Here is a 144,179-nt window from a genome sequence, read left to right as displayed (position 1 = left end):
GATACGTTGGATCTAGGAGGTTCCCAGTTGAGCCAGTTTTATTTGCTATTGACAGTTCTAGATCTAAAAGGAGGTTATTCATAGCTATCCCCGTCCTTACGTGGGGGAAGTGCATGAGGGGAGTGTCATACTCATCCACTATCCCACAACTCCCTTTACCCACGCGCGGGCAAGGGTGTAGATTAAAGTCCCCTCCCCATAGTAAGTGAACTGTCCCTTTTTTTTCATACAATTGTCGGAGCAGGGCGATTTTTTCCTGGATTGTTAAGAGAGTAGTACAAAAGTAGTCGTCCTCCAAATTATTGTAAAAATTTATTAGGATGATTGTTACTTTTTTCCCTGCCGAGAGACAAAGTAATTGGAAATTTGGGGCAAATTCTGTTTCTAATACCTTCAGGTTTTTTATAGTGTTTGCTATATAAGTGACCAGGCCCCCCTTAGGCCTTCCCACATTACTTGCTACGGCTGGAGAGAAATACGTCTTACAGCCCAAGAGATGTAACTCCTTCTTGGCCCATGTTTCTTGTAGGCAGATTATTTTCCCTTCCTCTAGAAAGTGAGCAGCAGAGCCATCCTCGATTTTGGGGCGGAGGCCTGCAATATTCCAAAAGATGACAGACAGGAATTGTATTTTGTTCTCTGACCCTGAAATAGTCGCCCCTATGGGATCTGGGGATAGAATAGTTTGGTTGATGTTTACATCTTCTGCTAATGGTCAGTCAACCATTTCTAGGCCACTGAACCGATTCATAATCGGTATGCCCGGCCAGCTGTCCCAGTGTGGTGTTTCCCTATGGGGGGGTCTGTATGGTCTCTGTGAAAACCCACCCCACTGCTCCCGATCTCTACCTCTGTTCCGTGGTCCCATGATCTGCCAAGGACCCTCATAGTTTTGATAGTGGGGGTCCTGTGTCCACCAAGAACTATCGTAATCGTTATAGCGCGGGCCGGTTTAGGTCTGGGGATGTCAAGTTCCCATGGCTGGGGGACTGCTTTACGCCAAGAGCTATCAAAATCCTGGAGGTAGCTATTATGATGTCTCGAGGGATAGAAAAAGGAAAGACGCTTTGTATCTATCCCACCACTTGTGCTATAATGCTCCCAAGAGCAAATATAGTCAACTACTCTGGGGTCCTCAAAGGTAATGACAATGCAGTCTCCCTGTATTAATTTCTTGCCATGACCTACCCATGGGGTCCTACATACCGTTAATATTCTACTTGGCCAGTTAGGAGGGATTGGGCGGTTTGTGGTTAGCCAATGTTGGGCCTTATTTTTTAGGGACCAATTAGGTTCTACCGTCTGCCCCACCAGTTCTGGTACACCAGTCATCACAACCACGAATGGACATGCCTCAGGTGGCATGTTGATGGGGAGTTTACCCTCGTGTGTTCCTCTGGTTCCTCCTTTATTTACTGCTGGATTTGATGTTTTCAGGGCTGGTGTTTTTGGGGCTGGTGTTTTTGGGGCCGATGTTTTTGGGGCCGTGATGGCCTGAGGTATAGGTGTTGTAGCTTTAGGAGGGGGTTTCTCCACTGAGGTTACCTTTGCTATTGTTTGTTGTTTAAGAGGTGGGAGCAATAAAGTAGTGGTTCTCTTTTGTGGAATGGGTGCAGGCAGCTTGTTTGTCCCCGTATTTTGAGGCTCTTGAGTCGGCTTTAATTTTGGAGGATTTATGAGCTTAAATAATTGGTTCTCAATGTTTAATAATCTCCTTTCTAAAGGAAGAAAAAGCGAATTAAGTAGGCCAGCTATTTTGTTTACCAACTCTGAAGTATCGACTAATTCTAGTTCTTTACTAGGGGATGGAAGAGCAGGGGAACCTGAAGTGGTAATAACCGGTGTATAGTGTGGGGAATGGTGTACCAACACATGGCAGTCGGTATCATCAGCTGTTTGCAAGGTTGGCCCTACCGTGTTTGGATTTTCAGTTTGCTCAACAATATCCTTGACTAATGTATTTTCACCCTTTTCCTTTCTTTTCTTGATTGCCCCTTCCCTCCTCCCTCTTCCTTGTCTTACTTCCTCTGGGGTGTAATCTGGTAAAATTTCGGGTGTTTTTTCTAAATCTGAGTCTGAGGTCGATAAGGATAGTTGGGAGGCTGAGAGATCTATGACGTTTGGAAGGCTAAGTCTATTGTTACCCTGTGGCGATTGCGCTAGATTGCCACCTGACTCGGGAGATCTTGCAGCGGCCAGTAGCCCCATGGATGATCGCCTTGCATTAGCAAGGTCGATTGATACTCTGTCCTCGATCAAACTGATGCTTTGGTCTATGAACGAGTTTGCCTTGGTGATAAAGTCGTCCATGGGCCCTAGCAGCTGCTCACCTACCCCCACTTTTTTTAGTTTATTACCCCTCGTTTTCATTATTAATTAGGTTCACGGGGTCTTTGTGGGGAATCAGTAACAAAAATAATTTCGGTGGCAGTAAATAGGGTGAGTACGAACAGTTATAGTCCGTATAAGCAGGGCTTAGTATAGTAGCCCGGTCCGGTCTCTCACGTTCTCGAACGGCCTCAAACGGCCCGCTCTTTGCCCGGTCTTCGCCCCGGGCTGCGACCCGCGCGCGTCCCGCGGGGGCCGCGAGAGGTAATAAGCAGCAGGCAAGGGGCGCGGCACTGGGAGGGGGCGCGGCTCGACCGGGAAGAGGAACCAGCTGTCGGTGTTTCCTAGAATGCTGGTCCTCGCAGTCCCGGTCACCGCGCCTCTCACCTCCTCTGCGGCCACGAAGGTCTTTGCTTCCTCAAAGGTGTCCCAAAAGGGCAGGGACCTTGACGCAGACTTCCTCGAACAGGGCAAAGAGTCAGACTGTAGAATCCACTCTCGAGCGGCACCCGCGGAGCGGGGGCCGCGAGAGGTAATAAGCAGCAGGCAGGGGGCGCGGCACTGGGAGGGGGCGCGGCTCAACCGGGAAGAGGAACCAGCTGTCGGTGTTTCCTAGAATGCTGGTCCTCGCAGTCCCGGTCACCGCGCCTCTCACCTCCTCTGCGGCCACGAAGGTCTTTGCTTCCTCAAAGGTGTCCCAAAAGGGCAGGGACCTTGACGCAGACTTCCTCTAACAGGGCAAAGAGTCAGACTGTAGAATCCACTCTCGAGCGGCAATAATAAAAAATGCAGTGCGTAAGTAAAAACATAGAGAAGATTAAAATTGCAAACCCCCGGCAAAAAGTCAGAGGAGTGCAGAATGCAGGTTTAATCATTGCATATCTATGGCGTGTTCATGGTGCCGCGAGCCCTCACTGCCGCGTTCAGGAAAGCACACTTGTGATTAATCTCCTCTTCATCCATCAGTTAAAAAAGTACATCCAGGGCAGTTCTCGGGTTGTTAATACGTCATGTTTTTAGAAAAGGGGTCAAGACATGTTATAAAATCAGAACATAAAATCCTCAAAAGAAAAGAAAATGCAACATTGTTTGGCCAGGATTCCCATCACAGGGGCATGGTACAGAATTAAGATTAATGTTAAAACCCAGTGGGAAACACAAAAGGTATTTCATTGTGCCAGCCCTGTCACGGAAGAAAGTACTTTGTCCCCGCCCCCCCCCCCCCCTGTTGATCTGGTACGATACTCATCAGGACTATTATACTTCTTTCTTCCCAAATAACAAGGCCTCTGCACTAACAGGTATTTTCTATATCATGTATGCATAATGCCTACCCCCCTTCCCGCCTCACTCACAGAATTCCCAGTTTGTACAAATACTTCAAATAATTTGACAAACAATTACCCGGTATCCCCACCTCCCCAGGCATACTGAAATAAATATCAGTTGTTACCACACATGCATTTACCACACATACCTTCAAAAAGTATGTAATACAACACATTGATCTTTAGAATGCATTGTATTAAATCGTGGTTCTTTACCCTGCCTCTCTCATGGTACCAACTAATATATGACCACTGTGCAGTTATAGTTAAGTTTCACAAAAAGGGAGCCCATCCGTTCTATGTGTTCTAACCCCCTGCAGGGTAGAGAGAAAGTGCTAGGCTTTCTTGTATAACTCTCACCCACCAGAGTTGTCCCTTGGTGGCATGCTTCATCATAGGGTTCATCCTGTTCCGCTCCGGAATGAGGCATGCTATGACCTGTGGGTTACGCGGGAGCACTGAATGTTAGGCACTTAATGATGAGAAGAATAGGAGTAGGAGGGCTCTTTGGTGTATGGTAGCAGTGGGGTCAAAGAAATACCCCACGATTTTTGTGTTTATGTTGTACACGTGCTGTGTGGGCTTGGCACGAATCAGTGAGCACGCCACTTAGAAAAATAATGGTTTAAAAGGACATAACAAACATGGTTTAAAAAACGGTGTGCAACCCGTTTTCTTATGTGATATTATCGAATTTAGCCCCCGGTGGTTAGCACCCAGTGAGTAATTGTACTTTCTAAACAAGATGAAAAAGGAAACATCGAGCACTTCATGCGAGGCGGAAGATCTTGGTTCATCCAGCAAGTCTGTTTTGAATACGAGTCAGTGGAAGATAAAACAAACATTTAACCATGGACTTTTGATCAATTAACTGTGGACAGTTTACCTTTTACTGTTTAAATGAGACAATTTTGAGTTGTAGAGGCGCGGTTATGCTACAGCAGTAAGATTTTTACATTGATGTTATATTATGTCACCATAGGGGATTATGGGAGATGTAGTTGCTCCTAAGAATGTTTGTTTACGCAGGTGTATACTGTGGGTTTAAGGTAAGGGGCGGGTCTCAGTCATGAAGGCGGGAGTTTGGAGTTTAAAATGACGGAGAGTAACATAACAAGGAGGGCTTTTATTTTTACAGAGGAGAGGAAGATGTCGTCAGTCAAGCAGGTATGTTGAATGTGAAGAGTGGAGAGATCAGGATGAGGGTGGTTTAAGAAAAGTAGTGCATGAGAGACGATACGGTAGATGGGGGGTAATGGAAGGTTTTGTTGACAGATGTAAGAAAAGCCGTGGGAGGAAGAGGGTGTCGGAGAGTAAGTACGGGAAAAGAGTAGGGAGAAAACTGTGCAGACCCGTAGGGAGAGAGAAGAAGCTCATTATTCATTTATAAAACATTCGAAGGGAGTTATGTCAGGTAGATGAATTAGACAGAAAGAGGGTATTTGAAAAAAGCGCCATGCAAAGGACATATTTAAACGATATTTATGGTTAACACACAGCATAAAATGAAAGTGTTTTAAAAGAATTGGAGTCCATGGTTTATAAAGTGGTTTGCTGATACATGTTTTATTGTTATTTACAGTATGTTCCCTGACGAAGGACCTAAACAGGGTCCGAAATGCATTGGATAAATAAACCATACTGCTTGAATGGAACCTTGCATTAGTACGTGTTTTTTGGTTGAGAGGTTCGGATGGCCCGCCATGACATGAGAAACTTGGGAAATCTGCATTTGCCTTGCATGAGGAAGAGTTCAAGAAAGATGGCTAATAGCAAAATGAACGCGCAGCGCATAACATAAGGATTAAGACATGAAGAGAAAAAGTTGAATATGAAACAATAGTAGCATTTGCAATGTTAAAAATGAGGCTGTCGCCGCTGCAGTGGGGTCAAAGAAATACCCCACGATTTTTGTGTTTATGTTGTACACGTGCTGTGTGGGCTTAGCACGAATCAGTGAGCACGCCACTTAGAAAAATAATGGTTTAAAAGGACACAACAAACATGGTTTAAAAAACGGTGTGCAACCCGTTTTCTTATGTGATAAGGTTGAAAATACCTGCCTGGTAGGTAAGTGCTACTTTAATCCATCCTCCAGGCGGTATGATAAAAAAATGGGGAGGAAAGTAGAAAGTATAGTTTACAATGCTCCTACCTTTCTATAGGTCTAGGTATAGGTATATTGTCGGTGATGCTGCGACGCAAGGTAAGTGGTTTTAGTTCTCTTTTATTTTACGTTTACTCATCCTGTCGTATATCGAATTCTCTGACTTCCATCCTGCCCCGCCCTCGCCTGCCTCACCACTCTCACCTGTGGCGGCCGCCACTGGCAGACTGACCCTGTCAACGGTATTGACGATATTTAGAGGAAAACCTCATTACATATATTTCAAGAGCAGTTTGTGTTGAATTTCAGTCAGTTGTGCTGTAGCATCTGTGTAATTATTTCCATCAGATTTTTGTTGGTTAGATTGCTACTGAACAAATATTGTTTTGGTTCTGAAAGTGAGCTTGTGGTGACTGCTCAAGGTCTATTTTTATATAATTGGGCTGCCTTCTGATGTCATCTTCCTGTTCGCGACCTCAGCATTTCAGCATTGCTGTGGGTTTATACGATTGCTGCTTTCTTGCACATCTGGATATTTTCTGCAGGGGGCTTACCGGACTACCATCACTTACAACTGTTATGTTTATTAAATGTAGTTTGTTTTGATGCAGTTTAAATGGAACTGATGTGATATGTTTTCAGTGCATCTTGACAGTGGTGGCTGCCACGTATATAAAGTCGAAGGCTGGCCGGCAGGGGGAGGGATTTGGCGAATAAAATAAAAAATACTTACCTGCGGTCTACTCCAACTGACGCTGCCAGCTGCCTTGCTGCTCCTCTTGTCCTGCCTGGAAGTGGATGGGCCTCAAAGCACAGGCTCCCAACCCAATGCAGACACTGCTCTCATGCTATGAGCGCAGCACCAGGATTGGTCTGAGCAGCCTGGTTTGCCACTCAGGAAGTGGCTGGGAGCCTGTGGCTTTTCTCCTACCTGGCTGTGCAACAAGTCAAGTCAAGTCAAGTCAAAGAATTTATATAGCGCACTACATACCCAGAGGGTCTCAAGGCGCTTAGGGAGGGGATGAGGATTACTTGTCAAATATCCACGTTTTAAGTTGCTTTCTGAATGCTAGGTGGTTCTGGGTAAGGCGAAGGTAAGTGGGGAGTGAGTTCCATGTTTTGGCTGCCAGGTATGAGAAGGATCTTCCTCCCATGGTGGTCTTGTTGATGCTGGGTACAGTGGCGAGGGCTTGGCTGGAAGAACGTAGTTGGCGGGAGGGGGTGTAGAAGGACAGTCGTGAGTTGAGGCATTCTGGTCCGATGTCGTAGAGTGATTTGTGTGCGTGGGTTAGCAGTCGGAAAGTGATCCTCTTATTGACGGGTAGCCAGTGGAGGTCTTTCAGGTGGCCAGAGATGTGTTCGTTACGCGGGATGTCTAATATGATCCTGGCTGAGGCGTTTTGGATTCGTTGGAGTTTCTTCTGGATTTTAGCGGTAGTACCTGCGTAGAGGGTGTTTCCGTAGTCCAGTCGGCTTGTAACCAGAGCATGGGTGACTGTTTTTCTGGTTTCGGTGGGGATCCAGCGAAATGTTTTTTTGAGCATGCGAAGAATGTTGAAGCAGGATGAGGATACGGCGCTGACTTGTCTGTTCATTGAAAGTGAAGAATCCAGGATAACGCCTAGGTTCCGTGCGTGGTCTGTTGGGATGGGTGCTTTTCCAAGGTCTTCCGGCCACCAAGAGTCGTCCCATGCAGAGGGGGATGTACCTAAGATGAGGACTTCTGTTTTATCTGAGTTCAGTTTCAGACGGCTGTGTTTCATCCATTCGGCAACTTCTTTCATTCCTTCGTGTAGGTTGGTTTTGGCGGTGCTGGGGTCATTGGTGAGAGAAAGGATCAGTTGAGTGTCATCCGCGTAGGAGATGATGTTGAGATTGTGTTGGCGAGCGATGGCCGCAAGGGGGCTCATGTATACGTTGAAGAGGGTGGGACTGAGTGAGGATCCTTGTGGTACGCCACAGATGACTTCAGTGGCCTCGGACTTGTATGGTGGAAGGCGGACTCTCTGGGTTCTTCCGGTGAGGAACGAGGTGATCCATTCAAGTGCTTTTCCTTGTATTCCGATGTTTCTGAGACGTTGTAAAAGGGTGCTGTGGCAGACTGTGTCGAAGGCGGCAGAGAGGTCGAGGAGGATGAGGGCGACTGTGTCTCCATTGTCCAGTAGAGTTCGAATGTCGTCTGTTGCTGCGATGAGGGCGGTCTCAGTGCTGTGTTTTGCTCGGAAGCCAGATTGTGAGGAGTCGAGGGATTTGTTGGCTTCGAGGAAAGCGGCGAGTTGGTTGTTGACAGCTTTCTCGATGACTTTGGCCGGGAAAGGAAGGAGCGATATGGGGCGGTAATTTTTTAGTTCGGTGGGGTCCGCTGTGGGTTTTTTCAGAAGGGCGGTGAGTTCAGCGTGTTTCCAGCTTTCCGGGAAGGTGGCGGAGTTGAAGGAGCAGTTGATGACGTCTCGGAGGTGCGGTGCTATGACGGAGTCTGCTTTGTTGAAGATGTGGTGAGGACATGGGTCTGAGGGGGATCCTGAGTGGATGGAGTTCATCAGGCGGATGGTGTCCTCAGTGGAGATTGGGTTCCAATCGTTGAGGGTGTTCAAGGGGGGAGAATGTTCAGCATATGGTTGGGTGGGTTGGTCTCCGGGTTGGTTGTCGAAGCTGTTGTGGATGTCTGCAATTTTGTTGTGGAAGAATAAAGCCAGGGAGTCGCAGAGGGCTTGAGAGGGGGTGATGTCGTTGGAGTTGGCCGAGGGGTTGGTAAATTCCTTGACGATGTTGAAAAGTTCCTTGCTGTTGTGGGCGTTGTTGTCTAGTCGATCCTTGAATGCTGTTTTCTTGGCCTTTCGGATTAGTTGGTGGTGTGTGCGGGTGGCGTTTTTGAAGGCGTCCTTGGTGCTAGTGGTTGGGTCTTTTTTCCAGGCCTTTTCAAGGGAGCGGCAGAGTTTCTTGGACTTCTTAAGATCATCGTTGAACCATGAGGCCTTCTTGCTGCCAGGTTTGCTTTGACGTTTTTTCAGTGGTGCTAGAATGTCGGCGGTGTTGGATAGCCATAGGGTGAGGTTGGCGGCGGCTTGGTCTGGGTTAGAAGAGTGGGCTGGGGTGTTTAGAAGGAGCGATGAGGAGATCTGGTCGATGGTGGTTTTGTTCCAGTTTCTTTGCAGAGTTGGTTGGAGGTGGTTGGTGGGTTTCGGCTTGTTGTAGGTGAAGTGAACGCAGCTGTGGTCAGTCCAGAGGAGATCCGTAGTGTGGCTGAAGGAGACATGATTGCTGGAGGTGAAGATGGGGTCGAGTGTGTGACCTGCGATGTGGGTGGGGGAAGTGACCAGTTGTTTAAGTCCGAGGTTGGCGAGGTTGTCCAAGAGGGTGGTGGTGTTGCGGTCGTTGTTCTTTTCAAGGTGAAAGTTGAGGTCTCCCAGAAGGATGTAATCTTTGGAGGGGAGCGCGTGTGGAGTGATGAAGTCCGTGATGTCCTCACTGAATTTTGCGCGGGGTCCTGGTGGTCTGTAGAGGAGGGTGCCTCTGAGTGTGGTCTTGGGGTCGATGTGGATCTGGAAGTGAAGGTGTTCAGATTTGGCGAGGTTGACGTCAGAGCTGGTTGAGATGTGGATTGATTTTTTATGGACGATAGCGATTCCTCCTCCTGTGTGGCCGGTACGGTCCTTGCGTGTGATCTTATATTCTTCAGGGATGGCAATGGTGATGTCTGGGGCGGAGGAGGCGTTCATCCATGTTTCTGTTAGGAAGGCGACGTCTGGAGAGATGGTGTCTAGTAGATTCCATAGGTCGATGGCGTGTCTGTGGACCGATCGGGTGTTGAGGAGGATGCATTGTAGGTGGTTGGGGTCGGGAATCTGTGGTGTGGTCGTAGCGGAGATGTTGTCGGTACCGCTGAATTTACAGGAGTAGCAAGAGAAAGGTCCATGGGTGTGTCCAGGAGCGGCTTGGACGCAGTTGGGGGCGCGACCGGGGTTAAGGGCTAGGAGGGTGGCGGCATCGTAGGTAATGCGGGAGGGCTGGGCAGCGCGAGGGGCAGGGGGTCTGGCGCTGGGCACGGTCCAGGCGCGGACGGGCGTAGACGGGCTTACCTTTGGCGCACCTTCGGCGAGGATTGGGCGCGGTCGCTGCGCGTGAACGCTGCGCGCGGGAACTCCTGTCATATATGGATGGTGGAGGGGGAGCGGCGAGGGCGTCTCAGCTGGGAGGCGGGGCGGGCTACAGAGGAGCACAACAACAAATAAAATGGAGGCGGAGGGGTGAGCAGAGCGGAGCGCTAGGGGGAAAACGCGCAATCAGCGTGAAAGTGACACAGGGAAAGACCAAAGTGCATACAAATAAAGCGGCAAGCAAGGCAAACAGTAGGCAATAAATACGAGGCACTTTTAAAAGCAAAGCAAAGCGCTGCAGAACGATACCACGCTGGGGAGCGACCACTCAGCCCAAAAGCGAACACAGTTCCATTGAGGCTAGTATTGAATTTAATGGAAATATGGTAAGACTATTTTAAGTTGAGAGGTGGTGAGCACCTATTTCTACTTACCTCTTGAAAAATCCAAGGGTACACTAGCTCTGTAAGGTAAACATTTTCTTAGCCACCGGCATGCTTGATTCTCAGCAGGGTTATCTCAGCCTTTTATCTATCCAAAGCCAATAAAACCATTGCCATGGAGTTAGATGATAAAAGCTCTATTTTTATAGTGCCTGCAAATACAATTCTGTTTGTAGTGTGCTATACATATAATTCTTTGTCTTCTTGTTATCACGCTACTGCTACCAATGCTACCACTAATAATAATATATGTGGTATGAACTGGGTGTCAGAATGGAGAGGACTACAGAAGGCTTACAGATGAGAGATTGCTGATGTAGGTTCTGGCCAAGCAGTCTTCTCACAGTCTGGACTGCGTTCGCCTTTTCTGTTCAAGTACTGCTAAATAAAATGTAGTTTTTGTTCTTGTGACTGGTAGTATCAAATCAGTATGTGCTTTAATAGAGAGTATAGAATTCAGTTTATCTGACAGCTGTCGGGTCACTTGGTCTCACGCACATATTTAGTACCTTAGCCTCTCTTAAGGATGCAACACTAAAGGCTATAGACATGTATCTCTTTTCCAAATGAGGACTTCCAGACGCTATCTCACACTAACGAGAAATCAGGCTCTGTATTTGATATTTGCCTTGTAGCTAATCACTCATGAGTTGCTGATACGTTATGTGAGAATATTTTTCACCTGTTAATTGTTATCCCACCTATGAATTTGCTTCTTATGAACATTACCTCCTTGGAAGTATTTCCCTTGTCAAAGATTTGAGCTATTTGTAAGCTACCATACACAGTTACACATTTTGCAAAGCTCAAACATAAACTACTTCCAGCGTTTCATGAGTTAAAATGATCTCCTGAATCTCTTTCAAGCAGGTATTAGGCCAAGCAAGAGGGAAGGGTAAGTCATGGTCCCAGTCCTGGACATTCGCATAAGCAAACAGAGAACTACTGTCTTTGTCTTGGGCAATTTGTCATAAGCTCTTGGTCTGGTTGATCTTACTTGATTATTTAGTTGGGATCTGCATCATGGTCACTTCTTTAGAATGGTGCAAATGATTTTTGTCCTCTTGGTCCTTAGCAGATATGTTTGCCCATTCACACCAGTTTTTGTCAAGCTGACTGGGAAATAAAACAAAAATAATCCACGTTCCCACTGTTTTTAATATCTATTTTTGGATGCTAATATCTGTGATCCCTCTGCAACTATATGATGTCAGTATTTACTTAAAATCCATTAACATCCTCAAACTCATTACCATCTCTATATCTTGGATGTCTACTAATAGACCAAAAACAGTACAAATGAATGTGTTCAACACCGGTCAGAATTCCACACAATGAAGCCCTGCTGTTGTGCATATCCTGCTAGGGCAATGTTCTTTGTCCTGACTATCTAGGGAGAAAACAGAAATCATGTTTGCTTAGGAGACATCCTTAGAAATGGAAAGTCACACTAGAGACTGAAGTAGGATTATGCAATCTGCTAACTTTATGAAGGTTTTCCTCAAATGCTATTCTTTCATAGGGTCTGTTCAGTTGTCACTTTGTTACTAGCACACGTTGATTGTAGGAACAGCTTTTTTGTGGTAGGCCTAGCATCTACTTCTCCAACAACAAAAATTGAAAAAGTGGATGCCTGACTAATAAAGGTCCTACAGCAGTAGGATCCTGACTTCTAGCAGTTGGATCATTGAAGCTCTTTCAGTGGCACAGCAGATTGAATATAAGATCCGTTGTATTACCAATCGAGCCTTCTTTAGAAGACAGCCCCCCTTTCTCCGCTAAACGACCTCCAGCTATCATCCTGCAACACACGTGAGATCCTCTACTCTCCAGTTGTTAAAGGCTCTACATCCCACTTATGTCTGTTCTACCCCCCGTGAAATGATTTACCATTCTACCTCCCGACAACAAAACACATATATCACACAAGAAGCAGCTTAAGACTTGTGCTTCATAAAAATCTACATGCACTTTGTACTATTCGCAATCAATTTACGGTTATATTCAGTGACACAAGGTCATTCAAAATTGAAATAACATTTTATAAAGCAATTCACCTTTATATAGCCTGCTCTGATGACATTGGTCTTATGTTTCTGTTGCACAGACGTCACAACACAAGGCCATGCTGACACCATGGAAATATCTGTTGGTTGTTGGTTCCTCTCATACTGGGAGTTATTCATACGTAAAGTCTAAGAAAATGTCTGGGGTCAGAACCACTCCAAGGCACACTCAATGAAGGTCCACATGCATACTTATGAACTCAGAGGAATGTAAACCTGTTCATGCTCCCTGATGTAGTGTGGAGCCACATGCTTTGTACTTGTGTTCTAGAGAGTACAATTGCGAATGGAAGTCACCACTTTGATGCACATCGATAGACTTTGGGGAATTCTCCATGCTAAGAGACAATTGTATTAATGTGTGTTATGTATCTCCATGACCTTTCCTTGCATTAATTCTTCTGGTTGGAGCAAAAAGCTACTAGAAGATTATTCTTAATGTTTTCCCATAAGTAGAAGCAGAATCTTTAGGTGGTGGTGATGGTATTTTATGACAAAATACATCTATGGCATTCCTTGATCAAAAAAACTGATAGAACTGTTTGGCACAACCCCATCAGATAGCAGAAAGTTCCTTTGAGATATGATTTGATTGGATTTGCCTGATTAAAACCTCTATCCTTTCCCTGACTACTGGATAATGAAGATAGTCTCACCTATAATAAGGATACGCATAGTCCTGATGGCGAATGCCAGTGAGGCTTCTCATGTCCATTATTTATTATGCACTATGGAGGAAGGGACATCTGAGCTTACACTTGCTGACCTCCATGTTGGCTCCACTAATTCTGTCATCAACTAGACCGCAACCCTTCAAGAACATCACCTCCTGACCTAAATGGTAGTAGCCATATTGGTAGTAAAAAATGGCCAATGACCTATTTGACAGCTTTCTCAATCTTACTTTGCCTAATGTCTTAACAATAAGAACAATCAAAAAGAAACAAAATTCATAATAATAAAAAAAAATGATTGCCTGGAATGACAAGGATGTTGAACGTGACTTAGTTGGATTCCTATCTGAACTGCCTCACATTAGGAAACAGGTGATATTTGAGCCTGGGAGGACTTGTGGCATCTCCAACATGATTGACAACCCTGCCTAGCAATGGGACCGACTGTTGGTCTGAATGCCCACACCTGACTGTTTCTAGGCCGATGACTTCAACTGTATACACAAACTGGCTTAAAGAACAGAGTCATGCCTTGCTATACCTGCAACTTGCAACCTATAGAAAAATGTAATGCAACTAAACTAAATTGCCTTTGTAGTATAACTGTTAATTTGTAAAGCAACAGACACAATTCATGTCATGTTTGAGCTGTATAAAATTCAAAATAAATAAATATGAGGCAAAAGAACATTATGAGAGGGAACAGATGCGGACTGATAGTTGAACCACATGGGTTCAGGGGCATTCCACTGACTACATCAAGATAAACAATTGCAATTGCGTACAATTCTATTTACAAGCATATTACATTGCAATCCAAATCATAGGATAACAGTGTTTTCATTTACATGCTTTTTCCATGCAAAATTATTACCCAATATGTTTTAAGTCAACATGCACACCATTTCCACAACAAACAAATATGCCTTTCTTCCATTATTGCAGCCATACACCAATTTTCGTAAAATTGTAGCTCTTTGAGCACTGATATGCCACTCTAGGTACCTGTCACTGCTTTGGTAGAGGTGTTCGGTAACTCTTAGTTATTCATCAAGTACTGTAATTTGTTGTCAGTCATTTTCAAAACCTGATAGGTCTTTTAATGAGCATAAAGAACCTTTGACTGAACTCCTTGGACATCAGGCTTAAATTTCTCACAACCATCGTGACTATATTGACTGTCTTATTGGTGCCTTGATCCTTGATACAGTTTGAAAGAATTTTGAAGCAAATTATATGTTTCCCTGCTGTGCAGAATGTCAGCTCTCCTTCAGTCATCTCTGGGAGTTTGAAATGCTGAAATTATTTTGCCAGGTCTAAATCTCGAGACTTTCGTGCTTAAATCAAAACAGTAGGCTCGCATATAAAACCCTATATAGTATTTTTTTTTCTACATGCATTTCCCTTTTTACATGTTCGCGGGCCACTTTCTCTCATGGGAGGGAAGGTACTGTCCAGATAATAGAAACCGCCATCGGAAATGGGGCTTGTAAACATTTAAGGGCATTAAAGCTCACACAGATTGTGCAATTATATTGGAGAACACAGTTAAGGTCCCCTGCATCTTTCTAGGTTTATAAATGTAACATACGATGTAGAGGTACATACCTGTTCAATGTTTGATGTCATCTTTAGTAGTGGCAATAGTTTGGTCATGGCTTGGTTATCGGACCTGTGGTTTATCTTTTGCAACAGTTTTGTACAAAATGGTCTACCTGAATGTCCTTAAGGGATATCAAATAGACTTCCATTAACTTTTCATTCATGGTTTAAGAGGAACTGAGTGCATGTCCTTGGTCAAAGCTGGGACAAATTTAACATTGTCATAGAGCAAAGGCGTTAGGGGACTAAGCAGTCCAAGGAAAGGTGCCAAAGTGCGGAGTGTGCAGCAGGATGGCATGTGTGTAAAGAGATTAGGGAACTGAGACAGTATGCGACTATCACAAATGTATATAGACAAATACCAAGACATGGACCATTAGCTGGAAAACAAATTAAAAGTGGATGGGAGAGGTGGAAATGTGACCTGCAAAGTAAGGTGATGGAGGGGAACAAGTGTATTTGGGGAATGGGATTCCCATGTGAAGCACAACAAGTAGGTATGACATATATAACAATATAAGCAATTGATGATAATGGTGTTCTTGGTTAAATACTTGGACATTGTTGCGTGGATCCAAAAATATTACACAAAATGTGACCATCACGATTTTTTTTCCAGGTACATGGAGACCAAAGCCAAGGAGCAGTTTTCTTACACGAGTTCCCACTCAGTCATCGAGAGAGCCACCATGATGACTTCCTCAGTGATCTATTGACAAATCACCAGCCTGAAGATCCGGTAGGATGCTTTGAACGTGTCTTTGCATGGATACTACTTATTGCAAGGCTATTTTGGGGTAGATTGTGCTGTTCTTTGTGATTTCAGAAGGCCAGTAGTTTGTTACAATTGAAAGATTTTGTTTGTCACAGAGAGGACACAATTGTGAATTTGAAAAGTTTGTGGATATCTCATTGTTTGATATGAGATTTTGTTTGTTGATTTGTGAGAAGCTATTGTATATCAATCGGTGATCGTAGAGTGAATATACCACATATGATTTGCAGGATGATAGGTCACCTCGTGAAATATGTAACAGTACTGATCAACTTATTTATAAGTTAATGTCAACACTAACAATACCTGTTGAAATTGTTTGCAGAATATTGCAGAAACCTTAGATATGTTTTACTTTTCCTTGTTTGTTTGTACCCAGTAGAATAGATGACACTTCTAAATAGCGCACATTGAAGCCTTCATGGAGTCTGACACATACTTGTAGCACCTTCAACGCTGTGACATTTAATTGTATACACACACATATTACAGATTATAGTGCTTTGTAGTGGAACATATACTTCTTGCTAGCAGGTTTTATCAGAGTTAATTGAATTTCTTGGTCGTAATGTGCATTTCACGTTAACAGTTTTGTGTAACTAAAGTTTGAATTTGTCACCATTTTAACCTCGCTGTAGTATTTTATGTGAACATTAATTGAAGAGGATGTGATATATATATATCAAATGCTGCTTTGTGCTTCCTCGTGAAATGTTTAAAGATCTCAAATGGTCACTGTGTTTCTTTGCTGTCTCCACGGGTTGTGTTTTGGGGGTTTTGACAGCTACACCAGCCTTAGTTCCGGCCCTTTCAATATGGAGCGTCCCTTGTCCGTCAACTTAACACCATCTCAATGAAAAAGGAGAGTCAAGGCAATAGAAAAAGTGTCTGGCTCTCCTCGCGCCAGTAACTCGCGTCCCCATTGGCCCGTCTGTCACCGAGCTCGTGTCAAGCCGCACAGTGCACGCACTCGTTTCCCCTGTATGTGAACGCCCAGAGGCTACAAGCGCGAGCCGTTTCGCCCCTGGCGCACTAGACATCTTTTGTAGGCCGCAGCCTAATTTCTTTATCTTCAATGATTAATGATGGGCTGTTTGAATAACTGTCCGCGTGAGCCAGAAATGCCCTGCAGCGCACACTGAAAAGGCATCTATTTTCTCCTATTTCTGTCCCCGTCACTGCCTCGGCCAGTTGTTGTCTTGGAATGCATTGGTCTCGCGCCTGGCTGTAAGCGTGGAAGCAGCTGACAAGGGAAGACATTGTATAAATGCCCCTCGAGCTTACTCTGACGCAGCGGACCTGTAGTGCCGCTTCAGCACTCTCTCGCTCTCCCGCCGGAGGATGGCAGAGAGACATTCTTTGGGGTTTTGGCTGCCCCTTGGCATCCAGCTACTTCAGCTGACTGGCTGCTTTGTTTGGAATGTGGCGAAGGTTGGGTCCCGGCCATGTTTACGAAAGAGAACACTGTGAGGATAGGGGGCAGTCGGAAGGCGGTCTGGTCAACTTGTACTGCTGTTTTCTTTTGGGTTATGCAGCTTTTTGTGTTAAATGTTCCATTACCCAAGGATAATACATCACTTTAGTTCCACCATTGTCTCGATCAGCCAGCAGCAGTACATAATGATGATTTTACACTTAATGTGCCTGTTATCCAAGGGCAGTCAAGGCAGACCTTTTAGCCATTTCTGTTCCGCTTGAATCCACCTACAGATTTTGTTGTTTAATATTGTTGGATATGTTTCAGTGAAATTGCAAACATTTATTTATTTACCTATGCAGTTTTATATTACCCGAAGGTGTCAGGTCGCTTTACAATAGAGATGTAGTATTCCATAAGGCACAAAGATTAAATAGTCATAAGTAATGAGCAGCAGAATGAAAACAGGTGTGACATTAGGAAGGTGCCAAATAATATTGAGGTAGAGAGGTAAATCTCAGGGCACAGGGGATCACTGTGGACATTCCCCAGATGTGAGAGTGCTTTGCAAAAAGAATAGAGCATTGCGTTAGGCACATAGATGACACATTCATAAATACTGAGCAAGACAATAAAAACCATCAAAAATATTGAGTAACAGAAAGAGAATATGTGCAAAGCTTTGAAGGTGTAAAAGAATATTAAGAAGGAGAGGTAAACCTCAAGGTATTGATCAATGCAGAGCATAGCACTCTAGGGGAATAGAGATAAAATCAATTAGCTAAAATGTCTGTCGAATGGAAGCAATTCAGTTCATATTTAAAGATTGTCCAGGAGGTAGTAGTGGATAAGCTCTGATGTAGAGTTCCAAACTCTGGTTGTATGTGCTGGAAAGGATTGGGCCACAAATTGTCTGGAGTTCTAGAAGGAGAGTTTCAGTGTTCCATGATGGTCTAGTCCCACCAGAAATCACAAGCGTGGCAGACAGGTAACGCGGTGTAAAGCGCCTTGTGTGTGATACATTCCTGTTTTGGAGGACATCTGGCTTCAGTGGGGAAGCCAGTGAGGTGATGCTATATGTTATGTTATAAATATTTCTAAATCGTGCAATTACCCGGAGGTGTCTTGGTGCTAACTCTGCAGATAACATTACCAGTTAGATATGATCTTTCCTTTTGGCACGTGAGGTGTAACATATATATAAAGAATATCCTAAGAGCTAAAAAAAGTGCCCTACAACCAATAAATTGTCAAAGGAGATACGATGCAAATATTATGGCATACAATTACATCAAGGAAAAGGGAAGGACATTTGAGTGAAGAAGTCTAAGTGCAAGAAGTGGCAGTAAAGAAAAGGCTAGGTGCACAGTGGAAAAATGAATGATTATACTAGTTGTGCTGCGCTCCCAGGACTTGCCTGTTAGGTAATTCTCGTGGCAACTTTGTCCATAAACTTCACAAATCCCACAAAAAGCATGCAGTCCTTGACCTGGAAGCAATGATCAGTTGCTTCCTAGCATAGACGAATGTTCAGTTCTCCAAATAATGGCTACTTCTTTCTCACTCTAAAAAGGGACAATTGCACACCACATGGGCCAAGGGTTCCTTCGGATAGGGGCAAAAGTGAGAGGAGGTGTCTGCACTTGTCTATTTTCATCTTTGGTCTACTTCTACATCTAATAGACCTATACAAAATCTTTAAAATCTTGGTTTTTGTGGTCGTGACATGGGCAATTCCAAATAGGATTGAGGCATCAGCTCAGCATTGTTTATAGTTGCAAACTGATTTGAGACTTAGTTTGTAGCATTATAATGCAATTTTTTACTGACTGGATTTTGACAGTCCTTCCCAAAATGAGTTTGAACGAGCCATATGAGATAGTCAGGGCCCATGGTTGGGTTGTTTGAAGATCTGCCAGGGTTTTCTAGATGGAGACTTGCCAGGGCGATCTTGAATGATTAAACAAGCCTTGACCGAGCTGAAATTTGAGGCTCCCTGCTTCTGCCTTTTTTCATTTGGACCAACATTTCAGCAAAGCGACCCTCTGTGCTAGGGTTTGTTCAACAAGGTCGAATTCCATAGGGAAGTGAGCTTCCCAGGTGGAATTTGGGAGTCTGAACATTTGATGAAAAGACCTTGATTGATTCAGATTTAACCATCGCCCAAATTTATCCGAGAATGCTTCAAGACCTTAGACTAGTGCAGGCAGGAACTTGCTTTTTGTACCATGCAACAATGGTAAGAGTGGGGAGCCTATGAGTGTGTTTGCTGCTTTGCACAGAACAACTGAAATTCCTGAAGCCTGAAATTCAGTGGCAAGATATTTGTTTGAATTGGCCATGTCGATTGTGTGTTCACCCAATTTTCATGCCCAGAAATGATGCTAACGAATCAGTTTAAAACTGACAACTTTTTGGGGGGGAATTTATTTCTAGACCTGTGATTTTACACTAAGAGGCCATGTTATTGAGGGAATGTTGGGGGTCAGTTGCTGAAAAATGCAGCAAAACAGTGTCGTCAGCATAGTGTATAATATGAAGTGCTTAACTGTTACGTTGTGGGGGGCATGCCTTTGGGCTTTTCAAGGTAGGTTCTATGTTGGCAATAAATATTTTGAAGAAGATGGGGGCCAGTGCACATGCCTGCCTTAGCCCTTTGTTTATGTAAACTCTGTTAGACAGAGCTTAACTTGAACCCTATTGCTACAATATAGGGCAATTATGGCATTTAGTGACTCTGCTAAGAGACACAGGTTGCTCAGTTTCTGACAAAGCAGCGCCCTGTCAATGCTATCAAATGTTTTTTTAATCAATAAAACACACGTACAGGGCTTTTTTATTGGCAAGGGTTGTATGGACTAGGTAGGCAAAGCCCAATATGTTGTCAGTGGTTCTATGTCTTTACAAAGCCTGTCTGGAACCAAGGTATTACGTTTGCCCAGGTTGCCCTGTCCTGCATGATCAATGTGGCAAATAATTTAGCACCCACATCAAGCAAGTCTATCAGTCTATAATTCGCTGGATTGTCCCATCTCCCTTTTTTATGAATGGGTATACTATACGACCTCTGGTAAAATGGGGTAACCAGCCTCATTAAAAGCACATTATTATCAACGCACTGTTCATTGCTCAGGCGAAACATGTTGCCACATGTAAAACTGCTTTTGGTAGAGTGAGATGATTTTTGGGGAGGCTGGTCAGGAGAGAATTGCAGTATTTAACTATAGACAGTACCTATGATTGAGTCAGAGTTTTGAGATCTTTCTCTGGACTGAAAGAGTGGATTCCCCAGAGATGGCACAACTGAAAGTGTACTATTTTGTCTATGATGTTAACTTATGACTATAGGAGTCTTGTGTCTAGAATGACTACTGGGGATTGGGCTCTGTCAACAATGGTGGGCTTGCCACTGAGGATGTTGATGAAGTCCAAGCAGAAGTGTATTGACGGTGTTGGCTGGGATGCAGTAAACCAGAGAGATTCAGTTTTGGATGGATTCAGTTTTAAATGATGGGAAATAATCCACTCTTGAACCATGTTTAGAGCACCGGAGAAAGAAATGGGTTGGTGGTCAATTACACTTTTTTCTGTCCGGGACTTCCACTTATTTCCTGGCAGTTCCAAACAGGGAAACACATTACATCAGAGCATCCACCCTAAACAGTGCACTCTGCTTTCAGAATCAAAGGGGACTTCCTATACTCAGACTTCCTATTGTCATTTGGCTTTGCAGCTTCCTCTAGATCACAAGGTGTTGGGCATTTGAGATTCCATTTCTTCAGGAGTTGCTTTCTCTAGTCCTCACAATCGCCCCATGTTGCTTTAAAATGTAACGCTGTTGCTAGATTTGTATTTAACACTATTTATTCTCTGGTTTTCTCGCCTCCTCAGCCAAATAACATATTCAGTCATCTCTTGAACTATTTTGTGTTTCGTAGTCAACTTTTAAAATTTATTTCACTCCACACCACTGAGGCTCTACATTCTAACTTACTCTTGTGCAGCAGTTTTTAACGTGGGGTCCACGGACTTGGGGGGAGCTAGAACCCCTACTTGGCGATATGTGAATGTTTAGAAAATTACATTGAATTAGCAGATTACTGAAATAGACAAATGAAAAGGCAACATCTCAAATTGTACTTTTTAAAACACTTTGTAAATATGAAAGTATTTGAAATTGGAGACTAAAATGAAGTTGATATCCTATGACTTATTAATGGGAGCAGCAAGAGTAGAGCACACATAATCCAGTATGGACGATTAGTGTGCTCAATCGAAGCACTGGTATGCATTGACAAAGAAAAAGCATACGTTAGGAGCAAAAAAGACAAAATTATATGCTAAAGTCCAGCATCTGTGTCTTTTATAAATCAAGCCAAATTTTAAAAACATTGAACCTATGCATTGAAATTAAAATGTCAATTTTTGCATATTTTTTGTATGTGAATTAAACAAAATATTTCATATTTTGAGCATTTGTTTGATATACTGGTTGCTGTATTTTTGTGTATTTTTCAGATCATAGTATTTGCTAAGGCAGGAGTCCCTGGCTTAGAGTATAGATTCAGTTGGGTCCTCAGAAGTCTAATTGTTAAAAAATTCTTCTCTAAGGATTTATTTGCTTCTCTTCTGGGGAACAGTTTTCCTTTTCTACTCTTGACTATAATTTAGATTGTAAGTGCTAGATTGTCTTTTAATTGTAACAAAGCAATTGCCATATCTTTCCCCTAGACTGGCTCCTCCAATCCATTATAGATCGAGAGTTTGAAAACAAAAGCTTGAAAAGCCAAATGTTCAAATTCAAAAGTTTAAAATATTGAGTTCAGAGGTGCAAACTGATTATTTACCAGCAGTCTATGGAATCCCTGGAAAGCCAGAAGAATTTGTCTTATAAAGTATTAAATGCTCTTGTTACAAACGCTCCTCTATTCAGGAAATTATCCTAATTTTCGCCACCTACCTCTAAGGAAGGATGGACTACAAACATATAGGAAGGATTCTGTTCTAAGTGTTTTTGCATGTTTTAGGCACTTGCTGCATCTCCACTTGAATTACCGGAGTACTGTCTGCAGATATTACAAAAAAAAAACAGCTCGCCTGCCAGAGACAGACCCATTAGTTGCGGATGCAAATTTCCGAAGTTGGCTGAATAACTCTTTAGATTTGGTACTACCTAAAAAAAATCTAACAAAGAAGAGTAGTGTCTTTAAATCACCTTGGTACACAATGGAGCTTAGAAACATTAGAAAAACATGCAAAAAATGAGAACGCTTATGGCGTAAAGACTGGGCGCTGAATGATAAAACGGCGTATCGTTCCGCCATGAGGCTCTATAAAGCTGCCCGGAAAAAGGCCCAGGTGGCCTTCTTCGAAGAGAGAATTAAAACCTCCTCCAATTCGTCCGGGAAGGCCTTCTCAGGGTACCCTCTCCCCCAATTAGGCAGGAGAGCCCTGAATTAAGATGTAACCAATTAGCTGATTTCTTTCACACTAAAATTAAAAAAATCTTAGAAAGTCTACCACATAGTGAGCCAATTCCAGATTCCTATGATCATGCTGCTTCTTTCTCGGGCCCCTCATTGGATTCTTTTACCCATATATCTAGGGAAGACTTCTGTGTAGCCCTGTCCTCTATGAAAAGTGGCTCCCAGGCTGATCCTGCGCCTATGTACATTCTCAAGCGGATCTCATATGTAATCGCCCCTTTAGCTACTGAACTTGTAAATGCCTCCCTCACTCGTGGTGTGATCCCCTCTAGTTGGAAACGGGCCTCTTAAAAAACCTGGGCTTGATCCTTCTGATCTGGCAAACTTCCGCCCAATATCGTTATTACCAGGCCTCAGTAAAATCACGGAAAGAAAGGTCAATCAGCAGCTCTCCTCCTTTTTGGAAAATAACAAACTGCTACGTAATTCCCAAACAGGTTTTCGCCCGGGTCAGGGCACTGACTCTGCCCTGATAGCGGTAGCGGAAGAGGCAAGGTGCATCTTGGATTCAGGGGGATCTGCAGTTGCGATCCTCCTGGATCTAAGTGCAGCATTCGATACGGTGGACCATGGAATTCTAATTCAGCGCCTCGCTAAAGTTGGAGTTTCAGGCATGGCCCTGCAATGGCTCTCATCTTTTTTGAGCAATCGATCATTTCAAATTTGGGAAGGCAGTGCACTCTCTAAATCTGTCCCCCTCCAGTGTGGAGTACCTCAGGGCTCTTCATTGAGCCCTACCCTTTTTAACGTTTATATGGCCCCACTGGAGGATGTGGTTAATCCCTTTGGGATTAAAATAGTGACCTACGCAGACGACACCCAACTAGTCGTCTCGCTATCCCAACAAGAGATGTGCTTGGAAAATCTATTTGCCTGTCTCTCGGGAATTTATTCCTGGATGACCAACTCCCGGCTCAAATTGAATGGTGCAAAAACAGAGCTAATGCTCCTGGGCCACCAATTAACATCTTTACCCAAGTCCATCTGGCCTCTCTGCATGGGTGAACTTCATGCCCCTAAAGATGAAAGTAAAAGCCTAGGGGTATGGTTTGAGCAAGACCTAACCTTCAGGACGCAAGCAAAGAAAACAGCAGGTATTTGCTATGGCCTACTTCGATCTGTGCGGAAGGTCCTTTCACTCTTGCCTTATCTGTCTAGGAAGCTGTTAATCCAGGGGCTAATATTATCTAGACTGGATTACAGCAATGCCCTGTTCCTGGCAGCACCTGAAGCCACTATAAACACGCTTCAACGTGTTCAGAATTCGGCAGCCAGGCTGCTTACTGGCTCCTCAATAAGATCTTCAGCCAAGCCGGCATTGAGATCTCTTCATTGGCTGCCGATCCGCGAAAGAATTAAATTCAAATCCCTGTGTATAACCCACAAGTTGCTTCAGGGGAGGGGACCCCCTATCCTTAGGAATCTTATTCGCCCCTACAAGTCCTCTCGATCTCTCCGTTCTGATCTTGGAAACTTGGCCACTGTCCCCAGAGTGAGGAAAGTGCGCTCTGGGGGACGTCGCTTTTCGGTCAATGCGGCTACACTTTGGAATACTCTTCCCGCAATGATTCGAACGGAATCTAACCATCTGAAGTTTCGAAAGCTCCTTAAAACTTTTCTTTTTCTCAATGAGCCCTAATTAACGGTATCCTCTTCAGTTGTTTTGCTCTTGGTTCTGTAGCGCTGGGACTCTCTCGGGCAGCCATGCGCTTTACAAAGCAAATTTCATTTCATTATTATTGAATGTATCCATATATTTATGTATTCACTTGTTCATTCACTCTAACACCCTTACCCTTTATCGCCACCTGTGATATCCATGTCTTGGTGACCAGTTATTTTTTCCAAAATCAGTTCATCATCCTCCTTTACAGGACTGATGTCATGTGTAAGGTTGAACACAGGCTTGCAATCCAAACCATTCACTACTCAAGCCTGTGCACATACTGAATCAGGCAAGGTATCACCCTTGGGTAAATTCTGTTCATGTAATCCGATCCAGGTGAGCTCATTGATCTTTTTAGTACTTCTCATGTCTTCCACACAAGCTTGGTCCTCCCCTCCCCCATGTTTTCCTCCCACATTACCCCCACCCTCCTGGATTTGTACTAACCAGAACTTGACCGGGACTTTCTTAGATCTCATGTGCATTTCTTCGTTCTTTTCTCCCAACTTCTAATCCCCTCGCTTCAGATATGTTTAACTTGTCCTTCTGCAATGCTTTGGAAAGGGGGCCAAATCTCAGCCATTTTATTTTCTTCAGTTTTTATCGACCCCCAAGTCTTTCCATCTGCTCCTGCTAAAACCCCCAGAATTATGGCTAATCTGAACAATGACTAGATATTGTATTTGGACACCCCTAAAATTCACAACAACAGTTTTTGATCATTCCATTTACTGTATGAACTATGTTTTGTATTATAGATTACCAAGTGGATTATTGAGGCTAGGAGACAGAGGGTCCTTTTAAAATGTAGGAAAATGAAGTAGCCCGTTGCCATGCCATTGTTCCCTTCTAGGGATGCCGCCACAGGTTAATCGGTAGTTATGTGTGGCCCCCTCTCCTTTCTTCGTGCCCTTGTTTCGGGCTTCCAACTCCACCTAATTTTTCTGCTAATACCTGAAGATAAAAACTGTCTAGACCACTCTAAAAGAAATAGGAAAAAGGCATAAACTATCCAAAACCAATACCAGAGCTGGGCAATTTGAATACAGAAACACTATCTGAAACCATAGTATAAAAATAGGATAGATACTACAAGTGACATTTCCAAGATTTGTCTACCAGTACCCCAGAATCCGACATTAGAAACTCTTTTGTGAGCCAGGCTTGGGGTCACTGACTGCAACTCTGCCTCACCAGGTTCGGATTAGGAAGGTGGAAGCTTCTGCTACCTGCCAGGAGAGGAGCTGCTTGAAGCCCGCTGTGATAGGAGGTGATGATAGTCCAATGAGGAGGGTTGCTGGAGGAGCTCTTACATGTTGAAGATGCTCTCTTGAAAAGGAGGTCCACTAAGGCAAAAGGTGTGGCAACCCAGGGAAGGATCTGGCAATCCAGGGACCCAAAAAAGGATCTGTGCTGCCAGGGTGAATGGTGGGGCCTTGTGACCCTATAGTTCTTGCAGCATGCTCTGAGGTTACAGTGCCTGTGATGACTTGGCACTCACAGAAATTGCATCCCATGGTTGCCCCCTCACCGAAGCAAGATTAAACACCTGTTATTGCATGGAACTTGAAGAACCATGACTGTGTGTCAAGGGACATGCACACCCGAAGCTGAAAGCACCTAGAGAGATGGGGAACTCCAACAAGATTGCTCTCCACATCGGTTGAGCTCCATGACCTCGGTTGGATCACTGCTGCAACGCAAGGTGGGCTCTTCACTTTGTTTGGTTAGTAGGTTTTGAGTTGGGCCTAAGGAAACTTCCCGTGAAGCACCATCCAGAATCAAGTAGACCTGAATGAGAATGGCTTATCCTCACCCTGCCCACCTCTTCATCCAGAGAGCACATATGCACATCAACACAAGACCTGAGACACCAGATGCATCAGCGTGCTGAAGGTTAAGGCTGCCCATCTGTTCCTGGTGGACCATGCAGGAACACACAGAAAGTGGAGTTCAGCAAAATGAGGCAACCCATGACAGAGTAACCAAGGTGCAGTGTAGAAGCATGGCACTAAAGGCAGGATCATGAATGTAGGAGGTTGCAATAAGCGGTACACATGACAAATTGAGAAGGGGCTTTGAGAATGAATAGATATGAACTGGGAGTGGTGCCCAGGTAAACAGCTCAAGTTAGTTTCCCTCGAGGGCTATATGCCCATTGTGACACTGACCGTATTTGTTTTCTGATACTGTACCTTAATTGGGGAAGCAGCCTGAAAGTATATTACTTTTTCTTAAACTAAAAACGCTGTATTGTCGGCCATCATATGTTTCCTTACATTCTGAGTCTCTACCCCATGCCACCTCCCTGAGTAAGCAGAGGACTGCTTGACTTCATTATCCTGATGGTCAAGTGATAAAATGAATACACTCGATCATCAGTTTAGGGCTAGATAGTAGGGCTTAACCGTAGGACAAGAATGGCTAGAGAACATGGTTGTCACAGTGTGGGCCCTGTAGCCCCTGACTGCCCTAGGATACTTGAAAAATTTCTCAGAGACATAAAGAAAGGAGGGGAGTATAAGTGTAAACAAGTCAGGGCTTATACTGAATCTGAGAGCAGCATGACTCGAAGCATTGTCTATGTGTTTTGAAAAAACTTTGAAAGGTCACCTTATGGGCTACTCCCATGGGATCAAGAGCTAAGGTTCTAAACCTCGCCCCCAAAGATTTGGTGGGGTGTGGGCGGGGGGTAGTTGTATGTCACTACATTATGGTCAGAATATCGAACTGAAAATATCGTTTTCACAATTTCGACTTCTGCTCGCTGTATCATCCTAATAGTTAGGAAAGTATACATATTTTAAAATATAGTTAGGAAAATATAAATGTACAAATTTATAAATGTACTATTCTATTCTTACCTCTATTATCTACTTTCAGTATTGTGGGCACAATTTCTTTGCAGGTTGATGCTCTAACCATGATATAACTGTGTAACAACGGGAGTGTCTGTAAATTATTAGAATTAATTATTTAGCAGTAGTTTTTGAGTGTTGGTGCTCATAGGTAATTTTCAAATACCAAAGGAGGTGTGAGAGTATAAACCGATTATTTACGACAGAAACTGAGTTTTATATGTCCATTACCACACAAGAGAGAAACATAATAAACAAAAGGGTTAGGGCTAGATGTAGGTAATAGTGAAATACCGATTCCTAAATACCGAATTTTACCGATTTGGTATTTAGGAATCGGTATTTCAGATGTAGGTAAGAATTCGGTAAAAAATACAGAATTCTTAATATTCGTTATTACTGAATCTGTAATTGAGATTCGGTAATAACGAATACCTACCCATTTTTCCTATGGGCTTGGAGGCCCATAGGAATGAATGTGAATACATTGGGTATTACCGATTCGGTATTACCGAATCGGTAATACCGGGAGGCATTTCAAGGGTGCCAGGGTGTCCAAAGGACACCCTGTTGCACCCCTGAAATGTGCATGTGTGCACATGTGGCACACATCCATGCCATAAGGGTATGGATGTGTGCCACATGGCACATTTAAAAAAGTGAAAAAGTGTTTTTTTAAAGGAAATCGCTACTTAGCACCAACTTGAAGTTGGTGGTAAATAGCAATTCCTTAAGGCTGAGGTGCACTGTTTTAAGTGCTACCTACATTATATTTAAGGAATCGGACTTTACCAATTCCTTAAATGCAAGGCCAATAAGGAATCCGTATTGAGGAATCGGTATTTACCGATTCCTTATTACCGATTCCTTCCCTACATCCCACATGGCTAAATACCGGTCGGTAACAGTGAAATTTAACGAATTTCACCGTTACCGACCGGTATTAGCCCACCTATATCTAGCCCTTAATTCCCTTTTCTGGTGAGATGAGGAAAAGAGGAATAAAGTGGCAAGAGATACATGTTTTTGTTGGATAGCTGTGCATGCTGATGTTGTATGAATAAATGACATTCTCTGGAGTTATGTTACCCTATAGAAATGGAAGGAGGAACATAGATATGTTGTGTAATCAGGTTTGGGGATGTGTGAGATGGGAAAGTGGAACGCAAACTATGTAAAAATGCATCGTCTGTTTGAGAATCGAAATTGTACATCTTGATTTTTATTTTAAATATGATATGTAAGGAGTTGAAATTTCATACTGTACTTTAGAATGAGGCAAGTGATTACAATGAGTTAGTAGACAAGGTGTTAATATATAAGTATCTAACATTTCATGATGAATATTACATTCTCACTGCTGAAAGTTTGTGGTATCATTTGTGAGAAAATGTAGAATATTATGCACATACCTGTGAGGGAGAAGGGTGTCATCATACCTCTTTCAATGGTTGCATGTTAAGTATTGAAAAGAAAAATTCATTTTCTGTAGAGACAGGAAACAAAAGAGTGGTCATTTATAACATCCCATAAACTGTCAGCTTCCTACTGAAAGAGATCTAGAAAACCAAGAGGAACACTTTTAAAGATTTTATGGTACTTTAGAAAAACGGAGGATGCCTACAAAGTGGCACCATGTATCATTGGGGATAAGAGATTCTCATATGGTTTTTGTTGATGGGAAAACTGACAGAAAAACTCACTTTGCATGGATGTTTTGGGTACAGATGTGCGTGTTGTATTGTGAATCATGGGCAAGAGTATTCCGGAGAAGTCTGAATCTTAAAATGAATGCATGCCTATGTTGGACATTGGCGATGGTAAAGTTGAAATGTTCATAAGTCAAACGAATATTGGAATGGATAAAAACAATCAGATTAAAAACAGTACAAAAAGGGTTAAATGATTTTCATTGTTTTTTTTGTTCATTTTTAACGAAGTATAAGAAAACTATATGCTGTTTCTAGTGATTGTTGTACAATCCTAGAGTATTCCTATGCACATTTACAGGAAACATTGTGAACAGAAGGAAAAGTCAGTTCTAGAATTCTTGTTGGCCAGCCTTATATTGTTCTTGTAAGAGCTTTATAGGAAGGTTGCATATTCTTCTAGCTCAGTCATGATGTAATAGGATGTGATAACAACCAGAGGGAACTGTACAGCCGTGGTGGGAGCACCACCATGAAAAAGTTGTCAGAAAGGGATATTGGGTGTCCCAAACAGGGACCCCGTAGTTTGAGGGCCACATGTAGTGACCCCACTCACCTCCATGCACTGTGTGCCATGCACCACAGGGTGCATGGCACCCGGTCCACGAATGTGCAGGAGGTACTGCACAGTAGAGACATGTATTGCAGCCCTTTCCCAAGGCCGCAGCATGCCCCACCTGTGTTTCTGATATGTTTCTGACCGCCAGCCCGATGGTCGCATCGGAATGCGGTGATCGAACAGCCTGCATGCTTACCGGCGGTCACCTGACCGCGCAATTGTGGCCGGCGGTCCGACCGCCCGCCATCTTAATGAGGGCCTATGTTAGTATCTAGTATGGCACATGTTAGGCAATGTCACGCACAAGATTAAACATTTGCTGTTTTTTACATTCATCTCAATAAGAGATTTTGAAACAGAAACTTCAACAAGCCAAGCAGTGCAGGTTTACCTAGTCTCTTTCATTGTGCAGTAAAATAAAACACAGCATGTACCTTTTTTGATGATTTGATCATTCAATACGAAGCATACCTGATTTTCATTTACAATATTCCTTAGAATAAGCCATTTTAGACTAATATTCAGATTGGTGTTACATATTCAGTCTCTCTCTCTCTCTGATCTGATCTGATCTGATCTGATAGTGATGATAGTTGTCTCTCTGCAACTGATGCTATCAATTGCCAGGCCCAGGAGATTGTGGATGGGATATATAACCTTGGATTTTTCAAGCTGACACGCTCCACTTTCCACTCTAAAAGAGGAGGTATTTTCTGAAATCAGAACCACTGATTTATCACCTAAACTCAGTTTTAGACAGTCAGTTCTGTGATCTTTTCTAACCGTATGATTGTATTTACGGACTCGATAATTGAACCACACCAACAGAGATGTGCTGAAGCAGGAATTAAAGGGAAGCTATTCTTGAAAATATCTTTGTTGCTTCCTCTATTCTTAAATCCTTACCTATTGTGTTTGCCCTTTATCTACTGTCTACTAACTATTGTGGCTACTGAGGGTTACTTAGGTCTTGGAGACCAGTTAACACACATATGCATTCATAGTGAGCGCACTACTCTACAAAAGAAAGAGGTAGATATATAAACATCACTGGTGAAGGACCACTTTCATCAAGATAAAATTCATGGTGGGTGGGACATTCACCCTATTCAAAGAAAATAACATTTCAGTTACAGAATATTGGGATCAATTTAGAGTTTGGTGAACTGGATACTCCATCGTAAATGTAATGGAGCTCCCTGCCTACCAAACCCTTGGCCCACCCGCATCATTTAGAGTCAGAAGGACTTAAAGTATTCCGTCCATGGGGCCCCCTTTGGATCCATCACCAGAATACTTCCTCCAGTGGCCTGAAGGAGTAGGGGAGATCAGCGGAATAGCATTATGCTCTCTGTCCTATTTAGGAGGATTGTGTAATGCCCTTTTTCGTATCTGTCACTGGCAGGAAAATCCTGGCAGTGATAGACATGAAAAAACACAAACTGATCACCACACCCTGGGAGAAAATTCCAATGGTGTAAGAATAATTGCTGTTTTGTTTTCAAAATCAAACAAGAACTTTGGAGTTTGTTTTTGAAAAACTAAAAACTTTGGAAAAGTTTTGACAGCCGGCTGTCATGGCTGATCGTACAGTCTGTCAATCTTTTTCTACATTGACATGAACCACCATGACGGCGGTTCCTGACAACAAAGAGAGATGTTCATGAGGCCAGCAGACATCTCAAAATTTTACAGGAGGAGGTCCCTCCCTTGGGATTGTGGAGGGATATTCTCCACCATCCCAATAGATTTAACTCTGCCTGCCATACTCTAAAGCGGCCTCTTGGATAAAGTTCATCACCCCTATGTCTGAAGGCAGTGTTTGACAAAAAATGTGAAAATATAATGTTAAACATTATTTTTCTCCCCAGCAGCTACTAGATGTGTGTGCCATTAATGAAGGTTTCTTCAGTGCTACATTGATCACTTTAGAGAACGTGATTATAAAACATTAGGAATTTTGTAATGTGCACTCTCACAAACCCTAACTTCACATCACGCATGCTTCAACTCTTCTTTTCTATGTGGTATTACACTTTCTCGGTGAAGCGTACTATAATGATTTGAATATTTCAATGCACACATTCACAAACTCAAAACACTAAGGCATTCAGAGTATCCAAGCTTGGAGAATAATTTACCAAGGCCCCTGATTGGATGTCCACAGTGCTTGATGGTCAGCTCAAAGATGTGATGTGCCTGATGTTCTCCTGGGTTTCCACTTTCAACAATGAGCCAGACCCATGATACACAATCGTTCCTCTTCAAGTTCACAAATCCCAGACACTCACTCCCACTTATTCTCCAAAGATGACAGCATCACCTGCCCCCTCTTCTGATATTCAGCGTTTCCAGAAGTTGTTTAGTAGCTGGAGGGTGGTCCTGAAAAAGAGCAACGATTTAAAAGTCCTACAAAGATGGACACCTTTGAAGGAAAAGGTTTTAAAATTTGTATATGTATTTTTAGGCTTCTTTGTTTTTTATGACTGCCTATTCCCTCTCTCTGCGCACGACTGTGCCTTCTCTTTGTGCTTCTTATACTTTATATATTTTGTCATTCTTCTCTCATTCTTTCATTATTACCACCAATACCTCTTTCCATACCGTGCCACATAGGGGTTGTGAAATTATTTGTGCCCCAAACTTATCTCACTCATTCGCCTGTTAAGTCTATTTTGCTCTATGCCAAACACATTGGAGCATGTCAATTGGTCACAGTTATATCGTGAGTTAGCAAGGTGAGCAAAGGGGCAAGGTGGGTGACAGGTTTATGGTTGTGCCTATCACACATGATATGGATGTTGATGTTTAATCCTGCTATATAAACACATGAGGCCCAGCCATTAGTATGCTTCAATGACCAATATCTGGAAGCAGGTACACATTTGCTATATTGAAAAAAGTTCTTATTTCTGCACTGACTAGCACAGGCAGGGGGTAGGGCGTTTTTAAATATCGACCTGCACATATATCAGCCTCCTGTGATCAAAGTTTTAATATCAACCTGCACCTATATTGGCTCCATAATATTGACTACTAACATATCCTCAGGTAGGTTGGGGTGCAGTCAAGAGTAAATCTACAGTTCCCTATGTACGTTTACCTTGAAGACACGTTGATAGTCTATATTGTGGAGCTGATATGCATGTAGAGCGATATAAGCATCTTTGATATTTTGACGTAAAACCTGTGTTGGTAGGTGTGGAGAAATATTAGATGCAATGATCATTGCAAGAAGCTCAGCTGGCAAGTTAGTGTCTATGTTGACTTCCGTGGTGGTGTGCAAAGCTGCCACACATGGGTGGTGCTTGCAGAGGAACTGTGGGAATAGCATTGATGGCGAAACTGTAGAGTGCAATGTTTATCTTTACAGTGCTTAATTTGTAAAAAATAAATAGGTGCTAGGGCCCTCATCAGGAGACCACTGCAGCTTGTACTGCCCATTTCACCTGCACCAGTGCTGCCAATAGTAGTTCCAACACAACTACATACCCTCACACTCCTACAAATGTGACAATCCAGACTGCTCCGGCTGCTAAAAGCTATACTAATAGCTTGGGTGGCAAGTATTAGTCATTTTTAATGTACATTGAATTAATAAACAACTTTTGTTGTGCTTATCTCTAAATCAAACGAACAGTGCCACCATGTGACAAACTGTCATAAGTAACAGTTTTGACAATTAAGTGCCGATCCGTTCGGCACCGGAACCCACCGGCTCTAATTAAGCACTGGGCTTCCAATTGTGAGGGAATTATACCTCTTGCCACAATTTGCTGCAATCAAGAAGTATTTGTTTCAAACACCTCCATCATGTCTCAATGGAAATGTACCATATGCCTATACTGCTGTCTGTTCACCGGACCACCATCAAATTGCAGAATTCCACACAGCAGGTAGCTAGCGAGTATGCATAATTCTGCATATTGACCATTATGCTCCTGAAACGTGACTTGAGAATTCACTCACGTAGGCACTGCCAAATAGGACTTTTCAACATCCTCTTGCGCATGTAAAATCTAGCTCCCATCCACCAACACTTCTGGCACCACGAGCAAGCATCTGTTTTCCAGCACCCATGGGTGGCAGAGGAGTGAAATAATGGGTTGTTCTGGCTGCTTGATTTGGGCGTGAACTCGATAGCAGGCATGCCACTTGGTGCAGTAACGTGGGCTGAGTGCCTGCCACAACTAACATGAAACAAAAATGAGAAAATAGGGGCAACATACTTGTTTTTTATTTCCAACACCTCAGTTGTTGGCTTTGAAGAATGTGCCTGGAACAGATCGATTGTGGGCCAGGCTGGCACGAGGCTTTGTGACTCTTTCCATTCCAGAATGAAGAAGACTGGCATCTTGCTACAATCCAGCTATACTCTTTCACTTGTTGAAAGCCTGTAGGACATTTGGATTTTTCTCTAGTGGACCAGTCTTTCTTTAATGATTGATGTTTACTGAGGCTACTTGTTGACACCACTGAACTTGGGCGGGAAAGTAGTACATGGATGCAAGTATACAACAGTATGCATTTTAAAAATGTAGTTGCACACATTCATGTCAACAAACGCAGACAGTAATTATTGAGCCATGCATATGTGTGTGTAGTTGTTCAAGTTATGCTAAACCACATTTCACCCAATTGTAAGAGAGTCATTCTTTCCTTCTTCCGTTCTTCCTTTATCCAAGAATATAGGTTGCTAATTGTCATGTGTTGCTGCCGGGTGCTAGCCATGGATGGTGCTTTTGACATGTTAGCACAGAAGCAAGGAGAAAGGAAAATAGGTAGAAAAGCTACGAGGTGTCGTGTTCGTCAGTAACCTAGTGCCCTTCTCCCCAGTCCACTACACGAGGGAGGCAGGGACCTTGAGACAGGAGCAAGAGCAGAGTGACACGAAGGTGGTGAGAATGTTGCAAGTAAGACAGAGATAAATGCTAGCACAATCATAGAGGGGGGTGACCGTGACATCATGGAATGGAGAGAGTGACAGAGAGATAGGTACAAGGAGAAAAGATGACATAAAGGAATGGGCAGGGAACTTTAGACAGGGACACTTGGTGGGAGAGAGAAATGAGCACAGAGACAGGGACACCATGTCAGTTCAGTATTCTTCAATAACTAAATGCAGCACACCGCTTGCTCGAGGGCAGTGAGCTAAAGGCAAGTGTTTGGCTCAGGACAACCATTGAAACTGCCTTCCCCATTTTGACTTTCTTCTCTTGACCCTCCTCTTCTTGTCCTGTCACTTTTTGATCAGTCCAGCTTCGAGCAAATCCTCATGCAGTGCATTAACCAGATGTCCTACCTGAGATTTTGTTACAACGCTGTACCATGTTTGAAATGGCGATGGCCTCCTTTTCGAAATAAAATTTCTCTTTAGGACCATGGCAGTCATATGAGCACTTTTATTCTGGGTCATACTGCCATTGTAGTTTAGACCTCCCCAGCAATGTCTTGTTGCTATTTCTGCCCTTTGACTGGTTCCACAGAGGTGTGTTTGTGCCCCCTCATGTATGGAACATCCTCTTCATGGTATTAAACATTTTTGTCTATTCGCCTCCAGTACCACAGTGGTTTATCTGTGATGTTTCACTACACATGGGACGAAGCTAGTTGTTATGTAACCAGTTTACCAGGGTGCCATCTGTGTATTGGGATTAAGATGTTTCTAGTCACTGAACACATTTAAAACTCTCAGGGGCAGTTATCCATCTTCCTATCTCTTGGTGGAAGGTGTCCCTAGGGTGCGTATGATCCCTGCACCCATGGGGACGACTCATCGCGCACCACACTGAATCCTGCAACCCCACTGGTGAGCATCTTCGTGGTAATCACTTTTTAGTGGGCGGTAAATGTGGTTGCCTGTAGAACTTGTAGAAAATTGGTAATTTCAATACATACGATTTTAACATCTCAAAATAGGATTGAGCGATGTGACTCCAAGTCTCCTCACTGATCTATGCAGTTTGAGACACAGAAGAATCCTAGACACGTATCCACTCCCTCAGGGGCAGCCAGCACAAATATTTGTGAAGCTTTGAGTGTGTTTGTACTTTCATTATGAATTCAGCTTGCAATATTCTCTCTCCTGCTTATGTAACATCCGGCTATTTTGGCTATATTCCGTATCCAGGACAAGTACCTTTCCAACAAATATGAATTGCACATTAAACCTCATCAGTGTGAACTATAAATGTAATAATATGGTGGTAAAGCTCTCATTTGCCCCTCCTTGCCCTTGTTGACTCGACCAGGGGAAGGCGTGTGTTTGTTTCAGCCATTTGACCATCACTGCTTATGAAAGGGATGCTCCTTTCCCAAGCGCCCAGTGAGCGAGTAACTCAATCCTCTTCTGTGTCAACAGAACGGGCTATTTCTCTTGGACAGGCCCGCCTGTTTTGGGCTTCTCTTTCCTCACCCAAAAAAACTAAAACCGGCTCCTCGTCAGCCCACGCACACATTCACACACTGCTTTGGAGTGCATGTTCCACTAAATAGAAGGAGGAAGCGGTCTTCAAACGCAGGGTTGCACAACGACGATTCTTTTTTAATCTACAATTTTTTTTATTTGGTCACTTCTGCGATACCATATTACCCCCCTTTAGACTGCATTGGAATTTCCAAATATTAATTTGATCTTGCTGTGTTTGTAAGGTGTGTTGGACCTTCAAAATTCGGTCTTAACACCATTCACGTTTATTGTTTATTTTCACTGAGTGTTTTTTAGGTCAGAATGGAAGTTTTGCTTAGCGTATTCAGATACGCAGTCCCAGATGTACTTACAGTTTGCTCCTGTGTTGTGTTACCTAAAGTGAGGCAAACCAGTAGAAAGTATTTTTTAGGGTTTCTTTTCCAGCGCAAAACCTGATTTGCACCGGAAATTTGCCATAAAGTAATGCTAAGTAGTAAGGGGCTTAATTATGAGCCTTTGGGGCCGCTGTTGCTTCACTTTTTGTGCTGCTGCGGCAGTGTAAGAAAGGTGCTAGGTTGCTCCATATGTACAAAGTGGGGCATATGAGCAGATGTGACACTTTGTAAAGCCCTGCACTACATTATACATGCATGAGGTATAATGTATGCAGGGTGGGCATTCCCCCTCAAAAATGGGTGGTAGAAGTGGCGCAGTAAAATCTATCAGATTTCACTGCGACACTTCTAGGACGCCACTGCGTCAAAATCTTACGCCTGCCTCACAGCAGGCGTAAGACTTACACAGGTGATATCACATGTGGCTTGCACCATGTGAAAGGACACATGGCTGGAGTTGCTTCTGTTTTCAGACACACCCATGCAATGCGCCATTACTGCGCCAACAGATACATCAGGAAAACTGATCCTTGCGACATGGAGCGCCGTACAGTAAATACGGCGCATCCATGGTGTCGCAAGGAGGGCGCACTGAAAAGTGTTGCATCGCTGTTTTCACGCAGCAATGCAAAACTTTTCACAAATGGGCCGTAATTTTGCATTGCTTTGCAATATTTTGTATTACCGGAGCATCCATAATTGGTACGTGGGCATTCCCATGTAACTACCCATGGGTTTTGACACAAATCCCTTTCTACCAACAATGGATGTCAGGTATTTCCACTAAAAGTTAAGGCTCCTCGAGACAGGTGTAAAGTTAGAACTTTGTTTAAATGTCTCGAAACGTTTCAAACTTTGAATGTGTGCTGCATTGTACAGTGCATAAACTAAGTTAAAGAATATAATACTGAAAGGGCGAGATTTTGATCGATACTTTACCACTATTGATCTAAACCTCGATCTGGTCGACTGAACCTTTGTTGCCTGTCTGTGAGGAAAGAAAGTGCACCTCTCTGCAAGTTAGTTCACCCAATAAAGGACTCTACTCCCAAAGATCACAAACAACTTCTAGCTTTCAAAAGTTTATTGTAAAGATATGATAAGCTGCAAATACAGACATCTCAGAATGAGATTCACGAGATACACAGGTCCAATTACATACATGTGCTCTCGGAAAGCCCTCAGACGAGCAACGGAAATCACTAACACAAGTTCTAAGAATAATAAAGCTATTAGCATTGACGCGTATCTCTCCTTCATTTAAGTTGGAGGAAAACGCACAGGTTAGGCTGTCCCTACCCTGCTCTAGATGGTATCCCTACTTAACCAAGCCCCAACCTAAAGAAGGTGTCAGCAGTGAATGACCCCCAAGGGAAGTCACTCACTCTAAGTCTCTTGGTGAAAACCTATAGTTCTCCAGTCATGACCCCTCACTGCCTACCCATCCGCTCTCTAAAGGGTCCTCAGGTATCTGCTCTAACTCCACCCAGGGGTGCTGTCCCTAATACAAAACAGTCAACAACATTTGAGACGCCCCTTGCGAAACGCCTCTCACGTGGTGTAGCTTCTGGCTTTTTCCATGATGCTTTGTATTGGGCCTCATACGTTAGAGTTGACCTTGCTTCTCAGACTCTTCTCCGGCCCGCTGATACCCCTTAAACATTCCAGAACCCTCCTCCATGTCTGGGCCGTCTACTGAACAGACCTCTATTCATTCATTTATAATTGGATCCCCCCTTTCCTGTTGCAGACAGATATCTGCCGCCAAGAACCCAACTCTCATAGACTTCCAAAAAGAAAGGCTTGCAACATTTCTCAGCCCAGACATGTACGTGTAAATCAACGTTAAAACATTTCAGGCCTACAATATTTCTCATAATGATTATAGCATTCAACTTCTACATTAATTAAAGCATGTTAATACTCTTATTCTATTATTCGGTAAACATATTATAATTCATGGCCCATTTAATGCAATGACCAAAACATTAATACAATCTGTGTCGTGAAAAGAACCACCTTCCCTTTTAGCTCCAGCTCTGGCCCTGAGGCCTACCACATTCTGCGTTTAACCACATACCATCTTACATTTCAACAGCTACACGACATGGATTCAAAAATAATCACGTCTAATAAATCATATAAGGTCACACATTTCTGTATTAGTTCCACTTCTACTTAAATCTCTACATTAGCTATACATTTAGGATATATTTGCAGATACTATTAGCACTCATGGCATTTCTCTTCATGATTTGTGCTTACTACAGGTAAGTGTGATATACTCATACATTTAAGTCAGTTTGCGCTCTCTCAGTTCCCCCCTTTGATGACCTCTCGGGGTCATCACTAACATTTAAACTGCAGTTATTGGTATCATAACTTGTCTCTGCGCTTCCAGAGCCCTCAGACTCCGGTACTGATTATCTTGAATGGCAGCCAATCTCTGCAGCTGTTCTCTTTGGGCCCTTTCTGACCTTCTTGCTCTGTACCATTTGAATACCCTCACCAATCCCCACAATATAATCCCACAGATCAATATTATGATGATAGGTTTTAGGATATACCAAACAAAGCTTTTGCCTAAGGTGGAAAACCACCCTCCAACTGTACTCATTCCGTGGCCCACCTTTTCCCAGACATTTTCTCTACTCAAGTCTTCGATCTCCTTGTGAATATTAGTTATGTTCCTAATAACCTTCTCAAGGGGCTTCGAATTGTCTGGAATGTAAGTGCAACATTCCTGAACCTTCAAAGCCTTACAGACTCCGCCCTCTTTTGCTAGTAGGACATCTAATGCAAGACGATTCTGAAGAACCATAGCCCTTATCGATTGCATCTCTCCTTCTACCAGCATTAAGGACTGAGCAGTGCTGGCAGACAACCTGTCGACGACTGTTGCCAGCCGTCTAATTTTAACATCATTAAGGATTAGACCTAAAAGAGGGAACATAGCTCCAAAGACATCTCCAACCATTTCGGCATCTCCTACATCTCTCTTTCCCCTCGATGATGTCTTGCCCTCAATGATCACTAAGTCTTGTGCATGATATATTTTGGGGAAGACAATTGCTAAGTAACATGATCCATACCAGTTGTCAGGTAGTCTCACGTAGGCATTTCTTCCACATACAAAATACACATTTGGAATCACTTGCATTCCCTTCAGGAAATCCTTAGTATAGTACTCTATATTGAAAGCATGTTCACAGTCTACTTCTCCAACGTATACATTTTCATAATACGTTTTGGCTCGGTGAAGACATAGCTTTCCTCTCTGCGTCTTATCTAAAGCTATTGGACCACTACTACCCTTTCTCTTGTGTGCCTTCTCTTCCTCGGTCCAATCTGTTTTCCATTGTCCTGATTTTTTCAAAATCTTTTGTCTCCTGTAACGATCATCCACCTGCCCTATGAACTTCTTCTCGACTTCTGACACCTTGCATGTCAGGTTATTTCTACGGGCATGTGAAGTATCTAAGGTAATCCAAGGAATGAAGAACTTGGCCAATCTGTCTTCACTCTTCCAGTAATCCCATTTGTTCATCTGCTTATAATTTGGGACTTCTGGCAACACTGAATCATAATTGGAGAAATAGTATTCAAAACTATCTCTCTCATAAAATATACTAAGCAATAAGCTACATGTGATGCCATATGTCAGCGGGAGGTGATGATATCGAATTCCCTCGTCTACAGATGCCGGCAACTGCATGCAGACATAACAATCCTTAACCTCCATGGCATCCACGTATTCATATAAAAGTTTAGCATAAGCATTTGACCTAAAGTCTCCTTGGGACTCGTCTACGTGTAACCTGCGGGCTTCTGCAGCTAATAACGCTTTCTCTTGAGTGTTTTCCCCTTTTTCACCAGCAACAGTAGGTGTAAGCGTTTCTACAGATTTCACATCAGTTACCTTTGCCTCTTCCTCATGTCCCTTTACATAAGAAATTGTTACCACTAAAGCTATTAATATTATCACTCCTACTATTAGTGTACCTATTATACATTTAGCTCTGCGGTTCGGGGTGCCGGCCTCCATTTCGTCAGACAATATGGCTCTCTCTTATCTTGGCAAAAGTTCTTTTCCACTCGTTCCTTTACAGTCTCTTTTTAATCCTTTTGTCTTTAGAATCCACACAACTGGAGGCTGACAGCCTTCTTCGCAAAAGTCCTTTAACAGTTCAAAAAGACAACCCTAGCCCTTCTCCATCAACTCAAGGGAAGTTCCCTAAAATTCTCTGCTTCCTGGGCGCTAGGTAATCTTCTTTTTTCTGCTTGCTTTATTTACAAAGTCCTTAACAGTCTACTATCAGATTTGTTGTGGCAGCTTCAATAGCATAGTTCAATATTTCCAAACGAAGATTGTGCTCTTCATGTGCTGTTATCGTTGTACCAAAGTCGGGGAATTGCAATTCTGAAAGGAACATGTGTTTTAACTTGCTGAGGCGGGGAGGTCTGGGGAGCATGAATGTTAGTGACCCTTCTTGTTCGACACCGGGTACCAACAGTCGTATTTCCACGGTGATAATGGGCTCAGAACTGGACACCACTACCGCTCGGATCCTCCCTGTCTCCGGTTTCACAGACATTTGTCGCCAGATATGTCCACTCAGGTGTGGAGTATCTTCTGTTTGGCACACGCACTCTTCTTGACCTTCTTCGGTCCGGTGCTTCAGCGCCCTGAGCACCTTCTTCTGGGTCTGAGTCTTCTGATATCGGAGGAAGGGTTACCTCTGGAGTTGACCTCAGGCTAGAGCTCCTTCTTTGCGGCCAATTAGCTTCTCCACGTGCCCTTCTACTCCTTCTCCTTCTTGTCTGTTCTCGCTCTCTCTCAGACCTGTCAGGGTCTGACTCGTATTCCCAGCTACTTTCTCCTTCTGTAGCGTCTTCTGTTTCGCTGTTGTACTGACCGTCCTCAGCTTGGTCAGACACGTCCCCTGCTTCCGCTGGCACCTCTACAGCTTGGCTAGCCCTCTCTATGGCTTCTCGGTCCTCCGCTGGACGTCTATCCGAGAGAGGAGCTGTTTCTTCCAGAGGTGCTGGAACCCTTCGCGTATGTGACGCGTGGATCCAATTGGGCAGGCCTCCCACCTTCACAGCTGTGTTCGTGATCAGGATGATCTGGAAAGGCCCACGCCAACGAACATCCAGACAGCTTCTTCTCACGTGTTTCTTCACCAGGACCCAGTCCCCAGGATACAGGTCATGGCACGGGCCCTGGCACGCTGGAACCTCGGCAGCCTGCACCTGAAGGGACACAGAACGAATGGCGTCAGACAGCCCCTTACAATAGTCCAGGATCATAGCATCTGTGATATTTAACAGTGCAGTAGCTGGGATAGATGGCAGCCTCATTGCTCTCCCCATTAACACCTCATGTGGTGATAACCCTGTTCTTCTGTCTGGGGTACTACGAAGGCTCATGAGAACCAATGGCAGGGCGTCAGGCCAACTCAGGGTCGTTGAGGAGCACACTTTTGCTATCCTGGCCTTGATCGTGCCATTGATCTGCTCCACAATTCCTGAGGCTTCTGGTCGGTAACTGCAATGCAACTTTTGGTCTATATTGAGTGCTACACAAATCATCTTCACAAGCTCGCTGTTAAAATGTGTTCCCCTATCTGATTCCAAAAAGGCCGGCACCCCGAAGCGAGGAATGAGTTCTCTAAGCAGTAACTTGGCCACTGTGAGGGTGTCGCACCTACGTGTAGGGTATGCCTCAACCCATCTGGAGAACACACAAACAACCACCAGGACATAGCGGAGGCGGTTGCACCTTGGCATTTCAATGAAATCTATCTGCATTCGATTGAATGGACCTCCAGACCTTCCTATGTGACTTAGTGCAACTGGTGTTCCTTTTCCTACGTTCAGCTGCTGGCAGGTCACACAACGCTGGCACACTGCTTCTGCTGCTATTCTAAACTTAGGATTGTACCAAGTCTGTCTAAACACTCTCAGCATAGCATCTCTCCCTAAGTGTACGGGACCATGTATGAGTCTAGCCATTGGACTCACCATCTCATTGGGCAACACTGCTCTGCCGTCTGCTGAGACCCAAAATTGGGACTCACCCATTACACATCCTGCCTTTTCCCAGGTTTCTTTTTCAGAATCAGGAGCATTTTCTTGCATGTTTGACAGTTCATCCCAAGTATCAACAGTTTCCAGTATCATGGCTAATTCAGTTCTTACATTTATTCCGCCCACTTCCACCTCTGTGAAAGAGTACCCTTGCTCCGCACAATACCGTGCAACTTCATCTGCATATCTATTGCCTTTTGAAACAAAGTCCTCATTTCTGGTATGTGCGGTGCACTTTACAACTGCAATACTTGCTGGGCATTGCAACGCCTCTAACAACAGGCGCACAAACTCTCCATTGCGAATGGGAGAGCCTGAAGAGGTCATGAACCCTCTTTGAGACCATAACTGCCCGTAATCATGAACTACCCCATACCCATATTGGCTGTCGGTGTATATGGTGACTCGAATTTGATTGCTTGCCAAGCAAGCACGTGTCAGGGCAATAATCTCGGCTACCTGAGCGGAGTGTACTCCTTCCAGGCACCCAGCTTCCACAACTCCAGTAATTGTACAAACAGCATAAGCTGCTCTCAACTGCCCAACTTCGTCTCTTACACATGAGCCATCGACAAAGAAAATTTCGTCTGGGTCAGTCAGTGGCTCATCTACGATGTCGGGTCTGGGTTTGGTGCATAGTTCAGTCACATCGAGGCAGTCATGGTCTGTACATTCATCATCATCATCGATATCATTTGGAAGTGGCATCAAAGTGGCAGGGTTCAAAACAGAGCATCTCTTGAGGGTCACATTCTCTGCAGCAAGAATAACTTGCTCATAGCGTGTGAGCCTGCTGTTGGTCAGATGCTGTGTTTTGGTCCTGGTCATCAACAGTTCAACAGAATGGGGCACGCACACCTCTAACGGGTGCCCCATGACGATATTTTCACATCTCTCAATGCTGACACCCGTTGCAGCAACGGATTTGAGACATCCGGGCAACGCTGCGGCTACTGGGTCTAAAGTAGCCGAGAAATAAGCAACTGGTCTACGGGCATTCCCATGGATTTGGACCAACACAGACAACGCACAACCTTCTCTCTCACAACAGTAAAGAAAAAATTGTTTATTGTAATCAGGCATTCCCAATGCCGGAGCACGACACAGGTCCTCTCGCAGCTGTAAGAATGCCATCAAACAGTCTTTGTCCCATGGTACCGGATCGCTCACCTCCTTGTGCGTCAGTTTTTGCAAGGGCTTTGCTTTCAGTGAAAAGTTCGCGATCCACTGTCGGCAATAACCCACCATCCCTAGGAACATCCTGACCTCTCTCTGTGTCTTAGGCGCATTCATTTTCATGATCGCCTCTATCCTGTCTGGTGACACCTTTCGTTTGCCTTTCTCTATTCTGTGTCCTAAGTACTGCACTTCTGTCAGGCAGTACTGCAATTTTCCCGGGGACACCTTGTGCCCATTGGCAGCTAGGTGATTTAACAAAGCAATGGAGTCTTCCCTGCAAGCTTCTTCTGTTTCTGACGCCACAAGGAGGTCGTCTATGTACTGGACCAGAACTGACTTCTGGGGCAGCACTAGACTTTCAAGATTTTTCTTCAAAAGCTGGTTAAAGATCGATGGACTCTCTGTATACCCTTGAGGGATACGACACCATGTTAGGACGCGATTTTCCAGCTTAAATGCGAAAAGAAAATGGCTTTCTTCGTCCAGAGGGATCGAAAAGAAAGCCTGACAAAGATCGATCACTGTGAACCACTCTGCTTGAAATGGAATCTGAAACAGTATCACTGATGGATTCGGTACCACTGGACAACACGAAACGACTATGTTATTAATCTTTCGAAGGTCCTGTACTATCCGAAATTTCCCATTTGGTTTCTGCAGACCCATAATCGGGGAGTTGCATGGACTACCCACGATTTCTTTCAGTATTCCCTGTTTAATCATGGACTCGATCACGGGTTTTATGCCTGCAATCGTTTCTGGAGTCAATTTATATTGGGGTGTTCTTGGGAACTCAGCATGCGGTTTCACTACAATTTTCACTGGGTCCACCCCTTTGACCAATCCAATCTCTTCCCCAGTGAAATCCCATACCTCTGGTGCCACTGTCTCTCTCAAGTCCCAGGGGAGCTCATCTACTGTCAAAGTAGGGTACAGCTCCACACATATTCTTGAGTTTGCAACTTTGAAATCTGCATCATCATCATTTGTCAATACCTCCACTCCCTGAGGTGTACAGTATATAGTACAATTCAATTTACACAACAGGTCTCTCCCTAGCAGACACACAGGACTTGAATCGCAAACCACAAACTGGTGCTCATCGCTGTACTTCCCTATTTTCACCTGCACCGGTTCTGTCAATTGGCTGGTTATTCTCCTGTTTGCGACCCCTACCACTTGTATGGTCTCTCCAGACATAGGCAGGTCTGGAACTGCAGCTGATCTGATCGTGGATCTAGTGGCTCCTGTGTCCACCAGAAATGTCGTAGGGCACCCTGCTACTTCTGCTTCGACATAGGGTCCCCTCTGATCCACCTCTAAGGCTGCCCCAAGGGTGCAGTCTTCTCTTTCCACTCTCTGTCCGGTTAATGGGTCCACATAATAGCACTCTTCACCTTCCACAAACAGGGGCATTTGTCTATAGGTCTTACCCCCAGTCCCTACCCGAGGAGGCTGCGGGAACTGGGCTCGGGGAGGAGCCCCCCCCCCTTTGAGCACCTTTCCTTGGTATGGCGTCACCCCTCTTGTAGGTGTGCTCTGTACCTCTTCCTCCTCTATCTCTTGTTCCCCTATCTCTACATTGTAGGGACACTCGCGTTTCCAATGCCCCAGCTCGTTACACTGGTGGCACCTTGTCGTTTTCTTCAAGGCAGCTATATCTATTCTGGGTCTAAAGGTGGAACTCTCCTCATTGCCCTTGTTCTGACTGTACTGCTTCTTTCCTCCTGTACCTGTTCCTTGCTGCTGTTGCTGTTGTCCCCCCTTCCCTGCTGCCTGCATCTGTACCACCATCAACTTTTCTTTTAGTTTCTTAGCCTTGGAATCTATCTCATCACAGCAGTACCTGGCATATCTCAGTATTTCATCTAGCGGTTTACTTTGCCAACAAATCGAGTGTTGCTGAATCATTAAACTAATATCCGGTCTCAGTCCCAGGACGAACTTGGACACAAATTGCCCTATGTCCTTTGGATCCATTACATCCAAGCCGCTATACTGTTTAAACGCCTTCAGCAATCTCTCGTAATATTCGTGAACTGTCTCTTTGGGTTCCTGTCTTGTTCGGTCTATTCTGACCCAATCTATGTCTTGCATTGGCACTTTCTCTTTCAGCCAAGTCATCACTCTCTCGAATTTTGCCATCACAATCTCGGACGGCCCATTAGTCTTAGCATCTCTCTCTGGCTCCGTTGTGGGCCACTCAGCGCTAACCTTGCATGCTGTCCACAGATCGCCTGGTACTACAATGTCAAACAGCGTGTTCAGATCTATCCATAGGACCTTTGAGATTTTTACAAATCTCTCCACTTGCTTGTACCACTCCACGGGGTTTTCCCGCAATTTGGGGAAGGAGGTGGTAAAAGCAGCTAAATCTCCCCTACTCCAAGGAACATGTACATAGTTCCCATTTGCAACTTCACGCAAAGGGTAAGCTTCTATTCCCTGCTGTCCTCCTGGTGTCATACCAAGCATGCTTCTCCTGCCGGTCCCTTTCTTGGACCACCTCTCTTCCCACTTATCTAGGGCCCTCCATGTCCTTATTCCAGCAATCAGTTCCCTTATGTGCGTTTTCAGCCCAATCGTTCTCCTCTCATCTAGGTCTCGATCTGTGTAATGTAGCCTGTGGTTACCCTGTAATGCTTTGGTTCTTGACAGATCCACCATATATTTGCCTGCTAGTTCGACTAACTTCTCATGGACTGCTCTCGCCTTTCGAGTGATGTCCTTTGCCATATACAGTATTTCATCCTGTTCATACATTTCCATTCTTTCTAAAGGCAGGGTACCATCTACCATGTCATCCAGATCTGACCTTAAGCTGGCGACATCAAGTCTCTTGGCTTTTATCTCAGCTCGCAATATGTCTTTTGAAGGGGGCTCACTGGTCTCCCTACCATCCCAACTTCGAGCTCTGCGTTTGGGCTCGGGAGAGTTAATGGGTGCCCTCCCTTGCTCCCATCTCTCCAGGTCCCATGCTCGGCCATCCGATCTTGGAAGGTGATGGAACACGGGCCTGTTACCCCCACTCTTTCTCTGCCCACTCTCTTCTTCTTCTCTCCTTTCACCGTGCGCCTCTCTGTTATTTTCCCTCTGGTCGCTACTCTCCCTTTGCCTCGTATCGCTCAGTATCCGATACGATCCTTCCTGGTTCCCCATATTCCCTGGGCTGCGCTCATTCCCGTCATCACAGGGTCTATGGTGCGACCTCTCACAACTCCCATTCAGTTCTCTGGTGCCAGGCACACAGTGTGGACACTTAAAGCTGTTTCTGTACTCTTGCGCTCTTCTCTCCTCTTCACTGAGTATTGGGCGCTCCACCCCTTCTCTCCCATTCCCGGGGCCCCCGTTTTCCAGGTCTGTTCTACCTCCACTCCGGGCCCAATGGGTGACTCCCCTACTCTCTCTCTCTCTACAGTCCCACTCCGGGCTACTCTCCCCCGCCCCGCAGTGAGTCCGTGCTCTGCTGTCCTGACTTTCCCTTTCAGCTTCCGCAGCTATGATGCACTTTTGAGCCTTCACTGCCTCATCCCACTGCTTCATGTACTCATTTAACTCTTGAAAGGATTTTCGTCCAGATCCCCTCAGATCCATTGGCCATCTAGGGCCCCCAGGATCTCCTCCTGGGTCCCCTGCTGTGTGCATCGGGGTGCTCCACTCTCTGGGTATCGGCATCTGACTTGGGGAATTAGTCGTATCGTTCCTCCTTGCCTTCTCTGCTCTTTCTCTGTCTTTCCGTTTCCGTTCTTCCCCTCTTGCTCTCTCTTGGTCATATATCGATATTATAGGACCTATGGTAACAGGTACCTGTAGTGCATCTGGTAATGGGTAGGATGTGGCGCTTTCCGTTTCCGGCGCTCTTTGTACCACAAACCTACCGACCACCTGTTGCACCTGACTAGGCTGGGACAACTCTTTCTTTGGCTCAGGATCCCACTCTGAACTGGGAAGCGGTCTATGCTCTCCTGCAATGCCCCCCTTTTCTCCTTCTGTATTCTCGACCTCTCCCCCTGCTCTATTATACGGGGGTGGCCTGTCTGTCAATAATCTGTTTATCAGGCTGTCCTCTGTTTCGCTCTCATCATCTTCTTCTAGGGGGCTTTTATTTACGGGCACCTCTAACACTGGGTACAGTTTATTTACTTCCAGGTTATGCACTCTCCATCTTTTAGCATCCGCATCCCACCTGGCATCCTGCACTGCCCTTACCGATCGTTTCACCCTTTCTTGTCGTCTGTTCATATTCTTTTCATGCGCTGCCCTAATCCATGCTTCAAGGGCTTCAAACTGGGTCGGTCTAGGCAAGGGTCTCATTGAGGTCATGACTGATTTTAATCGATGTAACACCTCTAATCTGAACGTCCCGTACTTCGGGAACGTCAGTTCCTCATTTCCTTCAGTAATCTTACTCCACTCTGATATCCAAAGGATCGTATGCAACCCAACATTCACTGCCATGTAACGAGCTGGCGTACCCTCCGGCGGGGCTTCTTCCCCTTCATACGATCCCCGCTTCTCTTTTTTAAACACCGCTTTCAGCCACTTAAAACACTTCATGATTATGCGCACAATATCCAGCCTCGCTACTCTGTTTACTTCCTGATGACAATCCACCAATCCTGTCGCGGCTTTGCTAGCTTGGCCTATCGCAGCGCGGTCTTTCTCCGGTCGGCCAATCACGTCGCGACCCTGTCTGACGTCACTTTTCTCCGCTTCGCAGCAGCACCCCTCCTTTCTCAACTCGTCTCCCGGTTATGCATGCGTCCCATTCATACACCGAAAAATGACTACTTCCGACCAAGCGGTCACTTCTCTCGACTGTACGTCCACAGTCTATCTGTAATTGCCAACACAACTGACGAAATGTCTATCGTCTCTCTGATAGGTTGCTTACACACACAGTAACTTCCGACCAGCGTCCGTTACTCACGCACTCGCTCTTACGTTCCCCCTATCTCGGTCTTCCGGGTGATCAATGGTACCTCATGACCCCCTTCACACTAGTTGACAATTACTCTGGGTGTCCGATACACCCGAACCACTTAAGTTCTCCTTGAACTTAAGATTTCCACCGGTTGCGCGCGCTCACAACCTGTTCCACAGTCACTCTACAGACATTCAACTCCGCCAGACATTACAACATAGATACAATACAAAACACCGCAATCTAACACGCATAACCCTTTATACTCACTCTCGACCGATACTGCTGCTGTTTCTGTCTCACGTCATCCGGATCTTCTTCGGCGGGCTGTTCTTCCGATCATCGATCTCTAGGGGCCTTGGGGTACGCTAACCTGGCCTAGGTCACCGTCCTCAAGAAGGCAACCATCCTCTGCTACCAACTGAAAGGGCGAGATTTTGATCGATACTTTACCACTATTGATCTAAACCTCGATCTGGTCGACTGAACCTTTGTTGCCTGTCTGTGAGGAAAGAAAGTGCACCTCTCTGCAAGTTAGTTCACCCAATAAAGGACTCTACTCCCAAAGATCACAAACAACTTCTAGCTTTCAAAAGTTTATTGTAAAGATATGATAAGCTGCAAATACAGACATCTCAGAATGAGATTCACGAGATACACAGGTCCAATTACATACATGTGCTCTCGGAAAGCCCTCAGACGAGCAACGGAAATCACTAACACAAGTTCTAAGAATAATAAAGCTATTAGCATTGACGCGTATCTCTCCTTCATTTAAGTTGGAGGAAAACGCACAGGTTAGGCTGTCCCTACCCTGCTCTAGATGGTATCCCTACTTAACCAAGCCCCAACCTAAAGAAGGTGTCAGCAGTGAATGACCCCCAAGGGAAGTCACTCACTCTAAGTCTCTTGGTGAAAACCTATAGTTCTCCAGTCATGACCCCTCACTGCCTACCCATCCGCTCTCTAAAGGGTCCTCAGGTATCTGCTCTAACTCCACCCAGGGGTGCTGTCCCTAATACAAAACAGTCAACAACATTTGAGACGCCCCTTGCGAAACGCCTCTCACGTGGTGTAGCTTCTGGCTTTTTCCATGATGCTTTGTATTGGGCCTCATACGTTAGAGTTGACCTTGCTTCTCAGACTCTTCTCCGGCCCGCTGATACCCCTTAAACATTCCAGAACCCTCCTCCATGTCTGGGCCGTCTACTGAACAGACCTCTATTCATTCATTTATAATTGGATCCCCCCTTTCCTGTTGCAGACAGATATCTGCCGCCAAGAACCCAACTCTCATAGACTTCCAAAAAGAAAGGCTTGCAACATTTCTCAGCCCAGACATGTACGTGTAAATCAACGTTAAAACATTTCAGGCCTACAATATTTCTCATAATGATTATAGCATTCAACTTCTACATTAATTAAAGCATGTTAATACTCTTATTCTATTATTCGGTAAACATATTATAATTCATGGCCCATTTAATGCAATGACCAAAACATTAATACAATCTGTGTCGTGAAAAGAACCACCTTCCCTTTTAGCTCCAGCTCTGGCCCTGAGGCCTACCACATTCTGCGTTTAACCACATACCATCTTACATTTCAACAGCTACACGACATGGATTCAAAAATAATCACGTCTAATAAATCATATAAGGTCACACATTTCTGTATTAGTTCCACTTCTACTTAAATCTCTACATTAGCTATACATTTAGGATATATTTGCAGATACTATTAGCACTCATGGCATTTCTCTTCATGATTTGTGCTTACTACAGGTAAGTGTGATATACTCATACATTTAAGTCAGTTTGCGCTCTCTCAATACTTTGTACTGTAGGTTACTATTCCAGTACGAAACTAAAGCTAGACATCACACAGACATGTTTGCACTATGGTGCAACTGTGAATGTGTGGCACAAGGGCAGCCTAAAGTGCACCAGCGCTAGGCTGAGTAGATATAGCACTGTCCTGCTCTCTTACTGTCACCCAACGCAGCATACCAGCTGTACTTGCTGCGCTGTGTTGCACGACTTCTTACTAAATTAGCTCCCTTGTATTTGTCCATTGATCAAATATGTGTGAAGGTTCCAGCCTGTGCCTTGCTATGAGACACGGAAGCGACTCCTGTTGAATCTTTAGGAAAAAGAAGAGAAATATGGTAGGGCTTTCATAGCTCCATCACAGCACATTGGTGGAACCAGGAACTACCTGGAGAGAGCACATGGCAGGAGATGCCAACTGGTGTGTAGTTATTACAAAAAGGGGGGATGGGCCCTATGGGAAAGAGGGTAGGTTGGGCCACAAAATACTACAAAAAGGGGGATTTTTTACCTAAGCCTCTAATGCTGATTCAGACCATTAATGTACGAAAAAAGAGGATAAATAAAACTTTATTAATTTATCCTGACACTTGATTTATGTCGTTTTTCTTTTTGATGAATTGTAAAACTTATTTCATTTTAGACCAGAGAAAGTATGTCATCAACTTCACATTATGCCCTACAAAAATGTTGAAACACAAACATACAATATTTACAGTGAAAACATGTGAAATTAAACATATTTAAGTGCAAATGTGCCCACAAATTAATCAAAACAAATCATTATACAGTTTCCAAGAAACAAAACCTGAAGCTGTAATTATCAAATCAATTCCCAAGGGGTAAAAAACCTTTTTAACCACCCTCGTCCCTGTTAAGGTATTACTGTATTTTAATTCGTTATAATCAGGGAATGAACAGATGCCGTTAATGCAATCTCTTTGAAAAATAGGTAGATGCCGACGCGTTTCGAGTCTCTCTGGATAATTCACAGGACTCTCATCAGGGCAGGATGAGTCATATCCATGGGAACTGTTTACAAGAAATAAAAAATGGAGGGGATAATTTTAGTTTTTAGAAATTGGACCTCAATCCATTCAAAACTGGCATTAAAAAATTTTCATCAAAAGATGCGGCATACCTTTTCTGACCAAGGATGCACTGATCTTTAGAATGTCTTCCAAGCCGTGGGTGTCACACTGCAATAAAGTACAACGCTAATGAAGACACTGTGTTGATAGTTTAGGCTGAACTGTGTCTATGTTCAAAGAGGGCAGACTGTTTGTTTTACCTGTATTTTTCGGTCTGGCGCTGCATTGGACAGCCGTTTCGGTTTAAATCGAAGTGTCGAGTGTAGTATACATATCTGTAAAATAATGAGGGGCCTGAGTGACCTAGTTCTAGGACACCCCCGCGCCGCACGGCCACCAGCTGCTGCGTGTGCCCCCTTGCCGGTCTGTCTCGCTGCCGCCGCGTGACCACGCCCCCTGCCGACGAGCGGCGTGGTCCGTGAGCGCCTGACTTGTCCCTGTGCTCTTTTGCTGCTTTAGTATTGTTTTGTCCCTTTAGATTGCCTGTTTTCTTAATTTTTATCTGTATTACTGTATTTTCCTCCCTGTTTGCCGTTGTACTGCTGCCCTCGCCCTCCCTCCCCGCTTCCCGCCTCCGCCGCTAACCCCGCCCCTTTTCCTTCTGTACCCTCCCCGCTCCCGCCTCCCAGCTGCTCCGCCCCCCCGCGCACTTGGCCATATATGGCGACCGTGCGACGCAGGTGAGTGTGACCTAGTTCTAGGACACCCCCGCGCCGCACGGCCACCAGCTGCTGCGTGTGCCCCCTTGCCGGTGTGTCTCGCTGCCGCCGCGTGACCACGCCCCCTGCCGACGAGCGGCGTGGTCCGTGAGCGCCTGACTTGTCCCTGTGCTCTTTTGCTGGTTTAGTATTGTTTTGTCCCTTTAGATTGCCTGTTTTCCTAATTTTTATCTGTATTACTGTATTTTCCTCCCTGTTTGCCGTTGTACTGCTGCCCTCGCCCTCCCTCCCCGCTTCCCGCCTCCGCCGCTAACCCGCCCCTTTTCCTTCTGTACCCTCCCCGCTCCTGCCTCCCAGCTGCTCCGCCCCCCCGCGCACTTGGCCATATATGGCGACCGTGCGACGCAGGTGAGTGTGACCTAGTTCTAGGACACCCCCGCGCCGCACGGCCACCAGCTGCTGCGTGTGCCCCCTTGCCGGTCTGTCTCGCTGCCGCCGCGTGACCACGCCCCCTGCCGACGAGCGGCGTGGTCCGTGAGCGCCTGACTTGTCCCTGTGCTCTTTTGCTGGTTTAGTATTGTTTTGTCCCTTTAGATTGCCTGTTTTCCTAATTTTTATCTGTATTACTGTATTTTCCTCCCTGTTTGCCGTTGTACTGCTGCCCTCGCCCTCCCTCCCCGCTTCCCGCCTCCGCCGCTAACCCCGCCCCTTTTCCTTCTGTACCCTCCCCGCTCCCGCCTCCCAGCTGCTCCGCCCCCCGCGCACTTCGCCATATATGGCGACCGTGCGAACGCGCAGCGTTGACGCGCAGCGGGCGCGCCGATTGTGCGCCGAAGGCGCGCCAAAGGTAAGCCCGTCTGCGCCCGTCCGCGCCTGGACCGCGCCCAGTGCCAGGACCCCTGGCCCCCACCGAAGGAAGACGACCCGACGAACCTACAACGCCGCCAAAATCATAGCACTCAACACCGGCGGTATCCCGGGATGTCACCGAGCCACCCCGAAGCACACCCACGGACCCTTCAGCTGCCACGCCTGCAAGTTCACCTGCATCCGAACGTGCCCCACACCAGCACCTGCCAAGTCGAACACCAGCAGCACCCACCTCAAGTGCATCCTGCTCAACACCCGCTCCGTCCACAGACACGCCATCGAACTCTGGAACCTCCTCGACACCACAGCCCCCGACGTCGCCTTCCTCACAGAGACCTGGATGAACACCTCCTCAGCGCCCGACATCGCCATCGCCATCCCAGAGGGCTACAAGATCACCCGGAGGGACCGCACCGCCAACCAGACGGGAGGAGGCATCGCCATCATCCACAGGGACACCATCCGCGTCACGACCGACACCGACGACACCCTACCCACCGCCGAACACCTGCACTTCCAGATCCACACCGACCCGAAGACCACCCTCAGAGGCACTCTCATCTACCGACCCCCGGGACCACGCACACGATTCAGCGAGGACATCGCCGACTTCATCAGCCCGCATGCCCTCCCCTCCGCCGACTACATCCTCCTGGGGGACCTCAACTTCCACCTGGAGAACAACGACGACCGCAACACCACCACCCTGCTGGACAACCTCGCCAACCTCGGACTCAAGCAGCTGGTGTCCACCCCCACCCACCTCGCCGGCCACACACTCGACGCCGTCTTCTCATCCAGCAAAGACGTCGCCTTCACCCACGCAACAGTACTCCACTGGACAGACCACAGCTGCGTCCACTTCACCTTCAAAAGGACGACGTCCCACCACCACCAGCAACAGGTTGCCCGAAGAAGCTGGAACAAGATCACAGCTGACCAGCTCACCGCCTCCCTGAGCCAGCACCCTCCGGCCGGCTCAGCGAACCCCAGCCAGGCCGCCAACAACCTCACGAAGTGGATCAGCAATTGCGCGGACGAACTCGCCCCTCTGAGGACCCCGCCCAGCAGACCCGGCAGCAGAAAAGCCCCATGGTTCACCGACAAACTCAAGAGCTCCAAGAGGAACTGCCGAGCCCTCGAGAAAGCTTGGAGAAGGGAACTAACAATGGACAACATGACCACCCTCAAGATCGCCACCCAGGAACTGATCCGCGCCACCAAGAAAAATGCATTCAAGGACCGGCTGGACAACAACGCACACAACTGTAAGGAACTCTTCAACATCGTGAAAGAGCTCTCCAACCCCAACGCCGGAAACAACGACATTACCCCATCGCAAGACCTCTGCAACTCCCTTGCCTCCTACTTACACAACAAGATCGCGGAAATACACAACAGCTTCAGCATCCAACCGACGCACGCCACAGCCGCAGCAACGCCACCCACCGCCACCCTCCTCGCCTGGACTCCAATCAGCACCGAAGACACCATCCGCACAATGAACTCCGTCCACTCCGGATCGCCGACCGACCCCTGCCCTCACCACGTCTTCAACAAAGCCGACGCTGTCATCGCACCCCACCTGCGGGACATTATCAACACCTCCTTCGACACCGCCACCTTCCCTGAGAGCTGGAAGCACGCCGAACTCAGCGCTCTACTCAAGAAACCAACAGCGGACCCCACCGAACTCAAGAATTTCCGTCCCATCTCACTCCTCCCGTTCCCGGCCAAAGTCATCGAAAAGACCGTCAACAAACAGCTGGCCGCCTTCCTCGAGACGAATGGATCCCTTGACCCCTCACAGTCTGGCTTCCGAGCCAACCACAGCACCGAGACCGCCCTCATCGCCGCCACAGATGACATCCGAACCCTGATGGACAACGGAGAAACAGCGGCCCTCATCCTCCTGGACCTCTCCGCGGCTTTCGACACTGTCTGCCACCGCACCCTAGTGCAACGCCTCGGCAACATCGGAATCCAGGAGAAGGCACTGGAATGGATCACCTCCTTCCTCAACGGAAGAACACAGAGAGTCCGCCTACCACCGTACAAGTCAGAGGCCACCAAAGTCATCTGCGGCATCCCTCAAGGATCCTCGTTGAGTCCCACCCTCTTCAACGTCTACATGAGCCCCCTCGCGGCCATCGCACGCCAACACAACCTCAAGATAATCTCCTACGCCGACGACACCCAGCTGATCCTCTCCCTGACCAACGACCCAACCGCCGCCAGAGCCAACCTGCACGAAGGGATGAGAGAGGTAGCCGATTGGATGACGACCAGCCGCCTGAAACTGAACTCAGACAAGACGGAGGTCCTCATCCTGGGCTCCTCGCCCTCCGCCTGGGACGACTCCTGGTGGCCCCCCGCCCTGGGCACTGCACCCAAACCAACGGACCACGCACGCAACCTGGGCTTCATCCTGGACTCCTCCCTCTCCATGACCAGACAAGTCAACGCCATCTCCTCGTCATGCTTCAACATCCTGCGCATGCTACGGAAGATCTTCTGGTGGATCCCCACCGAGACCAGGAAGACTGTCACCCAGGCCCTCGTCACCAGCCGACTGGACTACGGCAACGCCCTCTACGCCGGAACCACCGCCAAGCTCCAGAAGAGACTCCAGCGGATCCAGAACGCATCTGCCAGACTCATCCTCGACATCCCACGAAACAGCCACATCTCCGGACATCTGAGAGACCTGCACTGGCTCCCCGTCAACAAGAGAATCACCTTCCGTCTCCTCACCCACGCACACAAAGCCCTACACGACCAAGGCCCGATCTACCTCAACAACCGAATCAACTTCTACGTTCCCAAGCGCCACCTCAGATCAACCAGCCACGCACTCGCCGCCGTCCCCCGCATCCGGAGAGCGACAACAGGAGGAAGGTCCTTCTCCTACCTGGCCGCCAAGACCTGGAACTCCCTCCCGACCGACCTGCGCCTGACCCAAGACCACCTCTCCTTCAGGAAGAAGCTCAAGACCTGGCTATTCGAGCAGTAACAGCACCCCCCCTCCTAGCGCCTTGAGACCCTACGGGTGAGTAGTGCGCTCTATAAATGTCTTGATTGATTGATTGATTGAGGGGCAGCGTGTGATTCTGAACGCAGATGGAAAAAAACTTTTTGAGCCCATTGCAAACAGCGGGAGCAATACAGAGGGAAAGGACTTACTTGTCTGTGAACGTCAAGGAGCAGGAATGAATACCGCTATTGGTTGTTTGGCCAGGTCGTGTGTCCTGTGGAGCACAAGGAGGAAATCACCGTCTTGGCTCTTCATAAAAGAAGAAATAAAATTTACCCGTATGAAAACCTATGGAACTCACCGTTGAATGTAAAAGCGTTCCGCTTTGTTAATCTCTCTCGCCCACGTCTTCTTGCAAGGAGCACCTGCCGTGCATGCGCGGTTGTGATCTAAATCGGGTTCTCGGTCACATGGCTCAGTAGTAGCCAATCAGACCTGTCAGGAGCATAACTCATGTTTCCACTGTATTCTGGGCATTGTAGTGTCAGGCAAAAATATCGAATTTAAGCACTGGCATTTTAGGAACGTTCATTGCTGCTATGCCCTATTTACTTCACTCAAACTGTTGAGCGGTGTTGTGTGATCCGTACATTGACGGATTGGCAAGTTTTGCCAATGTATACTTTATTGCAGGGACACACCACGGCATAGACCACATTCTTGGTCTTGCAGTTAGTGAACATCTCATGTTTCCATTTGACCCCGTCGTGGTCAAACACATTGTCTTCTAGTGTTGTTGAACAAGATACACAATTGCCACATTTGTGGTGCCCACATACGGGTTTTAGCTTCCATTGTGCTATCAGATCACTCTTCTGTTTAGGAATATAACTGTCCGCTTTGACCAGTTGTTGGCCTATACTTGTATTTTTGCGCATGGCGAAAATGGGTTTCTGTAATGGATGTTCCAAAGTTTCCAATAGGTGCCAATTTTTTACAATGATACGTTTAAATTGGTTCGTGTGTGCACCGAAGGTTGTAACACAAACCAATTTATCTAACTCACCCTTTTCTTTAGTCTGCAGAAGGTTTTCCCTTGGGGTGAATCTGGCCCGTTTCTTAGAATGTTTTAATAGTTTCTTTGGGTACCCTCTTTGTGCCATTTCAGCACAAAACTATTTTGCGTGAGACTCAAAATCTGCCACATTAGTGCAGTTGCGTCTTATTCTTAGCAGTTGTCCATAAGGGAGATTTTCTTTCAAGCACTGTGGGTGTGAGCTTCTATAATGTAAAATGGTATTTCTGTCTGTTTCCTTTTTGTGTATAGTAGTTGTCAGTATGTCTTCGCAGGTGCCTACTGTGACGTCCAGGAACGTCATTTTGTTTTTGCTGGATTCCAATGAAAATTTAATGTCATTATGCCTGGAATTTAGCCAGTCATGGAAATGTTCGAGCTCGGTCTGACTCCCCTGCCACAGGAGCCAGACGTCGTCAATGTACCTTAGCCATTGATTTATATTGCCAGAGAATGGGTTGTTATTATATATGAATCTTTCTTCATATTGTGCCATATAAAGCACTGCCATCTCCGCCACATAAGGTCAGCCCATGGCCGTGCCTTCGATTTGAACAAAAAAAGCATTCTCAAACTTGAAATAGTTGCTGCGTAAAGTTATTTCTGCCAATGATAGAATAAATTAAGTAGGTACCCTATGGGGTCTGTCACGTTGGTCTAAATATAGTTCTAACACTTGTAATGCCTCATCCTGAGGGATTTGGGTGTAAAGTGAGGCGACATCTAGTGTAACCATCATCTGTGTTTCCTCATTAAATGACTGTCCTTCAATATTAGAAATAAAATCAGTGGTATCCCTGAGATATGACTTGACCTGCAAAATAAACGGTTTTAAGAAAAAATCGATATATTTAGAGACAGGCTCTAAAGCAGAGTCGCAGCCCGACACAATCGGTCGGCCTGGTGGTACCTGATCATTTTTGTGAATTTTGGGCAGAAAATAAAGAACTGGTGTTCTTGGCGATTTTTTGTTCAAATATTCAAATTCCTTGGGGCCTAGGAATCCTTCATCCAGCCCTGTTTTAGTAATTCTTGCAATCTTATCTTGGATTGCAAACACGGGGTCCTCCTTCACTGGTCTGTACCACTCTCGATTATTAGCATGTGTTGTACCTTCTTCAAGATACATAGTGCGGGGCCATATCACCACTACCCCACCCTTATCTGCCTGTTTTATTAGAATAGATGTATCTGCTTTAAGATCTCGAATGGCAGAAGTTAGGCCTTTGCTCATGTTATTCTGTACAAAACTTTTTTTCTTTTCTAATTTGGTGGGCGATGATAAGACTACTTGCTCAAAAGCAAAAATTTGCTTTGGAATATTTTGAGTGGGAGTGAACCTGGATTTGACCCTCAGGCCAGTGGTTTCTTGACTTGACATCACTTAAGCACCTGCGAAGAAGGCTTTCAACCTTATCTTTCGACAAAAATCTAATGCCTCCAACTTAAGTTTGGTGAAATCAGTTCTCTTGTTGGGAACGAACTTAAGGCCCAGGGTTAGGAGTGTTTCTTCATCTTTCGTTAGTTGCTTATTTGAAAGGTTGACTATAGTTGATTTTCTAGTTCTTGTATTGTTTGTTGCGAGTTCGCATCTCCCATGGCTGCTTGAAGTGGACTCTCGAATGTCCGCCCCTGGCTAAAAAAGAAGATGCTGCTGGAACCTCTCGCCTTTTGGAGTTGTCCTGTCTGGAATCTGAAGAAGAGTCAGAAGAGGTTGTATCCGAAAATGTGAGGAACCTGTTCCTTGATCTACCTTGAAATGATGTTAGTGCCCACCTAGATTCCCCTGAAGTGTAGAAATCTTCTTTAAGGAAGGGATAACTGTTCTAATTTGAACGATTTGGAGTCTCTCTCAAATTGGGCTGCTTTTGCATTAAGTGTGTTATCTTTGAAAAGCTGAATTTCTTTTTCTATCTTGTCTAGTAGAATATTAGCTTCCGTCACAGTTTGATTATCTTTGATGGTCTTGATAAGTTCTTCTATTTCTCTCTCTTCTTGACTACAGATACGTTGGCCTGTCTCTATAATATGCACCATTAAATCTCTGCTGCATTTGGTGTTTATTTGACTGAAACCTTTCTTATAATCCGTGTCTTCAACGAAGATCACCGGAATATTTTTAACCTGAAGACCCCAAGGGATCGTGCCCGCCTTGAGATGTTTTAACAAAATATGTGTTTTTTTTGGAGACGGGTTAATTTGTCTGCCTCATTTTGCTGTTTAGCTGAGGTGCTCAATTTTATGGTGGAGAATGGAGAGGATTCAATTAAACTCTGAATATGGCTTTCCGTGAAGGACAACGTATCTTTCTCTGCCATACTAAGCAGGAGACGAGTCCCCTGCTATAGAATTAATCTGTTTTATCGTGATAAGGAAGACACCTGTGCCTTGCTATGAGACACAGAAGCGACTCCTGTTGAATCTTTAGGAAAAAGAAGAGAAATATGGTAGGGCTTTCATAGCTCCATCACAGCACATTGGTGGAACCAGGAACTACCTGGAGAGAGCACATGGCAGGAGATGCCAACTGGTTTGTAGTAGCATTTCTTGGTTGGCTAATTTATGCTAATATATATTTTGAGGGCAAGATCAGAAATATTGGTTCATATTGGTTCAAATGTGACCTTTTATTATCATGTGACAGTGTCATCTGTCGTCTGTAATGGAGAAACAGTAAAGAGTGGCCATTAAAAGCATCTGCTTTGTCTCTTTCATGGGGGCATAGCAGATGCTTTTAATTGCCAATTTTTACTGTTTTGCTATTACAGATGACAGATGACACTGTCACGTGATGATGCCAGAAGGAAAGGGCTTCCCGTGTTTTTTTCACCGCGGTCTGTGAAACCCCACTTCCTGTCTGGACCATCTCCTGGACCATCTCCTGAGAAAACCTATGTAGATGTAGATAGGTGTGAGCTATGACTACAATCTCCACTTCTGCTGTGAAGTCCATCACCACAGCCCTTTGCCTGTATCAGCGGTCTTTTGCTGATGGAGGGGATCTCCTCAATAGTGAACAGAAAAACTCTTTGGGAATGGGACTGCCAGATCTCAGTGCATCGATCAGCGAGTGAGATAGCTACAAACTTCCATTACGCTTCCAACTTTCACAACTACATTCAAATCAAAAAAACAAATAAATGCTACATGCAATCAATAAAACACATGTAAAGAAGTTGACACTGTAATATGTTCTGATGCAGGATTTCATAAAGATTAATCATGCTTCAAGATATTCTATAGCCTAGACTGGGAGGGGTAGAGACCCTTGACAGAGGTTGTCTACATGAGGACTAGCATACCATTAGAAATCGAGGAACAGACTGTGATCCAGCGGCTGCCCAAAGAACTGTAGAATCAGGAAAGCACAGTCCTACTCTCTGCATTCCACATGACATCTCTGTGATCTTGGGCATATGTCTACCTTCCTACGTGCTAGTTCAATAATCTGGCAAAAAACAGGGTGCTTATTAATAGATTTAGCATTAAGAAAGGATCTGGTCCAGTCTGATCAGTCTTAACCCCTTGCATGCTGGTGACGAACCCCAGCCGTCACGCTCCGCGGTGCTCGTGTGCGGATGACGGCTGGGGTTCGTCACGGCCCCGCCCTGTTCGTTTGTTTACCGCACAGCGGCGGAAACGGGCCAGCATCGAAGGGGTTAAAGCGCTTCAGTACATTTCAATAACATTTATTTGCTTGTATTTAAAATGGCTTGTTGCATGCACCGCACAAGCTCTAACACCCAGAAAAAGACTTCAGAGGTCTTAGGGGCTGGTGAAGCTAATATGCCCCAGGGATGTCAACAAATGTCATTCTAAATGTGGGGGACATTCTTCCTTGGCTGGTATTTCAGCACAAAGCCACTATTGCTGTCTGCAACCCTATTAGTAAGATTAGAGTAACTACTCCGCTGTCCGAATCTGTAAGGGCTCCATAGCCTGAGACAGCACTGCCTAGTAAAAAACAATTCAGTGAAATGTAGAAGTGAAGACAGTTTGTATGATAACTGATACATTATGTAATGTTGCATTTTAAAAATATATTTAAGGGTAATATTACTGGAAAAATGCACAATGTTGCCATTTTGTCTGACAAGTATCATAGAGTAGGCAACCAGCAACATTCCTGGGGCGAATAGACAAGCTTGGCACAATATATAATTAGTGGAAAATTTCCCAAGTGCCAGTTCAAAACCTCTGGCTTTTTAACAAATGTATGTGAAAGTTATATTGTAAAATGCTTTACTTAAACCAGTTTTTTTTTAATTGTTTGCTTTAGGGAGAAATTCTTCTTTAGGATTTCAGGCTCCCTTACTTTGTTTCCTGCAATTTAGTGCAGGTATTAAGTCTAACCACTTTCAAAGATCACCAGCCACTAATTGCTAACCCCCAAACAATAAAAATGTAAAGGATTTTGATAGCAGGCATTTCCTATGTTCCTGTGAAGGAGACCTGAAGACGTATACATGGAAGCTGCCTCAACCTCATTCCAGCTTTAATCGATGATCTGGTTAGAGCATCTTCCTATGCAGACAATTAGGTAGTGTGTAAAGTGGCTGGAAATTAACATTTTACGATGGTACAAAATGCTAAGAAATTAACAAAAACCTAATGCGAATATGAAGTGGGTTTTGAATTGGCTTCTCCTTTGCAGATTATGACCACTGTGCTAGTTTCACTAAAACGGCGTATGACCAATCTGTGGAATTATTATGAACAGAGAGAATCACTTATATCACCACAGGAAAAAAGCAATGATTGCCCCCCCCCCGCAGAATGTAGTGAAGGGCCCCTAAAATGACCATACCTACATACACATACATACACATATATTTATAAAGCGCGACAGCTACCTCAAACAGAGGTGTCCTGGCTCTAGCACAGTCAAGCAGGGCAGAGAGGGTGAGGGGCCTAGCATAGACAGAAGGTCGAGGCATAGTACTTCCCTAACTAGCCTATGCTGAAAAACCATGTCTTTAAAGCTTTTCTGAACTCCCCTTCAGACTGGATTAGTTGAAGTCTATTCGGGGGAGAGTTCCATAATCTGGTTGATACCACTGAAAAGGACTTGCCCCCTATGCGAGATTTCGCAAATTGAGGAACTTACAGAACTTCATGGACTTAAGCTTGAACAGTGTCTCCCTGAAGGATGAGGACCGCCTGTGCTGCAGGGGCTGCAGTGGCTTATGTCACGCCCCTAGGATTACAGCTCTCTGCCGATTTGGAACACTGCCAGACTAAACCCTGCTTAGTTCCTGTGCAGCAGCACTATCTGTGTGTGAGTAGTCCATGATACATTGATGGGGCGCATTGATGTGTCTCCTTAAGCATAGAACCGTTTTAAAGGGTCTGTTTTTTGACTCAATTTAGTATTTTGGACCATCTTTTTATTTTCTCTCCAATAGCAGGGTGGTGTCTTCTTCCCCTTTTGATTTGTTGGAAACTATGGGCCTCATTTACTGTCTTTTGATGCATGGCAGTGCAGCAAGCCTTCCCACAGCGCTACTGTGCATCAAAATAAAAGGGTAGGAATGTGTCATATCTACACGATACAGCAATCCTGGACTTCTCCTTAGCACGGGGGCACAAACAGCAGTCGTTCGCCAACGCAGACACCCTTGTGCCTTGGTGGAAGGGTGCCTGCGTTGCAGCGATGATTGATATTGTGCGGGAAGGGACACCTTCCTGCATGAAAACAATCATTAATGGCATTTTGCTCCTTCTATGTGCGCTGCAGAATGCAGCACACATAGAAAGGGCAAAAAACAAGGAGAAATAAAAGTATTTCTCCTTGTTGCGCCACTCCTCTACCTCCAATGGGGAGGGGTAGGATTGTTACTCATTCCCACATTTACGACTCTTTGTAAATCTGGTAATATGTCAGGTTCTATGGATGTTGCATGGGAACACCCAAAGCAACACCCACGGAACGCCCCTTTGACGCAGAGTAATGCGTGAAAGGGGCCCATATTTACAAGGCCATGAAAAGTCACGAAGGGTGACTTTACAAGGCCTTGCAGGTGCACTGCGCCACCAGTGCATCTAATAAAGAGATGCACCACCGGTGCAATGAGCTAATGGGCTTGTAAATGAGACCCTATGTCTTCCTTCTACACCTCAGATATAAGCGTTCTCACAAGTTACATTAGTATAAGAATCATTTATCCAGACACAAACCTATTTCACAAAACAACGGCACAATATCACTAGAACAGTGTCTGCTGAGAAGCACTTTTACACCATTCACAAGACTCCTTGTCTTATTCTGAACTTTTGTGTTTGTTTTGAAGTAGTCGAATGCAAAGGACTAAAAGAACAAGACAATAACTAACACTAGATAGTATGAAACGCTTACCGTTAGAACTGCACTATGTTGCATCACAAACCTCTCTGCCTTAACTCCTTCCGTGCTCTTGACCGCCCACTGGCCGTAATGAGTCACGGTGGGCGTGTGCGCACGACGGCCGGGTGCCATCCGAGCCACGCCCGCGATTGGAATGTCCAGCACCGCAGCGGAATTCGCGCTGCAGCCAAGGTGTTAAACACTACATGCTTGTTGTTTGTATTACCTTTTTCACAAAAGACGCAATTGTGTAAAACATAGTAATAATAACGCCAGCTGAATTTTACATTTCTACCAGGGCCGACCTCCAGTACGTGTGTCATTACACATTCTGCACCAAAGCTGTTTGTAAGTCTACACTCGCCTTTTCAGAATACTGCCTTGATAATGTATCTGTTCTTTCGTGTTCTTCTCAATATATTAAACTATCAGCACAAAGAAAGAAAATGTGCTTAGTTTAGCATGTTGTGTGTTTCAAAAACATATGTGACTTCACTGTCTGGTGCGTAAAAAAGGAACCAGGCTATAAGACATCCCTCCCGGGGATTCGAGTTTAACAGGGTGAGCAAACACGTAATAGTGTTAATGTTCTTGCATTCATTTTCAGCTAAGAGCTAACATTGATAATAATTTTAGATTACAAATTGGCCTAAGAGATGCATTATTACTGTCCTAATATCTCCACATTTAGGGGCCCATTACGATGCTGGGCGGATTGCCTCCGCCAGGCTGGCGGTGGCCACCGCTGGCCTGGTGGAGGCAATCCACCCGACACCGTAACCCGAATTCCCCCCCGCCATATTAGTGTGGAGGGGGGGGACCGTGGCGGACGGATAGACCGTCCGCCGCTTTTCCATCCCGGTCGCCTTGCGACCGCGGCGAAAAGGGCTTAACATGGTGGCGGTGACCAATGGACACCGCCAGCCATATTATGATGTGTGGGCATAGGTGCCTTTCCGCGGCGGCGATGCCGTCACGGAAAGGCAGGCGGTCTTTGCATTGGGGGCCCCCTGCGGGCCCCCCTGGTGAAGGCCGAGGTGGTGGGTGCAAAGGGGGGGTACCTGTGGTACCCCCCAGCATTTGCATACACCAAGCAGCAGGCACCGCGCGGTGCCTGCCGCTTCGTGTATGCAAATGCATGCATTAATTTTTAAGATTGTGGCGGGCGGTGCAGTGAGCACCGCTCGCCACAATGGTAAATATGAGGGAGGCGCCCGCCACTGTGGCGGGCGCATCCTAATGCACACATCGGGACCCCCACACTTTAGGCGGGCGGTCCCGTTTACCGCAAGGGTGGCGGCGGGGAAAGCCCGCCCGCCATCCTAATGACACCCATAGTCTGTTAGCCACTGATTGATTTTTTTTTTTAGTTTTATATAGTGCTAGCTAGACCCGAAGGAATAAAGGGATGCTTATGTCTCAGTCTGTCCCCATGTGCAGAAGGACTGTACGTTGAATTATTCAGTACAGAGACATTGTGCTGCCAAAATATTGTGGCTAAAATATCAGGGGCCACAATATCGCGAGAAACAGACAAACAATACAGACACACGCTCACAACCACAAACACACACGGAGTACAGGTACATATCTCCGGAATTAAGTAAAATAAATCTACCTTTACACCTATATACCGGTCTTGTTGATATTTGGTCCTTAAAATTGTGTCCAAGATATTCTGAGAGCGTGATATTTTGGAGCTATAGCTGGTATTAAGGTGGAATACTTGCAGAAGTCTGCAGGGATCTCCATGGCTCTCTGGTTTCTCGCCTCAGAAAGTAAATGTCCATATATTATTTATTTATCCTGCTAGGGGCTGAGAGCTGCGTCGTAGTGTGTGCAGATGCACACATTACCCAAACCAATCCGGTGAGGTGGTCAGCAGCAGAGGCCTTTTGGAAATATTGCACCTCTTGCCTGATGTTTTATATGCTGGAAGCAGAGGCTCGAGTTGCCCATGTCTTTGTTCCGTCAGTCTTCTTCTGCAGGAAGCACAATTTCAGAAAAGGCTCTCCCCTCTCTATAAGGCCTTCCCAGCAGGGCCAGACTAGCCTTAGCAAGCACCAGGCATTTGCCCAGTGGGCTGGAGGGGTGGGGGCAGGTTTTGTGCAGCTTGGGACGCTTTTCTTACTGGAGGCATGTTTTGCAGCCGTGCTACAATATCGGCACGCGGGAAGAAAAGCGTTATCAGTACTTTTTGCTAGCACCCTCCTCACCATCACCCCCACTCCCAGGGCCGGTCGAGCAGCAACCTGCCAGTGCACGTAGCGAGGATGTGAACCTTTCAAATCGGTTATTGCTATAAGAACGTTGATGGTGCTAGTATAGTGACTGACGCAGCTTGATGGTGAGAGCTATTCATACCCCTCCGGCAGGGGTGACTGGATAGGACCAATGATGCAGAACATTTGAGGGGTTATAATTACGACTATTTGCCAGTGAAAGGCCATTGTTACTGCTATAGGAACAGTGAGGGGCTTGGATAACCTACACAACAACTCTATGAGAGGGCATGGCTATTGTACTTAAAATACAAGAGATCATGATTATATCAAAAGGACCAATGAGGTGGCATGGTTACTGCTAGAAATTGCAAAAGGTGTGTACGTTCAGGTAGGCTTCTGTGCACTGTTGGATTACCGAAGTGCCCAAGATGCTTGGGCAACCACTTCTGTAATATGCATTACCTGGGCACACATTTTTAACCAGGGCAAAGCTAAGTGTATGAAAGAACTGTGCTTTCAGTATCTGTATGCCCATCCTGCCCTCCAGCCTTTATTTATTTATTTATGCCATTTCTAAAGCGCGCTGCAACCCTACGGGCATCCTGGCGCTGTGAAAGTGCAACTAAAAAGTGAGCATCATGGGGCAGGATGGGAGAGGTGAGCAATTTACTCCTGGGGCAGTTAGACTTTGGGGAAGAGCCAAGTCTTTATCTTTTTTTGGAAAGGCATCAGTTCGCTTGTTTTCCTGATTGCAATAGGGAGGCTATTCCAGAGATGGGCTGCCGCTATGCTAAAGGCTCTGCCACCATAAGTAGCTTTCCTGATCCTAGGCATGCTAATGAGATTAGTGGAAGAGGAACGGAGGGTCCGTGTGGGCTCATACCATTTGAATTTGTTTTGTAACAGTTTAGGACCCAGCCCATGCACTGCCTTGAAGATAGTGCATAGAGATTTGAAAAGAATCCTCTGATGCACGGGCAGCCAGTGTAGCTCGGCCAGTGCTAGGGTGGTGGAGGATCGTCGTCCTCGAGAGAGTGCCATTTTCGCTGCCGCCGCCTGGATGCTCTGGAGTCTGGAAATCAAATATGCAGGAGATTCCAGTAGCAGAGCGTTACAGTAGTCCAGGCGGCTAAGAATAGTGCTCCTGACTACAGTAGCTCTAGTCTGTGCTGGGAGGAGAGGCAGCAGCTTTCGAAGGCCCCGCATTAGGGCGAAGCAGCTGCTCACCTGTTTGTTGACGTTGGTCTCCAGACTCAGGTTGTTATTAAAGGTGACCCCCAAATTCCGCACTGTTTTACTGGTGTCAGTGACTCACCTGAATCTAGAGGCCAAAAGTCAACAGGCAGGTTTCTGGCGATTCTTCCCACTTTGCATTGCATTATCTCAGTTTTACCACTGTTAAACTGTAGTGAATTACTTTTTAGCCAAGTTGCCATTTCCAGCATGCAGGTGTGGAATGTCTCCAGTGATTCTGCATGGGCACCATCAAGAGAGATCATCAGCTGCGTGTCATCCGCATAGTTGATCACGCTAATGCCGTGAGCCTTGATGATGCCCATCAGGGGTTGCATGTAGACATTAAAAAGGATCGGACTGATCGCAGACCCCTGTGGGACCCCATGTGGAACTATAGCAAACTCAGACTGGTATGGAGGGAGTGCCACTGCCTGCCATCTATCTGTCAGGTAAGAGCGAAGCCAGTCGAGCGCCGCTCCCTCTACTCCAAAAGTTTTCAGCCTTGTCAGCAGGATGTCATGACTCACCGTATCGAATGCGGCGGACAGGTCCAGAAAAATTAGAATTGCTGATTCTCCCCTGTCCGCCCTCATTCACAGGTTGTCCAGGACCATCAGCAAAGCTGACTCGGTCCCATGGGCTGGTCTAAACCCAAATTGCTCCTCTTCAAGGATGTTATTAGTTTCCAGGAAGAGGGACAACGACCTGCTGACCAGCCGTTCCATCATCTTAATTGGATACGGCAGGAGCGAGATGGGTCAATAATTCTTATGGCAACTGGGGTCCAAATTCGATTTTTTTCCGCAGGGGTGTGACAACTGCCTGTTTCCATTCTCTCGGTACAATACCTGTGCCGAGGGATTGATTGCATAGCTGACGGAGTACAGGAAAGAATTCAGCCCCAAACTCCTTTACTACTTTGTGGGGTAGAGGATCCAATGGGGATCCAGATGTTATGTTGAGGGCTATTTGCGCAAACTCTTGTTCTGCGGGAGTCTCGAATTTGTCCAGGATAGCCTTTGGCATTAGGTGTCCATCCATTCCTTCTCTCTTCTTCCCATTCTCCATGCTGCTCTTGTGCTGCGCTAGGGAAGTGGGGGCATCCTCCATACTCTCTATTAGCTTGGTAATTTTTTCCTGAAAGAAGGAGGCCAAACCATCACATAGTTCCTGTGAGGGTTTGATATTGCTATTGGCGCACTCAGGGTGGGACAGGTCTTTTACTATCTTAAAGATGTCGCGTGACTTATTAGAGCTTTTTAGGATAATGGCTGCAAAGTGTTCTGCTTTGGCTGTAGCAATCTCTTTCTTGTACTTAGTTATTGTCAGCCTCCAGAGTAGTCTATTCTGCTCTGTGTAATCTTTTCTCCATTGCCTTTCCGCCTTTTTACAAACGTTTTTCAGGTCTTTCAGTGTTTCTGTATACCAGGGCGCGGAAGGGTTACCTCTTTTCCTGATTACTTTCAGCGGTGCCATATGATCAAGTTTCCTGGTTACATGATCACATAGTGAGCGATAGTTCGCGGTAATATCGTTCTCTGGATTAAACAGGGTCCCCAGTTGAAAGAGGTCAATCTCCTTTTCTTCTTTTCTTTTTAGTAGTCCTTTCCAGTCACGGCTAATAAAGGTTCTGACCTGTATGTTTTCCGGTCCTATATTGACCAGAGTGTGAATATTAAATGTTATGAGATAGTGATCTGACCATCCCACTGGTTGGATTATTCCCATGGCTATAAGATCTTCTTCTGCGAAGATTAGGTCTAGAATGTTTCCTTCCCTATGTGTGGGAGTGGTTACCCATTGTTTTTGCCCTAAGTTGGCACAGGATTGTGTGAGGTTGTAGAAGGCTGTGTCTAGTTTGCCGTTGGTCCATAGGTTAAAATCTCCCAGTACTAGTAATCTGCTATGGGTGAGTGTCAAGTCTTTGAATTGGGTTCTGAAGGTATCATAAGGATGAGAAATAAATACAAGCGCTCACACCTTAAGATTGAGCTTCACTGGTCTCCTAATGGTTGGGTGTCACCCTGTAGAGGAAAGCAGAGCAACGCTTTCAGCTACTGCTCTATTTCCCTGCAGCATTCTCTATTGCTCATACACTGTTTGTGAGTTAGTGGATGAGCTGAAGACTTCTCTTTATTTATTCAAGTTGTGTGCAGACAACAATACACCTCACTGCTGCAAAGTGATTCAAGCTATCCTGGCTGATGAGGGGTGAAACCCCGAAACTGATCCCAGGATGCTTGTTTCCGGTCCAGGTAGGACCTGGCTTGGCAGTTCGGCTGGACTTTTCCCATCAGGCACAGGGTCAAGACTGATTGAATATGGCCAGATCTAAACTAGGGTGGCATGGTGAGCAAAAGAATGATGGATTTAACCCAGATCTCTTGAATGTGGGTTAATGTTTTGATTTGTTTTGCATTCCGGTCATCAACTGTGTGTCTTTTGCTTTCTCACACAAAGAGGTGTAATGCACCCATTTGCAATTCCGGGTCCTTGATTATCTTTTCTTTTTTTTCTTTTTTTAAAATCTTTTTATTGGTATTTACAGGTTACATATAATGACAGACATATAAACATGACGTTCTTAGGATGATATCGCATTGGGCCTTTGTTGTGAGATTGACGGTTCGACATTGTTCGCCCATAGGGACGGGCTCACAAGTAACATTTAACACTTATTTTCGCCTTTGATGGGTTTCTCGTTAGAACATGTAACATAAAACGTAAAACCTACGGAGATGGTAGTTGTTTGTGAAAGAAAGCTATGACCAGATTAGAGGCTGGGTTGTGCTTTGTCTATGGTGGTTTGAAGGAGTCTATGCATTTATCTAGCTTAGACCACATCCCTCTGTTGGGGTGTCTTCCTGGTGTCTTTCTGAGAGCGGTGTAGTCTGCCCCTTTGAGGAACATCACCCAGTTCAGCCACCCTTTGAATGTGGCCTTGGCTGTGTCCTTCCAGTTTGTGAGTACTATCTTTGTTGCTGAAGTGAGGAGGAAGTCAAGGAGATTTCTGTCCTCTTGAGTGGAGATATCTGGTGAGATATGTGTTGTGACGATTGTGGCGAATGTTTGCCTAAGGCTGCAGCCCATCATTCTGTTTGTGAAGTCTAGAACCTGTTTCCAGAAATTTTTGACTTTTGGGCAACTGAAGATGAGGTGTTCTAGGTCCCCCCTCTCTATTCCGCAGTTCCAGCAGGTGTCGTTGTCCTTTAGGCCTATAGAGGCTAGGCGAGCCGTTGTCCAATAAGCTTGGTGGAGTAGCCAGAATTTGGTCTGTGCTAATACTGGGGATATCATATTTTTAGATGGGGATGCCCACAGTGTTTGTAGTTCATGTTCTCTCAGATTGGATTTTGTCTGGCTTTCCCAGTAGCTCGTCTTTTTGGCGTTAAGTTTGGATGTGACGGGTCGGAGTAGTTTGTATAGAAGTGAGACTTGGTGGCCTGTCTTGTTTATGTTATCCATAAATTGGAAGATGGATGGGGTTTGTCTGTGTAGTTTTGCTTTAGTTAAGGCTGCTTTGATTGCTAGGAAATTATAGATCTCTATGTCTGGGAGGTTGTGTTTTTTTTTCAGATTGTTGAAAGTGTATGGCATTCCTTCCGTTTCTAGTTGTGCTGGAAACTGAATTCCTTGCTTCCTCCAGGTACTCATGTCTAGTGGTTTCCGCCTGTATATAATCTTGTGGTTAGACCAGAGTGTCTCGCACTGCGAGTTTTTGATGCTGATTTCTAGGTTACGGTCTACCTTCAGTAGCGTTTGTTTCATGAACTTTATGATCGGGTTGTTGTTGAGTGCTTGTTTGCTGGCTGTAAGTAGTGCGAGTAGCTCGGTGTTGTTCAGCATGGCTTTCTCTATGGCCAGCCATGTTGGCGTGTATTTTTGTATAGGGAGCAGCCAGTGCATTCCTTGTCTAGCTATGAATGCTAGTTGAAACGTTTTCAGATCCGCTAAGTTGAGCCCGCCAAATTTTTTCCCCAGTCTTAGCTTACGGAGGCCTATTCTAGCTTTTTTTCCTCTCCATATAAATTTATTGATCATTAGGTCTATTTTCTTGCGGAAGTCTTCTGTCAGGGACAGGGGAAGCATGTCTGCCAGGTAGTTGATTATAGGAGTTACTATCATTTTGATGGTGTCTATTCTGCCCCACCATGTGATGAACTTGGGTGACCACGTGTCTAGTAGTTCTTTTATCTTTCCCAGCGTGAGCTTCTCATTCAGTTCTATGGTGTCTCTTAAGCTTCTTTTAAATTGGATTCCAAGATATTTGACAGCCTTTGGTTGCCAGGCTAGGCCTGCGTTTCCTATTACTTCCCTGGTTGTGTGTATGTTGAGTGGCATGCATTCTGATTTGTCTTTGTTGAGTTTGTAGCCTGAGTGTTCGGCATATGTTTCGATGGTGTGCATGAGTGCTGGTATAGAGTGGGCTGGATTGTTTGTTAGTATAAGTAGGTCATCTGCGTAGGCGGCGATCTTGGCTGTTGTGTTGTTAATTGTTATCCCCGTGATGTCTTCGTTTGCTAGGGTGTCAGTGATCAGAGGTTCTAGAGCTAGTAGAAACAGTAGCGGGGATAGTGGGCACCCTTGTCTCGTTCCTCTCTCTTGTTCGAAAGGGGCCGATGAGCCACCGTTTATGGTCATTTTCGCTATCGACTTTTTGTATAACGCCATGACTTTCTACGTGTATTCATCCCCTACGTTGTACGCATGCAAGCATTTCTCAAGGGAGTGCCGGGAGACCCTGTCAAACGAATTTTCGGCGTCTAGTGTGATTGCGACGGCCTGGCGGGGTGAGTTTGAGGAGTGTTCTATGACTTGGCATAGTAGTCTTGTGTTGTCGTGCGACATACGAGATTTCATGTAACCTACTTGCGTGTTTCCAATCAGCTGAGGTAATATCTTATTTAGTCTTGTGGCCAGTACTTTTGCGTATATCTTAAAGTCTAGGTTAATTAGCGATATGGGGCAGTAGTTTTTGGGCCATTGTGGATCCTTACCTTCTTTTGGGGTGACAATTATGTTGGCTTGTGCCATTGTTTCTGTTATTGTCCCTTCCTCTGCGCATTGTTTGAAGGTTCTGGTTAGAACTGGGATAAGAAGTTCTTTGAAGTTTTTGTAGAAGGGTGCTGAGTAGCCGTCTGGTCCTGGTGCTTTGTTTTCTTTTTGTGAGTTTATGGCTATTGCTATCTCGGTCTCTTTGAAGTCTTGGCCTAGTGTTTTCGCTTCCTCTTCCAATAACTTGGGTAGGTTGAGTCTTTTTAGGTAGTCTGTGGTGCCTGCCTTGTCAATGTTGTCATCTTTTGTGTCTAGTTCTTTGTAGAACTTCCTGAAGGTTTGTAGGATTTCTTTGTGGCATGTATGTTTTTGTTGTGCTGGTCTGTGATATGGGATATGCAGTGCTGTCTCTGCTTGCGTTTGAGGTATGTCGCTAGTGTTTTCCCTGCCTTTTTTGCTTCGCAGAGGTTAATCTGTTTGTACTTTCTTAACCACAATCCCACCCTCTCACTGAGGATTCTGTTAAATTCATATTTCTTCCCTGTCAGTGCTAGAAGGAGTTCTGATTTTGAGGTGTTGTTCATGTGTTAGGTTTCTAGCTGTTTTATGTCCTTTTCTAATTTGTCTATCTGTGCTTTTGCCTCTCTGTTCCTCCTGGCTTTAATTTCTATCATGCTCCCTCTGATGGTTGCTTTCAGGGCCTCCCACAGGCATTTTGGGTCGGTGTCTGGTGTGTCGTTCTCACTAATATAGTTTTTGATTGCTCTCTCTATCGTGTCTTTGTCCTCCTGCTTTGCGATGGTTATGTTGTTGAACCGCCATCTGCGGGTAATGTGGTCGTTGTGCCTGCCTGTTAGGTGTAGACTGATGCAAGAGTGGTCTGAGACCGTTCTTGCTGCGATATCTGTGTGTTCTATCAGGTGCGTATGCGACTTTGAGATGAGAATGTAGTTGATTCTGCTGTATGTGTTGTGCGGGTTGGAGTAGAAGGTGTAGTCCCTTGTGTCTGGGTGCTGTAGTCTCCATGGGTCTTGTAGCTCAAATCTTTTGCAGATATTTTTCAGAATGTTGTAGGATGCAAAGGGTCTCATCTGGGCGCTTGATTGTCTGTCTAGGTTGTGGTCTAGTACTAGATTAAAATCCCCAGCTACAATATTCAAGTTGTGCGTTTGGTTCATTTCCAATTTCCATGTAACCCTCTCCCAGAATGTTGTGTCGTCTGTGTTTGGTGCGTAAATGTTAGTTACTGATATTGTTTCCTCTCCCCTTTTGAGTTGAGTGCACAGAAGTCTGCTTTCATCATCCTGTTCTACCTTTTCAATCGTTATTTTGGACTTAGAATTCACTATGGTAACTACTCCTCTCTTTTTTCCCCACAGCTGGAGAGCATGCTAGCTGGCCAATCCATCTCGCTTTAATCTTATTCGCGTCTTCTAATGATAGTTTGGTTTCCTGCAAGAGGATGATATCCCCTTTCTTTTTCGCTAGGTAGTCTAATATCTTTTTCCTTTTTATTGGATGGTTCAGGCCCTTGACGTTCAGGGATATAACTTTGAGGTCAGACTGCAGTGTGTCCATGTTACTCATTGTGATTGGGTATTAGTTCTGGTTTTCCCAGCTTGTGCGTGCAGTTGTAGATGTTTTTGTGTGTAGGGTCTTCCTGATCGAGTGGCTGGTTTGCTGCTTGACGGCTCGTGCTTTCTGTCCAAGGAAACGCTTAGTTTCTGGAGATGACTAACTTGACAAACGTGACGGACATGACGGACATAACAGACTGGACGTAACAGAACACCCCTTCCCCTTCCCCCCTCCCCTACTTCCCCCCCACTGACATGTCGTACTGAAAGTGTGCGACAGCAAGGTACTCTGCCCCCCACCACCCGGGACGTAGTATAGTCTGGTTTTCGTTCTCGTTACAAAACATCTTTTGGGCTACATACAACCACATCAACCCCACCTTTTGAAGTTGCATAGATATAGATGGACGAGATCCCCCTTGGTTCCGTCATTAAAAGGATAGCTTTGTTTCTGGGTAGATCGTCGCTTTCTGCTCCGGGTCTTGTGCTTGCTCTTGTTGTCGGTTCTGCCCTCGATTTCTCTATTGTTCTTTTGCTTGTTCTTCAGGATAAGGTGATCTTGTGTAGACCTTATATGAGGTAGGTATTTTGCTTGAATGAGGTAGAAATGTTGCATGTTGTGCTCCGTTTCGTGTTCTTTCCTTTGTTTTGTGCCACTCCGATTATGTCCATCCTGCAAGTCTATTCAACTTCGTTGTCCTGTGATGCTCTTCTTTTCGATTATGTGGTCGCCAGTTCCATTTCTTGTGGTTCAGTTGTTGCCAGGTATCGCGATAGCTCTGAAGGGTCATCTAAGATTATGGTTGATCCTTTGTTGTTTACTCTGAACCTAGCTGGGCCAACAAAGGAGAAGATGATGTTTTTCTTCCTTAGTTTGTCTCTTTGCTTCAGGAAGCCCTTTCTGATGTCTACTGTAGTTTTCGAGTAGTCCTGCGTGAGGATGATCTTGTTGCCGTCCCAACGCAGGTTTGGGTTTTTCCTCGCGACTCCAAAAATGGCTTCTGTTTGGTGTGAGCACAGGGGTTTGCATATAATTGGTCTTGGTGTTTGTCTGTTGCCTTGTTTGTATGCAGGTACTCTGTAGGCTTTGTCCAGCTCAAAAGGGTTTTCGAATTTTAGATTTGTTATTTTTGGGATGAGATCTTGGAGCATGGCTACGCAAGAACCAGCTTTATCTTCCTCTCCTTCTGGTATACCAAGAATTCTTATATTCCCCTTTCTCTGTCGGTCTTCGAAATCAGCTGCTTGCTTTTGTAGGTCTGTTGTTGCTTTGGCAATATTTCCCATTGCTTTGCTCGCTAGCTGTGATTTGTCTTCTATGTCGCTCACTCTCTGTTCTACTGTCGATAATCTTTTGTTAGCTGTGTGGATGTCTGCTCTGCATGCCACTAGCTCGAGTTGTATGACATCGGTAGTTTTTTTCGTTGATTTGGCCAAATCGGGGACTTTGGCAAGTTTTTTGAGTATACTGTCTAGCGTGCTGCTGATGTCCCCTTTCTGTTTGAAGGGAGACTCTTGCGTGCCCTCGGCTTTCGTTTTTTTTTTTGTTGTTGCGCCACCTTTCCATCGCTCCCTGCCATTTTACCCAGTCCTCTTTTGCTTTGTAAGAGCTTGAATCTCCTTTCGTAGCCCTGTGGTGGCGGTATAGTAGTGTTCTTTTTTTGAATGTTTGGGTATGTTCTTGTGCTTGAGCTTCTTCCCCTGCTGCTGCCTGCTGCCCCTGGTGTGCCTCTGGGCTCTTCGTGTTCTTTGTCTTTTGTTTGTCTTTTCTCCGTCTTGCAATTGCAGCTCTTTGCAGGGTCGGGCTGTTGGGCCTTGACTATGGTTGTAAGTTGTACTATTTGCAGTTGGGCAGGTTCTGCTTCTGCGGCGGCTCTTCTGTCGATATGGTTTTAGAAGTCGTGCCGGTTTTTGCTGCTTTGGGCCTCGCTGGTGGGCCCATGCGGCGGGGGGTTTGCTCTGTTGATCGTTGGCTTCGTGCTGATTTCCTCTCTCTTTCTCTGTGCCTTTAAGATGGCCAACCCCTAGGTTGCGGTTTCGTTTTCGTGCTGTGCGCTTTTGGCAGGGTATGTCTGGTGAGGCAGCACGGCTTCGCTGTCTCCCCCCGGTAGGTCGGGTGGTCCGAGGCTCTGATGTTGCTTGTTTGCCTTTTCGCTGCCTTGTCACTCGCTCTTGTATTCCCGTGCAGCTCGCTTTTAGCGTGTTGCGTTCGATCTCCTGCAGTGTGCGCTGTTACTTTACCAAGATGGCCACTCTTCGTTGCAATGCTGTCGGGCGGCTTCCCTTCCTGCCACCGTTTAGTTCGGGTGGTGCGAGGTTCTGGGGTTGCTCGCTTGCCCTTTCGCTCTTATTTTCACTTATTGCTGCGTTCAAACTCATGCTATCTCTACGGCTGCTTTACCAAGATGGCCGCTATCGGTATCACGGTCCTGTTTTTATGATTCTATATTGGTGGTGCACGGTAGGGCTGTCTTCACCTGTTGCTCCTCCGGTGGTTAGGTCCCAGGGAAGGCTTCTTATCCCCCGTTCTTAGTTCGCCTATCGCTCGCTCGCTCGCTATCAGTTTAGTTGTTGTGTTGTAGTGCTGCTTTCTTAAGATGGCTGCCCCCTTGAGCAGTTAGTTTCGCTTTCGTCACTGCGCTCTATACCTTGGGTGGTGTCTGCTTCATTGCGCGTTCTTTTGATCAGCTTTCTTCTCTTAGGGGGAGCGCAGGCACTGACCTTGTTTTTCCATCTGCTTCAGCGACCCGAGATTTTCTTCATCCGTTTGTTGTCGTACGGTGGATTCTCCTAAGCGGCAGCTGCCATCTTGTTTGGTCCGCTTCTGCCGAGCGGCAGCTTCTACTTTTACTTCTTTTTGGTCTTGGGTTAGCGCTGTATGTGCGTTGCTCACCATATTCTGTGCCGGCCGAGTTCCAGTTGTACTTGTGCTGTTTGGTTCTTGGAGTGGCTTGTGCTGTCATGCCGATTTCCTTGGCTGAGTCCCGGGGTGTAGCGGAGCTCCGGACTTAGTCGGCTCTACCCATTGCCGTCCAAGCCACGCCCCCTTGATTATCTTTTCAAGTGAGGAAATACATAGTGGACAAGGCCGGACTGGCTGTTGCGCGCTCCGGGCGTTTTCCCTGTGGGCTGCAAGGGTTGGGGGCCATGTTTGTTACTGGGGACTGATTTTGCAGCAGTGCTGCAATATCGGTCCCCTCTAACAGAAGCAGCAGAAGTGCTTCTCACACCCCCCTCACACACTCTAGTGGGGCCGATCTAACTGAATTGCCAAGGCTGGTTTGTGTTCCCAGTCCGGCCCTGATAGTGGGGCCACATTGCAGATAGTGTGCACTGTCCATCCTGTGCCACTATGCACCCTTAAGTATGTGTAATGTGTGCAGGCCGAGACAGTGCGCCTATCAGTAGAAAATGCACTGTACATGGGCGGACCACCCCCGCCCCCCATACACCACTGCAAACTCTTGCAAACAGAATCTAGTATGTAAGACCAAAAAAGAACACTGAACAGACAAATTAAAACATATAGAATATACCAGTGCTACTTACACACAAGACTACTTGAAACACAGACTACGTTGACCTTAGCCCACTACTCCACATCCCGTCCAGACCTTGGACTCTCTGTCGAGCTTGCCTTCAGGGCTCATTGCTTTAAATCTTCGACTGAGCATTCCCCACAGCCTGTGTCTCCTCTGCTGTCAGCCGCTGAGCGCGTGAGAGAGACATGTTATTTCACCGCCGGAAGCGAACCGTTGACAAGGACCTGCAGTTCATCATCGTCAAATGTGACCTTACTTTCGATTCACACCTCACACGAGCCTGCTTCAGGGATACCTGAAAATCTGTGCAACGTTCTGCTGTACTCTTTACAGAGTCGAAGATACAGTGCTGTGTATATATCGACGTTTTGCATTTATAAGTCATGCTGCTCTGATTTCCATGTGCATCAAACACCCTATTTGCACCAGGATTATTTACGACTCCATTACACCAATGTTATTTCATGCTGAAAATCACTTGTCACCTTAACTTTTTATGACTCCATAAATGTCTCTTTTACGACCTGTACGTACTGCGCTTGCTACATCTGTCTCAAAAGCAGGATCAAGTCAAGGTAATGTATTAACAGCTGTGTGAAGTTGTAGTGGCGGGGTCAAAACCAGTTTAATGTCGGGTGCTGCTTATGATTGGCCTCTGAAATCCGAGTTCTTCCTCAAAAACCTTTGTATCTCTAAAAAATAAGCATGAATGAAAAGTCCCGTAATCTTATTTCTGTTCACTAGATGCATGCGTTTTGCAAAACTCTGTACTCAGTCACACCTACCTAACAGAGGAAGAAGTATTTTCTAAAATTTTGCAATGGAACGTTTCGAAGAATTGGATTTGTAAAACTGTGATCCACAAAACCTATATTTATCGAATTTTTGAATAAATGAAGGAAATTTCAACAACTATCTAAGGCTCATTTAGAGGCCCAATCACACACGTGGCTTTAAAAGTCGAATATATCCGTCTTTTGTTTTTTTAGATTGGAATGGATTTCAAACGCATTCCTAACAGTAATCCTTGAAATCCAGCAAAGTGACAGATTTCCATAACTATCCTTATGCTTCAATGCCAAGCATCTTGTGAAATTCAGACCTCTTTGCACACTCATGCTTACACAGAAGTCGGTATTAATTATGCAGATTTGTTCTCACTGTTATTAGCGAGTGCAATAATGCCTGGACTCACTTTCCAATGAATTTTAACAGGGCAAAAAAGGTTCAATAAATACCGAAACCCATGTGTTGATTTTTATTAGGTTCTATAATTATCGCAGCCAACACTGAGACACTCCCAATCAAGGCATAACCAGATATCCCTAAGTGGAGCTTCGTGGTTTATAATTACCTCAATTATGTTAAATTGCATGTCTCCAGTTCTACTGATTGTTTTTTGTCATTTTGGTGTCAAATAATTTATTAAAATGTACTCTATTTTCTTTAAACATGTGGGATTTCACTTTATTACTGTTTGAGTGTTGCATAAATACTTCACACATTGCCTCTAAGTTAAACTTGACTGCTTTTATGCTAAGCTACCAGAAAGTTAAGCATAGGTTAATTTAGTGACTGATTATGGTACGCCCTGACAGAGATTGTGTCTATTGCTTGAGAAGGGGGTCAAACTCCCCTCAACCAACAGACAAATTCCTCACATGATTCATGCTTGAAACCATGTGCCACATTTCTGTCCTTACTAGCCAACTCTTACCTGTCCAGCTGTTCCCTCATTTAGATACTAGATCTTGCATAACAAGTTACTGGTTGATAAGATAGTAAGCCTACTATCCCCGGAAACTCCTCAACCCTTCCTGCTCATATGTGCCCTACTAGTCATATGAATCTAAAATCTTATTATGCGGTCTCCACTTCACTCATATTCTCCACTTGTAGGCATACTCTGAATGTACAGCACAACAAAGTGACCACTAGGTGAACTTATGTGTTAGAAAGAGACCCGAATAAATAAATATATCAGTGCCTTGAGTCTGCCACATTGCCACACAACATCCCTGTATTGATCAGCACTGCCACAATGCTAGTGCAATTTAGGAGAGAGTTGAAGCCCCTCGTCTTTAAAGAACACTACATCGCAAAACATTAATAATCCATAATCCAGCTTCTTCTCCTATTACACATTGACTTTATGCTTGCCTTTGACTAAGTACAGCGCTCCACTGCCTTTAACCTAGGTTCGCAGTCTACAAATAATATGCATATATACATAATGATTTCCCTGTAGAGTTTTGTTCTTTCTTAGGGTTTCTACTAAAAATGTGATGCATGACTACTGATTTCACACATCAGGCAACAGTATTATTGATTACCTCACCTGACCCAAGTCTGCAGTGAGATCAGTTCCTCTTGGACTGAAAGCCCTTGACCTGATATAATCATTACCTGTGGGCTGCAGGATATCATACTTTTAGTTTATAGGAAAACCATAACTCGGATCAACTCTTTCCAATCAAAATACATTGTAGAAACTCTAACACAAATAGTGTAAACTGAGATACATGCTTTTTATATCAGTGTTTTAGTTGGGTAAATCCAGTTGATCAGTAGAACAGATCCAAATATTTTTCAATAGGTTTACATAAGGCCTTTGATCCCTAGGAGAGAGGCTGTTGAGCCTTACTTTGTGGACCTCGGGTTGCAATCTGCAGAGTGATCACAGACAGCTGAGTGGGAGTCACTCCAATTGACTGTTTTGTCCAGGAAATAAAGTTGAACTCCTTAAGATCTAGATGACCGAAACCTGATCGCCCACCCGGGCCCTGTGTTGGAAGGGCATTTGGCTCAGTAGGGACTACAGTCAGTCAATCGCAACATTCTAGTGAGTGGCGCAAAGTGAGTACCTGGGATTGCCTCCTGCTGACTGTTCCGTCATAGATTGACCCACCTCAGTTAACATTGGTCTGTTGCTTCCTTTGAGAGAGGCTCATAATGTTTGTACTCTGTGAACATTAGGTAATGAGCAGCACAGTGATCACAGTTGTTATAGTGATCAGGAGTAGTAATATTTGCCTACAACTTACTTGGGCGTTCCATGTTGGTTTTTTGTGTGTAGTTGCTAAATGTTTGTTTTGCTTGGTACTGTTTGTTTATTTTAACACCAAGACTGCAAGTGTGATTCTGCATTCCTATGCCGCATACTTTCTCCAACGTTTGTCCAGATCTAGCACAGGCATTGGAGGGGCATTTGCCTTCACATTTCTGTCACATACCCTTGCTCAATGTATGCGTCCTATGGGTCTACTACTTACACCTTTTTATGACATTTATTCAGTAGAGCAATCGAGAGATAAAGGTGGTATGAAGTGTTGTTCCTTTTCAAAGTAAAAGCTCTACATGGCATTGAACCTTTGTTACGAAGATAATGGTAAATAGTGTACAATGAAACACTTTCTTACTATTGCAGATTATCTCACTTTGCGCCTGATTTGCCTAAAGAGTTATGTGATCTTTTAATGAATTCTACACAAGGTCCAGCACTCGATTGGTTATTTTCCAACACATTTAACATTCCATGGCTGATATCTGTACTTAAGTGCACTGCACAATAGTATATACTTCTACTGTTGTGCTCGCACTTTGGAAGACAGGGCCATCACAAGGGAAGAGATGCCGAGGTTCTTTGCCCCAGGCCCTTTACTTTTGGGGGAACTGGTGCTCCTTCAGCAACTTGTACTTACACAATAGAAAGCTGGCCTTACGTGTTCCTATGAGATGCAGCAACACCACAAGGTAGAACCAAAATACTGCATTTTCCGTTTCTCCAGCAGCAATATTCATATTTCCTTAATTATTTCATTGCACAGTGCTTCACCTTGCTAATAATATCCCGACTGTACAGGAGTCTAGTAATGATGTCAAACAATGCAAAACACATTTAATGGGTTTTCAGTCTGGTCGTTGATCAATTAATAAATGGTACATGGTGCTGCATTCTGTTGAAGAACTGAAATCTTCATTCTCAGGGGTCTCACTAATACAAAAGAACTTGGCACAGAAGCTGAAATATTAAAAGACATCTTTATTAAACTTAATAAGTGAGACTACGTCACACAGGAGCCTTTAGCACCTGAATGAGGCAGTCTAAAGAATACAGCACACAGAGGTCTTTTATATGTTTAGGATTACAAACTCAGCATAAAAGAAAGGGGCAGTCCTAGCGTCTGCAAGCATACAAAATACCTAATATGGACATACAAGATCTGCAAAATATTAGCCAATAGAAAAACATCATGTAACCAGAATGTCCCCCTTATGTCGTGTTTCTGCCCAACCCATAAGTCAATCAATTACAGCACTTATAGGTCAATCAGTAATGGCAGAACATGTCTGTATGCAGGTAGGCCAGCTAGTGTCTGAAATTGCTTTCAAAGCAAGGACAGAGGGGGGTTTTCTACACGTTGCAGTCCAAAGGGCAGAAACACTTCATGAATAGAGCAGTCTGTGTAAAGGCAACACAAATTGAAGACAAATGTAAGATGGAGTCAAAATTAAAGAACCTCAGACCCCCTTTTGCCATTACACAGGCAAATCCTAACATTATTTTGCAAACATTATGTATTTCAGTGACTATTGACAATGCCAATAAAACAATAAGAATCAGTCTCCAAACACCGATTCTATACAATCGCACGGGAAATAACCAGAGTCCGTCAAAGCCTCTTCTGGCAGGCTTCTATTGTCCGTCAAATCCTGTTTCTGTTGTTTCTTCCGCATGGGCCTCTACATTCAGGTCTTTCATGAAAATGATGTTACTCAGTATCCGTTGGAGTGCCTTCCTGGCAAACACTCACAGCTCACTTGAAAGTCTCAATGTCTCAATGCAGTGCACCAATATTTCCTGTGCTGCAGGCACTACAGATAGTGTGTTCTTCATTGATCAAGGGCACAGATCATCTCATGCAGACCTAAGTACTATTAATCAGGGAAGAGCAACAGACTGTCACTCTCAGCAACACTTTCAGGCTCCAACACTCTCTATTCAGTGTCAGAGGATGCTCGGGCTGCTCTTTCATGGGCACCATAATGTAGTGCCTTTTGCCAATCTCAAATCCTCCGGTGCACTGCACTTCCGTTGGAGCAAAGGAAAAGGGGTTGTGTGGCCAAAACTCAGGCCAAGGGGCTCAAGGGACTGCACACTGTCAGAGGTTAACCAGCACATGACAGGTGGGTGGAAAACTGAAGCCTCAAAAACAACAAGAATCCTTCTCTTTCGCTCTTTGCACTGAAATTCTGGTTCTGTGGCAAAACCAGATCCTCCTTCTTTTCTGATGTTCAACGCCTTCTGATGAAGCAAGCACAATACGTTGGAGATATCACCGATGAAGCACTTTCTGGGTCGTGGGACTGTTCATCTGTTAGCTGTCACTGATGAGAATTAGAACTAATCTTTATCACCGTTCTGCAGGGTATCATTCTCCCTTTGACTCTGGAAGATCCCGCAGAACCTAGTGACGTAGAAAATGTGGCGCAGTTGTTTCCTTCAATTAAGTACAAAAACAGTTCATTGTATAACAAGGGGACTGCAAGCAAGTGGCCTGCAATCTTTAAAGGAGTGGCCATACGTTTTCTGGTCTAGAACACACTGTCATTCTCAAAGGCAATACAAAGACAAAGGCAGTAGGCAAAACTGTGCCTCTAGCCTCTTTAATTGAGTTTCCATGTGAGAGCATATCCTCTACCATCTAAGGGTAGATAGCGACATGGGAATTCTATCTGAATGGATGTCCTCACACATGGTGGCATTGTCTAATGGGGCAAACACATTTTTTTCTCTAAATGATTACATATAGGTGTTCCCTAATTCCTTATCTAGAGCACCTCAAAAGAGAAATCACATAATACATTTTATCAGGGACATGTAGATACCTCCCTTTAAGAATTGTGCATCAGGTGGACTATGCAATGCAAAAGCTAATGATCAAAATGTGGAAACAAAAGACAAGAACTAGAGAGTCCTGGTATTTCCATTATTTAAAATACATCTGGTCCATCAAAAATTAAAGCAGCAGGAAAAAGGAACTAAAAACCAAATTAGAATAGGCATTGAATTTGTCATATTCAAGAAAACGTAAGGTGTCTCCTATTGAGGTGGAAAACTTGTCTTACAATAGTATTGAGTCAGTTAACCAGTCGATCACTACCCTAACAGTCAGACTGGAAAACATCAGAGTAGGCCTAAAGAAAAATTTTGAAAACCAGTCTGGTCACACAAAAGGGAATTATACATAATATGGGGTCTCTGGTACATTACTGCAGTCTGGAAGTGTAAACCTGAGCAATACACCAACTGGTGAAAGGAATTTGGAAAAGGGAAATGGGACTAGGTACAAATGAAGCCTTGTTTCCTTTATGGTACAAAGCCATACACTACTTAGGAAGCAGAACAAAACTGACTAATGTAATATAGAAATTAGGTCACCATGTAAAAGAGTCACAAATCTATAATTTATCCTTACGTCCAATCAGGATACATACATTTAGGGCTGCCTGTTCCTTAAAGGAAGAGGACAGTATCGTGACTAATTGCAGATGACACACTTTGATTCTGTATATCTCTTTTTTATTTTCCTTCAAATACCATTAAAGCCAAATTTGACATACACTGGTGAAGTGTTGTCTTGTTTTGTTCACAGCATGAAAAATCATATCTGTGAAATTTAGTATCAGCGCAAAAAAACAACAAAAAACACACATATGCCAAGCCACCAGATATACGCGCTGTATATCAAGCACAAAAAGCATAGACAAAACAACAGCATATGTAAATAAGCGGTAACACACAACACTATTGCATGCACTTTTATGCACTGTGAACCTGCAGCTCAAAACAGAATATTCAGGCCTGCTTAATTTGTCAGGCTTAAAATCCTCACCAGAAACAATTCATAAAAGGATAAAATGCAAAAATATGTAAAACGCGCGAACATTACTGCACATAACACACAAAATATCAACTGTAACAACCATCTTTTGAAAACATGCTAAACCCTTTTAACTTTCCAAAAACTTCTTCACAGACACTCTGCGTGTCCCGTGCGCCAACACCCTTTGAGGCCCTGCTTTTCCAAGCAATAATTCCTCCATCTGTTTACACTTACTCCTAACTCCACCTCACTCTAAGGCTGAAAAAGACAAAAAAAACTTCCCAACTCTTTCTAACCTGCAATAACCAACCCTATTTAAAAACACATGATATATATATTACTCCTGTTAGGGGCTACAATTTATTTCTATACTTAGATTATTAAAACAGTTACTGTGACTAATTCGCAGAACATAATAACACACATACCAGTTTTTAGAACAAATGCTTGTTTGCAATGGTACTCATTTCATCTACCTTAAATGGATGAAGGCTCAGTTAGGTCCAGCAAAAGTTAAAACCTTCCACCCTGATATTAAACTCAAACCTCTGCACCAGGCACATTGGCTCACTGACCTATTTAAAAGGGAACCCAAATGGGAAAAACCTGCAAATTTGTATTTTACCTAAATGTATGCATTTACTCAAGCCTAAAGCACTTTAAAGCTATTGTAAATGGTAAAAATGCCCAAATTTTACCCAAATTCGACTTTGATATTTGGGGCACTAAAAATAAATATCCTATAATAATGTTACATATTAATCATCCTCAGAATGTTCTTTACAAATTGCAGAGATTGGACATTGGACATATCTCCTGCAAATCCTGAGAAAAATGAGTTTTTCACGCCTGGTCAAGTGAAATTCTATATGCTAATGTCCTTATAATGCAGTATACCATACCTTAAATTAAATTATAATTCTAGGAGGTCACAGTATAAGTATTAAGCTTCATGAATAGTAAAAAATGAATTTTGTAGCACTGATTTTTATAACCCAATCAGTTTTGATAATTCCACATATTAAGGCTCTGTAATTCCTTGAATCTGACTTAATTTTCTTTTCTTTTTTTTTTGTGCCACTTAGGCTGACGAACAAAGTGGCCTGGCCTCCCCAGGTCATGTACACATTAACCAGATTAAACTGTAAGAAACTAACTTTCGTCACCCGAAACTGACCTGCAAAGCCAATTTCCCTGATTGATCTTTATCTGAGATTGCCAATCAATGTTCAAGACATCGTTAACGTTTTAGTTTCCTTCGACTAGCCCTATCTTGTTTCAGCATCTGTTACGGGTTCTTTCTTTTTAAATGTTTCTTCATTACATGGGTTAATTATTATTTAGCAACTGAGCCAAGAATATGCTTAGAGAAATGCTTAAAGAGAGGAAAACCCTTAATTAAAATGTCTTCCTATAATACAAAATAATGAACCTTAGTTTTGAAACCTTTTTAAAACAACATTCTGAAATGCAAAGTTTCACCTGTGCAACTAAGGGGAAAATCCTGATTGAATAAATATTCCTGTTTATTTAGCTTGTCTCTAAGTGCTTGTAACATGAGCAGCTGGCAGTCTTTTTCAAACTAAAACATATCAATGCGTGTTCTATATTATTTTGAGTTCAGCAGGAATTTACTTCAGCTGATCTGTTTGCCTATTAATACCTAACACAATGTATCTAAGGAAAATGCTGTAAGTTTTTTTTTTTTTTTTTTTTTTGCAAAACACCCAATTTCGTTTTTGGGGGCTTTTTAGTCCTAGTGAATGTGAATTTACATTTTAGTTTTTAAACATTTAGACATCTTGCTTAATAGACTGAAAACATCAAGAAAAAACACAAACACACATTTGAGCTCATTTCAGACAAACAGAAAGGGGTCAAACACTCAGGACACACAATACGGCGCGCTTTTAGCCATGCATTTCGTGAATAGCGCCATCGCTATTCACTCACAGAAATTGCACTAATGGGAAAACCACATAGACATTTAAACACACATTTAACCCACATATCAATACTCAGGACAGAAATAAAGGACAACCCACAGACTGCACTTAAACCAAACCATTTGTAAATACTAGTTGTAAGTCATATTTACAAGAAACGCTTCTCAATTGTGTTCCAAAAGACTGCAAAAACAGCCCAACAGACTGATGTATGTCCAAGAAGCGAAAATACACTCAATTCACTAGCTTTGACTAGCAGAACACCAAAAATCGCTCTGCATATCTTCATTCATAAAATTGCACAGAACAAAGGATCCTTGTTTTGTATTATGTCATATTTTAATTCCCTGGGGATACAAAATCACTAAGGAAGAAATATGTTTGTAAATCTAAACCTATTTAGATATTCCCTTTAGGGGAAGCCGGCTAATCCAAACGTATACAAAGTTGGCCAACACAAAGCTCCAAATTTGCTAAGATCAGGCATCTTATAGCTCACTAATCTAGCTTCAAACTTCAAGGGGCTATCTCTATCAATACACTCGTAAATATACAAGACCCTTGGTTTTTTGAAAATTGCAATCTTCAAATTAAAACTAAGGACCAAACAAACTAAGAACCAAACTAAGGACCAAGCAAAACTAAGAACAAAGGACTGGGAGTGACCCACTTATACTTAACTCTTACTTTTCTAATCAAAAGGTTATCCAAATTCTAACTGTCAAGTTCTAAATGACCTAACGGTCGCTTTGTTTTTTTTTTTTTGAATACTCACGCCAAAAAGGGTTCTCAGTCAGGAGTGACATCATGTGGAGGATCAAAATCAGGAAGAGCAGAAATACAGTGGGCTGCAGTGACAAAGAATCTCCAGAATCCCTGTGCACAGAGTACCTTCTTAGTAGAATCCTGTCTTGTCCTCCTCAGTAGCTTTCTGTCTCCTGACAAGATCACTCCCACAGAAAGTCACTTCTCTGATGAAGCCCGCGTTGGCCGCGCCATCTGAAGAACTGAAATCTTCATTCTCAGGGGTCTCACTAATACAAAAGAACTTGGCACAGAAGCTGAAATATTAAAAGACATCTTTATTAAACTTAATAAGTGAGACTACGTTACACAGGAGCCTTTAGCACCTGAATGAGGCAGTCTAAAGAATACAGAACACAGAGGTCTTTTATATGCATAGGATTACAAACACAGCATAAAGGAAAGGGACAGTCCTAGCTTCTGCAAGCATACAAAATACCTAATATGGACATACAAGATCTGAAAAAAATTAGCCAATAGAAAAACATCATGTAACCAGAATGTCCCCCTTACGTCGTGTTTCTGCCCAACCCATAAGTCAATCAATTACAGCACTTATAGGTCAATCAGTAATGGCAGAACATGTCTGTATGCAGTTAGGCCAGCTAGTGTCTGAGATTGCTTTCAAAGCAAGGACAGAGGGGGGTTTTCTACACGTTGCAGTCCTAAGGGCAGAAACCCTTCATGAATAGAGCAGTCTGTGTAAAGGTAACAGAAATTGAAGACAAATGTAAGATGGAGTCAAAATTAAAGAACCTCACTGTGATTCTATTAATTCACTTTCCGCAACACTGTGCTTCATTGAGGTCCAGCAATAAATAATGTTATTATATTATTAATTTTACTTGGTGATGATGTGCTCTTCCAATTATTAATGTCATCCATGAATTTGCTTCCTAACGTGCTTCTGAAAGAAGCCACAATTATTTAACATATGTTATTTATTTATGTGCATGTCTGGATTCTTTCTTGTCTTTATACATCACGCCTATAAAGTGGAGGAGACAGTCAGGAGTTGAGTACATTTGTTTCAGAAATGTTGCCTGTAGTGTAGTGCTAATGACTTGATCTATCTATAAGCCACCAATCATTAATGTTTGAGTGCAACCTTGTCCTTAAAGCTCTGACTATGCAGGAGAGAGCAAAGTGTCCAGCCCAGGTATCAAGAAATCAACTACTTCGCAGGACAACCTGTACCTCAGAAAAAAAGAGGAAAGTTGGGCAAGTCGGGTGCAAATGTGTTGCCTGATTAGGATTTGTCATGAAAAGGTTAGAGGTTTTTCCTACAGGAGAAACACGACTTCTAGGCACATAAATGAAAGTGGCTGCAGATGCGGGTTTAAAGACCCATCTCATCTGGGTAGGCCATGCTGCAGGGGTGCTTGCTGTCATTGAGAAGGAAGATAAGATTCCAAGTAGAGACAAATGGGTCATAGCAGCCCTATCCAAAATTAAAAGTTGGCTGGGGACAGTCAGAGCCTCACGTCTAATGATGGATATAAGGCGACTTGATATAGAAGAATGAGAAATGAAGGTAGAGATGTCATGCACAACACCCAGAAAAGACCTGAGCTGGGCAACATGCGAATTGGTTAGAATAAATGTCATTCTACCGAAAATACATCAAAGAAAACACCAACATGCATATGAATCATCGAATGTAAAACTATTAGAATGCATGTTCTTATGGATTTTGGTACTGCCAAGGGAACCAGGAGATGCGAGAGGGTGATAAGGGCGGCTCCTTGTATGGAGAATTTTCCTGCAATATGCTGCATTTTGTGGCTTATTGCAGCTGTTTGTTTGCATCAATTGAACTGCAACCATTGTTTGAAATGTGGGGTCTAGTAGCTCATGGCCACACTCCCCCCAAAAACAACATTAGTTTATAAGAAAAAAATAATGGGAAGTAAGATGGCATGTTGAAGCCGCCACTGAGAAGCTCACAAGCAGAGTTGCTCCCGTGCCATAGTCATTATGCATCGATAATGGACTTCAGAAAATAGAAAGCACGAAAGAACGCGGAGAAGATAGAGGATGTAAATGGTGCCTAACAGAAAGAAGGAGGGGTGAGAAAAAAGCCCAGGTAGGAAAAGGATTATCGCAAACCCTTAGTGGCTGTGATTAACCTTGGTTCACTTACCTGCATGATCTTGACAATTACCCGCATGCCCAGTGGCGTAACGAAACTTGAGGGGGCCTTCCTGAAAGGCACATAGAGGGGCCCCCCTCCAGGCTCAATCAGGAGCACAGCAGCCAGAGTGCTGTGCTGAGGGAGCCCCCTGAAGCTTGGGGGCCCCCCGCACTGCGGGGGCTGTGGGGGCTGCGTGGGCCTGTGTTACGCCCCTGCGGATGCCGCAGTGGGTTTGGCTCTCTGCCCGACGAGGCTTGGTAGACTCTCGGCCCTCCTCACTTTGCTGGTTTTGCTGGGCTGTGCGCCTCCCTGCAGGCCCGCTTCAACGCAACTGTGCGAGATGGGTCCACTGAAGATGATTGCTAAGAGGGGTGGGTGCGCTGATTGCGCTCCGCTGCGATGACTGCAGAGACTGCTGGTTTCCTTGGAGCTGAGGGAGATGCACACCCTTCCAAGGCAAAAGGTAATTCGACACGGTCCGCCTCTAGAGTTGGCCGACCGATTATTGCAGTCAGCTAAAGCCACTGAAATTATTAACCTGGGGTGCAGGGTAAAACCAAGCGGGGCATTGAATTGGTATTGCAAGGTTTTGGGGAGGAGAAGCAGTTTGTATTATTTTAAGTACAGACAGTGTTCATGAAGGGTGCTCTAGGATGATTGCTGGTGTCATAGGAAACTTTATTGTGTGTTTTTAGTCATAATATGGGGTAGTTAAATGTTTATGTTGGAATGTCTCTGGGTTAAATGCTGGACGTAAATATCAACTTGTATGTGAGGAGTTAAAGATGTACTGACCTCATTTGACATTTCTGACGGAAACCCATTTGGCGTATAAAGACCGGGCTTTGCTTAAACAGGTTGGATATCATATAGTTGTGTGTTCGTCTCAAGGAGTATCGATCAGGGGCGTTGCTATCTTATCTAGCAAGACACTTGTGTATAAAACCTATCAAGTTTTGGCAGATCCTAGGGGGAGATGGGCTATAGCTCAATTTAAAAAATGTTGGTATTAAATATGTTTTAGTTGCTGTTTATGGGTCTAATGTTGATGACCCCGAGATGTTTAACTCTCTCATGTTAACTATATTGGAATTGTAAGGGGTATTGATAGTCATGGGGGATTTCAATTGTATCGTGAACCAGTCTATTGACTCCACTACTCGACGGACAACTACTAGAATGCCGAAAGTATTGGCTTCTATTTTGGAGTTACATAATCTCAAGGATGCATGGAGAGCCCTACATTCAAACCTCCCGGGGTTTACTTACTCCATAAAGTTATAAAAAACGTAAGAACTGGAATAAATTACCTATAAGTATAATTGACAGGTGTAACATCATAAAGTTGACGATTCTTCCAAAATGTATATACCTATTTCGCTCAATTCCACTAAGAGGCTCTAATACATCTTTTAAGAAACTAGATGGGACAATAAGTAGTTGTATATGGGGCTACAAACGTGCACGCCGAGCAACTCATTTTTAAAATTTCCATTTAACCAAGGTGGTCTTTTGCTCCCCGATTTCAAATTATACTATTGGGCCTCTTTCACAAATAGGTTATTAAGCCTTCTTTCAGACAGGGGCCAGGGTTTCAATCATAAACTTCTGCTAGGCCAGGAAAGCTGTTGATTTCTCTACCAAATTCACAACCCAAATGATTTCAAGAGAGTACGGTTTAAGACTCTCAGGGGGTTATTCTTTATCTGGCGAGAAATTGTTGCTAGGTATTCTCTACTGGTATTCTTTCATAAATTTCCTCTTTGGGATAATCCATTCCTCCCAGACATTTTCCATGATGGTGTAGTGAAACAGTGGGCTAGATTTGGCATTGCTAATTTGGGAGACATTTACGATTGTAAGGGTGTTCAAACCTTTTAAAATCTGCAAGATACTTTTTTAATACCACGCAAACACTTTACTAAATACTTACAACTCAGAGATTTTTTTCTGAGAGCACAAGGTCGGTAGAGATGCAGGACTTATTAACATTCCTACATGAACCTCATCAGAAGCACGTAATATGTATGGAATATAAGCTTTTTTGCCAGGATAGACTTGACCCTTGCCTACAGCTAGCTTTAAAATGGAGCACTATCCTTATGACTCAAATTACCCCTACGATGTTGGATGAGGCATTTACAACAATAAAAGATGCTGTTTGGTCTACCAATCTGAGATTACAACAATTTAAGACAGTGTGTATGCTGTATTACACTCTTGATAAGATTGTTAGGTGGTGGCAATCAAGAATTCAATATTCAAGCAATAAGCTTAATTGTCCTAAATGTGGAGTATATGGTGCTAATATTGTTCATATGTTTGCCACATGTCCACAGTTAATGGCTTTCTGGTAGGGAGTTGCACAGGTTTGTAAAAACCGCCTTGGATTAGACCTGGTTTTTACTACAGAGGAGAGCTTGCTGGGCTATAAGTGGGATGCTAGTCATGCACGGCAGGCACTATTTTCTATAATTTTAGTCACTGCTAGATTAACTATTTCTAGGGCCTAGATTTCTCCTAGGCCTTGTAATGCAGCGGGGTGGTGGGCTATCATTGCAGAGGTTTTCGAGAGGGAAAAGGCCATGGCTAAAGTTAGAGGCTTAAACTCAATGCGGAGATTTAACGCAGTCCGGCATAGAATGAGCCAGGATTGACTGTACATTTTGTGATACACCATTTCTTTATGTTTGCACGAATTTATGTATTGTTGTTTACTCCTCCTGTGATATGATTTGTATCTGTACTTACTAATTTAAGTTGATGTATATATGTTTGTTTTGCCTCCCATGCAAATAAAAGAAAAATAGTTTATAACTTTTTTTAGTGGCACGTTTCTTTTGGTTAGTGTAGCTCCCTAATGGGCAAATAGCAATGCAGTGCTTTGAGATTTATGCTATAAATAGAAATATATTCTGTTCATTTGAATGCAATGTGGGACATGCACCGTTATGAAAGTTTAATTGAAGAGCAGCGTTTTTAGCTCCTGAGTCATAACTTTCTTTCTACTTAAAGTCATATGTATTGAATTAAATATTCTTACCGTTTCCAAAGAGTACTTATTGTGTTTTTTTTTAAATTATTGACTTTTGTTCATTTATATTAATAACCATTTTTAGCATAGAACGAAAACTCTGTTTGTCCTGTTCATATTTTTAGGTATAGCTGCCTTTTCTCACGTGGTCTTTTCTGATGTCACCTGATAAGCATATGGCCATGGCCTTATCTTTCTTGATCTTCCCTTGGTCGACCAAGTGTCCAGGTAGCATGAATCCTGCATTCATAACATAAGGAGCCTTAACCCCTACCGCGCTACCGCGTTTTCCCGCTGTGCGCTGAAAACAAAAAATGGCTTGTTTATGACAAAGCCAGCTCGTCATCCGCGTAGCGCAGGTAACGCCCATGACGAGCTGGCTTTGTCATCAGCACTGAAGGGGTTAAGATTACATCAATTGAGGGGGATTCATGATGTACTAGCCTGTGTCCCCGATCCCAGCAGCATGCTTGAAAGTGGAAGTCAAGAAGCAGTCATTCAACTGAATGCCAAGAAGTGGGAGAAGGTTTATGTGCTGCTTCCCTTGGTCAAAAAATCTCAACACAAACATTGTGTGGGAGACCATGGGTGGTAGAAGTCGTTGGATTTGGGAAACAAAAAGAATTTGTGAAGTCACAACAAGGTCCAACAACAAAGTGAGTACACTAGTGCTCGTCTGTGTGCGGGCGAGAAGATTAGGATCATTGGGCAAGATATCTTTATATAACAATTCTGAGGAGCACAGAAAGCGAATGAAGAGATGGCTTGATACTAAGAGCTGGTCAGGTCAGAACTGCGGGTGAGAGTTTGGGAGAAGGAGTGGTGGTTTGTGCAGTACAGTGATTGTGGCGTAACAGAGCATTTCAGGCTGTAAAGAGAATGTGGCCTGTAGACAAGATGGGTTAACATACCTGGGAATCGGCTTGGAAGATGCAGGATGACAAGGGCACATTTACAGAGACATAGGTCCTAAGCATCAATTAGATAGTACAACAATGTAATATAGACCACAATAGGTTCTATAAATTTCTTTTCCTTGTCCAGCCGGACAGGGAACTTTAATAGTTAAATAAATAACAATCTTGTTTTCAATACAAATACACAGCAACAAATCATTGCAGTACAGCACACTCCTGTGCCGTACCGTGGAAAGCGAGAAAGAAGAATAAGATGATAGAAAAGGGTGTATCAGGCAAAAGAGAAGAGCGGACAGGTCACTGTTTTGAGTCGAGAGTTTTAACAGTGTATCCTGAGGTGGTGCACACAACAACAAATACGCAATGAATATACTGTATGCCCACTTAAAGGAGTCGACGTTTCGATCCCGCGCTCAAATTAACAAGGGATCATCATCAGGACTTAATAAATTGTTTGCCTGGTTTACTCATTATATTAAGCCTTTGGAAAAGATGCACCAAAGGAGGAAAAGTTTTGGCAGTCAGGGACCAGTCAAAATTAACACTCCCCGCAGGTTTCAGCATACGTGGTGCTGAGAGGGATTGACTTGCGCTCAATATTAAAGTATTCAAGGCGCATCAAAGGAGAAACGAGTGACCGTAACCTCCGTCGTGGTTAGAACGGTACGTGGGAACGGTAGGGCGGTGTCCTGCGAGTCCTCGTGTTCAGAGCGGGGTGAGAAATTATCCCTTGCCGTTGTTACGCTAACAATTAGAGGCTGAGGCAGGGCTTGATGATCAGTGCCGTGGCGGTCATGAACGTTAAATGATCCGCTGGTGTGGACAGTGCCACGATCCACAATGGTTTGCCCGCTGATGACAAGGACACAGCAAAGAAAATTGTATCTGAGATGTGGCATTATGGGGTCTGGGTTGGCCAGGAGGGAAAATAAGACCTCAGCAGCAATTAATCAGAGTTGGATGCTACACAATGGAGAGAGAAAAATGGCCAAGAAGACATAGATGGGGGCAGAGCAGAGAAAAAATGGGAGGGAAAAGGTGCAGAAGAAGAAAAGTAATCAGAGAATGCCAAAAATGAAGTTCACAAGTGATTAGGAGCACTTTTGCTAGTAATCACAAAGACGTGAGATGTGGTAGAACTTTCAAGTTATTGTGCTGGGAGATGCAATATAAAGACGGGTGGAAGTAGGAGCAGCACAGTTGAAGTGTCCCACAATTATTGACAATTGGACATCCATGTTTTTGAGATTTTCAGCCAATTTTAATAAGAAAGGTTCCCAGACAACTTACAGTTTTGAAACAGATAAAGACAATGCAGAAGATTTACCTAAAATGTAAAGTCTTGGATATACTTTGATATGATTGTGATTTTGTTATATCATTGAACGAACACCAGTCTGTCTCAGAGGGGGTTCGACTAGTTGTTTTGCATAGACTCTTTTATTTGCTACTCAGAGTTGAATACTCGTAGAACTGGAATATCTCAGAGAAAAAAAGACTCTGCAAACCAACATTGCTCCTCTTTTGTTTGCTTTTCCAGGAAAAAATAAGGAGTTCATTCCATTTGTCATTTATGACTTTAAAATGAGACACAAAGGTTTGTTTTGCTGTAGTGGAGTGACATGTTACAATGGGGGATTTTTAGTCTAGTATGGGATGGAGGTTCTAATTTGTTTTTGGAAGTTGTTGGTTAAATATTTAGGATGTGACTCGACTTAGTGTACAAGCAGCAACATTGTTTCAGTCTTGAGTTATAGTAGTAGAGAAAGGAGTTCATACTTGCGCTCAGAGTTAAAAAGATAAATACAAAAATCAATTGTTAAAATAAGGTTATAAACCAATACCTAGACAAGGTGTTGGTTGCTGTACATGCTCACAAGGGATTCAAATCATTGAAGGTTCAATCAAGAGTTTTGAACGACAGCCAAACCTGGCTACCTTCACTGGTGTGAGCTCATCAGCAGGATAGTCTAAGCATAAGTGTTTTAGAGGAATCTTACGCATCAATGGGTTGATGTGTTCGATGTTGCTTGCGGTTCTCACATGTATTGGGCGCTATTTGGAATTGTCACTGCAAAATACAGATACCGCTATCTGAGTATCTGTTAGGGTTAAACAGTTAGGAATAAAAAAGGAATACAAAATATAGAGAAAGGAGTCATTAGTAAGATTGCTTTTCATTGGAATGTAGAAGAGCAGAATGAGTGATTGAAATGATCGTAAGAAGATTCAGGAGGCGGCTGTAAGAAGAATTTTACATAAAGAAAGGAAGAAGTCACTCCAGAAGGCTGTCCAGGCTAGTAAGGCAAAACAAGAAAAGAGATGTTACTGATGTGAAGAGGAGTCTTTGGTCATTTTCAGAAAATGACAGCAAGGTATGTATAGAACGTTGTGGTAAATGCATAAGGAAAAGAAATAAATTAGACGAGGAGGTCACTTGGCTAAAAAAGATTTGATGTCCTGTGTTGTAGAGGAGTGAGTAGCAAATATAGGAGTGTATGCACAAGGCTAGCCTCCTACCTTGTTATGCAATCCATAAGGTCCACCTCAACTTTGGAGTCTTTGCTTAACATGATGGAAAAGCTTGTCCCTATATGGAAGAAAGCGCATCCTGTTTTGGAAGATGCTGGACAATGAGTTACAGCCAGTGGGTGGCCCCAGAAGGTCTTGCATATACCAAAGAAATATTCACGAGCACATATGCTCTTTCTTGTTTTCCGCCCTCAAAGGGTTAGATGGTTGGCATGCTCAGTAAGTAACACTACCCTGTGAGACAAGATATATTGTTGTCCTAAAGGGGGTGGACGCGGGCAAGTTGGTCAGCAAGTAAGAATGAAGAAACTCTTATTTGCAATGTAACAGCTGTATGAAAGGGTGGCAGGGTGACAGGTGACTAGAAAAGTTGAGGCGAGTTATGGAGTCTGGCTCTTTACCCAAATCAGACGAGTGCAAAATGGTTAATGACGAGTTGAGGGCTGATATCAGTGTACGTTAGTAGGAGCCTAGAGTTATTCAAAAGAGTTGTGGTGAACAGGATTAAACTGGCTATAAGACAATCAGGCAGTGCCCGATGGGCTGGTCTGACAAATCAGTGTTTGGGTCTATTTTTGGGCTGTTTGTGTGCGTGTTTTATGGTCTGCTGGGCTTTTTTTTCTGTTTATTTCCCTCAGATTAAAACAAATATTGTTTGCAGCCAGCTCAATTACATGCAGTCTTCCATACCTTGTAAAACACTTATACAGCATGTCTTTACAGGTTCAAAGGGGCTCCAATTTGCAAACATGGGTCACTTTATTGGTTTTCAAATTCACTAGTGGCACATATTTCGGTGCCTGGGCTAATTTTCTGTTCCAATTCTACTCTGACGGGCAAGGAATGTTACAGGGGGTTAGGGATGGATAGCATTTTCTGCCCGTTTTGTTGGATGTGTTACTGATATTCCTTTTAGACATGGTTCCTCAAAAACACAGAGGGGGACTTCTAAGGATACATTATATGTCTCAGTCAGAGATGGGGTACTGAATACGCTTTTAGAATGGCCTGACTGCTCAGTGACATACTCAAACGTCGGCAGGGCAGTAGAGATGGTGGGTGTTTAAGAAAGAAGGGTGCAACATTGATTACTTACGATTTCAACTCTGTTTTCCACTTTTTTCCAGGAGAAAGGAAGTTAGTCCCAGGTTTGTTTAAAGTTGGGTATTTTTATTGGGGATAATTGGTTGGCTGGTTTGTAGGTCCCATTGAGAAGGTGACTGATAAAGCTTTAATATCATGATCAATTAGTTATTGCGAGTTCACTGATGAAGGCCCCTTCTTTAGTTAAAAAATGCCCTTGACTTCTTTCTCAATTTCATTTTCAATTTTGAATCTGTATTGTACTTGCCCCTTAATGACTTTCTTCATGGTCCCCACCAATGCCACCAAACTGGAATGGCATGGTGAGCAAAAAAACGATGGATTTAGGCCCAGATCTCTGTACTGGGGTGAATGTATAACATTGTTCTGCATTCTGCCCATCAACTGTTCTTTTTGCATTTGTAAACCCACCAATGCCACCACCAGGACAACTAATAAAATAACGCTGGTTGATGCCCCAGTGAGATAAGGTTTAGTGTTAATAATTCAGAATTACTTTTTCGTACCACATTACTGAAAATTAGGTAATGAACTTCGATCTATAAAAGGAGCTTCTGCCATTTATTCAAGAAACAGTGGTGAGGGACAGTTATGCCCTTATGCAATGATCTGATCCCCTTTCATCCAGGCATCATCACCACCCATGGAACTCATTAGTATGTTAGAGGACTCAAGGCAAATGTGGTCAACCCAAGTCTATTCCATTTTGCAGAATGTGCAGAAGTTGTAAAGATACCCTCAGAAATAAAAAACAATCTTAACATATCTATTCTGGAAGCTGTGGCACAGGCCGCTGGCACATCCTGTCCAGACCCAGCCTAGCGGATAAGGAAGGCTAGGTCAGGGGGAAGATCTCTCTCCTTCCTGTGCCATTCTTTCTGGAACAAACTTCCATTGACTCTCAGATGGATCAAGGCGACACCTGTGTTTCGAAAAAAACTTAAGACCTAGGCTGGCCCCTTCTATTTTCCCGCTGCACTAGCCCCAGGACACTCCTCAGAGTAAACGTCACGCTTTACAAATTATAGTCATAGACATAGACCCACTTGGTACTGAAGCCCCTTCTTCATGCTGTGGGATCACTGCCTATCACTCACCAAGTGAAGAGGGTGCCCATGTGTTGGGGGACATACTTTTTATAATAAGTCTCCACAGGTCATTCTTCCCAGACTATAGTAGAATCCACTTGGCAGCACTGTGTAAGTGGACTTAGTAAATTGAATGTGCACTCCAAGAGGGATATTCACATGGACTTATCTCTGATTTATCCCCACCTAAACGCATCAAAAGTGGATATAGATTTAACACTTCATTCACAAGCTGGTGCAAACTGCAGACATCGCTAGTATTCCCGCAATAACTGCCCCAAAATTTACCTCCACGGTGGACACTGCCAACTAATCCTAATGAGATGCAGAGTAGGCAATCCAGTGACAAAACACACGAAACAACCACAACACCACTTTCACAATGAACTGCCATATCCACGATGCCAGTCAAAACCACGTGATAAGCCGCAGTAGCAACATGTATTTAACACCTGCCTCCTGCAGGAGTAAAGCCGGTTGACTACCTGCAGTAGGCAACTGAGCCCCGCACACAGCCACACCCGAAGAACAAACAATGCCATGGAGCTACTCATTATGCAGCTCACACCCCCGAACAGGGCCACAACACCCATAGCCACCACCCCCAGGACCGCCACCACCCCAGGACCCAGACCCATCCCCCGACCACCACAGAGGCAGCGCAGAATAAGAAAGCGGACCTACTGAAAATGCACCAGTCTCACAGACCTAACGCCTGTGAAAGTAATTGCCCACTACAGGCTCAAAAGGACAACCATCATCTGCATCATGACCCATATCGCCCACCTGATGACGGTCCTAACCCAGCGGACAACCAAAATCCCACCGCAGACAAAGCTGCCAGCTGCGCAGCACATGCCGGCCTCTGGTACCATCCAACCCGCAACTGCCAGAGTCACACAGTCAGCCCCATTCAAGGTCATCACACCTGTCCTGGATGCCAACATCACCCCGGCACCCCAGCACCCCCATGTTACCCACACTGTGCAGGAGCAGCTGGAGACCAAGCAAGGCCCCTATGCCATAGCTGAATTCCCTCACGTTTCAGGGACAATCACATGTTCCCCTCATGCTCCCTGTTCACATTGCACACAACTACCACAACAGAAAGCACATGCATACCATGAATGTGCAGGAAATAGTGGACTGCCCCTGACTCCTCAACAATGTTGTGGTCAACTCCCCAGGCAGAGTGCATGAAACTCACATCTCCCGACAGTCCATCACCATCCAGCGCTCCCAGGATGGCACACATGGAAATGCAGTGCCCGTTGGTAAGTCCAAAATAAACACACCACACACATCCAGCCCACTGTCATGCAACTCACGACACTGCCAATGGGTACGCAGCACAACTACATTCAACATGACACGCAATATGCCAACCGACCAGACACGACAACACAACTCCATTGGGAATCCGGCCTTACCATGCCCACAACCCAGCCACGGCATGGCACCACAGGCACACAATAGCAGGATGTGAGGATCATCATGGAGCAGGGATGTGCGAGAGTGGCAAGTGACTAAGGAATGTGGACCTACCCAATGCCAGGTGTGTCATGGAGGTGTCGGACAGACCACAGAGTGCAAACCAAGCAAATGGCCATGTGGAGACCAACTGCTGGTGCCTGGAGTGTAGTGGCCAGTGGATGCTACCATGTCCCCGCAGGCTGTGGGGCAGAACGTGGAAATGTTGCACGTTACTTCCACCCCTGCATGCGCTTGCACAGTGGGTTGGACCTGCGTATGCCAGGCCTGCTAGGGGTGTAAACAAAAAGCCTGTTGCACTGGTTGTGGTTCTCATTCGGAATGGATAACGCGATTGCCAGGGCTGCGCCTCTCAGCCCACCACAAGTCCTATGCCGAGCGTGTCGGGGCCTGCATCCCTGTGCGCCTGCTGCACCCCGGACCGCTGCTCCCCAAACCCGTCATGCCTGCCCCAGCGCACCAATGAGGCTCCGCTCACCTACCTACACTGGCGTGTGTCAAAGAGGGCCCACCCAGCCGGTGCAAACTCCAAGCACCAGTCCCGCGACATTTGTAGCCTCTGCAGACCATCGCTGGCCCCCCCACGCTGGCCCACATTACTCCTTTCTCATTGACATACTCCACCGGCATCCCCTTTGGCCCAGTAGGTCTCACATGTGGAACTGTGTCCTGAGTCCTGAATGGCAGTGACCCCAAGTCCGAGGCAGCGGCAACAGCACCAGACTCCCTTCGATCAGTGAGGCATAGTTCCATATCGCAGGCTTGTGACACATGGTGCCACACACCCTGTTTAACGAAAGCCGGTGACACATGGTGCCACTAACCCTGTTCAACGCCAGCTGGCGAAACGTGGTGCCACTAATCCTGTTCAATGCAAGCTGGTGACACGTGGTGCCAATAACCCTGTTCAACCCAAGCCGGCGACACGTGGATGAGGGCCCAGGCCTACCCTGCAGAGCAGTAGGTCGCCATCCAGCACATCGTCGTGAATCATGAATGGCAGAGTCCACACCTGTAATCGCACAGAGAGGAGTAAGAGGAAGATGTGGCTCAGTCCGGATGTAAGCCGGAACAGAGTCACGGAGGTGATCGAACACTATCAACAACAGACCTGGTGCCATCACGTTTGTTCACCGCAAGTCTGCGTCCCGTGGCGGTAATTCCCATGCAAGACGCTCTCCATCCGGGGCCACTAACTCTGTGCAGCACAAGTCATGGGGCCTTTATGGTTCAATGGTTATGTCCTTTGCGATGTACACTGTTGTCAATTTCTGACTGCACCAGGCAGCCCTTGCCAGCTGGTGTGCACACACCCCTCACACATCCAACACAGGTGTCACTCGGTATGTGTGCCTGCTAATAAATGTGGCCGTGCGCACGTGCCCGTAGCCATTCAAACCATCTGAGTAAGTGTGTCCGTGTGGTCATTGTGTCAGCATGATGGGCACAGGCCCTGCAACATCACAGTGTGCTGTCTTCAGCGGACGCTACCATGTCACCTCAGCATTGGCAGTGACCTTGGACATGGAGACTCGCAGGCACTCCCCTGAATGCACAAGCAGCGTGCGCTGGTCCGGACTACGTCAGTTCAGCACAGGGGTGTGCTTATTCGGCCAGGGGAGCAGGGCGTGGCTCGGACCTGGCCTTGGGCAGGAAGTGCGGTAAGTGTGTTTCTCTGCTGGGGTGTAGTCGCCACCAGGGCCACAGTAGTCTATGTTGCAATGTAGCATGCACCAGGAGGGCGGGTTCACACGTACGGGGACATTTAGGGATGCAAGACCGCTTGGGGTCTTGGCACATGCATGCCATGTGTTATGTGTATCAGTCCTGCAGATGCATGAGTCAGTTGCCTGGCCTCATTCGCAGCGCAATCACAGCCAGCCATGGGCTGTACACCTGTCTCCGCCCTGCCCGAACCATTGGCCTACACTCATGTAACCGCACACCTCTAAAGGCCAGCATCATGTTGTCGTTGGCGTGCCACTGGACATGCGCGGACAGGCATTACAATGGTGTACCGTAGGAGTGCACGTGATGCAACCGCGCAGCGCACACCAGTGTGGGGTCTCGTGGGAGGGAGGAGCAGCTGTGTCACAACGTAACACATAGTGAGGCTGCTCATGTGCCACATGTTGGGCATATCATCCATGATTCCCAGGGTTGCAGACATCCCACCACACCCATGACCGGCCCCTGTACACCACCTGTATGCATGCAGATGGTGAAGTCACTGTAGGTTTGAATGGTCCTTTGTCTGAACTATCAGGCGGTAGCACATCTGCAGCTCAGAGCAGGAACTTGCATGTGGCCAACACCCCCTGACAGATACGATAGCATTTACTTGTGACTCCCACACTACCCACTGCCCATCCTGAGACCAACGTGTACAGATCCCATGCGCAGAAGTCCTTGGTCGTAGTTGGCATGCGTGAAATGGCCTTCACACGTACTCCCACCCCAGGCCTGCACCCGTTGCACACAGACACTGCTCATTAGACTGAGCTGTGCCATTTCATCCACAGCACTGGAGCAGGGCAAACCAGTGGTGCTTCAAGCAGAGCCACTGATGCAATGGCAGGTCATCCCGGACACCTGCTCGACTCCAGTCACGTGGACCTGTACCATGCACATCTGCTGCATGTACTGGGGGCACTGCCGTTGGCAGTCTTGAGGATCAACTACTGGCTGAGCTTCAGCCTTGCAGACACCACCTGCGTTCAGCCTGTGTTGCATTGTCGCTCTTGCATATTTGAGTGGTCCATGGATGTCTGCCTCTCCAACGAAACAGTAGCTGACCTGGATTACGACGTGTGTGTGCGCCCCCTACTGGCCCACAACCTGGAGTGTCACAGTGATGCCCATTTATGACATGCATGGATGTTTGGCATGCAGGCTGCACACTTGACCTGGGAGATTACACGTGTCCTTGTGTGCAGTGAGCACATTGAGCCACTACCCGATTGGGATTTGGTGCACATTGGGACCAGTAGTTGGAGTCAGCACATCTGTCAGGGTCAGCTGATGGCTTACGTCGACAACATGTCAGATGTGGTGGACAACAATCGCTCATTGGAGATGTTGGCCTACGCAGCTGCACTCGCGTTCATGGACGGTGACAAGGTACCTGCAGCCAAAACTGGATGTGACCCATTGCAAGTGTCCCAATGCCTGGTTGCATGTTGGGGATCTGGTCACATGTCCTAAGACAACCGTGGACATGGCTGCATTGGCCTGGACTCATTATCCAGGCGAGGACAGCCAACGCGGGTAGGCACTTACTTGTGTTGGTGATGGACTCACCCGAGGTGGACATGGGCGCTTTCCTACGTTCCTCATTCAGACATGCTGCTGCAGTGGTCTGCATTTTGTGGCACGTTTCTTGGCCGTACTGACATGCACTTGTTAATAAATTTTCCTCACTTTCACTTGTCTCCAACTGTGTTGTGTCTTGATTTGTATGCCAATGTGTATGTTACAGACTCTCTGGCTTCCTGCCATACATGCATTGTTACCCCATCAGGACTGTGGGTATGTACTTGTGTATTGTCATGTACCTTTTTTGTGCTTAGCCAGATGCATTTGGCCGTTTATCGGCAACAGGCAGGTGCACTTGTGTCCTGTGTTTGGTTGCGCAAATGTCGGTGTTTGTACCACATTGTGTTCAATGTTGGGGTGCTCTGCTTCCTATATGTGTGTGCTGCATTGTGTGTGAGATGTCCCTTCATCTCTGATTTGGCTCACCCTTTTCCCTTTCAGGCAGTGTGGTTTTCACTTCTGTGCTTGTTTAGTGTTGTCATGTTGCCGGGTTGAGTGACTTGTGCTCCTGGTTTTATTTATTTATTTATTTATTTTAAGGTTAGACCCGGAGGTATCAGAGCGCTTTACATGAGTATCAGATCATAGTTACAGGTTACATAATTACAAAGGTTACACAGTTCTTAGAGCTTGGCAACATAGTTACTTGTGAGGTCGAGATAAACAATAAGCACAAATAAGTAAGGGGAAAAGCGGGCAAGGGGAAATATTCAGGGGAGGGGGGTAGGAGCAGGGGAAGTAGACAGATAATGAAGGCGGGAAAGAGGAGGGGAGGGTGAGAGACACAGCATGGGAAGAGGAGGGGAAGGGTGACGGGGACACAAACCGGTAGACAAGTCAAAGCAACGTCCAAAGACCAGTAAGCTGTGATCCCGGGGGAAGTGGTATCACTTCCCTATCTCTGTTGCGAGAGGCTCCCTTTACGCAGTGGACTCTCTCAGAGGGGTCTCTGAGACTCCAAGGCCTGCATACTGGATCCTTCCCCAAAAAGGGGAGAGGGAGTGCTTTGGCAAGGGGTGCCATACCATACCTCAAGCGTGAGTGGCACCCTTGGTGCAGTGGACTCTTTCAGTGGGTTCGCTGAGACTCCAGAGTATAAATATTGGATCTTTCCCCAACAAGGGGAGAAGGAGTGCTTAGTTAGGCACAAAGGACAGGGGGCTAGGTAGAGTAGCAGGCAAGGGGAGAGATTCGGGGAGAGGAGATAGGAGCTAGGTAAGTAGATAAAGAGAGAAAGAGCACTAAATGGGAACATATTTAATTAATGAGTTTTGTATAGCGCTAGCTAGACCCGAAGGAAGCAGAGCGCTTTACATGAGGAACGATAATGTTGCAATTTACATCAGTTAAGAGTTAGATAAGTATCAAGAAAAGCATTTAAATATCATAGGGGACAAGGTGGATGGAGCGAGGAAGGGTAAGGGGATAGGGTAAAGTAGTAGGAGGAAGATAGGACGCAGAGACAAAGGGAAAATCTGCCCACGGTCTGGCTGGGTAGGTGACGGCGGGGGGAGTCCACAACCAATTTCCTCTTTTAGCTATCTGGTAGCTCCACCGGGCATCGCTTGGTCTCCACAGTCTGGGGTAAGTTCCGCAGGTTCCAAGTCCTGATGTGTAAGCAGGTTAGGGGATAGGTTCAAGGTCTGGTCAATGTCCAACTATTGTCCCAGGGAAGTAAAACAACTTGGAGGGGATCACTATGGCAGCCATCTTGGGGTCAGGCAGGGGACTGTTTTGCCCCTTCAGTGATCCAGTATCCCCGGATCAGCAGGCCATTCGGATATTGCCCCAATCCTAGGAAGTAAATAGGGATTTGCACCTTGCGCAGAGTGTCCAGGGAGCCTAATGGCGATCAGTTTCATGCCCATGGGGCTCCCTTTCCTCCAAGTAGCCTGCCAAATGGAGATGCCCAGGTCAGTCTCACCCCCATGAAAAACACAGTTGCCCCTAGTCAGCCCAGGACCCTCAGTACTGTACTCGGGACTTCCTTTATGTTTCCCGCAGAAGGGCCCGGAGCGTAGGCCCACACAAACTATCTGGGGTGCAAATTATCTGGGGGTGCAGCGCCATCAGTGGCGCCAGCAGTAGCTTCTGCGGCCATTGTAGTGGGTTGCCGAGTAGCCGTCTTTGTAAGGGTTTCAAAATGTAATTGTTTCTGCTTAGGGTCTTTGCGCACCATTCCCAACTGGCACAAGGGAGTCTAGTCAGACCGATCATGTGCTGTGCAGTTTACGTTCAAGCATGTATCTGTTCCCTATCCAGCAGTTCTCCACAAAAGAATGAGCACATATAGAAGATATGAGGGCTTCCTTGGATTAATGATTTTGATCGGGGGTGTACACTCACTGGAAGTCTGGCTCACTCGGGGTGTGCACTAATTTCCCTGGATTCCCAGCTTTGCTACCACGATTTTCACCCTTCCCCCGTCAATATCTTGGGGACCTCGTGCGATTCTCCGTTTGGCCAGGAAGAACTCACTCACCGGATCAGAGTGTCAATGCATCCCAGTTGTGTGGCTGCGTATAGTTCCCTTGGCCGGGCGTCTCCTCAGGCGGTGTTTCACAGGCTGCAGAGATGTTTCTTGCCACTTTAGGGGGGCTGACTGCCTTGCTCAGCCTGCCTGCCTTCTGCGAGTCCCAAGCTGTCCCCGCTCCCAACGCTGTGCTACAGACATCGGGGGTGCCAAGGGAACACTCTTTGTCCTCCCAACTACAGCGATTCCAGGTTGTGTGGCTATGGGAGTAATGGCTATTTTTCTTTTGTCCCCAGGAGAATGCCGCCTCTGCGTCTGAGCGATGTGCAGGCTCCGATGTTTGTGTGGGCTGGGGTTGTGTCTGTCAGAGACCACACTGGTATGCCGATCACTGCCACCAGGCCAGGGCTCCGCTAGCTGGTTGGTGTTGTTACTCTTGGGCATGGTTTGTCTGCAGTTGTGCTGTGCTTAATTGTACATGGGTGCCATTGTGCCCATCTTCCCCCGTCCCCCCAGTCCCTGCTGGTTCCTCTCCCTGTTGCTGTTGTTACTGTTGTTTTGGACAGTTTCCGGTCCCTGAGGCCAGCCACCGTCTACAGCTTGAAGAGGTGGACACCATTTCCTCCATGTCATCCAGCTCCTGGTGTTTGCGCGGGACTCCCACCTCTGGTGTGCATTGCTGCCTTCTTGTTGTCGGCGTGTTTCTGATTGTTTGTGCGTTTCGCATCATTCCGGTTGGACTGGTTTTCCTCCATCATCCTCCTCCGCTCTCAGGCTGCATTCACCTTGTCCGATATGGCCTGCCATGTACAATGTTTTGTTGCCAATGGGGCTTGTGGGGTTGTATACTGGTTCGGGTTGCCTTCATTGTGCTTGGCTGTTGTTTTCTGCTTGGTTTGTCCTTTTTTTTTCAGGCTTTGTTGTGCTTATTCCCACCTACCGTTTGTGTCACGGGACTGGTGGTGCTTGTCCCTGTTTTCCTCATCGCGAAAAGGCTCATCGCAGGTTTTGTTGTGTTGTGGTTTGTGTTTTCATCTCCGTCGAGGTGGTTGTATCGATGACATTGGTCGCGATTTCGGCAGACTATCGCATGGTACTGCATGTTGTCAATTCCACATTGACGCTGGGTTATTTTCCCGCGATAGGCTGCGATGTGTAAAGTTGCGTTAGCATTTTTTGGTGATGTTTAGCACACGTTCTTGTGAATATACCCCCAACACTTTAAAGCTTTATCCATAATTGTGCCGTGCATAGCAAATAAGAACAAAAAATGCAAATAGCTAGCTAGGCAGTGTCTTTCTTTCATTTCTACTTTCATTTCTGTTGGAAAACAATGTGGCCACATCATTGCTCAAAATGACTCAAATAGATAACTATTATAGTTTTCAATCTTTCGAACACAATAGGAGGGGCAGAAAGAAGGCCTTTCCGCCTCATTATCCTTGCTTTCTTCTACTACTGCTGAAATATTCATTTGTCGCTATTTATTGTTGATGGCACTATAAAGTGCGTCAGAATTTGCATTCAGTGGTGTGTGTATACGCACCAGAAGTAGACATTTTCCTGCATCCTGCTGTGCACGATTGTCATTTTGTATCTGTCCACATAGATGCAAGTACGTTTCTCTTAGCAAATCTGATATTGTGCAAAGCTCAGTGTGTTGCTGTACATTATTAGGCAATGCGTGGAACTCTCAGAGACTGCGGTGGCGTCACACTGCCTTTCATCAGTAAACAAGGCAAAATTAATTTCGAGCCCACTTAACGTTTTTGAGGATAGAGTTTCTCCTATGAGGCATTTGCGTGAATCCCTCTGTAATAAGATCCCTCTCTGTCAGGAAAATATTTTCTCTTCTTTTTTTATTTAACAAGCATCAACAGAAAAGTGGTTGGCTTTTTTATGCTTACATTGACTGGAATAATTCCAGTACTGAGAGAAAAAAAAATGTATCTTGCTTCACAGAAGTCGTACAGAACTCACAATGGCAAGAACCGCACTTACACATACAACATTTTCTGCTAGATTGGTGTGCAGTGGAAAAACATTTTTGCTGTTTCATAATTTATTCCGATTATATTGTTTTAGAGTTTTGAGATTCCAAACCAAGTCATGTTTAAAGAAGATTAAAAATGAGTTTATATTAAATAATGTTAATCCGCCACTCTATATGAAGGGGATAATTTAGAGTGGAGTGGAGAGGGCTCTCCACCAAAACTGAAACCCCCTTGCCTGATTTAGAGGGCAGGGAACCTAATGGGTGTCAGGCTGAAGCGACTTGTTAGTCTCCTCTGTCAGAAACCTTTGATGTGGCAGTCTGGAAGCCAAAGGCCCACTGGGTCACGGTGGTGGTAGCCCCATCCTTTTAAGGTCAGGGTCTCGCCACTAATTTTCCGTTAACGAAGTTCCCAAGTCACTCACTCAGTGGTTAAGTTGTAAAAGAAAGAGTGCTTGTGCCCGAAGCTCTGCTCAGAAGGCGGTGGTCCGTGCAATTAAACGATGGAGCGCCAAATACCAAGGCTGACAGTCTTTAATCCACCATAAGACACACCCTGCCCCTTCTGCCCCTCTTTCAGGTTCCTGCTTTCTCCCTTTGTGACAGGTGTACTGTGTTTCTCTTCCTCTGTCGTTCTAATCTGTGTGTTTTGCCCTGCCTTCAACCCACTAAACATCCAATGCTGCAAAATAAGTGTCGTCCCCAAAAATAACCACCGGCTCAAATTAAGCGCTGAAGTTACTCCAGGCCATAAGAACATAGAAAACTATGACTCAATGTGCAGGGAGGAAAATTCTTGACCATCAAATGCCTTGATTATTTCGTTTTTCTCAAACGATTTTTCACTGTGGGATTGTGTTTGAGAAAACAAAATAGAATTCTGGGTATATCAATTAAACATGGTGCCAGCACAGAATCCAGCTGTTCCAGCAATCTATCCGGCCATCCAGTATATGAACTGTACATACAGACCTCTCCAACATGCAGGCCGGGATCTCTAAATATCGAACATAATCAACAGGGGTATACCCAAATTACCCACTATATCTGGATATGGGACATACTTTTATACAAGAAAAAATGGTATGAAGGAAAAAATATAAAACAGTTAATGAGTAGAGCACATTTAATTGCCCTTTCCAAAATTATTTTTATTCTTAATGAATGTATCACAGTATATTTTTATAACACACATAAACAATAGCATCTGATCAATGAAGAAAACAGAAAGTAACATATATCACAACATTATCTACATCAACAAAAAACACAACAATACATTGCACAGTAATCCTAAAATATTATTTGCACTGGTGTCCCTTCAAAAGATTCTGGGTGAACCACTCAGAGGTAGTCAAGGTGAAACACCTAAGGCTTGTAGACTAATTATCCTAGTTCTAGTGTGACACCACACAAGTCCAAAGATCACTATAGTTCCTATGACTCCTCCTAAGAAGTGTCGACGTGACCATGTTCCAGCCTTTTCTTGTTAGGCCTCCTCAGGGCAAGGGTTATACATTAATCTTCCAACGGGCCGGGATAAAAGGTTAGAGGCGCCGAAATAACATCTCAGCGCTCGAGATACAATTACCTCCCTCTCAGTGTGATAGAACACCATCCACGTTAAATCATGAGCTCCGTCTGTCCCATTCAGAACCACCTCCTATTCTACTCATCTTCTCTGCCTCTCAAGGGATTAAATCTCCTCACTTCGCCTAAAGTCCTTTTTCCTCCGTACACCGCGGCACATGCCATTTCAACCTTATCCAGGCAGACAGTTACTCTACAGGTGGAAATGGGCCACTTTAGTGGTGATGTCTCACGGGAATAAGGTCAGATTACCTCTGCAGTTGAGGCACTGCAAATTGCCCAAATATCTAGGGGGGTAGGTCAGGTGCTGAACCTCAGGATATTGAGAGCATAGGGGCAGAAGTGCACAGTGTAAGTACTACCCTTCTCTTTTTTCCTTGGTCCATAGTTATTCCATTTCTTTTATGCAGAGTTTGTGGCCCACTTATCTCCAGGGATCATTCAAACTGCAGATGCAGTTGTCCTCAACATAATCTCTTTTGGAAGGATCAGAAAAGGGTGACTCCCATTTGTCTATCCACCCTTTGACCTTACAATGTAGCCCTCCTTAAACTTTTCTACTGAGCCCTGGTTATTAGCAGCTGAGGAGATGTAGATACTGCTTCAAGGCTTCTCTGTGTAAATCTAAGTCCTGTGGCTTAATGTGATGAGGCACCTTCATTAATGTATAGATTTCTTTTTTATTATTAACTGTAATGTTGCTAAATTTTAATGCAAATCTATTGCCGCTGGTACCTTTCATGGGCATTTATATGCTTGAGTTATCACAAGGGATTGCAAACCTTACTGGTATGCCTATGTCGAGATTGCCTGTCAGTGTGCAAGGACATTTAAATTTAACAGAAGCAAGATTGACTATTGCAAGATGGATGAAGAGTTCTGCCCATTGGGGACAATTCCATCCGTCATTTCTTCTTCTTCCTGCTCGTTCATTGTTTGGGCAATCTGGGTCAATAAACATAGATTTTAATTAAAGCAGCCTCTACAGGTTTACCCTGAAGACCCTGCACAAGAGATATCTCACATCCTCTCCCTGAGCAGGAAAAACCCAACTATGCATGATTTGTTTATACTTTCAATTAGGTTTTAAGAATACATTTGATATAAATGAGCTTTTGACTTCTACCAGCCATTCCTTTTATGAATTTAAGCTGCCCTGTGACTCACTGACCCTCTCGTGGACTTGAAACTGTGGGGGGCCCTTGTTAAAGATTGTATCCAGAGTGAGGAGTCAGAATGCTGCCTACGTCGTCAAGGTCTGGACTGAGCTAAGGCAGTGCTGAAACTCTGCTTGCCTGCCATGCTGAGTCTGCTGCCCTTGCCCAGTGTGAAAGCCCTGGCCAGACAGAAAGATACATCTGGAGAGAGTCTCAAGGAGTGCAAAGGCTGCTGTACACCCTCACCAAGAGATGGAGCCAGCCGCCTCATTAAAATCTTATGTTTGTGAAAACCTGCTAAGCCTCTCTAACCCCAGGCCAGCAATAGAGATGCTCTGTTGACATGATCGACTCACCAAGTGTAATTGAAACGGTGGTAGCTCAGCCTGGTGAGCATACCCTTTGAATTAGCTTTCAATTTGTTATTGATTTCCTTCATTATTTTTATTGAAACTGCCATATGTGACAGCCCCGCACCTAGTTAGCTAGCCAAATGTGCAGCTGTCAGGATTCAAGGACACTTGTGGGTGACTCTGAGCCCCATATCATCTTGGACATTTTTCTAGGCCTGGGTGGTGAACTCTGCTCCGTTCACGGGGTTTTCTGAGTTTTCTGCACTCCGTGCTCAGCAGCGCTCGCACAGTGCAGAAAACTCGTAGCAGAGTTTTTTCCCCACTCGCTCTTGCCAGCGGTATGTTGGCGAGTGTGAGCTGCTGCTCGGGTAGAATTTCTACCCGAGTGGCAGGAAGATCAGCGTGAACGGCAATTCATGCCAAACTCTGCTGGTTGTGGAACTCTGCAAAGTTTTTTTGTCAATTTGTGGAGTTCCGCCTAGTTGAACTCTGCGAACGCTGCCCAGGCCTACAGTTGTCCCAGTGAGCCCATTGGCATGCCTGAGTTAGGCCTACCCCAGCTGTCCTTTCCAAGTATGAGTTCAAATACCACACTCGTGTCCACTTCCCTTGCGGGGAAACATGGTCCAGGGGTGGACAGTTGGGGCGCAGGAAGGTATGGGAGAGCATCCTCTAATGTGGTGTGGGAGTATTTGAAGACCCCTTATGCTGTGGGATGTATAATCCCCGTACGGCAACACCAGGCCTGTTGGCGTGGTATTTCCCACTAGAGATACCCCTCAGGCTAACTCATAATGAGGTCCTTAATTGGAGCAACATTCAATTGCAGATTGTCTACTATGGGAGTGGGTTACTGGGGGCCCTGAGCTCCCTCTGTTTAGAGAGTTCCATATCCTCTGTGTACTTACCGACTTTATGGCACCCAGGATGGAATAGGAACTTTACGTTTTGATATCCCCTACTTGGTTTCACCTGCAAGTCTTTGCATGCCTAGCGTTGTTAGTTTAAATAGCAGCCCTTTTTGGAGGAAGATGTCATGACACGAGCCCCAGTCACACATAGCATTATTGTATTTTAGCATCAGAATTTGCTTAAGGGCTTCTATATAACAGATTAGCTACTTATCCCATTAGTGTAATATGATATGTTCATCAAAGTCTAAGTCTGTCAGCAAAGCAAAAAATCAAAAGACAATTGTCATTTAACTGACCAGGGCTCTTGCTAGAAAATAGTTGAACTAAGAGCTACACAGCATCTAAAATCGAATTAGTATATATACAATTTTTCTCAATACAAGTCCTAACATGACCACGTGACAAAAACATCTTTTTCTCAATAAAAACTAATGTGCAGATGTCAGGATTTTTCCCTTAAGGAAGAGCACAATGGCTGTGGAGGGCTCCATTATTCTCACAAAATCCTGTTTCCCTTGCCAGGTTTGAAAACAAGGATAAGCTACTGGAAAACGTGCAACGCACAACATGCTGGGCCTGCTAAGGCCGTGAAAGGTTTGCGATTAATACAACACCTTTGGAAACGTCAAGGAAATAGAATGGAAAGTTCATGTTTGATCAGTAGTTGATACACCCGTAATTACATATATGGTTGTCAACATTACGTTGCATAGGTGAACTCGAACATAATGAATACAGTTTTAAGCATGTTTTCACACAAGGAAGAATTCACTCCTAGAAAAAAACACTGACTGATGGGGGCTGCCTACGTTGTTAGGGCCAAGATACCTTAGGGGGCCACTTCATGGAACTCATTAAGCAAACAATTGCTATTTTTGTGTTTAACATAAAAACTACAATTCAAATGTTAACTGCTCAGGAAGCTGCAATTATCCGTGAAAGAAGAATACAGATGGTATTTGTTGTTGTATCCACTGACTTAAGTCACCAAAACGATAGTTACTATAAAGATTGCTTAATAAAAAAAGCATATGCATTCCTTCAGTCCTCCAACAGGTGCTCCTGATAAAGGTACTGAGGTGAATGTCAATTTCTGCCAGGCTCCACCAGGAAGACAGGCCCATCTCGGCGATATGCTGTCCATGGTGCTGCATGGGTGCATTTTCCAAGCACTTCTTGAATATTCAGACACTTGTGTGACATTTGGATTCCAACTCTCCCTGTCACTGGACCATTCTTAAACAAAATGACTGCAGCGCCGCATGCACCTCAATGGAAACCTCTGTCTTGTTTACACAACAAGTTCCACACTGGATGTCAGCTCGACACTCAGGACGAGGAGGTTTTTCAGATAAGTGTGAGCCATGCCTAGGCACTAGCGATCCCATATAAAGCCTGCAGGCCAATAGGCTGATTTTAGCTTAGTAGGTGCCCTGCCCCATTCTTTTGAATCATAGGCAGATGAAAAGCCACATGACCTTCGACCTGAACGATACCACCATTTCTACTCAAACACGTTGCGAGGGCAGGAAGGTTTCTGCTTCATCTAACATTTTCCTGATATCTGTAAAACTGAAAACATTTCACCTCGGCTGCTCTACGTGAATTATTGTAACCCTCTGGGTATGTGCTGTTCATAGTTTGAAGCATATGACGCATTTCAGCAATTTAAAGAGAGCATTAGCTGAATGATGTCACTTTCATTCTCAAAACGCCAGCTGACGTCATCCAACAAACATTCTAGAATGCGCATTTTTGATTATTGTTAGAGATGCAGCACTGATCAAAGAGAATTGTTGTTTTTCCTCTATAACGCATGCCCTTTTTACATGGGTTAGAAAACCTTAATTTGCTGCAACTTTTCCTCAAAAGCTTAAGATGTAAGTTTGACATGGTTATATTAATATTTAAATGATTATGCCTTGGTTCGATATCAGAAAATCAAAGGGGAAAAATATTGTTCTACAGAATATTCAGGTTTAAATATTAACTATAAAAATGTTGTGAAGGCAAGCCCAGGTATAGGTAAGGATATGCTCGCTATTCTCAACTCCAGATCAATAAATTTTCCCAAAAAAGGGCGATAGTAAGTCTTGCGCATGGAAAGTTTCAGGGCGATCTGTCAAGCAGGGGACGATAAAAAGGATGGGGTAAATAAAAATGTTTTTCCATTGTTAAATTCCATAGTACATTTTGAACACGACTACAGCCCGAACCACTCAATGGAATTACCCCAAAAGTGACAGAAAGCTAGCGCTTGGTCCAGAAAGAGTGCTTTTGGTTATCTGGTGTGAATCTGTTCAATAGTTTTGGAGAAATTACACACAAAAAATTGTATATCTCAGGACGCGGAGCCTCCGAGGATCCAACAGTCCCCATGGTCAAATCTGATTGCTGCGAACACTTCAACCAATAAGTGTTGGCAGCCCCAAAACAAAACGTAAACAAAAAGAGAAGGGGGCAGGGTAGGAATATCCTGACTCCCTATGCGTCTTGGGGGAGAGGGGGGTGGGTCCTGACCCCATCAGGCAAAAAAGGCATTAAAAAAAAGAAATCATTGGGTGATGCGCAGGATCCACGGCTTCCGCCAAAAAAAAAGAAAAAGAAGCATGGACTCCTGCGTGCCTGTAATTTTTAGTCCCTGGGTGGCCAAGGTCCCAGGGCATGGGCAAATCAAGTTAATTAATGTGGGGGGGCCCACTCGCCCCCCTACAGCTTTAGAAACTGCCACCTTCCTGGGGCACTATAAAAATATATATGTGGACCACCTCCCTGGGGCAAAACATATCAAATTAATGCAGGGAACTTGCACGGCCCACCCGCAGCCCCAGAGACCCCCACCTACCCAAGGCAATTCATTGAATTTAAGGGGGGCTATGCAGCCCCAGGGGCTGCCACCTCCCCGAGGTTGAAATGAATTAATGTAGGGAGTCTGCTGCTGACCCCCAGCCCCAGGGACCGCCACCTCCCCAGGGCAACGTTTTACAACTGAGAGGGACTGCATGGCCCCCCTTCCAGAGCCATTTATGGCCTTGGGACTGCCACCGCCCATGGCCAGCTCCTGCTACCTCCTGAGGTGACCACCCTTGGGAGATAGATGCTTGCTTTTGCTTGGTGGGAGCTAACTGCTGCTCCCACCAAGGAAAACAAACCTAACTCTGCTTTTTGCAAGCTGTCAAACAGCTCCAGGTTGCAGAAAGTGGAGTTTTCATCTACTTCCCTGTATGCAAATATGCGTGTAGGGAAACAGATAAAAAATATTCCTCCTGCATGCAGGTAGCTGCTATTAAAACAGCTCCCTGTCTATAGGAGCAATGCCAGCTCGTGCATGAGTCAGGAGCCAACTGGTACTGCAGGGACACATTTGGTATTTTCGCGCCCCACCTTCCCTGGTCACCTTCCTCTTCTCACAGTTTCACTTCTCCCCCTTCCGCCCCTCTAGTAGCACCCTCACCCCTATCCTCCCCCTCTGCAGCCTCAGCCTGCCTGCTCAACACTCATTCGGCAGTCAAGCATCAAATTGAGCTTTTTAACCTCCTAAGCTCGGACTCTCCTGACTATCTATTCCTTACCGAAACTTGGTTCTCCATCGACTCGCTTCCGGATCTGCTGGCTATTCTTCCCGACACCTATTATACTCTTCGAGCGGACCGCCCAGCCGGAAAGGCGGGGGTGGCGTGGCGATGATTCTTCGTTCCACCCTAAAATTCCAGCTTCTCGACCACCCCCCCCATACCCAATGTGGATTACCTTGTGGCTCGGTCCCTCAACCTCCCGATCCTCTTACTCTTGTCCTTATGTATTGCCCTCCCCTACCCATGCCCCAATTTGTAGCCTCCTTGCAGGATCTCCTGGCCACCCTGGCGGTCAATAATTCGTCAGTCATCCTACTCGGAGATTTTAATTATTGGCCTGATGACCCAAGGGAAAATTCCACATCCAAAGATTTTGCTGTCACCCTCCAGTCCTTAAATTTCATGTCTCATATCGCAGCCCCTACCCACGTTAAGGGTCACACTTTGGACCAAATTTGGTCATTGCGCCGCGAAGTTTCCCCTCCATCCATCTCTCTGTGCATCTGGTCCGATCATTTCACTATTTCCTTTAGTATTTTTTCTGCTTCTTCCGTTAAACCCCCCCTACCTAAGAACGTGTTAGCCCGTAGTTGGAACCAGACGGACCTCACTCTTCTTTCGTCTTCTCTGACCTACACAGCGCCTGACCTGACGGACCTCTCCCTCGAATCTCAAACTAATGCCATCAGCATTTGGCTCTCTTCCTCTTGTGATCAGGTCGCTCCACTCAAGAAAGTCAAATCTGTCCGTCCACATGACGCACATAGATGGTTTACTAGTGAGCTCAAAGATCTTAAACTTAATCTCAGGCGCTCGGAACGCCACTGGAGACGAAATTACTGCCCTCTACTTCGTGCTAAATACAAACTTCTGCTCAATAGCTATAAAAAGGCAATCCTGTTGGTCAAAACAAATTACTTTACGGAGAGAGTTGCTCTCTCTGCAAATAAATCTCGTGAAATTTTCTCCCTTGTTCAGCAACTTGCCACCTCCGACCGCACTATCACTAGCCCTGCCCCCACTCAATCCCTCTGTTCTGCACTCAATGACTACTTCATCAACAAGATTGCTAATATTAAAGCCAACATCCCCGCAGTCTGTCAACCCCGCGCCATTCCTCCCCTTCCTTTGCTCTCTTCTTCTCTGGACCACTTTCCTTCCATTTCCACTGACAGATTCCTTCACTTGCTTTCTAAAGTCAAGTCCGGCTCCCCGGCCGACTGTGCTCCGGCCCGGATTCTTAAAGCTCTCTTTACTAGCTGCCCTGCCCCGCCCCTTACTTTGCTCAACACTTCTTTGGCTCTTGGCTCTGTCCCCGTTTCTTTTAAAACCGCTTTGGTGCTCCCTATTCTTAAAAAATCTGGTCTAGACCCCTCTCTCCCCACTAATTTCAGGCCTATCTCTCTCCTTCCTTACCTGGGGAAGATTTTGGAAAGTCATGTAACATCTTGCCTGTCCTCGTATATCGAGAAAAACTGCCTTTTGGCCCCCCATCAGGCGGGCTTCCGTCCGGGACACTCTACGGAGACTGTGATCACTGCTGTTCTGGACGAACTCAAGGGGAAAGCGGACATCAACCTTCCCCAAGCCCTGGTGCTTCTCGACCTGTCAGCTGCGTTTGACACGGTCGACCATGCCATTCTTCTCGACCGTGTCAGCGCAGCGGGCATCAGGGGAACAGCACTCTCCTGGCTAGCGTCCTTCCTTCAAGGCAGGTCACAAGCCGTCCATCTATCAGGCTTCTCCGCTTCCCCCCGCCCAGTCGTGTGTGGTGTGCCTCAATGCTCTTCACTTTCCCCCCTTCTCTTCAATCTCTACATCTATCCTCTTATTCTTTCTCTCCGCGAGCTGGGGGTCTCCGTGTACAACTACGCAGATGACCTCCAGCTCGTGTTTGACCTCTCTACTTCTTTGGATTCCCCTCTCTTTCTTAGCTCCACTTTAGTCTTTATCTCTGAATGGATGAGCACTAACCATCTCAAGCTCAACCCGGATAAGACAGAGCTTGTCCTCACGGGTGGCCCCTCTAATCCTTGGTCCCCGATTCACTGGCCCCTTTCCTTTGGCTCCCCCCCTTTACCGGTTTCCTCTGTTCGCACCTTGGGCATCAAGGTCAGTAATGACCTCACCATGCATGCCCAAGTTAGCTCTGTCGTATCCTCCTGTTTCTTATCCCTCCGTCTTATCCGGAAAGTATCCCGGTATTTCTCCACGGACGCCCTTAAATCCATAGTCATGGCCCTTATCACCTCTCACCTTGACTATGGGAATGGCCTCTACGTGGGCATACCTGCCTTCGAAATTCGACTGCTACAGGCCATTCAAAATCAGGCAGCCCGTCTCATTTTTCACCTTCCCAAATCCTCACACATCACGCCTGTACTCAAGTCCCTTCATTGGCTCCCTGTGCACTTTAGATCCCTCTTTAAATTGGCCTGCCTGGCTTTTCGGGCTTATACCCACTCCGCCCCCCTCTTTATTGCTTCCTTGATCACTCCCTACACTCCTGCTCGCACTCTCCGTTCTTCATCCCTCTCTCTTCTCCAAGTCCCCCGCTTCCGTAAATCAAGAACAGGGGGCACCCGTTTCTCGGTTCTTGCCCCCCAGTTCTGAAATAGTCTTCCTCTCTCTATTCGTTCTATTCCCTCCTATCCCTCTTTTCGCAAAGCCCTGAAAACGTTTCTTTTTGCCCAGGCCTTCCCTTGCTAACCTTTTCGGATGCTCTGTAGAGTCAGGCACTAGTTCTCAGCGCCAGGAAGCCGCTTGGCCACGGTGCGCTTTAGCAAGTCCCTTTTTCATTCATTCATTCATTCATGTCTGTCCGTCAGGAAGGAGTGTACCCACCTCAGGGCCTGGCCTCCAACGCCAGCGCTGCGGACACGGTCGATCAGGATGTTGTGATCGACCGTGTCAAAAGCGGCGGAAAGGTCGAGAAGAATCAGGGTCTGGGGGGAGTTGTGATCCGCCCCAGTGCGAAGCTCATCATGACCGTCACAAGGACCGCCTCGGTCAAGTGGGCAGGCCTAAAGCCGGCCTGATGAGGGTCCAGATAGTGGGACTCCTCGACAAAGGAGCTCAAGCATTCCGCCACATGTGTCTCCAAGATCTTGCTCGAATAGGGTAGGAGGGATATTGGGCGATAATTACTCAACACTTGGGGGTCCGCCCCAGGTTTCTTGAGGATGGGAAGGATCTCTGCTCTGTTGAACGAGTCGGGAACCTTGCCATCTGTGAGATTTGGGACACTCGGGCCCCTCATCACATTCTCCTTGGTGGCCCATACTTTTGTGTTATGCCACTGGGATGTGGTGGGAGTGTGAGACAATTGGGCAGGAACATGTAATTGGAAAAACACTAATCCAAAGCCTGGAAAGGTGTTTTCTACATATTTACATCACATAATTTGGGCATAAAAGGTGAAGGTACTTCACAAAATGACACCATTCCATTGATGACAATAAAGCCGATGTTTCCAGGTCGGTAAGCTAACAACCTTCTTACAAAACTACATGTTTGCTATCAATTTCTTTTGCCATCAGTCAACTGGATTGTTAAAATCCGAGTTCCTGTGCTTTTGGCTATACATTTGTATTGATGAACGCCATGATGTCATATTGCAAGTGTCTGTTTAAAAAGATGCATAGACACGTTGCACCAGCACTGAAATGTATTGGCTGGCCAGTGGCGGCTCCTCCTCTATAGCGGAGGAGCAATTGCCCCACTTCTGTTTAGCAGTGCGAGGACGAAGCATAAAAGGATAATAACTTTAAGTTATTATCATTTTATGCTTCCTGCGGCTTTGCGAACAGGAGGTTGGGCAGGTGGGCGGGGCTGCTCTGTTCTCATAGCAGGGCAGGGGAGGAGTGGTTTGCCCACTCCTAAGTGTGCAATGACTGTTTGGTCGCCCCTCTCGGGCCGTCCAAACCAGTCATGCGCAGCCTGCATGGAGAACAAGCCCAGGCTCACATTCCCTGGTTGAGCGCCCCACCAGGACGCTCAAAACCAATCACAATGCTGCATTGTAGCATTGTGACTCGTCAGCGGAGCCTGGGTGCCTACCAATCACAATGCTGCTTTTTTAAATATGCGCAACCCTGCACGAATCCTCGCTCGTGCAACCCGCTCACCCTGCCACTTGTGAGCTGTGCTGGCCACCCCTGTCACTGGAATATAATTTAATTCATTTAATTAATAGAATTTAAAAAAAAAAAAATTAAACGTATCTTTCCGCGGGACGGGTCCCACGTCTTCTCTGCTCCTGCTCTCCTGCCTCCGGCAGGAACAGGAAGCAGAAGCAGGCAGCCAGGCTCGCTCTCCTAAGCCAATCACAATGCTGAAGCATTGTGATTCGTCGGGACGCCACCCAGGCATGGGTTTATGGGGAGGCCATGTTCTCCAAGCAGGCTGCAAGGAGAAGGGCAGAGTGCGCATGACTGGTTTGGGCGGCGCCAGGGGGCCGATCAAACAGTCTTTGAACACTCAGAAGTGGGCAGGCATACCACTCCTCCCCTGCCCTGCTTGCAGAACAGCTCCGCCTACGCGCCCGCCCGCCTGCAGCCAAACATAAAATGGTAATAACTGAAAGTTATTACCATTTTATGTTTCTGCTTTTCACACTGCGAGAAAGCAGTGGGGCGATGCTCCTTCGCCCTCGTGGAGGAGCTGCCCCTGCCTCCATCACTGGATTCTGAAACATTTGCATGGTGGCACAACATTCCTCCTGCATCATCAATGAGGCAGGAGGTTTGCAACTTGCTGCAAATATCTTTTTTGTAATGTGACTTATTAGTACATCAGTTTCACTGCAAAACGCCATGCAGGTCATGGCCATGTGATGAGCAAAAACAACCAATGGTTTGTAACCTGACAGATTATACATAAGTGCCTACATTTTTTAAATAACTACCTATTTCAGATATTTAAGCATACTTTTTTTACAGCCAAAATGTATACCTTTTTAGTTAGGGGAATTGGATATATTCTCATGTGAGCCTCTAAGCAAAGAAATCTATACCTCTAGTAATAAATCTCTCTTGTTCAGGATTTCCATGTAGTGGATGCATTGGAACAGTAAGTTAGATGTACAGAGGACAGTAGGATTGTTAAGGGCCCATATAGAAGTTGCACTGTATTTGCAGAGAGCAAACTTTTCCTCCATAAATACTAGTGCCATGGAGAAACATCATGCTAGAACTGGGGAATAACAGTTAATTTACATAGAGTGGGGAATAAGGATTAGGCCCCACTTTTTCCAGCTCAAATTATGGATGTGATTTTCAAGCCCATGTAAATTAACACTGCTATTTATTAGCTGCCATGCACCGGTGGTAAATGGGGCCTGGGAGCCAATGGGGATCGAAGGGTGTTCAGGATGCCAATGGGCAGAGTAGGCTGGATTCAGGCAAGGCAAATACACCCCTGCCCTCATACCTGTGCCTGATCCTCCTGCAAATTTACTGTCCGGATTGTTTGGCTGGTAAAATTGTGCCCAGTGTTCCAGAAACCAGAAAATATGGGTTTGGGAACAGCAGGTCAGCTGTGATTAGGAAGTGCAGTATCCCACGTAAGGATACCCGCCATTTGAGTCGTAATAGAGCCATAACAGTCGAAGACACAATGACAATAAAGAACCATCAAAAACATGTGTGAGGTCCATTGGAGGACACGAATGAAGAGTGAAGGAGCGCTCTCAATGAACAGAGACCCTTAGTCCATTGGAATGTTTTCACTGTGATAAGTCAAACATGTGCATTTCCGTTGGGGGCAAATTGCAGAAAATTCTAACTATACTAATGTGATGATACATTTGTATCTCTAGAAGGGACGAAGGTTACTGTAAAATCAAACTCCCATTCTGCAATCCCTTTATGTTTGTTGCTCGAGCTATGGAAACCACAGCCCAGATGTATTCATCATTCATGCAGAGCAGTGGTGTGCAGCAACTAAGGGCATATTTACAAGGGGATATCACCACCAGAGCATCACTTTAATCCCTTCACTGCGGCGGCTATTCCGCCGCAGTGTTAAAGGGGCGGGGCGGCCGCACGACGGCCGCATGCTGGTGACGGAACCGCTGCGTCACCAGCCGCGGTTGAGCTGTGCTCATGACGGAGCGGTTCCGTCACGGCCCCGCCCGCTTAATGGAACATCCAGCGCAGGCGCGAAATTCGCGCCGCGCAGGTGCGCCGAGCGGGCCGTGACGGAACCGCTCCGTCATCAGCACAGCACGACCGCAGCTGATGACGGAGTGGTTCTGTCAGCAGGGGAGGGGTTAAGCAACGTTCTGGTGGTGATATCCCCTTCTCATTTTCAAACCGGCGTTAAGCCACTTAATGTGGCCTAACACTGCCTTGTAAAGAAGACCCCTTTTCACCCTTCACTTAGCATGAAAGGGGCATGCAATGGGTGTTGCTGTGGGTTTTCTGCCGCAACACCCATTGCTTTTTGATTCTGCCCCATGTTTACAAGGCGGGGACAGTGCCAAAAACTAAGACCAGGGAATACCTGGTCTCAAACTGGTGATATGTTTTTTGCTCTTTCCATGTAAGAGAAAGAGCAATTTCAAGATTTCAAGATAGTTTATTTGCAGGAAGGTGTCCCTAGCAGTGCAGGCACCCTTGCAACATGGAGCAAGGGGGCCTGCACGGGCACTATGCATCTTTTTTAGGGCCAGCGCTAGGGGAAATGCAGGGGTGTCCCGTATTTTTGTAAATACGGTGCAACTCAGCGTTTTAAAAATGTCACAGCGCGGTGTTACCAATTTTGGCGTAACACCATGGTCCGACATTTTGTTGTAAATATCCCCCTAAATTTCTGTGCTGTGTTGGGCAAGGCAGAAATCCGTGCAGAACCATATCTATTGAGACTGGCCTGCTGCTGCTGTCTCCCCTTGAGATGGCACTCTAAAAGACTGCTTTTCATGACGAACAGCCTCGCACATGTGAGTGTTTGCTGTCTAGCATAGGATTTGCTGTTCCAGTACAAATTCCGGTTTCTAGACAAACATAGAAGGACCCCCACACCCCTGATGTGTGCTGCACACTTGAGCAGACACACTATGTGTCGGTTGTTTTGAAAAATGAAAACATTTTCCCCTGTTGGTGCCTACTTCAAGGTGGTGTTACTTTTCTGGCTATCTTAATATATCTGATATATCCAACAGAAGGTTCAGGTAGAGAAGTCACAGGAATTTTGTAATTTATTATATAAAATTAAAAAAGTAAAAAGCAGAAGAAAGGAAGAAAAGAAGAAAGAAGCCTATAGAATCATATAGTCAAAATAAATGTATACAAATTTCAGAAAAACATTATAATTTATTACATATTAGGAGAAAATATATACAAAAAAGAACAATTACGCTCAAGACAGAATGTTGGTATACAAAAAAAAAACAAATCATGGACCAAACAAGTCGCTCAACAAAAAAAACATTACATGTCAAAAGAAACAGCACAAACAGAGAATAGTGTGCCCTTCAAACAAATTACGGCCACAAAAGAGCGTCGACGGCGTTTCGACCGCTGTATTAATGTACGGTCATCATGCAGGACTTGAATTTATTAATAATTAATATATATTTTAATATATCTGGCTTTGAATTAAATCCTATAGGTGTTTGCACTGATCCCTCCAAGAAACACCCCAATAACATTCCCTTGATGCGAAGTGAAGCAAAGGAGTGCAAAGTGCTTTTGCACTGACACAAGTACACCTTTCCAGTCCTTTCCAAAACGTCTTTTGCTCTGGATAGTAAATACAGTCATCACTTTGCACTGCAATGCACTGGCGCAGGGCCTTAGTAAATCTGGGCCCATGTGATATTTTTGAAGGAGATTTGGACTGACAGGCCTACATTATCTTCATCATGAGGTTATTCTCCTGGACAGTATATTTGCTGAAAGCCACTCTAGTGTCCCGTCTGCACATCTACTTTTAATTTCGACCAGCAAAAGACTTTGAAAATCAGAGTGAAAATCAGTAAAACATAATAATCTCTCCCTCTGGGCATCTCATTCCTACTACTGTGTACTTTGCTACCGCCACTTCTCAGCTTGCAGTTCATGCTAAGCAGTCTAACCTTTCCTGGGGTTTATGCAGAAATTATTAACCTACACAACCGAACATATCATCCAATTTGAACAGTAATTGCAAAAATGAACATGAAATTATTGTCAAATCTCCTTTTTCTCTCATTTGGTATTCGTGTTCAGTCGGTTCTACTGGGGAGAGGTTATAATTGCTCTTTTTGCAAACCAGCGATTAACTATGTCATGATGTTTTTTTTGCAGGAATTCAATTTCACTCAGTTATGATTTCTGACTGTTGGAAGATGTGGTTCAGCAATGTTCCTGTTCTGCTTATATGTCATTCCTTTGCCTATTTATGGATCTATTTCAGGCGTAGTGAACTTTTCAATTTTGTTTTAAACTCACTACTCTACTTTTGAATCAAGCGTCCGATTCCAAGACTGTTTATCTTTAATATATCACTGTATCTCAGTTTGTTTTTTATTGTGTTGTTCTCATTTTTTTACATTGTGATGATTTTTAAATAAATGAAGGTTTGGTGACCACAGGGAGGAGAGTGTGGGAGCTTGCTGCACATAAAGAGACCAGGGAGCTTTGCATTTGACGCATAATTAATAGTCACGACTGCGCAGATATGTATAAATCTCATGTTTCCCCTGTCCAGCTATGGTGATGTAACAAGACAAATCCTGTTTTACGTCTTCCTGTCTGCATATGTCCCCCTATGGAGTGATGTCACGGCCTGCGGCTGCTGTACATAAGATTTGTAATGACAAATGCACTCATTGTCCATAAAAGAGAGCAAGGCGTGTGCAATGCATCAATCCGCAGCGCCATGATCATAACATGTGTTATAAATATTTAAACGCAGTTCCTTACTTATTCTTTGACTCAAACTCCTACATTATGAATAATAATGCATCTCTACATATTAAGAAACATACGTTTTTTTGTTAATTGGTACTGAACATACAAAACATAAAAGTAAAGAAAATGTTTCTAGAGTAACATATAAATAGCCTAGGAATGTTTGCAACTTAAATATATTTAACTTCTTACACATCATGTGTGAGCCCCAGTTGTGTACTGTTTAGGAACTCACAAACATCACACATGTCATATGACATTTCCAATGGCATCATTGATGACAGAGTACATTATTCTACTTTAAACTCTTTGATCATTTTGAAAAACAAAGTTGGTAGCAAATCGTTTTCAATTATACACAGCATAGAATTAGTGTGTGTAAATATGTGCACGTGAAGACTAGAAACAGCGTGGCCCTGGAGCGGAGTCAGGTTTAGTGGACTAAAAGTTATGTAGTGCACAGTTTACATACTAATAAACTTTCAAGTACAAGTAGTACTCCATGGTAAACAAGGTAGAGACTGAGTGCACCTGTTATGAGTTGAAAAGGCGTGTTTCTAATGGTTGTGGCTTAAATCTATGGCCTGTTCCCTAAAATGTGTGAGAAAAGCTAAAGCTTCTGTTTACAATATGTTAATCACCTGGGTATGTCTGGACACATGGCCATATTAAACAGTTGGCATACAGTGAAATAGTCTGCAGTCTCATCGGCCTTGGCCAGACCCTTTCCTTTTTTTATATATAAATTTATTTCTCGTATCGGGATACCAGGTTTGCCACCAATGTATCACATACTTAAACTACACAAACATTAGAAATTCTAAATTTTTAGTTATGACCTGAAGTTATATTTTGCACCCCACCCAAAACTGACTGTAAGTCGTGCACCACCGAAATTAACTATAATTCGCCCTGCCACCATGCACAGTGTTCGCTTACATTATGTCATGTGAGATGGCATGAGTGCTGTTATGAATGCTATGATTTAACATGCTATAAGTGATGTTAGAAAGGCGATCCCAGGGGAGACAGAAGATGTCTGACTGCCCACCCCGAGACCCACCTCTCTGTAGGGGATAGGTCGAGCACCGTAGGGAAGCCTCCTTGGCGAGGCTCCTCTCCTACAATCGTAACAACGGAGCAATCACACTACCACAGACGGACACCACACCAAGGGATACTCTCAAGAATCTTTATATAAGCAATGAAGGCACGTTCTCGTAGTAGCATAACACTGGGATTGAGGGATCCGTAAAGTCTTGGTTTCGGGAATAAGGGGGTAGCGGGACAGTCTTAGTACCAACTGGTGCGTGGATAGTTCAAGGGGTCGGGCCGCGACAGCGTCAGCAGGGCCTTGAGATAGTTCAGCGTGATCAGGCCGCGACAGCGTCAGCAGGGCCTCGAAGGTGGTTCAGCTCGGTCAGGCCGCGACAGCGTCAGCAGGGCCTCGAAGGTGTTTCAGCTCGGTCAGGCCGCGACAGCGTCAGCAGGGCCTCGAAGGTGTTACAGCTTGGTCAGGCCGCGACAGCGTCAGCAGGGCCTCGAAGGTGTTACAGCTTGGTCAGGCCGCGACAGCGTCAGCAGGGCCTCGAAGGTGTTTCAGCTTGGTCAGGCCGCGACAGCGTCAGCAGGGCCTCGAAGGTTCCAGGTGCAAGAGTTCGGATCAGGATCAGCCGCGACAAGGTCAGCAGGGGTTCGACTCCAAGATACAACTAGAGTCCTAATCCAGGGCTGGCCCAGATATAGGACTGGAGGCCTTTGATGTCCGGACCCTCGCGCCTGGGGGTCAGAGGGGCTGGGATGAAGGTGTCCAGACACCCAGCAGGGGGGTGGAGCCCGCGCCCAGGGAGGCTGGAGAGCGATCGATACCAGGCGTCCGGGGACGGCTGGGGGGCCATTGAAACTCCCCTCCTCCGGGATCCGCCAAGTGGCTACTCTACCACCTGGGAGGATCTTGGTGCCTCGATGTCGGGGCTGCGCTGGGGCCGGGGCCAGGGGCGGCTGCGGCCACGTGCTTGGGACGTGAGAGGCCCAAGATGGAGTTGGGCTGGAAATGGCGGCCTGGCATGGTCGCCGGACCGGCGGGGTTGGCGAGAGCAGGGTCCGCCGGGGTCCCAGGGGGGAGAGCCGTAGGTTGCCAGGGGGGCTGCTCTCGTCGAGGGTTCGTTGAGGGTGGTGTCCGGAGGGGCGACAGCGTGTCGATGGAGGGCCGATGTCGTCCTGGGCCCGCCATGCGGGAGGGGTAGGACCACGCCACGAGGCCGGGTCCAACACACGTCCCCTCCAGCTGAAGGCGGGGAGAGTCACCCATCTTAATTTAATTTAATTTAATTTAATTGCGTGTTTATATAGCGCTAGGAATCGACTCCCGGAGGAGTATCTCCACGCTTCGACCGCTGGGGAACCCGTCCTGGCTCACCCTGAGAGATGGTCCCTGATGGGTATCTCTAAGGTGCGACCAAGCAACCGCGGCGGTCTGGGGGGGCCGTTGTGAAGATGAGGCAAGCTGATGCCCAGAGTTGCCGAGTGTGGTTTCTGACTAGAGTAGGCACCGAGGTGAGAATTATCGAGTCCGCTGACCCTGGTCCACGACCCTGCCGCGTCGGGAATCGAACCCTGGTCCCGGGCCGTTCTCTGCTTACGGGTCTGCCGCCTCTAACCAGTGAGCCACACTTCTCCACTTCTTGGGGATTCTCTTCGTCGAGGCGGAAGAAGCGGGACAGGCCATCAGCGTTGGCGTGGTCGTTGCCAGGGCGGTGTTCCACAGTGAAGTCCATCCCCTGCAGGGAGATAGACCATCGCAGCAGCTTCGGGTTCTCGCCACGCATCTGCATCAGCCACCGCAGGGGCCGGTGGTCAGTCTGGACCCGGAAGTGGGTGCCGAAGAGGTAGGGCCTGAGTTTCTTGAGGGCCCACACGACGGCGAAGGCCTCTCTCTTGATGGTGCTCCATCGCTGCTCTCGGGCCAGCAGCCGCCGGCTGATGAAGGCCACAGGATGGTCAATCCCCTCGGGGTCCATTTGAGATAGGACCGCCCCGATGCCGTGTTCCGAGGCGTCGGTCTGGACTACAAACTCCCGGCTGTAGTCAGGGGCGTGTAGCACAGGGGCGGTACACATGGCTGTTTTCAGAGTCTCTAAGGCCACCTGACACGCGGGGGTCCATGGTACCTTCTGTGGGCGGTTTTTAGATGTTAGTTCCGTGAGGGGCCCCACAATGCTCCCATAGTTTTTGATGAAGCGCCGATAATATCCGGTGAGCCCCAGGAAGGCTCGGACTGCGGTCTGGGTGACCGGGGGCTCCCAGGCCATGATGGCGTCAATCTTGGGTCGGAGGGGAGCCACGTGGCCGCTTCCCACTTGGTGTCCCAGGTAGGTCACGGACCCTTGACCTATCTGGCACTTGCTGGCTTTCACAGTTAATCCGGCCCGTCGGAGGGCTGTCAGGACCTCCCAGAGGTGCCGCAGGTGCTCGGCCCAGTGGCGGCTGTACACCGCGATATCGTCCAGGTAGGCGGCACTGAACTCTTCTAGCCCCGCCAGCACTTTATTCACCAGTCTCTGGAACGTTGCCGGGGCGTTTTTCATCCCGAAGGGCATTACTTTGAAATGGAAGTGGCCATCGGGGGTTGAGAAGGCCGATCGCTCCTGGGCACCAGGGGTGAGGCCGATCTGCCAGTATCCGGCTGTGAGGTCGAAGGTACTGAGGTACTGGGCGGCCCCGAGGCGGTCGATTAGCTCAGTGGCACGGGGAATGGGATGGCCGTCGGTCCTGGTGACGGCATTCAATCCCCGGTAGTCGACACAAAACCTGAGTTCGGGAGGGGCGCCGGGTGCGGCGGCTTTGGGGACCAGGACAACTGGGCTGGCCCAGGGACTGTCGGAGGGTTCGACCACCCCCAGGGCCAGCATCTTGGTAACTTCTGTCTGGATGCAGGCCCGAACTCGGTCGGGAACCCGGTAGGCCCGGTGTCGCACTGGCTGGCTGTCCCCGGTGTCGACATCGTAGACACACCACTGGGTGACCCCGGGGATGAGTGAGAACAGGTCTGTAAACTGCCCCAACAGCTCTTGGCAGTCCTGGCGCTGTGCGGGGGTCAGGTCGGCGGAGAGGGTGATCCCCTCGATGGAGCCGTCTTTTTCAGAGCACTTCAGGAGGTCGGGCAGGGGCTCGGAGTCGTCTCCGGCCCCGTCATCCGTCGCTAGCAGCAGGCTCAGTTCTGTGCGGGCAAAGTGAGGCTTCAGCCGGTTGGCGTGCAGAACCCGGAGGGGGTTTCGGGGTGATTCCATGTCCACCAGATAGGTGACGGGGCTCTTGCGCTCGATCACTTGGAAGGGGCCCGTCCATTTGTCCTGGAGGGCACAAGGTTCGACCGGGGACATGACCCAGACCTGCTGGCCCGGCTCGAACTCGATGGACGTGGCGTTCTGGTCATACCAGCGTTTCATTTCCTCCTGACTGGCCGCAAGGTTGGCCTCGGCAAGGGCCCGGAACTTCCGAGTCTGGCTTCGGAGGGTCAGGAGGTACCGGTAGACATCCGGCGGTGCGTCTTGGACTGTAGTTTCCCAGCCTTCTCTGACCAGGCTGAGGGGACCTCGGACAGGGTGCCCGTACAAGAGTTCAAAGGGGCTGAACCCCAGGGATTTCTGTGGTACCTCCCGATAGGCGAACAGGAGGCAGGGCAGCAGGACGTCCCATTTGCGGCGGAGGGGCTCTTCTAGGCCTTGGATCATCCCCTTGAGTGTTCGGTTAAAGCGCTCCACAAGTCCATTCCCTTGGGGGTGATACGGGGTGGTGAACTTATACGTGACCCCGCATTGTTGCCACAGGGACCGCATATACTTTGATATAAAGTTTGTGCCCCGATCACTCACGACCTCTCGGGAAAACCCCACTCTGGAGAAGATCTCCATCAGCGCTCGGCCTACTACGGGAGCCGTTATTGTTCGGAGGGGGATGGCTTCGGGATATCGGGTGGCATGGTCCACCAGGACGAGGATGAAGCGATGCCCTTGCGATGTTCGGGGGTCCAGGGGCCCCACGATGTCGATCCTCACTCACTCGAAGGGGGTGGTCACTACTGGAAAAGGTTGGAGCGGGGCCTTCACCTTCCCCCCGCTCTTTCCGCTGGCTTGATAGGTCGGGCAGGTGCGGCAGTGGTGGTGCACATCGTTGCGCATTTTCGGCCAGTAGAAATGGGTCACCAGGCGGCTGTAAGTTTTGTCCTGCCCCAGGTGCCCGGCGAGGGGCACGTCGTGTGCCAGGTTCAGGAGGAAGTCTCGGAATCGTAGGGGGACCACCAACACTCGGCTGGCCCCCAGTTCGGCAATTTTCTGTTCGCTGTACAGGAGGCCGTGGTCCCAGTAGACCCAGTGGGACCCCGAGGTGTCCCCGGCAGCTTGGGTTGCTGCTTGCTGCCGGGTCCCCTCGAGGGAGGGGCAGACCTTCTGCTCCTGCCGGAATTGTTCTCGGGTGGGGCCACCCTCTTGGCGCCAATGGGCTAGTTCGGGGATGTCGCTGAGTTTGGTGCTGTCTTCGCGGTCGGGCTCCGATGGCCTGGGCTCGGGGTCGGATTCTTCATTGACGGCGGGTGGTGGTGGCGCGGGCCACTCCGGCTCTTCGGTCGGGGCGGCCTCGGTCGCCGCCGGGGCTCGGGCTGCCATAGATCGGGTCGTCGCGCAGACCCACTCTGGTAGTCCCATCATTCCTAGATGTTCTCTCCGCTCGACTTGGGCCCAGGGAGAGCTCTCGAGGTCGTTTCCGAGGAGGCAGTCCACGGGGGCGTCGTCCCGGACGGTCACCTTGAGGGTGCCCGACACCCCCCCCCACTCGAAGGGGATTCGGGCCATCTGACACAGGGTTTCGGAGTTGTCGGCGGCCCTCACGGGGCATCGCACATTTGGTATTATCTGTTCGGGGGTCACCAGGTGGCAGCGGACGGCCGTCACGCTGGCTCCCGTGTCTCGGAGTGCTTCGGTCCGTCGTCCATTAATGTGGACCCACTGACGGTATTTTTGGGTGTTGCTCGGTAGCGGGGCCCGGGGGACCATGTCTCTGTCGCCCAGACAGGCTAGGGCCATGGCGGCCGGCTCCCACTCAGTCTGATCCTCATTGTAGGCCTCTTCGTCTTCTCCTTCTCCTTCCCCCAGGGCTGCGGCGGCGAACTGGCGGGTCGGAGGCCCGGTGGTGCCGGGACGCTGGTTCATGGGGCAGAGGGGGTCACTGGCATAGTGACCGGGCCGCTGGCATCTGTGGCAAGTAATGTTCGGGCGGGGCCCCGGCCATGCTGGAGGGGGCCCCCTTCTGGTCAGGGATGGCGAAGTGTTATTCTGGGGGGCCCCCCGAGGCGGGCTCCGGGCCGAGGCGGACGGGAAGTCTCGGCTCCTGTTCGGCCCTCCTCCTCCGCACCACGCTGGCGGGGGTGCCCCTGGCCGTTCCGTCCTGTTTCTCCTATCGGGGTCCGGGGGACCCGGGTGCTCACCCATCGATCGGCCTCGACGGCGAGTTTCCGGGGCTCGGTCAGCTTGCTGTCGAGTAGATGCTGTCTGAGCTCGACAAAACAGTTGTTGGAGAGGTGCTCCCAAACGATGAGGTCGAACAGCTGTTCGTAGGTGGACACCTTGCTGCCCTTGATCCATCCCTCCAGGGCCCGGCTATAAAAGTTTACGTACTCCACCCACGTGGTACCGGGGATCTTTTTGCAGTCTCTGAACCTCTGTCGGTACATCTGGGGGGTGAGGCCATACCGGGTGAGCAGGGCGTCCTTCATGTGATCATAGGAGGACATCACGTCCTCGGCCAGCTCCAGCAGGGTGTCTCTTCCTTCGCTGACAAAACTCCCCCATAAGCCGGCACCCCAATCTTTTCGCGGGATGCGGTGCGCGGTCATGGCCACTTCGTATGCCTTGAACCATTGCTGGATATCGTCATTCTTGTAGTATTCCTTGACGATATCCTTGGGGATGTGGACCTTCGGTCGGCAGGAGGTGGGGGGTCCCGGTTTACCGCGGCGCCAGCCTCTTCGTTCTTGGCTTTGATCTCTAGTTCTTTGAGGCCACGCTCGTGTTCGTACGTGAGTTTTTTTTCTTCCAATTCTCTTTGCCTCCGCCTCTCCTCCAGATCTCCCTGTAATCGTAGTTGCTCAATGGCCATTTTCTTTTCGGCCAACTGGAGTTCCCCATCCAGCCGGAGTCGGGCGAGCTCTAGTTCGTGGACTCGGTTTCTCTCTCGCTCCCGGGCGTCTTCGTGGGAGAGGCCCGGTTCTCTGTTGGCGGTGTGTTCTTTCACTGGGGCGATGACTGTACTCGGGGGTACTTCTAGGACAATGTCATCATGGTTTTGGGGTGGAGTCGCTCCGGTCTCCACCCATGTTTGCAACGCTTCTTTAAAATCTTCTTTGGTGCTTAGTCCGGTGGTAGCGATACCCAAGGCTTTGCAAAATTGTTTGAGTTCTTTATGGGTGTACTCCTCTAATAGTTCTTTCTGGAATTCTGTGGTCGTTCCGGCTTCCTTAGTAGTCATCGTGGTTGTGGGTCTCTGTTAGTAGCGGCGAGTTGCTCGTTGTACGATTCGCGTGGTTCGGATCCCACCGCTGCCACCAATGTTAGAAAGGCGATCCCAGGGGAGACAGAAGATGTCTGACTGCCCACCCCGAGACCCACCTCTCTGTAGGGGATAGGCCGAGCACCGTAGGGATGCCTCCTTGGCGAGGCTCCTCTCCTACAATCGTAACAACGGAGCAATCACACTACCACAGACGGACACCACACGAAGGGATACTCTCAAGAATCTTTATATAAGCAATGAAGGCACGTTCTCGTAGTAGCATAACACTGGGATCGAGGGATCCGTAAAGTCTTGGTTTCGGGAATAAGGGGGTAGCGGGACAGTCTTAGTACCAACTGGTGCGTGGATAGTTCAAGGGGTCGGGCCGCGACAGCGTCAGCAGGGCCTTGAGATAGTTCAGCGTGATCAGGCCGCGACAGCGCCAGCAGGGCCTCGAAGGTGGTTCAGCTCGGTCAGGCCGCGACAGCGTCAGCAGGGCCTCGAAGGTGTTTCAGCTCGGTCAGGCCGCGACAGCGTCAGCAGGGCCTCGAAGGTGTTACAGCTTGGTCAGGCCGCGACAGCGTCAGCAGGGCCTCGAAGGTGTTACAGCTTGGTCAGGCCGCGACAGCGTCAGCAGGGCCTCGAAGGTGTTTCAGTTTGGTCAGGCCGCGACAGCGTCAGCAGGGCCTCGAAGGTTCCAGGTGCAAGAGTTCGGATCAGGATCAGCCGCGACGAGGTCAGCAGGGCTTCGACTCCAAGATACAACTAGAGTCCTAATCCAGGGCTGGCCCAGATATAGGACTGGAGGCCTTTGATGTCCGGACCCTCGCGCCTGGGGGTCAGAGGGGCCGGGATGAAGGTGTCCAGACACCCAGCAGGGGGGTGGAGCCCGCGCCCAGGGAGGCTGGAGAGCGATCGATACCAGGCGTCCGGGGACGGCTGGGGGGCCATCGAAACTCCCCTCCTCCGGGATACGCCAAGTGGCTACTCTACCACCTGGGAGGATCTTGGTGCCTCGATGTCGGGGCTGCACTGGGGCCGGGGCCAGGGGCGGCTGCGGCCACGTGCTCGGGACGTGAGAGGCCCAAGATGGAGTTGGGCTAGAAATGGCGGCCTGGCATGGTCGCGGGACCGGCGGGGTTGGCGAGAGCAGGGTCCGCCGGGGTCCCAGGGGGGAGAGCCGTAGGTTGCCAGGGGGGCTGCTCTCGTTGAGGGTTTGTTGAGGGTGGTGTCCGGAGGGGCGACAGCGTGTCGATGAAGGGCCGATGTCGTCCTGGGCCCGCCATGCGGGAGGGGTAGGACTACGCCACGAGGCCGGGTCCAACACATATGAATTGGTATAAGCAGTGCATGGAGAAGGCGCAAGTCATAGTTCATTTAGTGTGGCTAGCGAGTTCACAATACTGTGTACGGAGATGAGTGAGCTTTAGTAAGATTTGGGTGGGGCACAAAATATAACTAAGTTATAGCGTAGAATGGAGTAGAGTATCATGGAATGGAGTGGCATAGCGTGGAGTGGTCATGAGTGGTGTGAGTTGCATAGAGTAGAGTGGACTGGCTTAGAGTAAAGTAGAATAGACTGGCATACAGCGCGGTGGCATAGAGTGCAGTGGCGAAGAGAGAGAGGTACATAATAGAGTGCAATGATGTGGAATGCAGTGGTGCAGAGTAGATTAGACTAGCATAGAGTGCAGTTGCATAGAGTGCGAAGACATACAGTGCTGTGGTGCAGAGAGAGCAGAGTGGCATATAATGCACTGGAGTGTAGTGCAGTGGAGTAGAGTGCCCTGAAGTGCAGTGACATAGAATAAAATGTCATACAATGCAGTGGCATAGAGTGCAGTTCTATAGAGTAGAGTGATGCAAAGTGGTTTAGACTGCAGTGGCGTAGAGTACAGTGCAATGGCATAGACTGCAGTGGTGAAGTGTACAGTGGAGTAGAGTGGTGCAGAATGCAATGGCCCAGAGTGCAGTAGTGTAGAGTAAAGTGGTGCAGAGTAGAGCACAAAGGCATAGAGTACATTAATGTAAAATAGAGTGGTGCAGAGTGGAGTAGAGTGGTGTAGAGTGGAGTAGAGTGGTGTAGAGTGCAGCTGCATACAGTGCAGTGGTGTAGGGTAGAGTGCAGTGACGTAGAGTGGAGAAGAGTACAGTTGAGCAGAGTGACGTAAAGTGGGTGGAGAAGAGTGGTTTGGAGTGGCAGAGAGTATAGTGGGATAGAGTAGAGTGGCGTAGAGTATTTTAGAGTGAAATGGGGTACAGTGAAGTGGGGTAGAGTAGAATTGTGTAGAATAGCGTAGTGTAGAGTAGAGTAGCATTGTGTGGAGTGGGATAGAGTGGCATAGAGTGGCACTGTGTGGAGTGCAGTGTCGTGGCATATAGTAGAGTGGGTGGAATAGAGTGCAATGGTGTAGAGTGCAGTGGGATAGAGCGCAGTGGCATAGAGTGCAGTGACGTACAGTAGAGTTGTTTAGAGTAGAGTGCTGCAGAGTGCAATGGTGTACAGTGCAGTGATGTAGAGTGCAGTGCCTCAAAGTACAGTGGTGCAGAGTATAGTAGAGTGGCATCGAGTGCAGTGGCATAGACTAAAGTGGCATAGAGTGCAGTGGTGCAGAGTAGAGTAGAGTGGTGTAGAGTAGAGTGGTGTAGAGTGCAGTGTCGTAGAGTGGTGCAGAGTAGAGTGGCATAGATTGCTGTGGAATAAAGGTGCAGAGTACAGTGCAGTGATTAACAGTGCAGTGGCGTACAGTGTAGTGGCATACAGTAGAGTGGTGCAGACTTAGTGGAGTGGTGTAGAGAGCAGTGGCATAGAGTAGTGCACAGTAGATTAGACTGGCGTAGAGTGCAATGTTATAGAGTGAAGTGGTGCAGAATAAAGTAGAGTGGCATAGAGTACAGTGGCATACACTGCAATGGTGCAGACTAAAGTACCATTGCATTGAGCACAATGTCATAGAGTAGAGTGGTGAAGAGAAGAGCAGGGTGGCATATAGTGCAGTGGTGTAGAATGAAATGGGATAGTGTGCAGTGGCGTAGAGTAGAGTGGTGTAGTGTCTTGTCACCTAGGTAATCAGACTAAATATACTATAGCTCCTTCCTCTACCATGCACACCTTTCTCATATATTAGGTAATATCACATGGCAATAGTGTTATAAATACCCTGGTTTAACTTTTGGTACGTGAGGTAACATGAAAGGGTATAAGCAGTGAATGGGGAAGAGGTGCTTTATAGTGAATTTAGTCTGGCTAACGAGGTGGACCACTGCACGGAGGAGCGCAAGTTCTAATACGTTTTGAGCAGGGTGCAAATTATAGCTGTCATTTGTAACTCTTGAGTTTTGAATTTCTAAGGTTTGTGTAGAGTAAGTAAGTTTTGTTTAGGAAGTTATGTCCTGTGGGAACGTTAAACAATGCTCCTTCCTTCGGTACCACAGGAATGAGAAAACAGCTGCAGTCGATTTTTCTCCCCCGGGTTAGTACACGGGGAAAGAAGGCTTTAGAAGGAAATAGAAGAGGCCGAAGCAAGAACATTGGCAGCTGCCACTTCTTCGGTTAATGCAACATCTTCGACTGCTTCTGGTTCTTCAGCACTTCGACCATCACCCACTGCCTTTGACCCTCCATTAGCACCTTCTAATTCTTCTGCTCCATCAGCACCTCCACCAACACACAGTGCATCTGTCCCTCCACCAGTTCCTGGTACCGAGGTGCCCGTGCATCTTTTCAGGTAGGATTGCGATATATTACAGAAATATGGCAGTACAGCGACATACTGTCTTCTCTGCAAAACGATCATTATTGTGGGAGAGAAAAATGTGACCATCCATTGTGAGCTCGTCATGTCTCTTCAGTGACAATCCCCTTAGTGTTTTTTTCTTAGTTGTCCTCCTGTTTCCTCAAGACTATTGGTTTGGTTGATTCTGTTGACCTCTGAAAAAAATGAGTAATTTGATTTATGTGATTATTTAGAGCAGGTATTTACAAATGGCATCACCCATGCCAAGCCACCAAATGAATTATCTAACTACCACTCATAAGTACAATTTTGTCGAACAGCTATACTGGTGCATATAGAAATGTACCTGTTTTATGTAGAAATATATAGATAGAGGTGATGAGGTATAATTTTCAATTTGTCTGTAATGTCTGTGAAGAAGAACTAGAGTTCTACTGCATTCCAACAGTTAGCAGAGTATCTGTATTTGTTGGTGGTATTTAGTAGTATACAGGTTGAGGGACAAGGGTCAAAGAGGCTCTCTGCCGCTCACCAACTGTGTGCCATGCAGGAGATGACACAATGTTAGTGCACACTTTGATGGTGCCATTTGGGAGGGAGTACAAAGGGTAGTCAGAGGCAGCACCCCCTGTGTAGGATGTTGTGGCCCTCTCCAATAGCAACTCAGGCTCCCCCTGCAGGAATACCTGGTGCAGGAGTTTGATCCGTCACTTCATGTGTCACTGATGTGCTCTCTTCAAGAGAGTGTGCAAACTGAAAGAGAGCATGTAGTGGAGAGTCATCATATTTCATGTCATTGGATGCTCAGTCCTTCTCTGCTGTTAGTGCATCAAACGGGACACCTGCGGTCTAATTGCTCACATTAAATCTTTGCCAAAATATGCATTTGCACATATAACATTTCTATTGTTTTTCCATTTACAAAACATGCTTCTCCGTCTTGAGATCCTCTCTTCTGCTTCACTGCATGGATTTTGAGATTGTACCCTTTTATGCACCACCCAGAAAAAGCGCTTCCTCCTGTCCTTGAGAGGGGTCTTCGCACGCATCTTATGAGGAGGAATCTACCAACACAATTCTGGTGATTATAGTCAAACTAAACACACAAGATGATGGACGGTATGTTGCACAATGATAAAACATTCACCCCAAGTCACAGATCTGGGTTTAATTCATCGTTATTTTGCTCACCAAGCCACCCCAGTTCAGACATGGCCATATGCAAATCAGTCTTGACCATGTGCCTCATGGGAACAGTCCAGACCGAACTGCCAAGCCATGTCTTCCCTGGACCGGAATCAAGCATCCTAGGACCAGTTTCTGACTATCAAAAAATATTGTTTGTTTGTTGGTTTGTTTGTTTGTTTTGTTGGTTTGTTTGTTTGTTTGTTTGTTTTGATTATAGTCAAACTTACAGGATTATAGGTGTTCAGCAATGTTAGAAAGGGAACCAACTCGGGAAAACCTACAAACTCACCTTTAGACCTACATTTGTGAATACAGAAATTCAACACTATTGGTGAAATCTCTGCATTCTCAGATGAACTTTGCGTACGGAAATACCTGCTTCTGTGAATCAGGATCAGATATTTCAATGCACAATGTTATCTTTAAAATAGACAACATTGATGCAATTAATGATCGTATTAAGCAGTAGATCTGGTACAAGTGTTAGTAGAAATCTCAGCTGTTTGGCAAGGGTTTTTCTCTAACGTGAAGTGAAAATTAGGGTTGGGTGAAAAATTCCATTCAGCATGTGGTGTTTGCACAGTTTTGGCCACGTCACGATACGCTTGTAAAGCAGAGTTCCAGCCAAACTCTGCCAACCGCAGCATGCCCAAGTTTTTTCTCTTGTGTGCCTCGCCAAAAGTAAGTTGATGAGCATGAATGAGGATTAGCGTCCGTAGCACAATTTTCGGGCGCTAGGAGGGCACCGGGTCAGATTTTCTCAGCACAAGTGGTTGCGGGCGGTCGCAACCGTTAGAGTTGAGAAAGCTGTAGCTTGAATAGAAAATCTACGCAAGCAGCAACTAAGAAGCAGTGCCCTCTGGTTCACCACATGGTGCTCTTAGCACCAATTTTGCTGCACAGAACAAGCTCCCGGCTTTAAAAGTCCATGGGGGTGGAGCGATGTGAGGATCCCGCCCTTTTGTGGAAATCCCACTGAGTTTTCATGCAACTCTAGACAACCCCTAGTGAAAATAATTGAACCATTATAGAGATTTAGCTCAACAAATCCAAAAGAAGAAAAGTGAAAGTGAAGAACCGTTCTAGGTTATAATAGAAAAAGTAATTAACAATACAGCAGTGTAATTTTTTGATATTTTAAAAAATAAGCATTTGACATTATTTTAAAATGGGATTTGTGGTGACATTTATATTAGTGTTAGGCTTCTACTGAATATTAGCTTTTTAATTTTTTTAAATTTATTTTAAATACCCGAGAACCATTATACAATAAAAATGTTACATATCACAGATATACATATTGCATCTTAAAAACCTCTCAGATCTTGCTTGACACACAATTTACAATTTTCAGGAACCGTTAATAACATTTGATAAACATGGCATTTCATGCAACCTTAAAATCCAATAAAAGAGGCATTATTTTAAGAACGAATACAGAACTTTACAGAGGGAGGGTTTGTACAACGACTTATCAGGGTGCTGCCTTTAGTTATAAGGACCAGCACATCTCATGAACCAGATAAAGTATTCGTTCCAACTAGACGACTACCCTATTCCCTCCCTCCCTCCCTCTGGGGGCTGCATGCTGAATACTCTCTCTCCACATTGCTAATGGTGCCCATATTATCAGCCCCAACTTCCTCGCCTCCCTTCCCCATCTCTGATATAATGCCGACACTTGATTATGTACCCCCACGAGACAGGCTAACCACATTTGGAAGGTTGGAGGTTCAGCATCCTTCCACCTTGATGCTAGGAGTACCCTGTGGACCGCTACACAGATAAATAAGAAATATTCTTCCTCTATTTCTATGCCCATACTGTTGTCATGGCCCAGAATCATCAGGGTAGGGGATAGGTTGATCTTATGCCCTAGCAGCCCCTCCCAGAATCTTATCATCGCTTTTTTGATTAATCGCAACCTATCACATCCATGGAACATATGGATCAGGATTGCTGGTCCTTCCCTACACCTTGAGCACTTTTCATCCTCTCTTTTACCCCACTTAACCCCTTCAGCGCTGATGACAAAGCCAGCTCGTCATGGGCATTACCTGCGCTACGCGCATGACGAGCTGGCTTTGTCACGTAACGCAGGTTTTTTGAAAATCCAGCGCGCAGCGGGAAAACCCGCTAGCGCGCATGCGGTTAAACAGTTTGCCGTGAGTAAAATAGACGTCAAATAAAGTCTTATAATGCTGTGCATTTAGCTTGGTGGAGCGAAAGATTTTATCCACTAGTTGCAATGTCTTAAATAAATCAGCATCTGGATCATTTCGTTTTAATACCCACACGGATTCGATTTTCTCCAGATCATCGTGTAAACTTTGCAACAGGGTACCATAAATATTATTGATCCTTCTGCCGCTCCCTGCAATTTGCTCCATTAAATTAATTTTAACCCAGGGCGATACCTCTGGCCTACGACCCGCTAAACGTCTATAACTTTGAACATATTCAAAGTCCTGACCAACTGGAATCCCGTACTTTTGCTATATAACATTGAATGGGAGTAGCTGATCTCCTTCAAATATGTCACCTATCGTTTTAACGCCTCGCTATTCCCATATCCTGCCCTTCATATCATAAAATACATTTGGTAAGGTATTGGACCTCCATAACGGTGTATAGTAAATTATTTTCGGGATTAGCATAGCTTTTTGAATTTTCTTCCAAACTTCCCACGCTCCATACATAACCTTAAACCTCACCTTCTTATAATAGCTCCCATCTATTTTACGCACCAGCAGTCCTCTAGCCTCACTACCCATCATAAGCTCGAAAATCGAAGGGAGGTTGATGTGACAAACTTCTTCAACAGCTTCGCTACTGGCAGGGATGAATATTATCGCCATCTGGCACAGCAGGGAAGCCCATTGATAAAATCTGATATTCGGAAATGCCAACCCACCTTTTGCCTGTGGGAGTGACAGGAATTTCAGAGAACGCCTCACTTTCCCATAATGCCAGATAAAGTTTGCAACTGTGGCCTCTAGCATTTTCATAATAGACTCATCGATCATGAGGGAGCATGGTAATTTTTAGAACATTCCCCCTCCCAATAATAGATAGATGCATACCATCTACCCTTTTGAGATCTGCAGATATTAACTTCACTACAGGGTCAAAATTGATCTTAACTATTGAATTGACTACTGGGCTTATTCGTACCCCAAGATATACGGCACTCTCTGTACACCTAGGATCACTTATGTTGATGTTATCTGTGCAAACAATGAGGGTCTTACTTTCGTTCAACAAGTAACCTGATTTCTACCCAAATTCTCTGGGAATCAGGGTAGTTGCTTTGATAGCGCTTATCAGGTCCGTAGTTAAGATGGCAAGATCATGTGCATAGGCTAGCAGTTTAGTCTCAAAGCCGTTGGTAATAATAGGCTTGCTGTCTTGACACCCCAGCAGTCTTATTATCAGGGGATCTATATACAGGGCAAACAAAATTGGTGCACAAAGACACCCCTGTCTCGTCCCTCTGGAAATATGGATACTATCCGAACTACCGCCATTAATTGTATTTGTGCCTTTGGGTCCGAGTACATTGCCTTTATTGCTCTAAAAATTCTGGGCCCAAACCCTTTTTGCTTCAATATGCCCCACAGATACGTCCAAGCCACGCGATCAAAAGCTTTTTCCACGTCGAGGAGGATCATGGCCCTCCGACCCCCCGTGGCAGCCTGTACATCGAATAGCTTGATGGTCCGCCTAAGATGTTCCATCGTCCCACGACCTGGGATGAACCCATGTTGCCACAGCAAGACCAGACTGCCTATGACCCTCCCCAGCCTCTTAGCTAGCAATTTTTAGTATAGCTTGGTATCTGCATTTATGAGGGAGATTGGCCTGTAGGATGCTGGGTTATCTGCTGGCTTACCTATTTTGTGGAATACTACAATGTTTGTTTCCTTCCAAGTCTCTGGTATATTACCATTATATTGAATTCCGATAAATAAGTCTAGCAATAATAGGACAATTACTTATTTTATTCACCTATAGACCTCCACTGGGATGCTATTAGGGCCCGCTGCTTTCCCTGCTGGTAGTTCCTGTATTGCTTCGTATACTTCCTCTAATGAGAAGTCTCTATCCAGTTCCTCTTTTGCCTGACTATCTAACTGGGGGCCTGGTTCTGCCTCCTCAAACCTGGTCAGGCCTGCTTGCTGCTTTTGGTCGTATAGCGGCTGATAATAATCCTTGAATACCCTAAGTATATCTTTGGGCTCTGAGAACTCTCGATCGTCTTTCTGTACAACTGATATTGGATTTCTGGAGTTTTTTTCCCTGATATGGAGCGCTAATAATTTCCCTGCTTGTTCCCCCGTTTCATGAGATTTACCCCCTTGTGCTTGATATTCATTCGCTGCTATCTGTGCTAGCCATTTATTTAGTTCCGATTTTATGCCCAGGATTCTATGCTGTGCGACTACCTTCTCTTTTCCCTGAGATCTAGCTGCCGTATGCTGTTCTTCTGAGCTGATTAGGTCCCCCATTAACCTGTCATTTTCAGACCTCCTTTCTTTGCCTTCCTACAGAGCTAATCGTTTCCCCCCTTAAAGCAGCTTTGAATGCGTCCCATACTATGTTTCGGCTAGCACTATAGCGGTTGTTGTCTAGAAAGTCCTGCGCCCACTTCTTCAAATGCTCGATGTATACCTTATTAACCAGTAGCTTCCAATCAAACGTCCATTTAGAATATCCCTTTTTGGGAGTATCAGCCTCAATATGCAATACTAATGGATTGTGACCAGAAATCACTCTTGGAAGTTTCTCGATCCCAGCTTTAATGATCAACGAAAGGGAAGCCATTTATTTAGTTCAGATTTTATGACCAGGATTCTATGCTGTGCGACTACCGTCTCTTTCCCCTGAGATCTTGCTGCCATATGCTGTTCTTCTGCGCTGATTAGGTCCCCCATTAACCTGTCATTTTCAGACCTCCTTTCTTTACCATGCTACAGAGCTAATCGTTTCCCCCCTTAAAGCAGCTTTGAATGCGTCCCATACTATGTTTCGGCTGGCACTATAGCGGTTGTTGTCTAGAAAGTCCTGCGCCCACTTCTTCAAATGCTCGATGTATACCTTATTAACCAGTAGCTTCCGATCAAACGTCCATTTAGAATATCCCTTTTGGGAGTATCAGCCTCAATATGCAATACTAATGGATTGTGATCAGAAATCACTCTTGGAAGTTTCTCGATCCCAGCTTTACTGATCAACGAAAGGGAAGCCATTTATTTAGTTCAGATTTTATGACCAGGATTCTATGCTGTGCGACTACTGTCTCTTTCCCCTGAGATATAGCTGCCGTATGCTGTTCTTCTGCGCTGATTAGGTCCCCCATTAACCTGTCATTTTCAGACCTCCTTTCTTTGCCTTGCTACAAAGCTAATCGTTTCCCCCCTTAAAGCAGCTTTGAATGCGTCCCATACTATGTTTCGGCTGGCACTATAGCGGTTGTTGTCAAGAAAGTCCTGCGCCCACTTCTTCAAATGCTCGATGTATACCTTATTAACCAGTAGCTTCTGATCAAACGTCCATTTAGAATATCCCTTTTTGGGAGTATCAGCCTCAATATGCAATACTAATGGATTGTGATCAGAAATCACTCTTGGAAGTTTCTCGATCCCAGCTTTACTGATCAACGAAAGGGAAGCCAAAATGTAATCGAGTTTTGTATATTTTTTACGTGGGCCGGAGAAATACGTACAACCTGCATTATTAGGTTCCTTGTTTCCCCCGATATCTTCCAGCCCATGACTAGAAATAAGAGAAGTCAGAGCTCTATATACTTTGGGCTTAGGCCCACTATAGCTATTCTTTTTGCTCAGATCAGCTGCTATATTCAAATGGCCACATACAATCAATGGTCTAGGCCACGTTGCAAGCTCCACTAACCAGTTGTTCGAAGATCTCGGGGTCATCATGATTTGACCCATATATGGTGCATATAGTTAACCCAATTCCTAATTTAACCACCCCCCAGCGACCTAAAGCATCTACTATTTTACACTGAGCCCCACCTAGAACCGCTTTTCCCAAAATCGCAACACCCCAAATGGTGGAAGTTTGGGATGAGCAGGCCAGCAGAACAAACCCTCTTAACTTGAACTGGTTTCTTTTTGCCCATGGGATATGCGTCCCCTGTAAACAAATCCGATCGAAGTGCTTCAACCTAGCAAACTCCCCTAGCCGTTGCCTCTTCTTCCAATCGTTTAGCCCCCCTATGTTTATTGTAAAGATATTAAGTTTTTAAAATACCTGTACCAACTGCTTCCACTTCACACTTTTAACGGTTCTGTTTGCAAAATGTTTTTCTTACTATCTGTATTGTTCCGGGTATTAATTTTCTCCCCATAGCCACCCCCTCCCTCCAACCAACTCTCCTCCACCCCCTCCCCCCTCCTCCCCGTGACTCCCCCTCCCAGCTACCCTGCCCCACCACCACCCTCGTGAAGCGCTCTGACCTAGGTCTGAGCATGAGATGTGAGCAGCGTATTAGACTAGGCTGATACTATTCCTATGGTTTGGACAATTCTCCCTGAGATCGTTTTTTACTTATAGAACTAGACATCTCAAGACCTTGTTTTTTTTTTTTTTTTTTTTAAACCGTGTTGCACGCTCGTGTCTATATAGCTGTACCTATTTCCCCTTATATATATATATATATATATATATATTTTATTTTTTTTCCTTTTTCCCCTCCCCCTTCTCTTTACTTACCCCATTTCAAAGGATCCTATGGTGCCCTATGTCATCGTAAACAAGTGTCGAGCAATTCCTTTGCTTTGATTTCAGACGAAAAATACCGCGTCTGACCATCATGGATCACCTTGAGCTGTGCTGGGTTAATAAGATACATTTAGATGTTTTTGTCCTGAAAGGGCATAATCATCTATCTTAATCTCCAGCGCCTCTCAACAGTAGAGTGATAGAAGTCGGGCGCACGAAGAACGATACCTCACCGCTTGATCTTTTAGATTCGGGCCTGGCCTTCTCTGAGATTATCTGGCGAAGCAAAAAGTTACCCAGGTACACAAGAATCACTCGCGGCTTGGCTGCTTCTTTCGACTGATACCTGAGTTTGAAAGGGGTGCGGTCGGCTCTTTGTACTTCTGCTGCCCAGTTACATTCTGCCAATTCTGGGAATGAGGACTTTAATAGCTCGACTATGTATGCCCGGGGGTCGGACCCTTCCACCCCCTCCTGTATCCCTAACACCCTCAGGTTGTTCCTACTTTGTCGATTTTCAAAGTCCTCCAGCTTCCACTGGATATCTTTGATTTGTGCTCCGTGCTCTTTGGTCAATGTTGTTGCCTCTGACACATCTGCCTCCATGGTTATCATTCTTGCCTTGAGGTCTGTCACTTTTTCTCCTGTGGTAACACATGATTTTGACAGTTTCCTGACAACCCCTTGTATCTTTCGCAATGCTGACTGGGCTTTCCAGCTATCCTGCCGAGTTTCCTCCCTGTGTGACAATATTGCCTGATATATAACTTCCAGCGTGGGGGAGCCTAGCCTGAATCTCTGGGGGTCACCCCAGTTGCGGAGCCTGCCAACTGAGTTGCAATTGTGTAGTCCCATTTAAGATCTTTTTTGTCTCTGTGCTGTGCACTTAAACGTTGACTTACTCTTTTAGCTGTTAGGGTCTGTGCCTTGTCATTTTCTTCTGGGTATGATTCTAGGTTGCTTGCCTCTGATGACGTACTAAAGCCATCCTCAGACCACTCGGCACCTACCGAGACGGAAAAAAGCAATCGCTGGGCTCTCTATCCGGCTCCCCCTTGTCATTCGTCTCATTCTCCACCAAGCCATATGCCATGTTTTGTTGAAGTTCAGGCGTCGTAATACCACTATTGTGAGCTGCACCCTCACACATTCAAGTACCTCTAGACATGATTCAGCTTCCTTAAATTTAGGACCTAGTTGCACTGGGTTTGAGTTGCCATTATTTTGGAGCTCTACTGATTCTACATTTTTTACCAGCTCCTCACCCTGCTCCGGTAACTCCCCAGAATGTTTTTCCTTACTACCTGCCCCTGCTAGTGAAGGGATATTCGTTACTGCAGTTTGCAGGAGCCTACCTCCTTTAAGCGGGTTAGTTAAAACAGTACCTGCTAGTTGCACCGGTGGGGCGTCCAGGCTCTCGCTTTGACTCTGCTCCCGACCTTATTTACGCTTCACTACAGCGTTCTCTTCGGGCTGAACCTCCCTGTTCGCTGGAGCTCAGCCACCGAGGGGCCGGCAAGACATGGTTTCCCTGATCCCCCGCTCCTTCCTTTCTTCTCCGCTTGAGGCTCAGCACCAGAGGTCTGTGCCTGCAGTCGCCGCCTGCGTCCAGCTGTCAAGTCTGTCTGACTGGGTGAGTCTTGCTCCGCCAGCGCCCCACCGCGGGTTTGGCAGTTACCCCCTGCCTTGGGGGCTCCAACATTCAATGCTGCTTTCGGTCCCATCCTGCGACAACACTCTGGCTCGCCGCGGTCCACTCTGAGTCTGTGTCCGGCTGCGGCTTGCTTTAAGATTGACTGACCATGCTCGACCCACTCCGCCCAGGCTCTACAACAGCAGCTCCAGGCTCTCTTCAATGGCAGGTTTCCATCTTTTTTATTTCCCCTCCTTAGCAAACATTTGTTTCGAAGGTCCGTCAGGAGATTTCTTTTGCCGATTCAGCCAGTTGTCGCGAGTGCTGCTACCGTCCTCCTAAGCGGCCGGCATCTTGCTTCCTCTAAACAGTGAAGATTAGCAAAGCAATAGTGCTTCGGTAAGGATTAGTGTAAAGGTTAAAGTAAGAGTCAGGTATGGGGTCTGGGTTTGTATTACGATTGGGGTATTAGGAGGATGAGAGGTAACTGCTATGGGTAGGATTCCTGCAAATTAGGTTAAGGTATGGGAGCGGTAAGTGCACTTCCTAGGCTTTTGGTCAGAAATAATATTATATTTTCATCATTTTGTAATACTTTAT

The sequence above is a fragment of the Lissotriton helveticus genome, chromosome 2_1 (genome assembly GCF_964261635.1).
Source record: "Lissotriton helveticus chromosome 2_1, aLisHel1.1, whole genome shotgun sequence".
Taxonomy (NCBI): Eukaryota; Metazoa; Chordata; class Amphibia; order Caudata; family Salamandridae; genus Lissotriton; species Lissotriton helveticus.
This window is presented reverse-complemented; position numbering follows the sequence as displayed.